This window comes from Panthera leo, chromosome B1 (genome assembly GCF_018350215.1).
Source record: "Panthera leo isolate Ple1 chromosome B1, P.leo_Ple1_pat1.1, whole genome shotgun sequence".
Classification (NCBI taxonomy): domain Eukaryota; kingdom Metazoa; phylum Chordata; class Mammalia; order Carnivora; family Felidae; genus Panthera; species Panthera leo.
The window spans coordinates 53,000,489-53,144,667 of NC_056682.1; the positions used below are offsets into that span (position 1 = coordinate 53,000,489).

A 144,179-nucleotide genomic window follows, 5' to 3' on the forward strand; every position below is an offset into this window, starting at 1 on the left:
ATAAGTTTAAGGTACCTTACGTACAGCATATTGACATACAAATGTATTTCAGAATGATTAGTGTAATAAATTTAGTTAATATCTATCACTTGACATAGGTACACATTTTTTTCCTTGTGATGAGAACTTCTAAGATGTACTCTTTTTTTAAACTTTTAAAAAAATTTATTATTTTTTTAACATTTATTTATTTTTGAGACAGAGAGAGACAGAGCATGAACAGGGAGGGTCAGAGAGAGAGGGAGACACAGAATCTGAAACAGGCTCCAGGCTCTGAGCTGTCAGCACAGAGCCCAACGCGGGGCTTGAACTCATAAACTGTGAGATCATGACCTGAGCTGAAGTCAGACGCTTAACTGACTGAGCCACCCAGGCGCCCCAAGATCTACTCTTTTAGCAAGTTTCAAATACACAGAACTTTTTCTTAAAGCTATAGTTATCATGTTGTACATTACATGTCCAGAACTTACTTACCTTATAACTGGGAGTTTGCACCTTTGACCACCTATACTCACTTTTCCTCCACCTCCCACCCTGTACCTCTGGCAACTACAAATCTGATCTCTTTTTCTGTGAGTTTGTTTTTTTAAGATTCCATATATAAGTGAGATTATACAGAATTTGTCTCTTTTCGCTTGACTTATTTCATTTAGCATAATACCTTTAAAATCCATCCATGTTGTTACAAATGGTGGGATTTTCTTTTTTCTTTTCTTTTTAAAAAAATTTTTTTAATGTTTTATTTATTTTTGAGGCAGAGAGAGACAGAGCATGAACAGGGGAGGGTCAGGGAGAGGGAGACACAGAATCTGAAACAGGCTCCAGGCTCCGAGCTATCAGCACAGAGCCCGACGCGGGGCTTGAACTCACCGACCGTGAGATCATGACCCGAGCCGAAGTCGGCCGCTCAACCGACTGAGCCACCCAGGCGCCCCTCTTTTCTTTTTTTTACTGATATATATTATTCCATTGTAGGTGTGTATATGCCACATTTTCTTATCCATTCGTCTTTTGATGGACACTTAGTTTGTTCCTCTGTTTAGGCTATTGTGAATATCTATATCTATATCTATATCTATATCTATATCTATATATATCTTAATGAACATGGGAGTGCAGCTGTCTCTTGAGGGTAACGATTTCATTTCCATTGGATATATACCCAGAAATGGACTTGCTGGATCATATGGTAATTCTAGTCTTAATTCTTACCGGAAAGGTTTTATGCAGGGCAAATGCATGACCCAATTTCATGACCCTTATGAAGGTTATTTTGGTTACTGCAGGAAGGATGAATAGTAAATATGTAAAAAAAAATATGGGAGACCAGTTAGGAAGTGATTTAATTGGTTTAATGAATCATGGTGCCGCCTTGGAGTGTGTGGTGATAGAGTGGAGATGGAGTGAAATGGTTGGGTGTGAGCTATATGTTGGAGCACAATTGGTAAGATTGGTTGTAAGTGGGGTGAGGGGAAGGAGGTAGCAGGGGCATGCCTGCTATTGTTCTGGAAATAGCATGGGGCTGTTAGGAGATTATGAAATGCTGCTTACCTGTCCTATGATATGTGGGGCCTCAGCAGATGAACAGCCTCTAATCACCGAAGGCTACTAGGGAGTAGTGTCCTCCGAGGAGAACCCAGCAGTTCACAGGGACCCAGAGGCGGAAGGGTGTGCTGGGGAAGAAGATGCAAAGTAGAAGGAACTGAGATTCTGGCGGGCACAGTGGAAAGAGTAAAGTTAGAGGACAAGCAGATTGGTTGGATAAAAGGAGATAACAGGCAGATGGAGTGAGAGAATGTTCATGTGGCTGTAGCCAATGCTCCAGGTTAGAAAGTGATCGTCAGGAGAGTGTCCCTTAGTACCCTCATGCTCCCTTGATCGCTTCTTTTTGGGGTGCTCCCAACTCATGTCTTCTACTCTTCCTGTATACATTGATTTTTGCTTTGCAATTCTTTTAGGAGTCTTTCACAGATCTAAAATCTCAATCACATCACAAATTTCTTGAAGTTGAAAACAGCAGTCCAGTTTATATACTATCTCTCTCTCTCTCTCTCTCTCTCTCTCTCTCTCTCTCTATATATATATATATATATATATATATATAACTTTATATACACTATATATATATATATATATATATATATCTCACTTTATATTCTATCATATATAGAGAATATAGAATAGGGCTGTTGATGCAGTGTGAATTCAGTTGCCAGCATACAAATGACACTAAGGAAGTAGATTTTCATGGTGAGATGTCATGTTCAAAGTCAGCCCTTTAGTTTATTGGACTGCTCAGTGGAGCAAGGAGATGTTCTTGTTCCTGAAAGGTTCACTAGCCATGCAGCTCCCCATGTCTAGAGAACTACATATAGAGTGACTGTCCTTTGTCTTCCAGTTGTCCCTTTGTTGATTGGTTCAGCAATGAAGAGCTTACTCTTGGTCCTTGTGGTCCTTGTCTTGCTCTCCTGTGTTCCACCAGGTAAAATGAAATCCCCTTCCTGTGCGACTATGAACAGTGAAGGGAGAGAGGGCATGAGGTTCTACAAGAGTGAAAAGAAAGCAGGACTTGGAGGAAGGAAGATGAAACAGGAAGGGATGAGAACAGAGATGGACATTCTGGGCTTTTCCGGAAAATGGAGAGAAGATACTGAGGACACATAACAGGAGGTGTTTCTTTCCAGTGAAGAAAATGGTCCTGGATTTTGGTCTGGGGAGTCTGTGATGTTTGAGGGGAAAGTCGGACTGATGATATTGGCATCACATTGGTATTTAGAAGACAGATAGGATTTGGGGACGGGAGGGTGGGGGGCGTTCCTTTAGGACTTTTAGAATTTGTATTCCTAAGTCAGTTACCCAGACTGTTTTTCACACATTTAGAAGCCAAGGCAAACTCGATGCTGAGCAGAATCAGAACATAGAGCTGGTTGTTCCAGTGTTTTAACTTACAGCATGATGGGATACCCTGGAACATCATTGAGAGAATTCACGTCCTCTGGACAGAAACTAGCAACTTGATAATACCAAGAAGGGTCCACTTAAGTCTCTGAAGTGGAGGTTCTCAAAAACTGCTTGTAGTTTGCTGGGGTCTGCAGAAAGCTGCCCCAGACCTTCATATTCGAAAGGTGCCAGTTAAAGGTCAGGTGTGAAGTACTCAGAAGACAGGCCCAGATGTGATTGTGTTGAGACTACTGCTGCTGTTCTGGATGGAAGGACCTCTGGACAGTGCGAGCCGTGTTTCTGCTGGGCTCCCTTGTCCCAAGAGGGGTGCCTCAGGGCTAACGGGCACCTGACAGGCAGGTTTGCTTGCCAGTGGCCTTTGGTCATACTACATTGATTATTCTTCTATCGCAAAGGCCCAAGGGATGGTTCCATGAACCAGCTGGGTGAGACTGATAAGGCTTAGCACACAAAGGTGTATAGTTCAGAGGGTGACTCAGAGCCACCTGCACTCTTTTAAGTGGCCTTCCTACCACCCCCTCCATGTTTTCAGCTTCCAGAGGTACCCAGTGTTAAGGTTAGAAAGTATGCTAACCTTATGGATATAAGATGTGTGTTTCAGGTATTTCAAAGCCTTTCACACTCATTATCCCATGTGATGCTTTCATGTACTCTGTGACTAAGCCAAGACTGGTAGTAGGGTACTTGGCTAAAAATCATACAGAATGTTATTGGGATGTAGAGCTAGAACCATGGGCTTCTGTAATTCTAGGTCAGTGGTCTTTTGCTTCTTCAAACTGAGGCTCTGATAATCTCCAACTACCTTGTTACTATCCCAGACCCTGCATGCCTTCTGGTATAGGGCCTCTGTGGATTCCTGGGACTACTCTGAGGTCTTAATGTTCTTTCCATGGCAAATAGTCCCAAGCAGAATTTGCTGGGCCCTGGTACCTGCGTATTATTGATTAGTGATTCATGTAAGGGGGGCCCATGGGAACTAATGACTTATAATAGGGTCTCTGGAAAATGAGAGCCACTGAAAAACAGGCATTCAGCCATAACATGACTGGGATGTTTTGATCTTATCCAATTTACCATTAAAATGTTATAAAGTACAGCCTTCAATCTGATTTATCCATGGTATCATGACCCTGCAGAACACTGTGCATTAACCCTTGTTTCTGTTGACAGTTAGAAGTGGACCGAATACATATATAAGAACAGCATTTTCTACATGCTGGGGAGGAAAAGGTGTTTGCAGGAAATTATGTGGAGGAAATGAAGACTATCACATTTTTTGTGATGTCAGACGTCTGTGCTGCGTTAACAAAAAGCTTTTAAATGTACGGGTTAGAAGATAATTGTGAGTATCTGAGGCTCCTGCTGACTTCCTCTGGGACCCAGATCCTTTTCAATTGTGCTATCCTAATAAAATGATGGTTTTAGTCCTTCTGTGTTTCTATGTCTGCTTTGTTTCTCTACCTTTAGAGGCATTCAGTGTCTCTCCTATGAAGATAATCTCTTGGTTAAATTCCTTGTCTTCAGGATTGTTCTTTTCGTTAATTTATTCCTTATTAAACATTTCCTAAAAACTTTTTTTGAAGTATATGATGCAATCAGAAAAGTTGCAAATCATAAATGAATATCTTAATGAAGTTCGTAAATTTAACACATCCACGTAACCTGCACTCAGATGGAAAAAGAATATTACAACATCTCAGTCACTACTAGTCCCTGTTCCACAAAGGATAATAATCTCTAGCCCAGCTTCTAATAGCATAAGCTTTGGCACCTATTTTTGAACTTTAGTTTTTGCTTTTTTTTTTTTTTTTTTTTTTTTCTTCAACGTTTATTTTATTTTTGGGACAGAGAGAGACAGAGCATGAATGGGGGAGGGACAGAGAGAGAGGGAGACACAGAATCGGAAACAGGCTCCAGGCTCTGAGCCATCAGCCCAGAGCCCGACGCGGGGCTCGAACTCACGGACCATGAGATCGTGACCTGGCTGAAGTCGGACGCTTAACCGACTGCGCCACCCAGGCGCCCCTAGTTTTTGCTTTTTTAAAAGAAGTTTATTTATTTATTTTGAGAGAGACAGAGAGTGGGGGAGGGGCAGAGGGAGAGAGGGAGAGAGAGAGAATCCCAAGCCAGCTCCACGCTGTCAGCACAGAGCCCGGTGCGGGGCTTGATCTCATGAACCATGAGATCATGACCTGAGCTGAAATCAAAAGTCGGATGCTTAACAGACTGAGCCAGCCAGGTGGCCCAATTTTTAAACTTTATATAAATGGAATCCTTTATATAAATGGTACTCTTTTGTGTTTGGCTTCTAATCTACATTATTTTATGACATTAATTGATATTGTTTGGTGTAATTATAGTTTATGCATTCTCAGTGTTGTATAGTATTGCATTGGGGAAGATTTGAATATTCTAGCAGAGATGGCCATTTATGTGGTTTCTGGGATTTACCTCTTATAAATAGCGCTGTGATGCACATTCTTGTATGTGTTTTTTGAGTCTTATATGCAAGCATTTCTGTGGGTATATACTTGGGAGTGAAACTGCTGCTAGTCATGAGCCATGCATATATTCAATTTTAGTAGATACTGTTAAACTGTTGTCCAAATTGTTTATAGCAATTAATATTCCAGGCAGTGTCCAGGAGTTCTTGCTTTTTTCCAACCCTTTCCACAACTAGTACTTTTGGCCTTTTCCCCCCTTCATTTTGAAGAGTATGTAGTGATGTCATGTGGTGGTTTAATTTGCATTTCACTGATGACTAATGAAACTATCCAACTTATTACGTGATTATTGGTCATTTTTAAAATTAGATTCCATGCCCAGTGTCGGTCTTGAACTCACGACCTTGAGATCAAGAGTCATATGCTCTACTGACTGAGCCAGCCAGATACCCCTTACTGGCCATTTAGATATTCTTATTTGTGATATACCTGTTCAAGAGTTTCATCCATTTTTCTATGGAATTGTCTGACTTTTTCTATTTGGGAATCTCCTAAGAAACACTCATTATTTGACATTGGAAATAATAACGTTGAAAATATTTGCGTTTAAATATGGAGAATGTTGTAGTTTACAATGCACAGTTAGAGAAATTTTGTACTGTTTAGTATGACAAGGCTGTGAAAATGTTTCTATTCTTAAATATTAAATTTTATCATCACAAGCAAGATAAATTATTCAAGTTAGTAGTGATTCAGCCCTCTTGTTTCTTGAATAGGTTATAGGGGGAATTAAGCCAAAAGAGAAGCAGTTCTTCCAATATGGCAGGGAAAGAGGGAATAGATTTTCTCCTGATGGGCAAACTTCTGGGAGGGGACACTGTCAAAGTATGGGGTTTTAAGTCAACACTGGCTGCTATGATAGGTCAAATACCCATCCTGTGCAGATTATATCCTAAGACTGAACTAGACTTTTTAAGCTCTTCTGTGAAAAGGAAAAAAGATGATTATACACACAGCCAAGTTATGTTTCAATGTCATTAACATCACTACTGTCATCAGCTACATCCGTCCTGAGGGTGTCTTGTTCAGGTGGGAAGAGTAGGTAATATAGGGGTTCCTTCTTTATCTACTATAACCAATAAAGAGGATCCTTGCCCCTCCCCCTCCCTCTCCCTATCCCCTTCCCTCTCCCTCTCCCCTTCCCTCTCCCCTTCCCTCTCCCCCTCCCCCTCCCTCTCCCCCTCCCTCTCCCCCTCCCTCTCCCCCTCCCTCTCCCCCTCCCTCTCCCCCTCCCTCTCCCCCCTCCCTCTCCCCCTCCCTCTCCCCTCCCTCCCTCTCCCTCTCCCCTTCCCTCTCCCCCTCCCTCTCCCCCTCCCTCTCTCCCCCTCCCTCTCCCCTCCCTCTCCCCTCCCTCTCCCTCTCCCTCCCTCTCCCCCTCCCTCTCCCCTCCCTCTCCCCCTCCCTCTCCCCCTCCCTCTCCCCCTCCCTCCCCCCCTCCCTCCCCCTCTCCCCTTCCCTCTCCCCCTCCCTCTCCCCCTGCCCCTCCCTCTCCCCTCCCTCTCCCCCTCCCTCTCCCCTTCCCCCTCCCTCTCCCTTTCCCCCTCCCTCTCCCCTTCCCCTTCCCTCTCCCCCTCTCCCCCTCCCTCTCCCCCTCCCTGTCTCTCTCCCTCTCCCCCTCCCTCTCCCTCTCCCCCTCCCTCTTCCCTTCCCTCTCCTCCTCCCTCTCCCCCTCCCTGTCCCCCTCTCTCTCTCCCCCTCCCTCTCCCTCTCCCCTTCCCTCTCCCCCTCCCTCTCCCCTCCCCCTCCCTCTCTCCCTCTCTCTCCCTCCCTCTCCTCCTCCCTCCCTCTCCTCCTCCCTCTCCCCCTCCCTCTCCCCTCCCTCTCCCTCTCCCCTTCCCTCTCCCCCTCCCTCTCCCCTCCCCCTCCCTCTCCCCTTCCCTCTCCCCCTCCCTCTCCTCTCCCCTCCCCCTCCCTCTCCCCCTCCCCCTCCCTCTCCCCCTGCCCCTCCCTCTCCCCTCCCTCTCCCCCTCCCTCTCCCCTTCCCCCTCCCTCTCCCCTTCCCCTTCCCTCTCCCCCCCTCTCCCCCTCCCTCTCCCCCTCCCTGTCTCTCTCCCTCTCCCCCTCCCTCTCCCTCTCCCCCTCCCTCTTCCCTTCCCTCTCCCCCTCCCTGTCCCCCTCCCTGTCCCCCTCCCTCTCCCTCTCCTCCCTCTCCCCCTCCCTCTCCCTCTCCCTGTCTCCCTCCCTCCCCCCTCCCTCTCCCTCTCCCTCTCCCTCTTCCCTTCCCTCTCCCCCTCCCTCTCCCCCTCCCCTCCCTCTCCCTCTCCCCCTCCCTCTCCCTCTCCCCCTCCCTCTCCCCCTCCCTCTCCCTCTCCCTCTCCCTCTCCCCCTCCCTCTCCTCCTCCCTCTCCCTCTCCCCCTCCCTCTCCTCTCCTCCTCCCTCTCCCTCTCCCCCTCCCTCTCCTCCTCCCTCTCCCTTTCCCCCTCCCTCTCCCCCTCACTCTCCCCTTCCTCCTCACTCTCCCCTTCCCCCTCTCCCTCTCACTGTCCTTCTCCTTCTTCTTTCTTCTTCATTCTTCATTATTTATTGTTCCTCTTCTCCTACCACCTCTACTACTACTCCTTCTTTTTGGTCCCTTTCTTCTTCCTCTTCCCCTTTTTCCTTCTTCTTTTTTAGTGTTTGCTGTTGTGGACTCTATACATGTTTGTGAAATAGAGTCGACTAAAATAGGCTAGACTTAATTTTTTTAACTTAATAGTCATCTGTGATACATGAGTTCCATCAAGCCTCTGAATGGTGATGAAGTTATAATCTGAATGGTGATGAAGTTATATATACTGAGTTATGCTTTCTTGTCTTGTCTGCCTCAAATCACTCATTTACTCAGAGACCTTGGATGTGCCTTATGAGACCGACCTCCCTAAAAATTCTTCCATGCTTTTCTTGTTTGAGTTCTGGTGTTGGTGTCTGCTATTGGAAATTTGATTGGAGGTGGGATCTTCCCCTTGCAGGTGCCACTGGTTGGTACTGTGCTGTTCACTCTGATGTCTCTCCATATTCTCTAGGGTAAAAGAAAGGGCTGCCACATTCCCTGCAGGCTCCACTGAGCCAGCCTCATACTATAGCCCATACTGAGATTGGTAAATACACCTGCGTTGTATTTTTTTTTTTTTTCCCCATCACTTCGGCATGAGATCAATGCTGCTCATGGCCTCAGGTCTCACAGAGTCCCTTTAGAAAACAGCATTTACTGCTACTTCCTGAAGACTCTGCACAGGATTCAGGCAAATATTTATGTGGCTGAGAGTCATCTAACGGACTCCACATTCCTCTCTCCTTCCAGGAACATCTGCAAAAATTTTCTCCTTTACGTCCCTTTCTCCACATAAAACTGAACTTGTGCCAGTAGAGGAAAGCCAATATCAGGCCTTCAGCTACACACAAAACACTTATTTCTGTGGATATAAGAAATCTGACCACTGATCCATCTAATTATGGATGCATTTCAAAGTAAGTTACAAACATCAGAACATTCCTCTCTCAACACTTCAGAATGATATCATTAATTAGTGTTCAATAGTTTTTTTTACATTAAAAACTTACATACAATGAAATACACAGGTATTAAGTGTATCATTTAAAGAGCTTTGACAAATGCATACACCTGTGTAATTGAAACCTTATCAAACATTTACATCCCTCCAGAAAGTTCCCTCATTCCCTTTTCCAGTTATTTGCCACCAGCTTTCTATTTGCTGAGCAGCAACTTCTGTTAAGTTTTATATTAACCATAGGTGGTGGGTTGTGTTTGCCTATTTTAGAACTTCATATATATATATATATATATATATATATATATATATATATGTATGTATCATTAGGGTGTGTAAGGGTTACTTACTGTTACCCTTACTGTGTAAGGGTTTTCCTTCCACATAGGTAATATTTTAGGTTCTTCTATGATACTGCCTCATCTGTAGTCCATTCCTTTTCATTGCTGAGTAGTATTCTATTGTGTGACTTTACCGCAGATTATTTATCCATTCTCCTCTGGATGCACGTGTGAACTGTTTCTACTTTTTACCTATTGCAGCAAAGCTGCAACGAACACTCTTGTACAAATCTCTTTGTGAAGAGAAGCTTTTATTTCTCTTGGGTAAATACCTATGGGTGGAATTTCTCAGACACAGGGTAGTTGTATGTTTAGTTTTCTTTTAGGCAACTTTACAGATATACAGTTCACATTCCATAATTTCGTAAAACCCATCCCTTTAAAGTATGAGCTCCGGTGGTTTTTAGAATAGTCACAGAGTTGTACCACCGACCACCCAAACAACGTTACAATGTTTTTATCCCTTCCCAAAGAAACTCTGTAGCAGTCATTCCTGTGTTTGTATATTAGGGTTTTAACAAAGTACCACAAACCAGGTGCTTAAAGAATGGAAATTTATTGTATTATTGTTCTGAAGGTTATAAGTCTAAGATGAAGATATCAGCAGGATTGGTTCCTTCTGAAGGCTGGGAGAGAGAATGTGTTTCATGCCTCTCACCTAACTTCACATGGTTTGCTGGCATTCCTCAGCTTAAGGAAGCATCACCCTAATCGCTACCTTTCATGTGGTGTTTTCCTTGTGTGCATAGGTCTATGTCCAAATTTACCCTTTTATTATTATTATTATTATTATATTTATAATTCCCAACTTTATTTATTTATTTATTCATTTATTTTTCTATATTCTAAATTTTTATTTAAATGCTAGTTAGTTAACATATAGTGTAATATTGGTTTCAGGACTAGAATTCACTGATTCATCACTTAAATATAACACCCAGTGCTCATCACAACAAGTGCCCTCCTTAGTGCCCATCACCCACTTAGCCCATTCCCTACTCCCTTCCCTCCATCAACCCTCAGTTGGTTCTTTATCAGTAAGAGTCTCTTATGGTTTGCTTCCCTCTCTCTTTTTTCCCTTGCCACGTGTTCATCTGTTTTGTTTCCTAAATTCCACATATGAGTGAAATCACATGGTATTTGTCTTTCTCTGACTTATTTTGCTTAGCATCATTGTAAATGGCAAAATTTCATTCTTTTTGATGGCTGAGTAACATTCCATTCTCTTCTTTATCTGTTCATCAGTTGATGGACATGTGGGCTCTCTCCATAGTTTGGCTATTGTTAATAATGCTGCTATAAACACTGGGGTGAATGTACCCCTTCAAATCTGTATTTTTGTATCCTTTGCAAATTTACCCTTTTTGTAAGGACATCAGTCCTATCGGATTAGGACCCACCCTTATGTACAACATAAGGCCATTTTGACATGTACAGCAATGCCATTTTATTTATTTATTTATTTTTTTTATTTTTTAATATATGAAATTTACTGTCAAATTGGTTTCCATACAACACCCAGTGCTCATCCCAAAAGGTGCCCTCCTCAATACCCATCACCCACCCTGCCCTCCCTCCCACCCCCCATCAACCCTCAGTTTGTTCTCAGTTTTTAACAGTCTCTAATGCTTTGGCTCTCTCCCACTCTAACCTCTTTTTTTTTTTTTTTTTTTTCCTTCCCCTCCCCCATGGGTTTCTGTTATGTTTCTCAGGATCCACATAAGAGTGAAACCATATGGTATCTGTCTTTCTCTGTATGGCTTATTTCACTTAGCATCACACTCTCCAGTTCCATCCATGTTGCTACAAAAGGCCATATTTCATTTTTTCTCATTGCCACGTAGTATTCCATTGTGTATATAAACCACAATTTCTTTATCCATTCATCAGTTGATGGACATTTAGGCTCTTTCCATAATTTGGCTATTGTTGAGAGTGCCGCTATAAACATTGGGGTACAGGTGCCCCTATGCATCAGTACTCCTGTATCCCTTGGATAAATTCCTAGCAGTGCTATTGCTGGGTCATAGGGTAGGTCTATTTTTAATTTTCTGAGGAACCTCCACACTGCTTTCCAGAGCGGCTGCACCAATTTGCATTCCCACCAACAGTGCAAGAGGGTTCCTGTTTCTCCACATCCTCTCCAGCATCTATAGTCTCCTGATTTCTTCATTTTGGCCACTCTGACTGGCGTGAGGTGGTATCTGAGTGTGGTTTTGATTTGTATTTCCCTGATAAGGAGCGACGTTGAACATCTTTTCATGTGCCTGTTGGCCATCCGGATGTCTTCTTTAGAGAAGTGTCTATTCATGTTTTCTGCCCATTTCTTCACTGGGTTATTTGTTTTTCGGGTGTGGAGTTTGATGAGCTCTTTATAGATTTTGGATACTAGCCCTTTGTCTGATGTGTCATTTGCAAATATCTTTTCCCATTCCGTTGGTTGCCTTTTAGTTTTGTTGGTTGTTTCCTTTGCTGTGCAGAAGCTTTTTATCTTCATAAGGTCCCAGTAATTCACTTTTGCTTTTAATTCCCTTGCCTTTGGGGATGTGCCGAGTAAGAGATTGCTACGGCTGAGGTCAGAGAGGTCTTTTCCTGCTTTCTCCTCTAAGGTTTTGATGGTTTCCTGTCTCACATTCAGGTCCTTTATCCATTTTGAGTTTATTTTTGTGAATGGTGTGAGAAAGTGGTCTAGTTTCAACCTTCTGCATGTTGCTGTCCAGTTCTCCCAGCACCATTTGTTAAAGAGACTGTCTTTTTTCCATTGGATGTTCTTTCCTGCTTTGTCAAAGATGAGTTGGCCATACGTTTGTGGGTCTAGTTCTGGGGTTTCTATTCTATTCCATTGGTCTATGTGTCTGTTTTTATGCCAATACCATGCTGTCTTGATGATGACAGCTTTGTAGTAGAGGCTAAACTCTGGGATTGTGATGCCTCCTGCTTTGGTCTTCTTCTTCAAAATTACTTTGGCTATTCGGGGCCTTTTGTGGTTCCATATGAATTTTAGGATTGCTTGTTCTAGTTTCGAGAAGAATGCTGGTGCAATTTTGATTGGGATTGCATTGAATGTGTAGATAGCTTTGGGTAGTATTGACATTTTGACAATATTTATTCTTCCAATCCATGAGCAGGGAATGTCTTTCCATTTCTTTATATCTTCTTCAATTACCTGCATAAGCTTTCTATAGTTTTCAGCATACAGATCTTTTACATCTTTGGTTAGATTTATTCCTAGGTATTTTATGCTTCTTGGTGCAATTGTGAATGGGATCAGTTTCTTCATTTGTCTTTCTGTTGCTTCATTGTTAGTGTATAAGAATGCAACTGATTTCTGCACATTGATTTTGTATCCTGCAACTTTGCTGAATTCATGTATCAGTTCTAGCAGACTTTTGGTGGAGTCTATCGGATTTTCCATGTATAATATCATGTCATCTGCAAAAAGCGAAAGCTTGACTTCATCTTTGCCAATTTTGATGCCTTTGATTTCCTTTTGTTGTCTGATTGCTGATGCTAGAACTTCCAGCACTATATTAAACAGCAGCGGTGACAGTGGGCATCCCTGTCGTGTTCCTGATCTCAGGGAAAAAGCTCTCAGTTTTTCCCCATTGAGGATGATGTTAGCTGTGGGCTTTTCATAAATGGCCTTTATGATCTTTAAGTATGTTCCTTCTATCCCGACTTTCTCAAGGGTTTTTATTAAGAAAGGGTGATGGATTTTGTCAAAGGCCTTTTCTGCATCGATTGACAGGATCATATGGTTCTTCTCTTTTTTTTTGTTAATGTGATGTATCACGCCGATCGATTTGCGAATGTTGAACCAGCCCTGCATCCCAGGAATGAATCCCACTTGATCATGGTGAATAATTCTTTTTATATGCTGTTGAATTCGATTTGCTAGTATCTTATTAAGAATTTTTGCATCCATATTCATCAGGGATATTGGCCTGTAGTTCTCTTTTTTTACTGGGTCTCTGTCTGGTTTAGGAATCAAAGTAATACTGGCTTCATAGAATGAGTCTGGAAGTTTTCCTTCCCTTTCTATTTCTTGGAATAGCTTGAGAAGGATAGGTATTATCTCTGCTTTAAATGTCTGGTAGAACTCCCCTGGGAAGCCATCTGGTCCTGGACTCTTATTTGTTGGGAGATTTTTGATAACTGATTCAATTTCTTCGCTGGTTATGGGTCTGTTCAAGCTTTCTATTTCCTCCTGATTGAGTTTTGGAAGAGTGTGGGTGTTTAGAAATTTGTCCATTTCTTCCAGGTTGTCCAATTTGCTGGCATATAATTTTTCATAGTATTCCCTGATAATTGTTTGTATCTCTGAGGGATTGGTTGTAATCATTCCATTTTCATTCATGATTTTATCTATTTGGGTCATCTCCCTTTTCTTTTTGAGAAGCCTGGCTAGAGGTTTGTCAATTTTGTTTATTTTTTCAAAAAACCAACTCTTGGTTTCGTTGATCTGCTCTACAGTTTTTTTAGATTCTATATTGTTTATTTCTGCTCTGATCTTTATTATTTCTCTTCTGCTGCTGGGTTTAGGCTGCCTTTGCTGTTCTGCTTCTATTTCCTTTAGGTGTGCTGTTAGATTTTGTATTTGGGATTTTTCTTGTTTCTTGAGATAGGCCTGGATTGCAATGTATTTTCCTCTCAGGACTGCCTTCGCTGCATCCCAAAGCGTTTGGATTGTTGTATTTTCATTTTCGTTTGTTTCCATATATGTTTTAATTTCTTCTCTAATTGCCTGGTTGACCCACTCATTCGTTAGTAGGGTGTTCTTTAACCTCCATGCTTTTGGAGGTTTTCCAGACTTTTTCCTGTGGTTGATTTCAAGCTTCATAGCATTGTGGTCTGAAAGTATGCATGGTATGATCTCAATTCTTGTAAACTTATGAAGGGCTGTTTTGTGACCCAGTATATGATCTATCTTGGAGAATGTTCCATGTGCACTCGAGAAGAAAGTATATTCTGTTGCTTTGGGATGCAGAGTTCTAAATATATCTGTCAAGTCCATCTGATCCAATGTATCATTCAGGGCCCTTGTTTCTTTATTGACGGTGTGTCTAGATGATCTATCCATTTCTGTAAGTGGGGTGTTAAAGTCCCCTGCAATGACCACATTCTTATCAATAAGGTTGCTTATGTTTATGAGTAATTGTTTTATATATCTGGGGGCTCGGGTATTTGGCGCATAGACATTTATAATAGTTAGCTCTTCCTGGTGGATAGACCCTGTGATTATTATATAATGCCCTTCTTCATCTCTTGTTACAGCCTTTAATTTAAAGTCTAGTTTGTCTGATATAAGTATGGCTACTCCAGCTTTCTTTTGGCTTCCAGGAGCATGATAAATAGTTCTCCATCCCCTCACTCTCAATCTAAAGGTGTCCTCAGATCTAAAATGAGTCTCTTGTAGACAGCAAATAGATGGGTCTTGTTTTTTTATCCATTCTGATACCCTATGTCTTTTAGTTGGCGCATTTAATCCATTTACATTCAGTGTTATTATAGAAAGATATGGGTTTAGAGTCATTGTGATGTCTGTATGTTTTATGCTTGTAGTGATGTCTCTGGTACTTTGTCTCACAGGATCCCCCTTAGGATCTCTTGTAGGGCTGGTTTCGTGGTGACAAATTCCTTCAGTTTTTGTTTGTTTGGGAAGACCTTTATCTCTCCTTCTATTCTAAATGACAGACTTGCTGGATAAAGGATTCTCGGCTGCATATTTTTTCTGTTTAGCACACTGTAGATATCGTGCCAAGCCTTTCTGGCCTGCCAAGTTTCAAAGGAGAGATCAGTCACGAGTCTTATAGGTCTCCCTTTATATGTGAGGGCACGTTTCTCCCTAGCTGCTTTCAGAATTTTCTCTTTATCCTTGTATTTTGCCAGTTTCACTATGATATGTCGTGCAGAAGATCGATTCAAGTTACGTCTGAAGGGAGTTCTCTGTGCCTCTTGGATTTCAATGCCTTTTTCCTTCCCCAGTTCAGGGAAGTTCTCAGCTATAATTTGTTCAAGTACCCCTTCAGCACCCTTCCCTCTCTCTTCCTCCTCTGGGATACCAATTATGCGTATATTATTTTTTTTTAGTGTATCACTTAGTTCTCTAATTTTCCCCTCATACTCCTGGATTTTTTTATCTCTCTTTCTTTCAGCTTCCTCTTTCTCCATAACTTTATCTTCTAGTTCACCTATTCTCTCCTCTGCCTCTTCAAGCCGAGCCATCGTGGATTCCATTTTGTTTTGCAATTCGTTTAAAGCGTTTTTCAACTCCTCGTGACTGTTCCTTAGTCCCTCGATCTTTGTGGCAAGAGATTCTCTGCTGTCCTGTATACTGTTTTCAAGCCCAGCGATTAATTTTATGACTATTATTCTAAATTCACTTTCTGTTATATTATTTAAATCCTTTTTGATCAGTTCATTAGCTGTTGTTATTTCCTGGAGATTCTTCTGAGGGGAATTCTTCCGTTTGGTCATTTTGGAGAGTCCCTGGCGTGGTGAGGACCTGCAGTGCACTTCCCCTGTGCTGTGGTGTATAACTGGAGTTAGTGGGCGGGGCCGCAGTCCGACCCGATGTCTGCCCCCAGCCCACTGCTGGGGCCACAGTCAGACTGGTGTGTGCCTTCTCTTCCCCTCTCCTAGGGGCGGGATTCACTGTGGGGTGGCGTGTCCCGTCTGGGCTACTTGCACACTGCCAGGCTTGTGTTGCTGGGGATCTGGCGTATTAGCTGGGGTGGGTGGGCAAGGTGCACGGGGGCTGGAGGGGCAGGCTTAGCTCGCTTCTCCTTAGGTGATCCACTTCAGGAGGAGCCCTGTGGCAGCGGGAGGGAGTCAGATCCGCTGCCGGAGGTTTGGCTCCGCAGAAGCACAGAGTTGGGTGTTTGCGCGGAGCGAGCAAGTTCCCTGGCAGGAACTGGTTCCCTTTGGGATTTTGGCTGGGGGATGGGCGGGGGAGATGGCGCTGGCGCCTTTCTTCCCCGCCAAGCTGAGCTCTGCCGTCCGGGGGCTCAGCAGCTCTCCCTCCCTTTGTCCTCCAGCCTTCCCGCTTTCCGAGCAGAGCTGTTAACTTATGACCTCCCAGACGCTAAGTCGCGCTTGCTGTCGGAACACAGTCCGTCCGGCCCCTCCGCTTTTGCCAGCCAGACTCGGGGGCTCTGCTTGGCTGGCGAGCCGCCCCTCCGCCCCGGCTCCCTCCCGCCAGTCCGTGGAGCGCGCACCGCCTCGCCGCCCTTCCTACCCTCTTCCGTGGGCCTCTAGTCTGCGCTTGACTCCGGAGACTCCCTTCTGCTAATCCTCTGGCGGTTTTCTGGGTTCTTTAGGCAGGTGTAGGTGGAATCTAAGTGATCGGCAGGACGCGCTGTGAGCCCCGCATCCTCCTACGCCGCCATCTTCCGGAACCCCCTCTCAACAATGCCATTTTAAAATAAGGTCAAATTCTGAGGTACTTGGAATTAGGACTTCAAAATATGAATTTTGGGGGACACAATTTAACCCATAAGATTCTCTATTTCTTTACATCCTCACTCAGCACTGGCCAACCACTCATCTCCTTTTGATTTGCCTGAATTAAACATTTCATATAAAAAGATTTTTGACTGATTTTTTTCACTTCATATAAGATTTGTAAGGTTCATTCCTGTTGTAGCACGAACCAATATTTCATTTTTAATTTACCAAATAGTCTGTTGTATAGATGTACATCTAATTTTATAATAAAACTTAGGAACTTTTTTCAAAGCAGTTGTACATTTTATACTTCTACCAATAATGTAATGTATACCCCGTGTCTCCACATTCTTGTTAATATTTGTGGCATTAGCCTATTTAATTTTTAGCCATTGCAGTGTATATGTGCAGTGGTATCTCACTGTCATTGTAGTTTGCATTTTCCTGATAACAAAAAAACACTTTTTAATGTGGTTCTTGGCGATTTCTATATTTCTTTTGTTAGGTGTATATTCAAAACTTTTGTCCATTTTTTACTTTTTTTGGTTTGTTATTATTGACTTCTTAATCTTTAGTTTTCTTCTTCTTATTTTTTTAATGGTGTGTTTTGATGTTTGGTAGTTTTGAATTTTGTTGAAGTCAAATTTATCAATGTTTTTCCTTTTCAGGTTATTGCTCTTTTGGGTCCTAAGAAACCTTTGGCTACCTCAAGTTGTAAAAATATTCTCTGTTCTCTTGTGAGCTTAGCTTTTATGCTTACTTTTATGATCCATCTGGAATTAATTTTTGAGTGTGGTCTGAGAAAAGGTTTCTTTTTTTTTTTATATGAATATTAAGCTGTTTCAGCAGCACGTGTTGAAGAGATTTTCCTTTTCCCATTGGATTTCCTTGGCAGCTGTGTACAAAATCAAATTTCTGGGTTCTCTATTCTGTTCCATTAGTCAATCCTTAAACAATAGCATGCTGCTTTTTAAAATGTTTATTTATTTTTGAGAGAGAGAGAGAGACAGAATGTGAGCGGGAGTTGGAGAGGAGGGGAGAGGGGAAGGCAGAGAGAGAGGGAGACGCAGAATCCGAAGCAGGCTCCAGGTTCTGAGCTGTCAGCACAGAGCCCAATGTGGGGCTCAAACTCATGGACTGCGAGATCATGACCTGAGCTGAAGTCAGACACTTAACCGACTGAGCCACCCAGTCACCCTCATGCTGCCTTTCTTAATAATGGCTTTATAATAAGTCCTAAATTCATAGAATGATAGTTCTGCTATTTGGTTTTTCTATTTCAATATCATTTTAAAATTTTATGTCCTGTGCATTTCTATATCAAATTTAGAGTTAGTTTTTTGGTTTCTACAAAAATGTCTTCTGGGATTGTATCAAATCTATAGGTCGTTTTAGAAAGAATCGGTGACAATTCATGAATATAGTATTTCCTCCATTTAGGTCTTCTTTTTTTTATTGCTGCAATGCTTTATAGTTTTGATGCTACTATAAATGGAATTGCCTTTTAAATTTCATTTTCATTTTTCTTTTGCTGCTAGCATATAAAAATACAATTGATTTTATGATGATTTTGCATCATAACTTTGCTAACCTCACTAATTCTAAAATTTCTGATTTACATTTAAGACTCTCTACATAAACAATTGTGTCATCTGCAAATAAAGATATACTTACTCCTTTTTTTTAAACAAACTCTATTTTCCTCATTTGTACTCATTTTCCTTAAGGAGTGCGCATCGAGTAAACATAACCTTTTTTTCAGTATATATCTTTAAGCTTTGACAAACAGATACAGTTGTGTAAACACACCACAACCAAAATACAGAGTAATTGTATCCTGCCCAAATATTCTTTCATATGCTTGTATAGAAAACCTCTCCTGTTTCCCTTAGTTCCTGGCAATCACTGACCTGTTTTCTTTCCCTATAGTTTTGCCATTTTCAGAAGGTCATTAAAATGGAATCAAACAGTATGTAGCCAGTTAAATCTGGATTTTTAATTTAATATAATGCATTTGTGATTTATCCATGTTGTACCATATATCAGCAGCTAATATCAGAAATCAGTATCATTCTTTCTTTTATTTATTTTTTTGTATTTTAATAGATTTTAATTGTTTAGAATAGTTTTAGGTCCCAGAAAAATTGAGTGGAAGGTACAGAGATTCCCATTTACTCACTCCCCTCACCAGGTCCTCAGTCCTATCTTCCTCCATTATCAACATCCTGCACTAATGTGGTACATTTAAAAAAATATATTTATTCATTTTTTAATTTACATCCAAGTTAGTTAGCATATAGTGCAACAATAATTTCAGGAGTATATTCCTTAATGCCCCTTATCCATTTAGCCCATCCCCCCTCCCACAACCCCTCCAGTAACCCTCTGTTCTCTATTTTTAAGAGTCTCTTATGTTTTGTCCCCCTCTCTGTTTTTATATTATTTTTGTTTCCCTTCCCTTATGTTCATCTGTTCTGTATCATAAAGTCCTCATAGGAGTGAAGTCATATGATATTTGTCTTTCTCTTACTGACTAATTTCACTTAGCATAATACCCTCTAGTTCCATCCATGTAGTTGCAAATGGCAAGATTTCATTCTTTTCGATTGCTGGGTAATACTCCATTGTATATATATATCACATATTCTTTATCCATTCATCTGTTGATGGACATTTGGGCTCTTTCCATGCTTTGGTTATTGTTGATAGTGCTGCTATAAATAATGTAGTACATTTGGGGTGCCTGGGTGGCTCACTCGGTTGAGTGTCTGATTTTGGCTCAGGTCATGATCTAATAGCATGTGAGTTTGAGCCCCGCGTTAGGCTCTGTGCTGACAGCTCAGAGCCTGGAGCCTGCTTTAGATTCTGTGTCTCTCTCTCTCTGCCCCTAACCCACTCGCATTCTGTCTCTATCTCTCTCAAAAATAAATAAACATTAAAAAAATAATGTGGTACATTTGTTACAACTGATTAATCTACATGGACACATCATTATTACCCAAAGTTTGTAGCTTATACTAAGCTTCGCTCTTTTTTTTTAAAGTATGTTTTATGCACAATGTGGGGCTTGAACTCATGGCCCTGAGATCAAGATTTGCATGCTTTACTGGTTGAACCAGCCAGGTGCCCCTAAGCTTCACTCTTGATGTTGTACATACGGTAGGTTTGGACGATTGTATACTGACGTGTATCCATCATTATGGTACCATACAGAGTATTTTCAATGCCTTAAAAATCCTCTGTGCTATACTTATTCATCTCTTCCTCCCCTTTAACCCCTGTAAACAACTGATCTTTTCCTGTCTCCATAGTTTTGCCTTTTCCAGAATATCATATAGTTGAAATCATACAGTATGTAGCCCTAAGATTGGCTTCTTTCACTTGGTAATATGAATTTAAATCTTTTTCACATCTTTTCACAGCTTAATGGCTCATTTGTTTTTAGTGCTGAATAATATTCCATTGTGGATGTGCTATAGTTTATTTATTCATTCATTCATCTACTGAAGGATTTTGGTTGCTTTCAAGTGATGGCAATTATCAATAATGCTGCTCTAAACACAAGTGTGCAGATTTTTGTGTGGACATAGGTTTCCATTTCTTTGGATAAATACCAATGAGTGTGATAGCTGGACCATATTCAGAGTATTTTTAGTTTTTTAAAAAGCTCTCGAACAGTCTTCTGAAATGGTTGCACAATTTGTATTCCCACCAGCAATGATTAGAGTTCCTGTTAGTCCACATCCTTGCCAACAGTGCTGTTGTCAATGTTCTGAATTTTGGCCATTTTAAGATGTCTAGTGGTAATCCACCTGGTCTGCAATCTCCCCCAATTCCCTGAGTGCCAAACTCATATTTCCCCTTTCCCTTCCACACTGTGACTGGTTCCTTGTATGTGTTTCTAAGGGTGGTGGCAAAAGTGAGCTCCAGTAGGTGGGAGTGAACATGGTGGGGAACCAAAGCCTGTGTGTGTCAAGGGAGAAATCACAATTGTGGGCTGTAGTGGTCCATTTGGGAAAATAAGTTTTCTAGCAATCATCCTGATGTGTTGAAAATTGAATGAAGACAAAAACTTAAGAATTCTGCTACAAGAGGGTACCTGCAGTTTGGAGCAGGTGTATCTATACAAGGTCAGAAAAAGCCCCAGATATAAGCAAGACCAACAAAAAGTACCTGTCATCTGAATGCAGCTAGTAATGATGGGAAGAGGACACTGATACTTGAGATGGGAGATCAGGAGCACAAAGCTCCAAGGAACATGAAGAATGAAGGAAACATGGCACCACAAAAGATCACAATAATCTCCAATAACTGAGTCCAATGATAAGGAGATCTGCAATTCACCTTACAAAGAATTCAAAATACCTGTTTGGGAAAATAAAAAAGAGAATGAACTCAATGGAGTAAAGCAAATAATTCACAGTTATTGAGTCAGAAGGGTATGGATTGCACATTGGATCAAATATACAAATGAACGGAGGTTTCCAATATTTAAACAAGCTAACAGGATTTGAAATGCAAATCCTGAATGATGAAAATGTTCTGAAATACAAAGCATCAGAAAACCAACATCCTGCTCTTTATGGGATCTTAGTTTAATGAGGCAAGATTATTTTTATATTCTAGCTGATTTTAGGACACGTTCAAGCTATGGAAGCCGTCCCACTTTTGTGTGACATATGAGAAAAGGAGAGAGATCGAGGATGTCTCTATCTCCCTGGCTTATGGTCACAGGAAGCAATTGGTGAAGAGAGTCACTCAGAGCACTAGGGAAGGTAATGGATTCTCTTTCTCTACCCTATCTTGTCTCACTCCACTAAAAGGAGCAAAAGGAGAAGGCTGGGTTAAAAATCTATCTCTGTGGTTGTTGCCATGATCTCTGAATCTTTAAAGGCAGTTCTAGTTCATCAGCTCCTTGGCTGATTGAGAGACATCAAATCTACTTATCTAAGTCAGCTCTAAGTAAAAATGAATTTCCTTAAAGACAGAGCTTTTTCTTGCTCTTGGGTCTTCTCAGAATCTCTAGCGCAACTTCTAGACATCCCAGATGTCACTTTTTATACATCACTCAGTGCTCCCCATGATAAGTGTAGTCCTCAGATGTCAACCATGCAACATTATTACAATATTACTGATTATATTCCCTATGTTGTATTTTCCATCTCTGTGATTTATTTATTTTATAACTGGAAGTTTGTACCTCTTAGTCCCCTTCTTCTATTTCACCCATCTCCCCACCTGCCTCCCCTCTGGCAACCAGTGTGTTCTGTGCATTTAAGAATCTGTTTTGTTCATTTGTCTTATTTTTTAGACTCCACATATAAGTGAAATAAATCATATAGTATTTATCTTCCTCTGTCTGACTTATTTCACTTAGCACTATACCCTCTAGGTCCATCCATGTTGTCTCAAATGGCATTCTTTTTTTATGACTAATATTCCAGTGTGTGTGTGTGTGTGTGTGTGTGCGTGTGTGTGCGTGTGTGTGCATGTGTGCATGCGCGCAACATCTTCTTTATCCATTCATCTATTGATGGACACCATGTATCATTTTTAGACTGCAATTTTGCCACCAGATGAGTGGGATGTCAGGGACTGATATCCAAAAAGAATTCTAACGGAAGTTTGCTCTCTATTGTGAGAATACCCTTCCACATTTTGTGGCTTTACTGAGAGATTTGGTAAATATGTTATTTAAAAAAATGTTTTGGATCTCAGAATTAAGTTTCTTTTGGATGTGTCCATGTACAGAGACTAACCATAGTTACCCAATTTCTTTTCAGGTTCCATATTTACAGAATCCCAGAAAAGCCAGAAGTTGCTTGTGTAATATTCACACCTTATGTCAAAAGAATAAAACACTTTACAGCTACCATTGTTAATAACAGAGTTCATTTCCTGACAGGGTATATGAATGTAGAGGTTTGGGTTTATGGAACAGTAAGGTAAAGGCAGCGTACTGTTGGCCTATCCAACTTTCTTTTTTTTTTTCCTTAGTGGTGGGAATTTCTGTTTGTTCAAGACTTAACCAGATTCCAGAGAGTTTCTGATTGTTCCAGCGGAGATAACTCATGTTTTCTCTGTTGCTTTGACGATCACCTCCCTAATGAGAGAATGGTGTCCTTTGATCCATTTGGAAAGAGAGGCTTCTCAGCAGACTGAATTGCTTTCAAATTTCAGTTATCTGTGTGTATAGAGGATGTACATCTGAGGTGAAACAGTAAAATGAGAAGCAAGCCTAAGGCTACCTGGGATGTTAGGAGGTCTGGAGTCACACTTTGATAAGATCCAGTGCTCTTTGGATGAAGATTCCCTTGCCTCCTTCAGAGTCCAATAGTTTTCCTGGGCCCTGTCTGGATGCATTCCTTACTCTGGATACTTAATAACCATGACTGCCATTCCAGGCCATCTCTAATGCTATTCCATTTGGCCCATCTCCCCTACTGACTCTGCAGGTGAGTTTGGGCCTCTGAGAAGAGGACACACTCTACCATATTTTTAGTATCTTCCTCCCTAAAGTCACAAACACTGGATTTTCTCAAAGACTGAACAGCGTCTGGGAGGGTAGAGCTCCTCACAACCCCTCATCTTTCTCATCTACTATTCTCCTTTCTTCTCTGTCCAGTTGCAGAGAGTGGCTGCAAGGGCAGTACTGTGATTTCAAGCCAGGACTTAGCCGTTGTTTCCTCGGCCACGTACTAGATCGCCAATTGACTATTTGCAGCTACAGCTCCATCTTCTCAGAATTACTAGAGGGACCATGCTGTGTTCAGCACTGAAGTTAAAGAAGACAACCAGAATCTACCCCCTCGGCCTCTGCGCCCCTTATCCTGAACAGCAAGTGCAGAACTCCGCACTCATGCATTTGTGTATAGGTTAACGGTATTAAGCAGTTAGGCAGACGTGCAGCAGCATCACTGTAGTCAGTGGGATAATCAGCACCATAATAGAATTTGTAGGTTTGCCTGGACACCTTCATAGGGTTGACTGGTAAAGACAACAGTGAGTCCAAATGGATTCAGACAATTTATTACTTATACGCACGGCAAAGTAAGATCAGCGTGGTGTTAGTTCCTAGTGCCATAGGCTGACCCCCAACCAGAGGGGCCAGATGAGAGGTAGCAGAGGTGTTGGGCCACTCTGCTGCTGAGGAGTTGACTGCAAACCATAGCCAAGTGATCTGGTAGCCTGTAACTAAACCCTAAGGAGGTTGAAGGGGGAAGTCCTGTGCTTTCACTCTCTGAAATCATGGTTGTGGCTGAGAACCTACTTCGTGGCTTCCCATTACCACAAAGCCTTTTCCCATGTGTTTCACGAAGAACTACAGGGTCAGACTCAGTGAAGACTTGGGCCAGCCTGCAGTTAAGCCTCACCTATGTGGTCTTTGTGAGAAACCTACAAAGTCATCAGGGGGCCAGGGCAGATCTGTTTCTCTAAGATGGGCGGTACAAAGAGAAAGAAAATGGGGGAACTGAAGGGACTGGGTGTTTCTGTAATTTGAAGCTTCTATAAATAATTAAGGTGTCCTTTCTAAGAGAGAAATAGGCACTGAGAAGAGCATGGATATCACTTTGAAGCGAGAAAACATATCCTAAGTTGTTTTCATGAGAAGCTTAGCTGTCTTGGGTAAGGCTGCAGCTCAGCTTTTCAAATGCAAAATCATAAGATTCTGATGGCTTATGTAAAAAATGCTAAAAACCAACAACTGTGGGCACATCACAGTGTCACAGTTTAATCTAAATTCCCTGGCTGTGTGAAGGTTGGTGGAGAGGATGTCAATTACTTTCAAGTTAATTGGCATTCACTGGCGTCTTGTGTCAGGGCTCAGGGTTTCCTTTGACACAGCACTCCAGCTGAAACATACAGTAGGCAACTAACATTTCACTTGTAGAGCACTCAAGTCTACAGATACCATTCCCATAGCATTTCTGGTGCATTTCTGATGACAGTGGATTCAAGCCTGGAAAGAAGATGAATGTAAAAATAATTATTTAGTCCAAAAAGTCACAGAATTAGTGCCTCCATTTCTATCAAACTGGATTCCAAGGGGACTTAATCAAGTCTTAATCATAATGATTGATTCTGTAGTTGAAAAAGGATGAACTAGTGCTATGAATTGAATCGTGTTCACTTTATCCCTCATCCTCCATTCGTATGTTGAAACCCTCACCCCCAATGTGACTATTTGGAGAGAGGGATTCTGGGAGGTAAAGTGAATTGCATCTCTAAGGGTGGGGCTCTTAGACACAGAGAGAGGCTGGTTGTCTAAAATCCAGGAAGATAACTCCCATCAGAAACAGAATCAGCCTGCGGTTGATCTGGACTGTCCGGCCTACAGAACTGTGAGAAAATTCATTTTGTTGAAACCACATAATCAGTGGTATTTTGTTATGGCACTCTGAGCTGAGACAATTAGTAGCTTGGAAGTTTGCCCAAATTGGTAAGTTAATATACTCTAAACAATCAAGTTACCTATGCATGTAGTCATTCACTCATTATTTAATTATGTATTCGTTCCCAAGCCAGTTTTTATAAGATTTGAATGCAATGTAGACCTTAAACTCAAAGAATTTTCCATCTAGACCAAGAGAGAAGAAACACAAAATATCTATGAGAGCGCGGAAGACAGAATCATTTGCAAAACAGAATGCTATGATGAGTTCAGTGGAGGATAAAATATATTCTGAAGATTTAGAATGTCTTATTGGGACCCAAGGCATTTTGAGCTGAGCTTATGATTTTATGGACATGTTACTCTGTAGAATTATCAAAATATGGATATGTCTTTATTTCCATATGTAAGAAGGTGTTAAAAGGAAAAGAATGTCAAGTATTTTGGTCATCTGTAGAAATTTTGAGTCAGCCCCTATCCTGTGCAAGTTATCATGTCCTGGAAGGTAATTGTCCTATAGGGCAAAAAAGGGATCAGGGTTACTTACCTGGCAAGATGAAAGCCCAGGGAGATGAAGTGAAGTGGGCTATGTAACAAGACAAGAAATTCCTACGGAAATGATAGCTTTGGGAATGTATAAGGCACTAAAGTGAATATTGTAGACTATCTCAGTTGTCTAGAAGCCATGAATCCATTTCCATAAACTATAGTGGAATTGGTCCTATCAATAGCTTCAAGAGGCCTGGGTTGTATGGATTCTTAAATCCAGCCTAATGAATCAGGTGACCAGAAAATCTGGTTCACCTGCCTAGAGATTACTTGAGGGCAGATGAGAAATTAAATGGGACCCTATAACATATGGACTTGAACTGATTCAATAGCACTGAGTGAAGAGAATATTCAGGAGAGATTTTAAAAATCAGTCATGAATGTGGTCAAGCTACAGTTTGAGGCCAGTCAGCATTCTCTCATGTGTCCCTGATCAGATATTTCTTTTAGCACGTAAAGCCCCTTAATTCTCTTGGAACAAGTAGTTCCAAATCTGTTTCTCCATGTATCTAAGGAATCTACAAATTATAAATTTCAGTAAATTAGAAAGCTAACAAATTGTGTTATCACTATTTTCTGTTTTGGACTATTATGCCTAGACGTGTTCCTAAATTAGGGACAAAACAATAGTGGCAAAACAGGATGGGGTATTACTAATGAAAATATTACAAAAACTCTCAGGAGTCAGGTACCTGTTATGTATAGGCCTGTTCTATACATCAGCACACTTAATCCTGGCAAGACTCAGAGGTTAGTTTTGTTTCCGTTTTATGAATGAAGAAACTAAGGTTCAGAGAAGCTTTGACTTTTGCCTAAAGCTGCACAGTTAACAAGTTGGAGAGCCAAGATTCAAGCTCAGGTCTTGCTAACATCAAACCGGTTGATGCTTCCACTTTGAAAATAAAAGGGTCCATGGTAGGAGGACATTTGTAGGTTTGCTTAGTGGAATTGCTCTTCTAGACAAATGGTTCCCCAGGGAGAGTCCCATTTTACCTGCCAGAGCTGGGTCCACACAGGAGAGCAAGACAAGGACAATGACGAGAGGCTTCATGGCAGGGAGCTTCTGTTGAGGATAAAGGTGGCAGGGTCTGACACTGGCTGTCAGAGTGCAGAAAGGGAAGGTTGAACACACCGTCCCGTACAAACCTGAGAGGTCTGGGGTATACACTGCTCCGGGTAGACATGCTACACTGATCTTCCCCGAGGCAGTGGAGTTGGCCAGCTTGTGTGAGGAAAAAAACAGCCAGCTCTTTCTGGTGTGGCCGCTTCTCCTGTTGACGAAGGCACTGCTCCCCCACCTGGATTTCCCAAAAGTATTAATGGAGACCTGAGAACTATAGCTTTTCTTTTTCAAGGAAATAACCTTGAATTTTTGGGTTTTTCATGTTAAGAAAAATTAAACGCCAATTTTAGAAAATTTATAAAATACTAAAAATGACAAGGAAGGAAAAGTTAACACGTGAGCCTCATCTCTCAGAAACAAGCTGTGTGTTTCTTAAAGAAATTTTATTTATGCCTGGTTTATTATTTGATATTTTGTTTTGCATAGTTCTAAACAATATACTCAGATATGCTGTTTTTGTAGCATGAAAAATACCATAAGTATTTTTTGTCTCATTATAAACTCTTCATAAATGATATTTTAAAAGCTGCATAATATTCTGTCAAGGTCATTTTTTATAACTATCACTATTAAAAAAAATCTTTACTGGGGTGCCTGGGTGGCTCAGTCGATTAAGTCTCCAAGTCTTGATTTTGGCTCAGGTCATGATCTCATGGTTCATGGGTTCTGAGCCCTGGTCTCTGCTGATGGTGTAGAGCCTGCTTGGGATTCTCTCTCTCTCTCTCTCTCTCTCTCTCTCTCTCTCTCTCTCCCCTCTCTCTGCCCCTCCCTCGCTTGTGCTTGCTCTCTCTCAAAGTAAATAAATAAACTTAAAAAAATCTTTATTGAGATATAAATGACATAAAAATTTAAATATTAAAGTGTACAATTTGATAAGCTTTGACACACATACTTTTGTGAAACCATCATCACATTCAAGATGATGAACATATCTGTTATCCCAACCATTCTTCAAGATTTTTCCTCAACAGCTTTAGTGAGGTATAATTAACAAATGAAAGTTGCTAATGTTTAAGCAGTAAAATGTGATGATTTGAAGTACATATACATTGTGAAATGCTTACCGCAATCAAACTAATTAACATATCTATCCCCTCAAATAGTTACAATTTGGGCGCCTGGTTGGCTCAGTGGGTTAAGCGGTTAAGCAGTTAATCGGCTGACTTCAGGCTCAGGTCATGACCTCGAGGTTGGTGAGTTCTAGCCCTTGCTGGGCTCTGTGCTGACAGCTCAGGGCCTGGAGCCTGCTTCGGATTCTGTGTCTCCCTCCTTCTCGGCCTCTCCCCTGCTCACACGCTGTGTCTCTTTCTCTCTCAAAAATAAACATCAAACATTTAATTAAAACAATTAAAAAAATAGTTACAATTTTTTTTTCTGGTGAGAATATATAAGATTTACTTGCTTAGCAAATTTCAAGTATACAATATTTTATTAACTAGAGTCACCATATTGCACATTAGGTCCTTAGAACGTATTCTTATAACTGAAAGTTTGTTACCTTTGACTAACATCTCCCCATTTCCCCCACTTTCCAAATTCTGGCAATATCCACTTTACCTTCTGGTTCTGAGTTTCACTTTTTTGAGATTTCCTATATAAGTGAGATCAGCCAGTATTTGTCTATATATGGCTTTTTCACTTAGCATAATATTCTCTAGGTTTATCCATGTTGTCCCAAATGGCAAGGTTTCCTTCTTTCTTATGGCTGAATAATAGTCCATTGCATAAACATACCACATCTTCTTTATCTACTTAGTATTGACAGTCACTGAGGTTGTTTCCATGGTTTTTAAAAATTTGTATTATTATTATTTTTTAGTTTTCACAATTATTGAAGACCTTTATTAACAGGTGCTTGCCATTTGTTGACTTTTTTTGAAAAAATGAAGTTAGAGACTTAATACAAATTAAAAATGAGGTTCTTAAAAATCTTGGCTTGACAGGATATGAAACAATTAAAAAACCTTTAAAGGTGTATTGAGAAAAACCAGTTTTTTTTTTTTCCTTTAAACACATTTGTCATTACCAAAAAGAGACATCTTTAGGTAAAAGTGATAAAACCCCCATGCTGCATAGATAGTTCTATTTATCTGGTCAATGGACAAAAAACAAGTACTTAAGGTCTTCAACTCCAATCTTTTGTTCATTTCTTATTGCTGGAATTCCTTATCCATTTCTTATTGTTGGAAGACTAACCTGGATGATGGTAAAGACGGTGAGGTGGCATTTACTCAGCCCTGCCCTGCCCATTCTTGGGAGCAGATGATTTTTCAGCTGGCTGCTTTTATCTGTCATCTTGTGGTTTAGGGTTTTCTGGGCTTCGGCTTCTATAATTGAAGTTGCAGCGGTACCAACATTGAAGTGACCGCTGGCTTTGGGTCTCATCGCGATTTCCCTTATCTTCTGCATTGTTGCCTTCTTCAGTCAGCAGGACCCCTACAGAATCATAGTCTATAACCCCCTCCCCCCGCCCCGCCCCCCCCCCCCCCCCCCCCCATATATATTCTGTCTCATTGGTCTATCTTGCTCTCCTGAACCCTGCTCGACAGCTCCCTCTACCACCTCTCCCTGCCCAGGAGGGTTGAAAGACTGGTTAACGCCCATAGGGTCTCCGCATGTAAGTAAAGTGGGAATCGTCACCTGCCTTAGGGCTGGCACGGTTGCGCCTGGCCTTAGGGAGCGCTGTCTGATCCTTGGTTCTTTTCCCCACTCTCACCATTCGGGTAATTCTGAGGGCAGTAGCGTGGAGGACCTCTGTGACATGCATAACATCCATAATGCTTATGGTTTGCTGCATATTTACTGCCTTGCACTGGGACGCAACGAGGGCCTGTCACAGTTGCTGCCTCTGTACCCTTTTCTCCTTCAACAACATTAAACTCTGCAGTCTCTCCATCCCCTGCCTCCGTTGCAAAGGTGCTTCCTGGGGTTATTCTTTATGGCAGTCTGGCGTGCAAATACATCTACCTTGGTGTCATTCCTCTTGATAAACCCATATCTGTCTTCCTACACAGAGCCATTTCACTCTTCCCAAAACCTTGGTTGGATGACCTTGTCCCTGCTGGAAGGCACTGTGGATGTGAGGCCATCGGGGTCACCTCTCCCTGTGCCGCTGCCTGGTGATGCCCAGCTTGGTGTGGGCAGTGCTGGGGGTGTTGGGCAGCTGCTGAGACTCTGCCTTGCTGCTCATGCTTGCAGTGATGGTGACTGGGCTGGCTGTGGCAGCTCCTCCCAGGTGTGATGGTACCTAGGCGGGTGGTGGTGGTGGGGCTGTTCAGGGCTCTTTGGGACCTGCTCTCTGCTCCCGCTACTGGTGGAATTCTGTTGTTTGCATATCCTGGCTATTGTAAATCATGCTGCAATAAACATGAGTGTGCAGATAACTCTTTGAGATATTGATAAAGTTTCCTTTGGATATGTGCCCAGAAATGGGATTGCTGGATCACATGTAATTTTAATTCTTTGATTAAATTTTGATTATTTTTTTGATTAAATCTATACCGTTTTCTGTAATGGCAGTACCAATTTACATTCCCAGCAATAGTGCTCAAGGGTTCCGTTTTCTCCACATCATTGCCAACACTTCCTGTCTCTTGTCATTTTCATAATAGTCGTTCCAGCAGGTGTGAGGCAATATCTCATTGGGTTTTGCTTTGCATTTCCCTGATGATTAGTGATGTTGAAGACCTTTTTATCCACCTATTGACCATTTGAATGTCTCCTTTGGAAAACTGTATTCAAGTCCTTTGCCTCTTTTTAATTAGTTTGTTATTTTTCTATTGAGCTGTATGGGCTCCTTATATAATTTGGATATTTCTCTCTTATCAGATATATGATTCACAAACATTTTCTCTCATTCTTCTCATTTTGTTGATAGTTTCCTTTGTCGTACAGAAGCTCTTTAGTTTGATGTAGTCCACTTGTTTATTTTTCCTTTTGTTGCCTGTTCTTTTGGTGTCATATCCAAAAAAATTATTGCCAAGAACTCAACGTCAAGGAGCTTTCCCCCATGTTTTCTTCTAGGAGTCTTATGCTTACAGGTCTTACATTTAAATCTTTAATATATTTTGAATTTATTGTATATGGTGTAAGAGAAGAATACAGTTTCACTGTTTTCCATGTAGATATCCAGTTTTCCCAACACCCCATTTATTAAATAGACTATAGTCTCCCCATTATGTGTTCTTGGCACCCTTGTCAAATATTAGTTGACTATATATGTGTGGGATTAGCTCTGAGCTCTTTATTCTGTTCACTGATATGTGCCAGTTTTTGTGCCAGTTCCATAGTGTTTTTTTTAAAAAGTTTTTTTAGCGTTTTTATTTATTTTTGAGACAGAGAGAGACAGAGCATGAACGGGGGAGGGACAGAGAGAGAGGGAGACACAGAATCCGAAACAGGCTCCAGGCTCCGAGCAGTCAGCACAGAGCCCGACGCGGGCTCGAACTCACAGACCGCGAGATCGTGACCTGAGCTGAAGTCGGACGCTTAACCTACTGAGCCACCCAGGCGCCCCAATTCCATAGTGTTTTGATTACTAAAGCCTTACACTGTTTGAAGTCAAGAGAGTGATGCTTTCATCTTTGTTCTTTCTTAAGATTGCTTTGGTCATTCATGGTCTTTTGCGCTCCCATAGCAGTTTTAAGATCATTTTTCCTATTTCTGTGAAAAATGCCATTGGAATTTTACTAGCGATTGCATTGAATCTGTAGAATGCTTTGGGTATTATGGACTTTTTGACAATATTAATTCTTCCAGTCCATGAACACAGGATTTCTTTCCATTTATTTGTTTTCTTCACTTTTTCATCAATATTCTATAATTTTCAGTGTAGAGATCTTTTTACTTCCTTATTTAAATATGTTCCAAAGTATTTAATTCCTTTGATGCTATTAAAAAGGGGATTGTTTTCTTTCTTTCTTTTTTAAAGTTTATTTATTTGTTTTGAGAGAGAGACAGCATGAGCAGGGGAGAGGCAGGAGAGAGAGAGAATCCCAAGCAGGCTCTGCACTGACAGTGCAGAGCCAGATGCGGGGCTCAAACTCATGAACTGGGAGATCATGACCTAAGTTGAAATCAGTTTAACTGACTCAGTCACCTAGGAACCCCAAGGGGATTATTTTCTTAATTCATTTTTTCAAGTAGTTTTTTTGTGAGTGTATAGAAATGTAAATATTTTTTCTATTTTAATTTTGTATCCTTTACCAAATTCACTTATTAGTTCTAGAAGTTATTTTGGTGGAGTCTTCAGTGTTTTCTATACATAAACTCATATAATCTGTAAACAGAGACAATTTTACTTCTTTTCTGATTTGAATACATTTAATTTCTTTTTCTTGCCTAATTGTGATGGCTAGGACTTCCAGTATTATGTTAAATAGAAGTGGTGAGAATGGGCACCCTTGTCCTTTTCCTGATCTTAGAGGAAAAGCTTTTCACCATTGACTATGATGTTAACTGTGTGGTTGTCTTATATGGCCTTTATTATATTGAGGAACATTCCTCCTATACCTTGTTTGTTGAGAGTTTCTATCATAACAGAACATTGAATTTGTTAAACACTTCCATTGAAATGATCACATAATTTTTATCCTTCATTGTGTTAATATGATTTATCACATTTATTGATTTGCCTATGTTCAACCATCCTTGCATCCTGGGGATGAATTCCACTTGATCATGGGGTATGATCCTTGTAATGTGCTCTTGAATTTGGTTAACTAATATTTTCTTGATGATTTTTGCACCTTGTTCATCAGGGATATTTGCCTATAATTTTCTTGTGGTTTCTTTGACTGGTATTGGTGGCAGGGTAATGCTGGCCTTTACAATAAGTTTGAAAGTGTTACTTCCTTTTCAATTTTTGGGGGAATATTTGAGAAGATTTATTTTTATTTAAGGTACTAAGTCTTCTTTCAATTTTTTTTAATGTTTATTTATTTTTGAGAGAGAGAAAGACAGAGCATAGTGGGAGAGGGGCAGAGAGAGAGGGAGACACAGAATCTGAAGCAGGCTCCAGGCTCTGAGCTGTCAGCACAGAACCTGATGTGGGGCTCAAACTCATGAACCGCCAGATCATGACCTGAGCCGAAGTTGAACGCTTAACTGACTGAGCCACCCAGGCGCCCTATTAAGTCTTCTTTATTTTTTATTATTATTATTTTTAACGTTTATTCATTTTTTTGAGACAGAGAGAGACAGAGCATGAATGGGGGAAGGTCAGAGAGAGAGAGGGAGACACAGAATCCGAAACAGGCTCCAGGCTCTGAGCTGTCAACACAGAGCCCGACGTGGGGCTCGAACTCACGGACCACGAGATCATGACCTGAGCCGAAGTCAGACGCCCAACCGACTGAGCCACCCAGGCGCCCCAAGTCTTCTTTAAATGTTTGGTAGAATCTATCAGTGGAATCATCTTGTCCTGGGTTTTTGTTTATGGGGAGATTTTAGATTTCTGATTTAATCTCCTTGCTTGTTATTGGTTATCAGCCATTCTATTACTTCATGATTCAGTCTTGATACATTGTGTGTTTCTAGGAATTTATTTCTCCTAAGTTATCTAATTTTTTGGTATACAATTCTTCATAGTAGTCTTTATGGTAATTTGCATTTCTATGGTTATCAGTTTTAATGTCTACTCTTTCCTTTATAATTTTATTACCTTGAGTCATCTCTTATTTTTCTTGGTTTAGCCAAATGTTTGTCAATTTTATTTTATTTTTTAAAAATTCTTAGCTTCATTGATCTTTTCTGTTGTCTTACTAGTGTCTAATTAATTTATTTCCAATCTAATCTTCATTATTGTCTTCTATCTGCTAACTTTGGGCTTAGTTTGTTTTTCTTTTCTAGTCAAGGTGTTAGGTTAGGTTGTTTATTTGAGGTATCTTTTTTCTTAATGTGCTTGTTCATCATTATAAACTTCCCCCTTAGAACTTCTTTTGTTGTATTGCATTAGTTTTGGTGTGTGGTTTGTTCATTCATTGGTTTCAGGATATTTATTTATTTTTTTATTTCTTTGGTTCATAGTGTTTTCAGAAGAGTGTTGTTTAATTTCCCCCACACTAGCCAATTTTTGACTTTTTTCCTGTCACTAATTTCTAGTGTCATAACATCGCATTTGGGAAACATGCTTTCTATGATTTTAATGTTCTTACATTTTAAGGCTAGTTTTGTTTTTCTGACTTATTTATTCTGGAGAATTTTCTTTGAGAATCATATGTATTCTGCTTCTGTTGGATAGAATGTTCTGTAGATGTCTGTTAGGTCCATTTGGGCTAAAGTGCAGTTCAAGTCCATTATTTCCTTATTGATTTTCTGTCTGGATGATCTATCCATTTTTGAAAATAGGGTATTAAATTCCCCTACTATTATTATACTGCTCTTTATTTTTGTCCTCAGGTCTGTTTATTTATGTGCTCCAATATTGTGCACATATATATTTATAATTGTTATATCCTCTGGATGATTTACCCTTTTTTCATTATATGATGACTTTGTCTCTGATTACAGTTTTTGACTTAAAGTCTATTTTGTCTGGTAAAAATATAACTAGTTCTGCTCTCTTTTGTTTTCTGTTTTCATAGAATGTCTTTTTCCCTTCAATTTCAGATGATGAGTGTCCTTAATGCTTGAGTATCTTGTGGGCCCATATAGCTGAGCTGGGTCTTACTTCTTTATCCATTGAAGCATTCTATGTCTTTTAATTGGAAAATTTAAACCATTTACATTTGAAGAAATTTTTGAGAGGTAAGAACTTACTATCACTATTTTGTCAATTGTTTTATGATGTTTTTGGTAGTTTTTAAATTCTTTTCCTCTTTTGCTGTCTTTTTTTGTTAGCTGATTTTTTTTATAGTAGTATTCTATTATTTTTTCTCTTTATTATCTATGTATTTATTATGGATTTTGCCTTGTGATTATAAAGAAGGTGTCATAGTACATGTTATAGTTATAAGTCTATTTTCAGCTGTAATAACAACTTCGATTGCATAAAAAAGTTCACATTTATTTTCTTACCCTTAAAGTTTATGTTATTGGTGCTCCTATTTACATCTTTTTATACTGTGTACCCATTAACAAAATATCATAGGTATATTTTTGACCATTTTTTTAAGCCTGTATGCTAGAATACATACATTTTCTTAATGGCATCTGGGAACTTGTTTGCTACCCTTTGGTTAGCTGAAGTTGCTTCTCCTGTTATCTTGACATTTTAAAAGCCATACCTCTTATCAAATTATCCTCTTTTAGCATTAAACTTTTCAGCCCTAGATTCTTAACCTTCCTTTTGCTTTAAGTTAATTTTGCTTTTTTCTCTGATCACATGAGAGTCTACAGGTAAGCCTTTCTTATAGCAATTCTGCACCCACATAAAAGCTACATTTTTCAGTAGGACATAAAAAGATATTTTGCAAGGGCACCTGGGTGGCTCAGTCAGTTAAGCGTCTGACTTTGGCTCAAGTCATGATCTCATAGTTCGTGAGTTTGAGCCCCACGTGGGTCAGCAGAACCTGGAACCTGCTTCAGACTCTGTGTCTCCTTCTCTCTCTGCCCCTCCCCAGCTTGCACTCTCTCTCTCTCAAAAATAAATACAACATTTAAAAAAAAGGTATTTTGCAAAAAGTGCAAATTTTACACTTACCGGTATAGCTGTGAGGATGGGTTGATGAATTCCTTTTTTTTTTTTTTTTAATTTTTTATGTTTTTGAGAGAGAGAGAGAGCAAAGGAGGGCAGAAAGAGAGGGGGAGAGAGCATGGAGCCTGATGTGGAGATCAATTCCACAACATTGGGTCCAACCTGAGCTGAAATCAAGAGTTGGACACTCAACCGACTGAGCACCTCATCCTTTTCTTTTTTTTTACAATGATCTTTATGCTGGATTTATTTCTTTATGTTTGTCTGTCTGTCTGTTTCATCTTTATTTTTATTTTAAAATTGATACAACTAGAAGGAAGAAATATAAAAAGTAAGGAAAAATAGTTAAATGAAAGCAAATATAATATATTTGTGCATATTTTATAGTTTAGTAAGTGATAAAATAGACTATATTGGCATGTAGTTTATGCAATCATGACATGACTTTTTCTTTTTCTTTTCTTTTTTATAGTTCTCTGCTACATGTCTCATTTGTGAGTTTTTCAAATTGTCCCAAATCTCCAAAATTTTTCTAATATATTTATTGAAAAAAATCTGTGTTTTGGGCACCTGGCTGGCTCAGTCAGTTGAGCTTCCAACTTCAGCTCAGGTCATGATCTCTTGGTTTGTGAGTTTGAGCCCCACATTGGGCTCACTGCTGAGCCAGCTTTGGATCCTCTGTCTCCCTCTCTCTGCCCCTCCCCTGCTTTCTCTCTCTCTCTCAAAAATAAATAAACTTAAAAAAAAAAGGTGTCTGTAAGTGGAGCCATGCAGTTCAAACTCATGTTGTTCAAGAGTCAACTCAATACCATCCATTAGAGGTGAGTAACTCAATAGGAGAGGATTACATAAGAGCATGTATACCAAGATGCTGGAATCATTGGAAGCCATTTTAGAAGCTGCTACCCTATACATGGATTTTGTTTGGGAAATTTCTTACTAATTTTTTAGATTTTGATTTTAAGAATATTAAGAAAATTTTATCTGCTTACTTCCCCCCTGTTTTAAAAAGTCCAAAACAATTCACCATTACTATGTTCTGAACAATGTGTACTTTTTCCCTTTGAAAAGAGAGAAATGAAGAGCAGGTTTCTGCATGTCAAAAAACTTTGTTCTCTTGGGCACTAGAAGGAACTCTTGGATTCAGATTTTATGATAGATTTTGGAGAATGCAGATGAATTAGGAGCTTATTTCTTCCCTAAACCAAGTTTTGAGTAAGGTAGAGGAAGGATAGAATAAAAATGAAAGAAAATGAATATTTTAGATATTGGGGGGAAGGGCGTCACTGTTTCTGTCTCCAATTCTGGAATTCATATAGTGGGAGGGGAGAGAAATGGGAGCAGGTAATGGAGGACAGACACTAGTGTTTGCTTAGGTGAGTGGAGCTCAGAGAGGTGGCAAGGCCATAGCGTAGCATAGCACTGATTGACTGGTTTTCTTTGGTAGATAGGTCTGAGATTCTCACAGCATTGTGAGGTAGTCTTCCCTCACACGGGTTCCCCCAGCATGGGAAGGGAGTAAGAGTAGAATCCTTGTATGACTGAGATCACCATAGGATGTGGTAGAGTGATAGATATTCCCACTGGAATTTCTGGTAAACTAGAATGATGCTTGAGTGGCAGAATTATCCTATGCACTAAAGAATAAGCCTTTCCCAAAGAGGTTTTTTAAAAAAAAATGTTTATTTATTTATTTTGAGAGAGAAAGAGAGAGAGAGAGAGAGTGAGGGTGGACAGAGAGACAGGGAGAGACAGAGAGCCCGATGAGGGGCTCGATCCCACAAACCTTGAGATCATGACCTGAGCTGAAATCAAAAGTCGGATGCTTAGCTGACTGAGCCAGCCAGCTGTCCCCCAAGCCCCCCAAAAGAATTTTAAGAATGTTATTAAGAACAAGAAGCACCTTAGCAGTTGTACATTGGCTAGTGACTCAAGACCAAGTAGGGATAATGATATCTTAGTAATGTTAGCATAATCAATGCTCTCCCAGATGCCTCACCACTATAAGTCCTCTCAAACTTCCAAATAATTCTAGGGAAACAACTCTGAATACACTGAGTTTAAGTTTCTGTGACGAAGGGGAATGAGGTTCATAATAGGAATTAGGCTCATTTATTAAAAGAATAAAGTTGGGGTGCATGGGTGGCTCAGTCCATTAAGCATCCGATTTTGGGTAGGGTCATGAACTCATGGTTCATGGGTTCGAGCCCCGCATCAGGCTCTGTGCTGACAGCTTGGAGCCTGCTTCGGATTCTGTGTCTCCCTCTCTCTCTGCCCCTCCCCCACTCGTGCTCTGTCTCTCTCAAAAATAAATTAAAAAAAATAAAATTAGACTCTTAAAAATATGTCCAGTGAACTGATATCCATATCCCTTGCATGACTCCATTATGCTAAAACATCTCTTTATTGACACTCCCCGCACTCCCAACCTACCTTCTCTTCTGGCCTCTCTAGTTTAGTGAATTGTATTGCTACCCATTTCTTTGTCAGCTTTGAAATCACAGTATCATCTTTCATACTTTCTTCTTATTATATCATATAGCCATTAAATTCTGTCAATCTTATTTTTGAAATCCATCCTGAATATCTTCTTTCTTCTTAGCCCTCAGTACCAGTGTCCCAGTCCTAGATTACTGCAGTAGAATAGTGCTGAATAAATATATTGTGTTTTATAAGGTTGTATATCTCATAAATGGAAAATATACCTTACTTAAAAAACACATGGAATTTTCACAAATATTAATTTTAACTTAGATCACAAAGAATTTTTTAATAAATTCCAAAAGCTATAGAACAGGTCACATTCTCTGGCTCCATGAAATTATAGTTAACACATATAGAACATACACGGGGTCAGGTGCTGCTTAAGACCATTACACATACTAAGTAATATAATCCCCATAACACCATGATGTAGGTATCATTGTTATCTCATTTTGTAGATAAGGAAACTGATATATAGAGAGAGTAAAGAACTTGCTCAAGGTCAGACAGTAAATTGTGGGGCTGGGATATAGTACTATAGGTGAAACAACAACATGGGTGTGGATATAAATTAAAGAAATTAATGTAAAAGCACACACATGAAAATAGAGTGTAAGCCTTTATAAAATTCATATTTACTTTAACCTTGTCATTTAAACATATAATTATCATGAATTTCCTTTATCCATCATATTAATTATTCTTATATAGAAAAGAGTTTTAAACATTTTTAGTTTCTTTTCCCAGAATCTGAAGAAGGTGGAGATAGACTTTTCACCACTTTTTTTCCCTAAATTGAATTCTCTTTGGTTTGCAGCAGATGGTCCAGTCAGCACAGTATTTAATTGCATGTTCATCAGGATTGCACTTCATTCTGCAGTGATAGCGTTTTGAGGAACATATGTCTTTAAAAAATGAGGTCCTGGCTTTGAAAAGAGAAAAAAAAGTTATACTTTTATTTGTATATTTTAATGTCTGAAGTGTTTTATAATAAATTAAAACAACATCAGTAAAGAACTTGCTCAGAAAAAAATAACAACAACAACAAAAAGAAGGCAGAAGAGAAAAGTAGAGATAGTGAATAACAATAAATGAGGATTTCTTCTATAGGGTAGATAAATGGGGCAGTGAGCTAAAGAGGAGAGTTTTTCCTGAGAATATGACAGCATATTTCTGTGTAAAATGGGTAGTTTGTTTAGTAGTGGGGATTCATGATGCAAGAAACAATGTTCCATTTCAGCAGTGAAGTCTTTAACAAGTGAGTGGGGATGAAATCTAGTTACATTATTTTTCATTTTAAAGAGTTTTATTACAGGATGTTATAATCGGAATACTTCAGAGCACCTTCTAGTTAAAATCAGAATTTTGGTAACTGGCTTTAAAGTGTTCCTTGAGTATTTTTCTCACACTGACTTTCAGTCAAAAGTACTACTTAGTGATTGTTTAAGAGATGTTAATTCGGTGAAACAGTTTATCCTCAATAACCTGAGACATCAATCCATGGGTAGCTTCTATGGTAGTTTTACTACATCTGTCACTTTAGCCTTGGCATGTTTGTCTTCTTTCTGTCATGTGTTTCCAAACCCAGCATGAAACTCCCTCATCCCAGCTGGGCTTGCTTCTGACTGTTCTAATTTTTCAGACAAATTAAAGACCTGACCAGTGGTATAGTTTGCATTCGGAAGAAAGCTAGAGGAACTCATCATATTCACACAGTATTTATTCTGCAAAAGCTCAAACAATTTGCGATCCAAGGAGGATTTGAAATATGACACTTGTAAGGCATAATATTGTTTGCATGTTTGTAGCCCTTTGGGTGTGTTCCAAAGGCTCCAAGATTCACTTTCTCTGCAGATATTATTCTTGATGGGTCAATTACTACTGCTAGGAATGGTTCCTGGAACTGCTGATTCAGTGTTTGATTACTAACATCAATCCCAGAAAGCCAGCAGCCACAGCCAGGTTGGCTATGATGCCAGCCAATTGCATTTCCAAGGAGGCCAACCTGTTTGGCATTTTCTATATATGCAGCCATGTACTCATATGCAGCCTGAGCACTTATTTACTCGGGTTTCAGTGCAAAGCAAAACTGTCTATAATGATCATGGTTTCACCATCCACCTTTCCTAGCATTAGGCCATCACTTCAGATCAGTTGCTTCCTGATCTGGCAGGGGGCCAATGCTGAGATTTTGCAGTACTTAAAGCAATGGCGATCATTAGTCCAGGGCTTCGCCATCAGAATTTCTTGCTGCTGTTTCTTGCATTTCTAGATTTCATCGATATCATGAACAACATGCTTCCTGCACGTTATTGGCCCATTCCCAGGTTTTCTGAGCCATACCACTCCCAGATGCAGCCATCACCGAGGAATCGGAGAAGTCATCTCCTCCCAAGACGCAGCCTCCTGGATGTGGGCTTGGGACTCTCTCCACCACAGGTGCAAACTCCTACTAGTCTCTCGAGGCAACCATGACACCTCGTGGAGGGCTAACTTTAAACCAGAAAATGAAGAGAAGGCAGAGGAAGGTAAAATTAGGGGAAGACATATGGTGGTGGGAAAATGCAGAAGTTATCTCTTGGTGCTTTTACTTTCTTGGTGAAATAAAAAGAAATCATCAACTGACAATAAGGAAGTTGAATCTTGGTTCTAACTGTCCAGTATATTTAGGCTCAAAGCCATATCTCCTTTACTGAGGAAGTTTCTAAGATTACACAAATTCCTGTAAGTCATAATTTCTCACTTTGGTTTCCAGTTCTTACCCCCACTTCTCTCTCTCTTTCTATGTCACATAGGCATTTCCTTCTATCTTTTGCCCTCCAAGAAATCTAAGTTTTATAGAGATCATTTCTTTACTTTTATTTTTTAATTTAATTTTTAAAAATTTTATTATTATTATTTTTTTAGTTTTTTTTTTTTAATTTTCAAACTCACATCCAAGTTAGCATATAGTGCAACAATGATTTCAAGAGTAGATTCCTTAATGCCCCTCACCCATTTAGTCCATCTTCCCTCTCACAACCCCTCCAACAACCTTCTGTTTGTTCTCTGTATTTAAGAGTCTCCTATGTTTTGTCTCCTTCCCTGTTTTTTTTTTTTAATGTTTCTATTTATTTTTGAGAGAGAGAGACAAAATGAGTGGGAGAGGGGCAGAGAGAGAGGGAGACACAGAATCCAAAAAAGGCTCCAGGCTCTGAGCTGTCAGCACAGAGCCCGATGTGGGGCTCTAACTCATGAACTGTGAGACCATGACCTGAGCCGAAGTTGGACACTGAACCAACTGAGCCACCCACGCGCCCTTCCCTCCCTGTTTTTGTGTTATTTTTGCTTCCCTTCCCTTATGTTCATGTTTTGTATCTTAAAACACTCCTCATAGGAGTGAAGTCATATGATATTTGTCTTTCTCTGTCTAATTTTGCTTAGGATAATACCCTCTAGTATTAAATAGTAGCAAATGGCAAGATTTCATTCTTTCCAATTGCCAAGTAATACTCCATAGTATGTATATACTACATATTCTTTACCCATTCGTCTGTCAATGAACAATTGGGCTCTTTCCATACTTTGGCTATTGTCGATAGTGCTGCTATAAACATTGTGGTGCATGTGCCCCTTCAAAACATCACACCTGTATCCCTTGGATAAATACCTAGTAGTGCAATTGCTGGGTCGTAGGGTAGTTTTATTTTTAATTTTTTGAGGAACCTCCATACTGTTTTCCAGAGTGACTCCCACCAGCAGTGCAAAAGAGATCCTCTTTCTCTGAATCCTCACCAACATCTGTTGTTGCTTGAGTTTTTCATTTTAGCCATTCTGACTGGAGTAAGGTGGTATCTCATTGTGGTTTTAATTTGTATTTTCCTGATTATGGGTGATGTTGAGCATTTTTCCATGTATTTGTTTGCCATCTGGATGTCTTCTTTGGAAAAGTGTCTATTCATGTCTTTTGCCCATTTCTTCACCAGATTATTTTTTTGGTGTTGAGTTTGAGAAGTTCTTTATAGATTTTGGATACTAACCCATCTGCTGTGTCATTTGCAAATATCTTCTCCCATTCTGTCGGTTGCCTTTTAGTTTTGCTGATTGTTTCCTTTGCTGTGCAGAAGCTTTTTATTTTGATAATGTCCCAATAATTCATTTTTGCTTTTGTTTCCCTTGCCTCTGGAGACATGTTGAGTAAAAAGTTGCTGTGGCTGAGGTTAAAGAGGTTTTTTGCCTGCTTTTGCCTCTAGGATTAAAAAAAATTTTTTTTAATGTTTATTTTATTTCTGAGAGAGAGAGAGAGAGAGAGAGAGAGAGAGAGAGAGAGAGAGAGAGAGAATGAGTGGGGGAGGAGCAGAGACAGAGGGTGACACAGGATCCAAAGCAGGTTCCAGGCTTTGAGCTGTCACAGGGGCTTGAACTCACAAAATGTGTGATCATGACCTGAGCCGAAGTTGGTGCTTAACCAACTGAGCCACCCAGCTGCCCCTCTTCTCTAGGATTTTGATGACTTCCTGTCTTATGTTTAAGTATTTCATCCATTTTGAGTTTATTTTTGTGTATGGTGTAAGAAAGTGGTCCAGGTTTATTATTCTGCATGTCGCTGTCCAATTTTCCCAGCACCATTGCTGAAGAGACTGTCTTTATTCCATTGGATAGTCTTTCCTGCTTTGTCAAAGATTAGTTGGCCACGTGTTTGTGGGTCCATTTCTGGGTTCTCTATTCTGTTCCACTGATCTGAGTGTCTATTTTTGTGCCAATACCATACTTTCTTGATGATTAGAGCTTTGTAATATGTATTGACGTCTGGGATTGTGATGTCTCCAGCTTTGGTTTTCTTTTTCAGGATTGCTTTGACTATTTGGGGTCTTTTATGGTTCCATCCCAATTTTAGGATTTTTCTAGCTCTGTGGATAATGTTGGTGTTGTTTTGACAGGGATTGCATTGAATATGTAGATTGCTTTGGGTAGTATCGACATTTTAACGATATTTGTTCTTCCAATCCAGGAGCATGGAATGTTTTTCCATTTCTTTGTGTCTTCTTCAATTTCTTTCATACGCTTTCTATAGTTTCAGTATATAGATTTTTCATCTCTTTGGTTAGGTTTATTCCTAGATATTTTATGGTTTTTGGTGCAATTGTAAATGGGGTCGATTCCTTGTTTTCTCCTTCTGCTGCTTCATTATTGGTGTATGGGAATGTAACCATTTTTGTGCATTGGTTTTATATCTTGTGACTTTCTGAATTCGTGGATCAGTTCTAGCAGTATTTTGGTGGAATTTTTTTCATGTAGAGTATCATGTTATCTGCAAAGAGTGAAAGTTTGACTTCCTCCTGGCCGATTTGGATGCCTTTTATTCCTTTGTGTTGTCTGATTGCTGAAGCTAAGATTTCCAATACTATGTTGAATAACAGTGGTGAGAGTGGACATCCCTGTCTTGTTCCTGACCTTAGGAGGAAAGTTCTCAGTTTTTCCCCTTTGAAGATGATATTAGCGATGGATCTTTCATATATGGCTTTTATGATTTGAGGTATGATCCTTCTATCCCTACTTTCTTGAGGGTTTTTATCAAGAAAGGATGCTGTATTTTGTCAAATACTTCCTCTTCAGCTTTTGAGAGGATCATATGGTTCCTATCCTTTCTTTTATTGATGTGATGTATCACATTGATTGTTTCACGGATATGGAACCAGCCCTGCATCCCAGGTATAAATCCCACTTGGTCGTGGTGAATAATTCTTTTAATGTATTGTTGGATCTGGTTGGCTAGTGTCTTGAGGATTTTTGCATCCATGTTCATCAGGAAAATTGGTCTGTAGTCCTCCTTTTTAGTGGGGTCTGTGTCTCATTTTGGAATCAAGGTAGTACTGGCTTCATAATGAGTTTGGAAGTTTTCTTTCCATTTCTATTTTTTGGAACAGAGTCAAAAGGTTAGGTGTTAACTCTTCTTTAAATGTTCGGTAGAATTCCTCTGGAAAGCCATCTGGCCCTAGACTCTTGTTTTTGGGGGAGATTTCTTATTACTATTTCCATTTTTTTACTGGATATGGGTCTGTTCAAATTTTCTTTCTTCCTATTTCAGTTTTGGTAGTTTATATGTTTCCAGGAATTTGTCCATTTCTTCCAGATTGCCCATTTTATTGGCATATAATTGCTTACAATATTCTCTTATTATTTGCATTTGTGCTGGGTTGGTTGTGATCTCTCCTCTTTCATTCTTGATTTTATGTATTTGGGTAGTTTCCTTTTACTTTTTGATCAACTGGATAGGAGTTTATCAATTTTGTTAATTCTTTCAAAGAATCAGCTTCTGGTTTCATTGATCTGTTCTACTGTTTTTTTTGTTTTTTGTTTTTGGTTTTGATAGCATTGATTTCTGCTCTAATCTTTATAGTTTCCTGTCTTCTGCTGGGCTTGGGTTTTATTTGCAGTTCTTTTTCCAGCTCTTTAAGGTGTAAGGTTAGATTGTGTATCTGAGACCTTTCTTCCTTTTTTAGGAAGTCCTGGATTGGTATATACTTCCCTCTTATGACCACCTTAGCTCGGTCCCAGAGGTTTGGGGCTGTGGTGTTATAATTTTCATTGGCTTCCATGTACTTTTTAGTTTCCTCTTTAACTTCTTGTTAGCCCATTCATTCATTAGTAGAATGTTCTTTAGTCTCCAAGTATTTGTTATCTTTCCAAATTTTTTCTTATGGCTGATTTCGAGTTTTATAGCGTTGTGGTCTGAAAATATGCACAGTATGATTTCCATCTTTTTGTATTTTTTGAAGGTTGACTTGTGTCCTACTATGGAACCTATTCCGGAGAGTGTTCCATGAGCACTGGGGAAGAATGTATATTCTGCTGCTTTAGGATGAAATGTTCTGAATATATCTTTAAGTCCATCCGGTCCAGTGTGTCATTCAAAACCATTGTTTCCTTGTTGATTTTCTGGTTAGATGATCTGTCCATTGTTGTAAGTGAGGTGTTGAAGTCCCCTACTATTACGGTATTATTATCAATGAGTTTCTTTATGTTTGTGATTAATTGATTTATATATTTTGGTGCTACACATTCGGAGCATAAATGTTTACAATTATTACATCTTCTTGGTGGATAGGCCCCTTAATTATGATATAATTAATTATGATATAATTAATTATAATATAATTAATATAATGCCCTTCTTCATCTCTTGTTAGAGTCTTTATTTTAAAATCTGGATTGTCTGATAGAAGTATGGCTACTCTGGCTTTCTTTTGATTACCATTAGCATGATAGATGGTTCTCCATCCCCTTACTTTCAATCTGAAGGTGTCTTTAGATCTAAAATGGGTCTCTTGTAAACAGCATACAGATGGATCTTGTTTTCTTATCCATTCTGTTACCCTATGTCTTTTGATTGGAGTGTTTAGTCCATTGACTTTTAGAGTGAGTACTGAAAGATATGAATTTATTGCCATTGTGTTGCCTGTAGAGTTGGAGTTTCTGGTGGTGTTCTCTGGTCCTTTCTAGTCTTTGTTGCTTTTGGTCTTTTTTTTTTTCATCTTTTCTCCCCTCAGAGAGTCCCCCTTAAAATTTCTTTCAAAGCTGGTTTAGTGGTCATGACCTCCTTTAATTTTTGTTTGTCTGGGATACTTTTTATCTCTCCTTCTATTTTGTTTTGTTTTGTTTTTTTAAATTTGTTTTTTAACCTTTATTGATTTTTGAGACAGAGAGAGAGAGCATGAATGGGGGAGGTTCAGAGAGAGAGGGAGACACAGAATCTGAAACAGGCTCCAGGCTCTGAGCTGTTAGCACAGAGCCTGACGTGGGGCTCGAACTCATGGACCGTGAGATCATGACCTGAGCCAAAGTCGGACACTCAACCGACTGAGCCACCCAGGCGCCCCTCTCCTTCTATTTTGAATGACAGCCTTGCTGGATAAAGAATTCCTGGCTGCATATTTTTCCAATTCAGCACATTGAATATATTCTGCCACTCCTTTCTGGACTGCCAAGTTTCTGTATATAGGTCTACTATTTACCTGATCTGTCTTCCCTTGTAGGTTAAGGACTTTTTTTTTTCCCTTGCTGCTTTCATGATTCGTTCCTTGCCTGAGTGTTTTGTGAATTTGACTATGATATGCCTTGTTAATTGTTGGTTTTTGTTGAATCTAATGGGAGTTCTCTGTGCTTCTCGGATTTTGACGTCTGGGTCTTTCTCCAGGTTAGGAAAGTTTTCCACTATGATTTGCTCATACAACCCTTCTACCTCTTTTTCTCTCTCTTCATCTTCTGGGACACCTATGATTCTGATGTTATTCCTTTTAAATGAGCAACTGAGCTCTCTAATTCTTATATAATGCTCTTTTGCCTAAGTTTCAATAGTTTTTTCTGCTTCATTATTCTGCGTAAGTTTGTCCTCTACATCTATGATTCACTGCTCTGCTTCATCCATCCTGGCCACCGTGGCATAAATTTGAGATTGCAGCTCAGCTATAGCATTTTTTACTTCATCCTGACTAGCTTTTACATCTTTTATCTCTGTAGAAAGGGATTCTAATCTATTTTCAACCCCAGCTAGTATTCTAATTATAGTGATTCTAAATTCTGGTTCAGACATCTTTCTTGTATCTGTGTTGATTAAGTCCCTGGCTGTCATTTCTTCCTGTTCTTTCTCTTGGGGTAAATTCTTTTGTTTCATCACTTTGAAGGAAGAAAAGGAATTAAAGAGTAAAACCAATAAAAATTAAAAAATTTAAAACAATACCAAAAAATCAAATAAAAGCTGCTGGATCCCAGGAGTGGTTTGGTCTGGTTGTTGAAAGAAGCTTGGTAGATTAAAGAAGAACAGGAAAGATAAGAAAAGAAAAGAGAGATGAGGGTGAAGCTGTCTCCACCATCTTGGAGATGGGCGATGGCTATGGTTCTTCTGCTAATGCAAACAACAAAATGGGCACATTAGTCACCGGAGAGAGGTTATCATCACTGTATCTGGTGACCAAAGCTACACAAGAAGCGAGGGTGTCAAAGCCCAGTGTGACAACACTGATAGCTTCTGCCTGCTGGAGCAGCAGAAGTGAAGTGACTGAAAACTGGAAGGATGGTGCAGTCCTATTCCACCTACGGCTGCAAGATCCGATATAAGGATAAGCCTGTTTCTTTCCACAAGTTTCCTGATTCAAGACCCAGTCTTTGTAAAAAATGGGAGGCAGCTATCAGAAGAAAAAACTTTAAACCCACCAAATATAGCAGTATTTGTTCAGAACACTTTACTCCAGACTGCTTTAAGAGGGAGTGCAACAACAAGTTGCTGAAAGAGAATGCAGTGCCCATGATATTTCTCCGTACTGAGCCACATGACAAGAAGGAAGATCTTCTGGAGCCACAAGAACAGCTTCCCCTGCCTCCTTTAACACCTCCCATTTCCCAGGTTGATGCTGCTATTGGATTACTAATGCCTCCCTTTCAGACCCCTGATAATCTCTCGGTTTTATGTGACCACAACTATACTGTGGAGGATACAATGCACCAGAGAAAAAGGATTCATCAGCTAGAACAACAGGTTGAAAAACTCCGAAAGAAGCTTAAGACCACACAGCACTGATGCAGAAGACAAGAATGACAACTTGAAAAATTAAAGGAGGTTGTTCACTTCCAGAAGGAGAAGGACGACATATCAGAGAGAGGCTATGTGATTCTACCAAATGACTACTTTGAAATAGTTGAAGTGCCAGCATAAAAAAAATGATATTTATATTGGTTTTTAATGGGCAAAACCACACACCTTCTTCTAGCCTATAAAGGAGTTTAATTTGAAAAAAATAACACTTGATTACTTGTATGAAAACAATTCAGAATTTAAAAAAATTAGATATATATTGTAAAATTACAAATTTTTTGTTTGTAATTTCAGGGTTTTTACATTTTAACAAAATATCTTAAAAATTATACTCTAACCTCAGAACTCCAATGTAAGTTGGTTTTAAATTGAGGAGTTTTGTTTTTTGAGTATTTATAGAAATGTAAAAATTGAAAGTAAAGTGAATGAGAACAGTATATAGCAAGGATGATTTAAGTTTAAAATGTAAAATTAATGCAGTTTATTAAAATTTTAGTTACATTATAAATCAGAAGTATAAGTCAGATCATGGGACATAACTTCTCAGAATATATATATTCTTATTCACATATTCTTATTTGTAAAGTCAGAAGATTTGTTTATCTTTCTTAATCACTTGTGAAAGATGAATTGACAAGTCAATACATAAAAAAAATTGGTTGTCTTCAGAGCATAAAATGAAGAGTCATTCTATACCTAATCAATATGGTTACATAACTTTATAAAGTATGAATTTTTTAAAAAGTGGGCCCATCTTTTTTTCCCCACTGTCTAGCATTATTAAATTAGAAGAGTATTTCCAGTGGAAGAGACATTCTTAATTAAATAAAGTAAGCATTGTTATTAATAAAGTAACAAAAACGGGGGCCTGATCCATAGTATGCCTTTTTCTTTCACTGCCCCCAAGCTAAGGAGCATCTAGTTTCCAACGGTAGTTATATCTGTATCCAAATCTCTAATAAATGTGTTGTGTAAGTAGAGTTTGATTTGTACTGTAATAGGACTAACTGGTTTTGGTCAAGCCTTCACATAAAAAAGGAATTCTTCACTTTTAACACAAGTTAGGAATGATATCCCATTTACTTAAATGAGTGATTTATATTCCAGAGCAACCTAATGTGTAGTGTTTATTTTACTGAATGTTAAGATTTAAACACTGAAGTTTCTGTTCAAACTATGAGTTGTGTTCTGACTTTGTGAGAAGTTTTAGTTATATATTTGAAATGAAAATATGTTCTGACTAAACAAATACTGCCTTAGGAATTATCTACTTAGATTTACAATAACTGTTCCAATTATAATTATTTTATATTTCAAAGTATACTGAGATAGTTGAAGAGTAACAGGCCTTTTTAAGGCAGTATTAAAAATCTGAAACAATGACATTCAGAGGTGTCTTTTGTAGATGTAGATTCCAATCTAATTTACTACTATCCTGCCAGTGGATAATACTGTGATTTTTTATGAACCAGTATTTCAAAAATAGAAATTATGATCAAAAGATTGCTTGACGTTATGTTGTCTGATAACATTTAGAACTAACTCTAATGAATCAGAAGACTTTCTCTAGTTATTCGTGAATCTCATCCCTGTTTTGGAAAATAGTTTTGTTACCTGGATTTCATGCCTAGACACTAAAGTTTAGGTTTTTTCTTATAATTTTTGGTATTCCCTTTAAATCTCCATGTCTTTCCAAATCCTTTCTTTACAATTTTATGTTAAAGAACTTGAGATATTTAAGCTGCCATGTTTCCCACAGTTTATACTTTTTTGATTGCATACTTTTGGAGAATTCAACATGTTCTTGTGTCCTTCATATTTCGGCAGATTGCCAGCTAGGTTCAGAGACTGGTTGATTCCCGGAGCTAGCTGTACTGTAGTTGGTGTTGTGTGTAGGTGTTTGGTCAGGAGGGCGCATAATGTCTAGTTGTCTCTCTTTTGGAGATAATAGCAGCTATTGATGCACAATGGCTACAGTCATTAATACAATGGGGGTTTCATACTGGAGATACTGTAATTATATAATGTCTTTCATTGTTGTAATATTTTGATAAAGAGACACTTTTTTAAAATAAAGAGACACTTTCTTTAATCTATTTTTGTTTTTTAACCACTTTATTATGCTATGACTGATATATGAAAAGCTATACATATTTGATATATGCAACTTGATATGTTTGGGGGCAGGTCTATACCTGTAAAACCATCATCATCATTAAGGCCATAGACCTAGCTATCAACTACCAAAATTTCTTCCCATCTCCATTATTATTACTGTTGTTGTAGTTGTTGTTGTTGTCATTATTGTAAGAATACTTAGTGTAAGATCTATCCTCTTAGCCTCTTGTAAGTATATGATATAGTATTGTTAGTTATAGTACTCTGTGTATAGTGGAACTTCAGAAGTTATTTATCTTGTATAATGAAACTTTGTACCCTTTAGCCAACAACTTCCTGTTTTCTGCACAAGCCCCAGGTAACAATGATTCTATTCTCTGTTACTATTAGGGTGACTTTTTTAGATTCCATATATAAGTGAGATCATGCAGTATTTGTCTTTCTGTGTCTGGCTTATTTCACTTAGCATAATGTTCATCCATGTTGTCACAAATGGCAAAATTTCCTTCTCAGAATAATGATTCATTTTCTGTATGTATCACATTTTCTTCTTGTGTGTGTGTTTTACCTTTATTGAGGAATGATCAAGAAAAATGGTATAATTTAAAATGTATAGTGCAATGTTTGGATACAATATACGTTGTGAATTGATTACCACCACAAGATAATCAACCTACTCACCATCTCACATAGTTACCTTCTTTTTTCGGGGGGGAGATGGGGGAAGATCACTTGGGATCTACTCTCAGCAAATTTCAAGTATATGGTACATTACTGTTAACTATGGTCACGATGCTCTACATTAAGTCTCTAGAACTTGTTAGTTTTATAACTGAAACTTTGTACCCTTTGGCCAAAATATGTCCATTCCCCTCGCTCTCCTCACCCTGGCAACCACCATTATCCTATCTACTTCCTTGAGTTCAACTTTTTTATAGTCCACAGGTAAATGAGATCACACAGTATTGGTGTTTGTATGTCTCGCTCACTTGACTTAGCATTCTGTTCTTCAGGTTTGTCCATATTGTTGCAAATGGAATAGGTTCCTTTTTTTCTTCAAATTTTTATTTAATTAGAGTTAGTTAACATATAGTGCAATATTGATTTCCGGAGTAGAATTTAGTCATTTGTCACTTGCATATAACACCCAGTGCTCATTAAAACAAGTGCCCCACTTAATACTCATAAGGCTGAATAATATTCCTTTATATATAGGGGCACTGGGTGGCTCAGTTGGTTAAGCATCTGACCTTGGCTCAAGTCATGGTCACACAGTTGTTGAGTTCAAGCCCCGTGTTGGGCTCCATGCTGACAGCTCCGAGCCTGGAGCCTGCTTTGGATTCTGTGTCTCTGTCTCTCTCTATCCCTCCCTGCTCTCACTCTGTGTCTGTCTCTCTGTTTCTCAAAAATAAATATTCCTTTATAAATGTACACACCACAATTTCTTCCTTTGTTCATCAACTGACTGACAGACACTTATGTTGTTTTCATATCTTGGCTAGTGTGAAAAATGCTGCAGTAAACCTGGGGGTACAGATATCTCTTCAACATCCTGATATTATTTCCTTTGGATATATGCTCAGAAGTGGACATACTAGATCATATGGTAGTTCTAATTTTAATTTTTTGAGAAGACTTCATATTGGGTTTCATAATGGCTGCACCAATTTACATGCATACCTAAAACATACAAAGGTTCCCTTTACTAGATGTATTTTCAGTCTTTTTTTGTTTTTGTTTTTGATAACAGACATTGTAGCAAGTGTGGGGTGATATCTCACTGTTGTTTTGTTTTTTAATTAACATTTTATTTATTTATTTATTTATTTATTTATTTATTTATTTATTTATTTATTTTTGAGAGACAGAGAGAGAGTGCCCGTGCACATGTGCACACGTGCATGCATGCAGGGAGGAGCAGGGAGAGAGGGAAAGGGACAATCTTAAGCAGGTTTCATACCCAGTGTGGAGCCCAACTTGGGGCTCGATGTCAAAACTGTGAGATCATGATCTGAGTTGAAATGAAGAGTAAGATGCTTAACATCTGAGCACCCCAGGCGCCCCTCATTGTGGTTTTGATATGCATTTCTCTTATAATTAGTGATAGAGAACACCTTTTTTGTATTCCTCCTGGTTATTTGTATATCTTCTTTGGAAAAATATCTATTCAGATCTTTTGCCTGATTTTAAATTGGTTTATTATTATTTTTGGCTATTGAGTTGCGTGAGTTTCTTATATATTTTGAATATTAACCCTTTATTGAGTATATGATTTACAAATATTTTCTCCTATTCTGCAGGCTGTCCTCTCAGTCTCTTGATTGTTCCTTTTGCTGTGAGCTTTTTAGTTTGATGCAGTCTTAAGTGTCTAAGTTTGCTTTTGTTGCTTGTGCTTTGGTGCATATCCAAGATATCATTGCCAAGAAGACCAATGTCATAAAGCTCTTCCTCTGTCTTCTATGAATTTTATAGTTTCAGGTCTCATGTTTGAATCTTTAATCTATTTTGAATAGATTTTTCTCTCTATATACATACTGTTTTGCATGTGGCTTTCTGGTTTTCCTAACACCATTTGTTGAGGAGACTATCCTTTCTCCACTATGTAGTCTTAGAACTTTTGTGAAATACCAGTTCACTCTATCTGCATGGACTTATTTATGGGTCCTGTATTCTCTTCCATTGGTCTACAGGTCTTTTTATGCCAGTATCATTTTTAAAAATTATTGTAGTTTTGTAATATATTTTGAAATCAGGAAGAGCACCTCCAGCTTTGTTCTTCTTGCTCAAAATTGCTTCGGCTATTCACAGACTTTTGTGGTTTCATCTGACTTTTAAAGTTTTTTTCTTCCTTCCTTTCTTCCTTCCTTCTTTTCATTCTTTCATTTTCTTCTATTTAAAAATTTTTAATCTTTGTTGTAAGTATTTCTTTAAACAGTATTTTAGTGTTGTTTTTCTCTTTCTGTAAAAAATGACATTGGGATTTTTATAAGGACTTTATTGAATCTGTAGATTGCTTTGGGTGGTATGAATATTTTAACAATATTCTTTCAACCCACAAACATGGGATATTCTTCCATTTATTTGTGTCTTCTTTAATTTTTCATCGATGTTTTGTAGTCTTCAGTGTACAAATCTTTCATCTCCTTGGTTAATTTGTATTCTTAAGCATTTTATTCTTTTGAAGTTACTATAAATGGGATTGGTTTCATAGTTCCTTTTTTGAATAGTGTTGTTTGTGTATAGAAATGCAACAGTTTTTGTGTGTTGATTTTGTGTTTTATAACTTATTCAGTTCTTTTGTTACTTCTAAGAGTTGTAGGTGGTGTCTTGGGGTTTTCTACATACAATATCATTTCATTTGTGCATGAGGATAATTTTTTAAAATTTGGATACCATTTATTTCTTTTATTTGCCTAATTGCTCTGGTAAAGATTCCTAGTACTATATTGAATAGAAATGGCAGGAGTGAGCATCCTTGCCTTGTTCCTTATCTTAGAGGAAAAGCTTTCGGTTTTTTACTGTTCAGTATAAGTGAAAAATTTCTTTTAACATTTTTTTGTAAGGCTTTTATACTAGTAACACATTCCCTCAAGTTTGTTTGTCATAGATATTTTTTGTTTCATAAATCAGACAGAGAAAGGCAAATAATATATGTTATCATTTCTATGTGGAATCTAAAAAAAGCTGATTTCATAGAAGCAGAGAATACAGTGGTGATTACTAGGGGCTAAGGGGTAGGGAAAATGGGGAAATGTTGGTCAAAGGGTACAAACTATCTTATAAATTTGTACTGAAAGCTGAGCATGATGTAATGGGCTAAAGGAATTGAGATAAATAAATCTTTAGTGTGAGATTTTCTGTTTCTCTTGCTAGGGGTTAAGCTGTTTTTATTTTTCACTTTAACAGTAGCTATTAGAAGTGAAAATTTCTTCTGATTTCTTTGCTTTTATATTCCCAAATGCCTTTGGATTTACCTCAAGATGACTTCTTGAATAAGGTCTGAGACACGCAGTTCTTCCAGTTGTATTCCCCTTTTGTAATATTTTGGTGTGGGGGGCAGAGAAATCATTTTATAGTCCTATGATTAGATATCAGTTGTTAGTGATACTGTGCCCCTTGAAGGGCTATGACCTTCACAAATTGTTTCTCAGTACTCCCCTCTCCCACCCTTAGGTGAGACAAGAGTCTAGAGGAGACTGGAGTTGGGCATTTTCCTTCCCCCATGTGGAAACCTAGATCAGGCTAGAGTTGGGTATTTCACTTTCACCTGGTCACTCTGGCCCTGGTAAAACCTCAGTTGGTTAGGTTCTGGTGATATAGTTTCTTTTGAGGGCAGGCTTTGTTAAGAACAGATTGATCTGGGTGTATTTCAAAATGACTACTCTCATCTCTTTCTGCTGGACCTATGAAAGGATTTTCTTCCTAATAATCATTGTAAAAACCTGTTAGCACTCCAGGAAGTAAAATTCATAGTAGTGTGAAAGCACCCCTAAGACTTTTTTTCTTAATTTCTAGGTTTTAACTCTCGAATTTATATTGAGTTTCCTGAAATTTGTCAATTACCCTGGTACTTGTTCTCATGGAAAATGCACATAAGCTTCTGTTCTGGTAAGTTTTAATTCTCTGTATCCACTTTTCTATCTCTCTAATTATGGGGGCTGTGGTTTGCTCTGTGACTTCAGTTCTCTGAGAGACGAAAGAAAGAGTTGTTGGCTTTCAATTCATTCCGCTCTTCTCTTTCTGTGAAAATGGCAGTTATGGTTCTAAGCTCCTTACATGCTAAACCAGAAACCAGAAGAAAGTTTCCCAAACAGTTTTATTTTAGTAAAAATTTTATTTATTTATTTATTTTGAGAGAGAAAGAGTTAGAGAGAGAGCGAGCATGAGCAGGGAAGGAGCAGAGAGAGAGGGATAGGGAAATGCACAAGTAGGCTCTTGAGCTGTTAGTGCAGGAACCTGATGTGGGGCTCCATCCCACAAACCGTGCAATCATGACCTGAGCTGAAGTTGGACACTTAACCAACTGAGTCACCCAGGAGTCCCAAGTCTAATATTGTTTTTAAAGAACTCTTCAGAAACCCAAGAAATATAATTTACATATGCACTTTTACAGTGGACTGATTGCTGAAATTTATATGAGCTGTTGCAATGAATTTATAGAATATATTTTAATGTATTTCTATCTACTATATGTAAAAGAATTAAAAGTTTAGGATTTTAGCAAGTATATGGTAATGATTCACCTGTTTCACAAATAATGAGAGCACAGAGCTTATATGCTTGTCATGTTTATAGAAACTGGAGTATACAGTGAATAAAAAAATTCTTACTGTCCTGGAAAGGGGGTAGAAATGAAAGAACTAAGAGGAATAAATTCCAAGCATACATCTTAAAGATGATGGTTTGCTGAAGGTTAATAAACTGTTTAAATTCTTTCTGTAATGGCAGATTCTGGCAAATATTTATAGTAAGGAAAATCAATTTTCCAATAATTAGCTTTAAATATGCTCAAATGTTGGAATGAAAATTCTGTCCACTGGCTGGACCAGGGAAGTCTGCTATAGAAAGTTTTTTCATCGTTTCCTGTTAGTCTGTATGTGTCTTTCAGCCTGGAGGGAGTCTCTTTTAGGCAGCATGGAGATGAATCTTTTTTTTTTTTTATTTAAAAAAATTTTTTTTTTTTCAACGTTTATTTATTTATTTTTGGGACAGAGAGAGACAGAGCATGAACGGGGGAGGGGCAGAGAGAGAGGGAGACACAGAATCGGAAACAGGCTCCAGGCTCTGAGCCATCAGCCCAGAGCCTGACGCGGGGCTCGAACTCACGGACCGCGAGATCGTGACCTGGCTGAAGTCGGACGCCCAACCAACTGCGCCACCCAGGCGCCCCTCTTTTTTTTTTTTTTTTAAATCAATGTAGACCTCTTATGTCTTTTGATTGGAGCATTTAATCCATTTACATTTTAAGTAATTATTATACTTAAATGTATTTACTGTCATTTTATTAATTGCTTTCTGGTTGTTTTGTAGTTCTCTTTTCCCTTCTTTTTCTCCTGCTCTTTTTCCTTGTGAATTGATGACTTTTTTAGTGTTATACTTGATTTCCTTTATTTTTTTGGATCTATTATAGGTTTTTGGTTTGTGATTACCACGAGGTTCATACAAAGCATCTTATGTATATAGAGGTTTATTTAAAGTGGATGATTACTTAAGTTCAAATATATTCTAAAAGAACTACATTTTTACTCCCCATTCTATATTTTGTGTATATGATGTTACATTTGACATCTTTTATTTTGGGTGTCCCTTAAGTAATTATTGTCGATATTATTGATTACTAGTTTTGTCTTTTAATATTCATACTGGCTTTATAAATGGTTGGTTTACTGACTTTAGTATATATTTGCTTTTACCAGGGAATTTTTTTTCCATTCATAATTTTCTTCTCATTACGGCCTTTTTCTTTCCACTTAAGACCTTTCAACATTTCTTATAAGTCTGATTTAGTGGTGATGGACTCCTTTAGTTTTTGCTTGTATTTGAAATTCTTTATCTCTCTTCCAGTTCTGAATTAAAATCTTTCCATGTAGAGAACTCTTGGCTGGAACTTTTTTCCTCCAGCACTTTTAATATGTTGTGCCACTCTCTTCTGGCTTACAAAGTTTCTGCTGAAAAGTCTGCTTATAGCCTTATGAGGTTTCCTCTGTATGTAATAAGTTGTTGCTACTTTTAAGATTCTTTCTTTCTATCTTTAACTTTATCATTTTAATTATAATGTGTCTTGGTTTGGGTCTCTTTGGTTTCATCATATGTGTAACTTCCTGGGAATCTGTATGTTTGTTTTGTTCCTCAGATTACGGAAGTTTGCGGCCATTCTTTCTTCAAATAAGTTTTCTGGCCCTTTCTTTTTCCTATCTGGTTCTTTGTAATGCAAAAGTTATTACAATTGATGTCCCAAAGGTCCCTTAAGTTATCTTTATTATTATTGTTATTATTATTATTATTATTATTTTTCTTTTTGCTGCTCTGTCTGGATGAGTTCTATTGCTTGTCTTCTAGCTCTCTGATATGATTTTCAGCTTCAGCCAGTCTGTTGTTGAACCCCTACTATATTTTTTAATTCAGTTATTGTATTCTTCATCTCTATGACTTCTGTTTGGAACTTTGTTATATTTTTTATCTCTTTGTTGAGGATCTTACTGTGTTTATCCATTCTTCTCCTGAGTCCACTGCACATCATTATTATCATTACTTTGAACTCTTTACCAGGTAGATTTCTTATTTCTGTTTTATCAATGCTTTTTTTTTGATGTTTTATCTTGTTCTATCTTTTGGAATGTATTTCTCTGTCTCGTCATTTTCCCTGGCTCTGTTTGTTTCTATTTATTGGTCAGATTAAGTACCTTTCCTAGTCCTGAAGGAGCAGCCTTTTTTAGGAGATGTCACTTGGAGCCCAGGAATGCAATGTCCTCTGACTATTAGAGTTGGCGTGCTCAAAGGTTTTCTCCTATGTGGGCTGCACACACCTGTCTGCTGTTGTGGAGTGTGTATGTGGTAGAAGGGTGGGTGGGGCTGCGACCCATAATTGCACTGTGGGATTGGGTAGGGTTGGTGTCAGCCTGACTGTGACACATGGCTGTGTTGGGACATGGAGGTGGGCTGAACCATTGCCTGACCCAGCTATGTATTTGTATTACAAGGATTGGTAGGGTTCTCAGCTGGTTATGCACACTGTCTCCCAAAAGTTAGAAGGATAGTTTCAAAATGTCACATGCCAGTGCCAACCTTAGCAAGTTAGAATGAGGTCACAAATATGGCATCCACTAGTGTCTCCATCCCTGGGAAAGTTCTGGCAGGCAATTTAAAATTAATAAGTAGATTTTCTTCACATATGGTCTAGGCTCTTTTCATGTTGTTATTTTGCCTTGGCTCCCAGGGTGAGCAAGTCTGCCATAAACCCTATAAGAATGGGTTCATATTCCCCAGAGTTCAATGGTTTTCCTGGACATATTTCACATTGGTTTTTCAAAGACTAGTATTTAGGGGGCTTGTGAAAAATCTAAGGGTTGTAGTCCCTGATGTGGAGCACACATCCCTTACTTCTCAGGAAAAAATTCCATATTTTTGAGATCTCCCAATTGTGGATCACCACACCCAGGGTGGGGCTTACTTGGCCAGATGATGTCCTGCCTTTCCTACCCATCTCAATGTTGTCCTTTTTGTCCTTTGTTGTGGATGCTCTGTTCAACCAGTTTCCTATTTTTTTTCAGAGGAAATTATTCCATATATGGTTGTATATTTGTTGTATCTTTGAGATGGAGTAAATTCAGGGTCTTCCTTTGCCACCATTTTGAACTAAACCTACATTTTTTTAGAGATATTGTGAATGAGATAATTTTCTTTATTTCTTCTGCTGATATTTAGTTGTTGTGTATAGAAAAGCAACTGTTTTGTGTATTTTGATTTTTTTTTTAATTTTAGAGAGAGAGAGAGTGGGGGAGAGAGGCAGAGGGAGAGAGAAAGAATCTCAAGCAGGCTCCATGCTGAGCATGGAGCTCAATGTGAGGCTCAATCCCACAACCCTGGGATCATGATCTGTGCCAAAATCAAGAGTTGGACGCTCAGACAACTGAGCCACCCAGGCACCCCTGTATGTTGATTTTATATCTTGAATCTTTACTGAATTTGTTGATTAATTCCAAAAGGTTTTGGCTGAGTAAGGATTTGCTCTATGGTTATATCACCTGCAAATAATGACAATTTTACTTAACCATTTCAATTTGGATGCATTTCATTTCTTAGTCTTGCCTAATTATTTTAGTTAGGATTTTCAGAACTATGTCGAATAAGAATAGTGAGAGTGGAAACTCTTGTCTTATTCTTGATCTTAGAGGAAAAGCTTTCAACCTTTTATAGTTGAGTATGATATTAGCTGTGGGTTTGTCATATGTGGTCCATATTATCGTCCTTCTATACAAAATTTGTTGAGGGTTTTTATCATTAATAGATGTACTTTGTCGGATGATTTTTCTGCATCTATTGAGAATATCATATGATTTTTGTCTTTCATTGTATTAATTTAGTGTATTTTATGTATTGATTTGGATATGTTGAACCATATTTGCATTTTAGGAATAAATCCCAGTTGATCACGGTGTAGCATACTTTTAATGTGTTGTTGAATTTAGTTTGCTAATATTTTGTAGAGAGTTTTTGCATCTATATTCATCAGGAATGTTAGACTGGTTTTATTACTTTTTTGTAGTGTTTTTACCTGGCTTTGGTGTCAGAGTAAATCTGGCCAGATGAAATGAGCTTGGGAGTGTTCCCTCCTCTTCAATTTTTTGGACAGTTGAGAAGAATTGATGTTAAGTTTTCTTTAAATATTTGGTATAACTCACCAATGAAACCATTTGTTCCTAGGGTTCTTTGTGTGGAAGGTTTTTGATAACTGATTCAATTTTTTATTTATTATTGGTCTGTTCAGGTTTTCTATTTCTTCCTGATTCAGTTTTTGTCGGTTGTATGTTTCTAGAAATTTATCCATTTTTTCTAGGTTATCCAACTTTTTGGCATATAATCATTCATAGTGAATGATCAATGATACAATTATGATCCAATGATTTCTGTGGTATCAGTTCCAATGTTTGCTCTTTCATTTTTTATTTTATTTATTTGAAACCCCTTTTTTCCTCCTTAGGTAGTCTAGATAAAGGTTTGTACATTTTATATTTTCAGAAAAACAACTCATTTCACTGATATTTCCTATTTTTTTTCTGGTGTCTATTTTATTTCTTTCCACTTTAGTCTTTTTTATTTCCTTCCTTCAGCTGACTTTGGCCTTAGTTTGCTTTTCTTTTTAGTTCTTGGATATAGAGTGAGCTTGTTTACTTGAAGTATTTCTGTTTTCTTTTTTAAAAAATCATTTTAAGGATAGTTTACATTTGTTCCAGGTGTATGAACAGTGATGCAACATCTCTATACATTGTGCTATGCTTGTCACAGGCGTAGCTACCATTCGTCACCATACAATGCAGTTACAATATCTTTGGCTATGTTATCTATGCTGTGACTTTTATTAACGTGACTTACCCTTTCCATAATTGGAAACCTGTATCTCCCACTTCCCTTCACCCATTTTGTCCATCACCCCTCCCCCTACCATTCCCCTTCTCTCTGGAAACCATCAGTTTGTTCTCTGTATTTACAGAACTGATTCTACTTTTTGTTTACTCATTTGTTTTATTTTTTTAGATTCTACATATGAAAGAAATCATATGGTATTTGTCTTTCTCAGTCTGACTTATTTCACTTGGCATAATAATCTATAGGTCCATCCATGTTGTTACAAATAGCAAGATCTCGTCTTTTTTTTTTTTAATAGCTGTGAAAATTTCGTGTGTGTGTGTGTGTGTGTTTGTGTGTATTTATATATATCTCATATCTTCTTTGTCCATTCATCTGTTGATGGGCCCTTAGGTTGCTTCCATATTTTGGCTATTATAACTAATGTTGCAATAAACATAAGGTTCATATATCTTTTCAAATTAGGGTTTTCATTTTCCTTGGGTAAATACCCAGTAGTGAAATTACTAGATCATATAAGCATTCTATTTTTAAATAGAATTAAAACATATTGTTTTTCAAAGTGGCTGTACCAATTTACATTTCCAACAACAGTGTTATGAGGGTTTCTTTTTCTCCCTATCCTTGCCAACACTTGTTATTTCTTATCTTTTTAGTTTAGGCTTTCTGACAGGTATAAGGTGATATCTCATTGTGGTTTTGATTTTCATTTCCCTGATGATTCATGCTCTTGAGCATCTTTTTCATGTGTCTGTTGGCCATTTGTGTGTCTTCTTTGGAAAAATGTCTATTCTGGTCTAATTTTTAACTAGATTATTTGTGGGTTTTGTGGCATTGAGTTGTGTAAGTTCTTTATATATTTTGCATATTACCCCCTTATCAGATATATCATTTGCAAATATCTTCTCCTTTTCAGTAGGTTACCTTTTTTTAAATGTTTATTTATTTTTGAGAGAGCACATGTGGGGGGGGGTTAGCAATTAGGGGAGAGAGGATCCAAAGTAGGCTCTGTGCTGACTGCAGCAAGCCTAATGTGGGGCTTGAACTCATGAACCATAAGATCATGACTTGAGCTAAAGTCAGACGCTCAACTGACTGAGCCACTCAGGTGCCCCCAGTAGGTTGCCTTTTTATTTTGTTGATGATTTCCCTCAGTGTGCAAACCCTTTTTATTTTGATATAATCCCAATAGTTTATTTTTACTTTTGCTTCCCTTGCTTTAGGAGACACACCTAGAAAAATATTGCTATGGCTGGTGTCAAAGAAATTGCTGCCTGTGTTCTCTTCTAGGATTTTTATGGTTTCAGGTCTCACATTTAGTCCTTAATCTATTTTGCGTTTATTTTTGTGTATGGTGTTAGACAGTGGTAGTTTCATTCTTTTGTGTGTAGTTGTCCAGTTTCCCCAGCAGCATTTATTTAAGAGACTGTCTTTTCTCTGTTGTGTATCCATGCCTCTTTTGTCATAAATTAATTGACAATGTAACTGTGGGTTTCTTTCTGAGCTCTCTATCATGTTCTCTTGATCTATGTGTCTATTTTTGTACCAGTGCCATACTGTTTTGATTACTGCAGCTTTATAATATATCTTGAAATCTGGCATTGTGATATTTCAAACTTTATAGTTTTGTTTCTCAAGATTGTTTTGGCTATTTGGGATTTTTGGTGGTTCTGTAGAAGTTTTAGAACTAGTTTTTCTAGTTCTGTGAAAAATGCTGTTGATATTTTGATAAGGATTGCACCGAATCTGTGGATTGCTTTAGGTAATATGGAAATTTTAACAATATTAATTCTCCCAATCCATGAGCATGGTCTATCTTTCCATTTGTTTATATCAGCTTCAATTTGTTTCATCAATGTTTTATAGTTTTCAGAGTACAGATCTTTCACCTCCTTGGTTTAAGTTTATTCTTAGGTATTTTATACTTTTTTGTGGAATTGTAAATGAGGTTGATTGTTTTATTTGTCTTTCTGCTACTTTATTAAAGATTGTATGTTAGGAATTTATCAATTTCTTCTAGGTTGTCTAATTTGTTGGCATATAATTTTTTATAGTATTCCTTTATAAGCTCATATGGAACCACAAAAGACTTTGCATAGCCAAAGCAACTTTGGGAGACAAAAACAAAGCTGGAGGCATTCCACTTCCTGATTTCAAAATATTACAAAGCTGCAGAAAGATTTAATTTTGCAAAGATGTCCGCCTTCCTGAAATTGACCTCTAGATTCACTGCAATCTTCATGAAAATTCTCACTGAATATGTATGTGTACTTGAATACCTTATTCTTAAATTTATGTGGACATTCAAAGGGGCAAGAATATTCAAGACACTCCTTGAAAAAAATGTAGATATCTTTCTCTACCATATATGAAGACATTATATATTGTCATTAATTAGAATAGTATATTATTTGTTCCAAGAAAGACAAATGGAACAGAGTAGGTAGCCTAGAATATATACTAGATTTATGACAAAAGGGCACTGTAAGTAATTGAGAAAAAAGTTTTCTCCAGAAAAGTTTTTGGGTCAATTAGCTACATATATGGTAAAAACGAATTTAAGAACAAATTTGACCCCAATTTCATGAAAATCAATACGAGGTGGAGATTTACAATCTAAATTTGACAGGTGAATAATAAACTTTTGGAAGATAAAGAAAAGCATTTTGAAGAGGATATTCAGAGAATATCTTTATGGCCTTTAGGTGAAAAAGGAACACAAAAAGCCCAAGGTAAAATGAAGTCTGATGAATTGGACTTACATTAATATTGAAAATTCCTTTTTATACAATAACATCTTAAAGGGGGTAAAAAGGCAAGCCATAGAGCAGAAGATATTTACAAAGCACATAATAAAGCATTTGCATCCAGAATTTATAGTGCAACCCTACAGATCACTGAGAAAATATCAAATAGCTCAATGAATAATGAACAAAATACTTGAAAGGTACTTTGGGAATTGATATTAAAATGGCCAAAAACCAAATGAAACTGTCTTCAATCTTATTACTAATATAGAAATTTAAATGTAAAGTAGACTCTGTTACTACCATGCATATACTTGAATGGTTATAACTTAACACCTTGATCATATAAACTTACTGGGGATGTGGAGCAATCAGCGTTGTTCTTTGCTGCTGAACATAGTGTGAATTTGCTCAACTACTTGGGAAACTCTTTGGCATTATTTGCTAAAGTTGAAGATATACATGTTCTATGACAAAACTTTGATTCCTAGTTATATACCTGATAAATAGGTGTTCACATATACAACAAGAATCATTTAGGGATCAGCGTAATGCTGGCTTCATAGGATGAGTCTGGAGGTTTTCCTTCCCTTCCTATTTTTTGGAACAGCTTGAGAAGGATAGGTGTTATCTCTGCTTTCAATGCCTGGCAGAATTCCCCAGGGAAGCCATCTGGCCCTGGACTCTTATTTGTTGGGAGATTTTTGATGACTGATTCAATTTCTTCACTAGTTATGGGTCTGTTCAAATTTTCTATTTCTTCCTGTTTGAGTTTTGGAAGTGTCTGGGTGCTTAGGAATCTGTCCATTTCTTCCAGGTTGTCCAGTTTGTTGGCATATAATTTTTCATACTATTCCCTGCTAATTGCTTGTATTTCTGAGGGATTGGTTGTACACTCTTATGTGGATCCTGAGAAACTTAACAGAAGATCATGGGGGAGGGGAAGGGGAAAAGAAAAGTTACAGAGAGGGAAGGAGACAAACCATAAGAGACTCTTAAAACCTGAGAATAAACTGAGGGTTGATGGGGGGTGGGAGGGAGGGGAAAGTGGGTGATGGGCATTGAGGAGGGCACCTGTAGGGATGAGCACTGGGTGTTGTCTGGAAACCAATTTGACAATAAATTTCATATTAAAAAAATAAAGTTCTTAGACAACTAGTGTTAATTGTATGCATAGTCCCGTGCTCATTGTGGGGCTTCTGTTTAAAAACTAAAATAAAATGGGGCCTATGGGATAAAAAAAAAACAATCGTTTATCAAGAATTCATAGCAGTGATAGTATTTATAGCAGTCAAATCCTGGAAACAATCTAAATGTTCATCAATGGTAAAATGAATAAATTGTGGCATATTACTCTGAACACTATATAGGAATGTGTCATATACAGCAACATAGTTGAATTTCATACATGTCATATGGAGTAAAGTAAGCCAGATACAAAATGTACATACATACTTTCATTTATATCAATTTTAAAGCAAGGTGACAAAACTAAACAATAGTGTATCCATATATGTGCTTAGGTGCCATAATCCTAATATATGTTCTTGTGGCCAGAGTCCTAATGTTTGGTTGTCTACCATTTTTCTAGATATCCTAGGCATAAATCTGTATTAAGTGTAAGCCAATGATAGTGTTTTCTATTTCTCTGCCAGCAATTAGTTTGGGGGTGGGTATGTAACCCATTTCTGGGGAACTGGAGAGAAAGTGTTCCTTGTTGGTATGGGAAGAAATGCTTTCCTTTTACTCTAGTGTAACGTGGTGGGTCCGGATATGATCTCTAGAACAGTGGCAGCTATCTTGAGGCCATGGGAAAAGCTAGTTAAGGATAAATCTGACACTCTTCAAACACATGATGGTATAGATGATCTGCTGCATTAGCCAATTTCAGAATTGTCTGACCTTCAGGTTTCTTGTGAGTAATAATATATTTTCTTTATTGTTTAAGCCAATTGAATTTGAGTTGTTTGTAGATGGAACCTGGAAACCCACTGGCACAGCAAGCATTTCCAGTAAAATATTAAAAAAAAAACCCCACAGAATGGGAGAGAAGAGTTGCAAACCTATATGTGATAAACGTTTAGTGTCCAGAATATATAAAGAACTGGTAACACAACAATAAAAGACAACCTAATTAAAAAATGAGTAAAGGATTTGAATAGAAGCTTTTACAGAGAAGATATATAAATGGCCAATAAAACATGAAAAGATAAAACAGAATAAACTGAGGGTTGATGGTGGGTGGGAGGGAGGGGAAAGTGGGTGATGGGCATTGAGGAGGGTACCTTTTGGGATGAGCACTGGGTGTTGTGTGGAAACCAATTTGACAATAAATTTCATAAAAAAAGGATGATAAACATCATTAAATTGCAAATTAAATGCAAATTAAAACTACAATGAGATATTGCTACAGCAACTAAGATAATGATAATAAAAAAGATGGACAATAGCAAATGTTGGTGAAGATGTGGAGAAATTGGCTTTTTATGCATAGCTGGTGGGATTGTAAAATGAAGCATGCAACTGTGGAAAATTGTTTGATAACTTCTCTGAAAGTTAAACATAGTTATTGTATAGCACAGTAATTCTATCCCAAGTTGTGTACCCTAGAGATGTGAAAATATATCCACACAGAAATTTGGATGTAAGTGTGCACAGCAGCATCATTCATCATAGCTCCAAAGCAGATGCAACCCAAATGTCCAGTAACTGATGAATAGATGAATAAAAGGTAGTGGATCCATGCAATAGACTTCCATTCATCACTTGAAAGAAATAAGGCATTGATGCATGCTACAACTTGGATGAACTCTGAAAAACGTGCTAAGGGAAAGAAAAAGACTCTAAGGGTCACATATTGTATGACTACATCAAACCAGGTAAACTAATAGAGACAGAAAATAGATTAGCAGCTTCTAGGGTCTGAGGAGAGGGGAGGATGGGTAATGGCTGCTAGTGAACATGGAGTTCCTTTTTGGGGTGGTGAAATGTTCTAGAACTAGTGGTGATGGTTGTACAACTTTATGAATACGTAGAAAACCACTGAAATTGTAGGCTTCAAAAGAGTGTGTTGTATATCATGAAAAATACAAATACAAATAAACAAGAACAATGAGGGAAATCTTGAATTGTTAGCTATTAAAATGCGCTCTAAGGCAATGTGTGCCTCAGAAAAGATAGATAAGTCAATAGATAATAATGTAAATCCCAGTTGTAAATCCAATAATTAATATATTTTTATTATGTAGTATTAGTGGATTTAAAAATTAACTTGGGAAGGTTAGATTGATTATTCAATAAATATCCCCTGTATAAGTGGTAATTTGGATAATTGTTAAGATGGGATCTTAATTCCCATCATACACAAAGCAATTTCCACTGAGGCCTTTCCCTTCATCTGTGATCAGAGTTCTGCAACCCACAGAGTATGACGGGGCAGCCTCCCCTTCACCCTTGGCCATTCTAATCACTACTCACTTTCCACTGTTTTGATTCCCCCAATTTCCTCTGTTCTGTGAACATCCTCTCACCATCTTTGGATCAAATGACAGTCCTCAAGTTAGAGTTCACAAATAAGTGAAATCACTGAAAGGAACCACCTTATCAATCTGCCCTTCGCATCCATCCAACCCTCCATTCCTGTGAGGGCCAATGCACTTCTCTCTCACATAGTGTGACACAATCTGCACCTGTCTAACTCTTAGGAGATTTTGTATTCTCCTTCATTTATATTTTCATGTCTTTGTAATGAAAGGCTTGCGTCTTACCTTGAGGAACTATGGACAGCAAGGCAAGGACTCCAAGGATGGAATGCAAGAGCCTCATGTTGAATAAGCCAGTTAGAGAGAATCAGTAGCTGGGATGAAGAGGACTTCTTTGTGTATTTAGTACTCAAGAGATGAGTTGCTGTATGCTTATTGAACCTTTTAGTAGCAGGAACATTTCTGTGTTCCAATGAGCCTTCATATCAGGAGACAGCATGCAACGGACAGGACTATCAGTCATTCAAAGTACATTTGTCAAATGTTGACAGGGTGTAGATGAAGATCATAGGATGCAAAGCACTTACAGAGAAGGAGCAGCTATGGTGAAGGCAGAAGAGATAGTCTGTGAAAAATCATTGTCTTATGGTTCCTGACAGAACTGTAAAGGTTAAGGCATTTACAGAGTTAAAGTATTCAGTTTATTTCCCAACAACGGGAAGAGACACTAGTATAACAGCATGTCTATTTATTAATATTTTTTGAGTCTGTATTAGCAGACTTAGACAATGCAATTATATTTGAAACCATACACAGACTACTGAGACATAGAAAAGCTTCTGCTTGATTGCCTCTCTGTCCACCCGACCGAATTAAATCAACTAATGTTTATATCTAAAGTCCTAGTGAATACAAATTGTTTACACATCACAGTTATATGCAATGTGAGAGGAATCAAAGAGGAAGAGCACACCTTTGATGCACTTAGGACAGCAAGTAATATAGAAAAATCAATGGCAATGCAATATGAACATATGTCTGGCAAAGTGGCACAAATTACCTCATAGACACGAAGGAAATGAACATAAGGGAACACCAGAGTAGTTTGGGAGCTGCTAGGGAATGCTTAAAGAAGACATAGTAAAAATATCAATTTTAGCAACTGCAAAGTGCATTCACATTCATGATCTTATTTGATCTTTATATTTCTTAGATGGTCTTACTCCAGCTCCTTTCTGCTGTGCTTCCTTTAGGTGCTGCTTCTACTTCAGGGTTTCATTGAATGGAACATATAATTACATTATTTGAGAGGGTCCTCCCTGACTATTGAGACTTTGAAAATGACATCTTGAGCTAACTCAGGATACAGGATTGGTGGAGGCATGTAGTGCTGTTACTGGAGGTCCTGAAAGAGGTAAACCTCAAAAGCCTTAGCCTTAGTAGGGCCACGTGGGCTGAGAGCTCTGGGGATGACTTTCCCTAAGTCTGGGTTCATGTTTTTTCCCCTGACATTACTGGGAAAATAGTACCTGGGAATAAATGCCTCCCAGTATCCTAAAAACTCCACAGAGGGATCGGAGGGTCATTGGGATATGTCCTGGTTATTGATGACTGCACCATTTACTTAAACCTGTCTGACCTGGAATATTTAGCATCTCTGATCATCAATTCAGAAGTTACTGATTTTTCTCATGTGTCTCAGAATTCTTGTCTTCTTGATTATGAGGAAAGGCTTTGGAAGTACAGTTTGTGTTGCAAAACAATCAAATTCATGAGCACAAGTCTTCCAAGTTTCCTTGTGGAACACTGAGGGCGGAATTTTCAGTGATGCTTTGACATTTTCTATAAATATTTGTTTCCCATCCAGGTAGATCTGGAGCCAGGAGGTGGGCTTGGAAGGCTGCCCAGGAAGCCCAAGAACATTATGTGATCCATGGGCTGGCAATCAGGGACATCAAAGGAAGGGTAGGAGTAAGGTTCACTGCATTCAGGGGGTGGGTTGGTGGGCACCAGGTGAATGTTGAAAGGTAGCTTATCACCAAATTGCTTAGGGCCTCAGAAAGAAAAAATAAGGCACTTTGTTAAATTCCTTTCCTTAAAAGAACACAGAGAAGAAAACCAGATAGCTATCAAGCTATGCAAGTACACATTGTCACAGAAGAAGGATAAAGGAGTTAATTTACCATGAAATAGTAAAGTTAGACCTAGGAATTACTGGGTTTTATTGGATACAGCTCTCAAGAAAGGCGCTAGATACTCAATAAATAATTTATAATCAAGTGTTAATTGTCTATCTTCCTTCCCTGTACTCAGCAGTGTTGAAAGCTTTAGAGTCCTTGTTGCATCAATGATTTCTTTTCCTTCTTGTTGCTGCAATCTTTCTTAATCAAATATTTCCTTATTTGCAGTCTATAAACATCCTCAAGTTCCTGTACTTTAAAAACAAAACATAAAATTACCTTTCTTTTTTAAAAATTATTTTATTTATTTATTTTTTTACATTTATTTATTTTTGAGAGACAGAGAGAGAGCACAAGTGGGGGAGGGGCAGAGAGAGAAGGAGACACAGAACCCGAAGCAGGCTCCAGGTTCTGAGCTGTCAGCACAGAGCCCGATGCGGGGCTTGAACTCACAAACCATGAAATCATGACCTGAGCTGAAGTCAGATGCTTAACCAACAGAGACACCCAGGAGCCCCAACCTTTCTTTTCTTTAGTTTACTTTTTATGTAAGACCCTAATGTCCCCGCCTTCATCTCAGGAAAATAGTAGTATATGCTCTGTTTCCAATTCTTTCCATTCACTTCTTACCTTACAGGTTTCTGACATCTTCTCCTGTTTTTCTACTGAATATACTTGTGTTATTAGTAACTTTTTCTCTGTATATAAACAAATATGTATTCACATATACACACATAGATACTTGTATACTCTCTGTTACATTTTATTTTTTATTCTGATTTCTAAATAGTATTTTTTATTTTAAAATTAGAAAACCCATTAAATTAAGATGATGATAAATGTAATGCATTATTCCACCACTTGAAAGATCATTACTATTTTGCTTTATTTCTTTTCCATTAAATAACAGGTAGAGAAGAGTTTAAATATTATAACACAAAACTACAAACTCCCTGAATATCTGAATGAAATGGAAACCTTTAGGGAAGTATAAATCAATAAAGTTGGCCAATAAGATAAAGTTGCAAGTAGTCAAAGTTCTATCTTTTCACATCCAAGCTAGAATTTATTCACAGCTTTCAAGGAATAGATAATTTCCATTTTATGAGAATAATTCAGATGATAGAATAAGATAGCTACTCAACACATTTTATGAAATAGAATAACCACATTATAGAAATGTCACAAGGACGATGTATTAGTTACATATTACTGCATAACAGAATACCCCAAAACGTAGTGGCTTAAAACAACCAACATTTATTACCTTATGGCTTCTGTGGATCAAGAATCTGGGCATGGCTTAGCTGGGTGACTTTGGCTCAAGGTCTCTTGTGAGGTTGCAGACAAAACTGCCAGCTGAGGCTGTATTTTTATCTGAAGGTTGGGGGAGTTTTCTTTCTAAACCCACTCATGTGGTCATTGGCAGGCCTCAGTCCTTTGCCACATGGGCCTCTTCGCAGAACTGTATCATGACAGGATAACTGCCTTGCTCAAGAGCAAGTCATCTGTGAAAGAGTGAGAGAGCATACTCAAAATAAGAGCCATAGTCTTTTTTATCTAACTTTGAAAATGGCATCCCATCTCAGATAATAGACTCTATTCATTATATCTGAGTAATTAAATCCAGCTCACCCTCAAGGGGACAGGTTTGCATGTGAGTGTGAACCTATTGGAAGAGATAGTTGAGGATTACCTTAGATACTACTTACTACAGACAGCAAAAGATAAAAATACCAACCTATCAATGTAGATACAAATGCTACATAAGCTATTTTCAAATTGAATTTGACTTCAAAGTAAAAGAATAATACATCATGACCATGCAGTACTTATCTGGGAATGACAGGATGGGCCAACATTAGAAAATCAATTAATTTAATATACAAAATTATCCCATTTTTATTACATCTTCTTTATTCGCTCATCCACTGATGGACACTTGGGTTGTTCCCATATCTTGGGTATTGTGAATAATGTTTCAATAATCACGGGACTGCATACATTTCGTTGATATCCTGTTCTCATTTCTTTAGAGGTGGAATTGCCGGATCACGTGAGAGATCTATTTTTAATTTTTTAAAGAACCTCTGTACTGTTTTCCATAGTGGTTGAACCAATTAACGTTCCCACCAATAGAGTGCAAGTGTTCCCTTTGCTCCACATTCTCAGCAACATGTTGTACCTTTGGTCCTCTTGATGATAGCTGTTCTAACAGGTGTGAGGTGTTATGTGGTTGCCGTTTTTATTTGCATTTCCCTGATGATTAGTGATGTTGAGCATCTTTTCAAGTACCTGATGGTCATTTGGATTTCTCTAGAAAAAATATCTACTTAGTTCATCTGCCCTGCTTTTCGTTGGATTGTTTGTTTTTGGGTTTTTCAGTTACACGTGTTCTTTATATATTTTGGGTATTAACCCCTTACTTGATATTTGGCTTGCAAATATTTTCTCCCATTCTATCTATAGGTTGCATTTTCATTTTGTTGACTGTTTCTTTTGCTGTGCAGAGCTTTTAAGTTTGAGGCAGTCTGACTTGTTGGTTTTGCTATTGTTGTTTGTGCTTTTGGTGTCATATCCAGAAAGTCATTGTCAAGACCAACGTTGAGGGGCTTCTCTGTGTTTTCTTCTAGGAGTTTTATAGTATCAGGTCTTATATTTAAGTCTTTAATCCTTTTTGAAGTAATGTTTGTGAGTGGCATAAGAGAGGGGTTTAATTTCATCTTTTTGCATGTGTGCATTCAGTTTTCCCAACACCATTTGTCAAAGACACTATCCTTTCCTCTTTGGGTGCTCTTGCCTCCTTTTTGTATTAATTGACCATATCCACAGGGATTTATTCCTGGGCTCTCTATTCTGTTCCACTGCTGTGTGTGTCTATTTTTATGTCAGTACTCTACTGTTTTAATTATTACGGCTTTGTATTATAGTTTGAAACCAGGAAGTGTGATGCCTCCAGCTTTATTTTGCTTTTTCATGATTGTTTTGGCTATTCAGGGTCTTTTGTGGTTCCATAACATTTTAGGATTGTTTTTTCTATTTTTGTGAAAGTGCCATTGAAATTTTCATAGGGATTGTACTGAATCTATAGATGGCTTTGGGTAGTATTGACATTTTGACAATTTTAATTATTCCAATCCATGATACGGATATCTTTTTATTTATATCTTCTTTGATTTCTTCAGCATAGTCGTGTAGCTTTTGTTTTATTGATCTTTCACTTCCTTGGTTAAACTTATTCCTAGATATTTTATTGTTTTTGACCATGTTGTAAATTGGATAGTTTTCTCTATTTCCTTTTCATATGTTTCATGTTTTTCGATGTATAGGAATGCAACTGATTTCTGCATATAGATTTTATATCCTGTAACTTTATTAAATTCTTGATTAGTTCCAATAGTTTTTTGGTTAAGTCTTTAGGTTTTTCTACATACAAAATTGTATCATTTGCAATGACAATTTTACTCAGGTTTTTTTTTTTTTTTTTCTGTTTTGGAGGCTTTTTATTTCTTTGTCTTGCCTAATTGCTTTACTTAGGACTTCCAGTACTATGTTGAATAAGAGTGGTGAGAGCGAGCATCCTTGTCTTGTTTTTGATCTTAGAGGAAAAGCTTTCATTTTTCATTTGGTATGTTGTGTGCTGTGGATTTGTCATATATAACCTTTATTATGTCGAGGTACGTTTTTTCTATATCCAGTCTGCTAGTGTATTCTTTTTCTAGTTCCTTCAGGTGTAAAGTTGTTTATTTGAAATCTTTCTAATTTCTTAATATATTTATTTATTACTATAAACTTCTCTCTAGGAACTGCAGCATCTCATAAATTTTGGTATATTGTGTTTCCATTTCATTTGTTTCAAAATATTTTTTGATTTATCTTTTGGTCTCTTCTTTGACCCATTGGTTGTTTAGAAGTATGTTGTTTAGTTTCCACACAGTTGTAGATTTTACAGCTTTCCTTGCGTTTTGATTTCTAGTTTCATACCATTATCATCAGAAAAATACTTGGCATGATATCATTCTTCTTAACTTTGTTAAGACCATTATTTTGCATTCTATCATATGATCTGTTCTAGAGAATGTTCCATGTATATTTGAGAAGAATGTGTTTTGTGTTGCTGCTGGATAGAATGTTTTATTAATGTCTGTTAGGTTCATTTGGTCTAAAGTATGGTTCAAGTCCAATATTTCCTTGTTGATTTTCTCTCTGGGTTTTCTATATACTGCTGAAAGTGGGGTACCGAGGTCTACAATTGTTGTATTATTGTGTCTTTCTCCCTTCAGGTCTGTTAACATTTGCTTAATATATTTACATACTCTGATGCTGGGGTTTATATATATTTTTGATTATTATATCTTCTTGATGAGTTGACCTCTTTATCATTATGTAATGATCTTTGTCTCTTACCATTTGATTTAAGTGTATTTTGTCAAACTTTGGTTACACATATTTTATTTTATTTTATTTATTTTTTTGGTTTCTACTTGCATGGAATGCCTTTTTCCATCCCTACGCTTTCAGCCTGTGTCCTTAAAATCAAAGTGAATGTCTTGTAGGCAGCATATACTTGGATCTGGTTTTTTTTTTTTTTTAATTTTTTTAAATGTTTATTTATTTTTGAGACAATGCGAGAGACAAGAGTGCAAGCAGCGGTGGGGCAGACAGAGGGAGACACAGAATCTGAAGCAGGCTCCAGGCTCTGAGCTGTCAGTCCAGAGACTGACGCGGGGCTTGAACTCATGAACCGTGAGATCATGACCTGAGCTGAAGTCGGACGCTTAACTGACTCAGCCACCCAGGCACTCCCCCCACCCCCTTTTTTTAAGTCATTCAGCCACTCTGTGCCTTTTGATTGTGAATTCAATCCACTTACATGGGATAATTATTGATACATAAAGATTTACTAATGTATTCTTGTTGATTGCTTTCTTGCTATTTTGTATTTGTATTGTTTCTTTTTCCTTCTGTTTCTGCCAACCTTTGTAAATTGGTGATTTTACATGTGGTATGCTCTGTTCCTCCTCTTTTTTTTAAATCTTCTGTGAATCTACTCTAGATTTTTGCCTTATGGTTGCCATAAGACTTACATAAACCATTTCATAGATAAAACTGTCCATTTTATGATGGTAGCAACTTATCTTCAATAGTCTATGAAAGCTTTACTCTTTTACTCCTCCCTTTTATATAGTTTCTCCTTTTATATTTTTGATGTCACAGTTTACCTCTTTTTATGTTGTGTGTTTGTTAACAAATTAAAATAACTATAGTCATTTTTTAATATTCTTTTTTCCTTTAATCTTTATATCAGAGTTAAATGGTTAACACACTACCCTTTTATAGAATTAAACTTTTCTAAATTTGACAATATATTTTTCACTTTTGCCAGTTGTGTTATATACTTTCATATGTTTTCATGTTGCTGATTAACATCTTTTTATTTCAGCTTTAAGAACTCATTTTATTTTTTCTTATAAAGCGAGTCTAGTGGCGATCAGCTCCTTCACCTTTTGTTTGGGGATGTCTTTATTTCTCCTTCATATCTGAGGCAAAATTTGCCATAGACTATCCTTGGATGGCAATTACTGTCTTCTAACATTTTGAGCATATCATTACAGTCTTCTGGCCTGTAGGGTTTCTGACAGGATATTCACTGATAGACTAATAGTGGTTCCTTTGTAACTTACACACTTTTTTTTTTTTTTTCCTCTGAATGCCTTTAGGATTTGTTCTCTATTGTTGATATTTGATAATTTCATTATAAAGTATCTTGGAGAACATTTCACATTGAGATAATGGGGTACAGGTAATAATTTATTAGCTTTGCCAAACTTGGACGTCTTCTAACCAACTGTGAGATCATGACCTGAGCTGAAGTCGGATGCTTAACTGACTGAGCCACCCGGGCGCCCCAATTGGGTCTTTTTTTTTTTAATCCATTCATTCACCTTATTTATTTATTTATTTATTTATTTATTTATTTATTTATTTTATTGAAGCATTTAGTTCATTTACATTTAAGGTGTTAACGTCATGACAGGTACGTACACCATGTCGTTGATAGTTTTTGTAGTTCTCTGTTCTTTTCTTCTTCTCTTGTTCTCTTCCCTTATGATTTGATAAGTTTCTTTGGTGTAATGTTTGGCTTCTATTCTCTATATTTTTTTTGTATCTATCATAGGTGTTTCTGTTTGTGGTTAACAGGAGGCTCATGTATAACAGCCTGTGTATATAGCAGTCTATTTTAGATTGGTGGTCATTTAAGTTTCAATGCATTCTAAAAGCTCTACAATTTTATCCCCCCATGTTTTATGTTTTTGGCAAATTTTAAGTCTTTTGATTTTGCGTATCCCTTAGCTAGTTATTGCAGTGATGTTGATTTTACTATTTTTGTTTTTTAACCTTCACACTAATTTTATAAGTGATTGATCCACTACTTTTATTGTATGTTTGCCTTTGTTGGGAGATTTTTTCCTCTCATCTATTTTCTTAATTCTAGCAGTGGCCCTTTCGTTTCCACTTAAAGAGGTCCCTTTAGTATTTCTTATGAAGCCCTGCTGTTGTGGTGGGGCCGTGACTGCTGGGGGTGCACTGACTTGTGGGACTAGCCGGGCTGGCTGCATGGTCTGTCCATGACTGTTGAGGCCGTGCTGGTGTGTGGGGGGGTGGGACCCCAACCTGGCCGGTTAGGAAACCCGGTTGTGACTGCTGTGGATATGCTGGGTGTGAAATTGTCTTGTCAACAATAGTTCCAGCCAAAGTTTGTGGTTGTGCACAGCATCCAGTGGGGCAGGCCACCTGGTTAGTCTAAAGGAAGGATTTCAAAATGTTGCCTGCCAGCTCCAGGATCAGCATAGCAGAAAAATACAGCAAAAATGGCTGCTACCAGTGTCTCAGTCCCCAAGGGAGTCCCAGTCACCTCCTCCCACTTCAGCAGGTGCTCCAAGATTAGTCAGGGGGTCTCCATCACCTATGGTCTATGGGTGTTTCAATATGGTGTTTTAATGCTGGTTTCTAGGTTGAGGGGGTCTGTGCCTGAGTCCTTTAAGAGTGGGGTTTCCTTTCCATTCAGTTTTATCGTTTTCCTGGATATATTCCCTGTTATTTTTCAAATCCATGTGTTTTGGGTTTTTTTTTCTCTCCTATGCAGAGGCTTAAGGACCCCCTTTCACCTCTCTAGGTGCTTGCTGTCCTTTGTTTGAGAGGCTCTACTGATTCAGTTTCTTAGTTCCCTTCAGAGGGAATTATTCCATATGTAGTTGTGGATTTGTTGGGTCTGTGAGAGGAGATGAGCTCAGGATTTTCCTACACGACCATCTTGAAACCTGTCCTCATTCACTGAATTCTTCAGCTCCAGAATTTGTTGGGTTCTTTTTACAGTTTCTATATCTTTGGTAATGAGCCCATTTTGGTCATGTATTTTTTTCCTTATATCATTGAGCTGAGTTTTCCTGTAGCTCATTAAGTTTTTTTTTCAAAACAGCTATTTTTTTGGTTTGATTTTTCCAGTTTTATTGAACTATAATGTACACACATCATTGTATAAGTTTAAGGCATACCATGTAATAGTTTTGCTTACATATATTGTGAAATTATTACAATAAGTTTAGTTGGTATCCATCATCTCATATAGACACAATAAAAAGAGAAATAAAGAAAAATTCTTTTTCCCTTTTGATGAGATCTCTTAGGGTTTTCTCTCTTAACTTTCCTGTATATTATACAGCAGTGTTAACTGTTGTACATTACATCCCTAGTAATTATTTATCTTGTAACTGGAAGTTTGTATCTTTGGACAAGCTTCCTCCTTTCCCTGTCTTCCTAGTTTCCTGCTTCTAGTAGCCACAGATCATATCTTTTTCTGAGTTTGGTGTGTTTTTTCCTTGCTTATTTGTTTTAGATTCCACATATAAGTGAGATCATACAGTATTTGCCTTTCTCTATTTTACCTAGCATAATGCCCTCAAAGTTCATCCATGTTGTAGCAAATGGCAGGATTTCCTTGTGTGTGTGTGTGTGTGTGTGTGTGTGTGTGTGTGTGTTTTATAATGGCTAAATAATATTCGCTTGTGTCTATTTGTACCACAATTTCTTTATCCATTCATCAGTTGATGGACACCTGGGTTGTTTCCATGTCTATGCCTATTGTAAATAAAGCTGCTGTGAACATGAGGGTGCAGATATCTTTCTGAGTTAGTGTTTTCTCAAAACAGCTATTTTGAATTCTTTATCACCTAGATCACAATGTTCCATGGATTTGAACTCAGTTGTTGTGAATTATTATTTTCCTTCTGGTGATGGCATACTTCCTTGATTAGTCTTATTCAGATGTGGCACCGTTCCTTGTTGTTGCTTTTCTGGGGCTGTTTAGGATTTGCGTGGGTAGACCTGCTCCACTCCTGTCTGCCTCTTGTAGCAGAATTCTAAATACTTTATGTATCCTCGCGTTCTTACAATTTACCAGGCTGGCTGCTAGGAAACTTCTTTTTGTTTTCCAGAGGGTGGCACTAAAGCACCAGTTTACTGCAGAGTTTTCCCTTGCTGGGAAACAGACCCTGGTCGGTTTTTCTGAGAGCATTCTAGTTACCAGACCTGCTCACTGCAGCACCTGGGAGCAAGCCTGAGTTGGGGGAAGGTTTGGGTTTAGCACTCAGGTGTTGGGGATGCCTCTTGTGGGGGGTGATCCTCGAGTGACTTACTCCCAGGGTCTCGTGTACAGACTTCCTGTTGAAGTCCTGAAGCAGTCAGCAGGGGCTGTGTCCCTTTAATGCCCTTTGAAATTTTTATTTGCTTTCTTTTTTTTTTTTTTGCCCTCTTCTCCTCAGACATGGAGGTCATGCCTCAGTCAGTACTCTGAATGCTGCTGGAGAGAAACAAGAATTCGACTCTAACTATGACCAGCACAGCTGGGAAGACAACCTCAGTATTGGAAAATTATTATTTTCTTTTTGTGATGACACGTTTCCTTTATTTTTCATGTTTCTTGTAGTTTGGTATGACTGTCTTTACATTTGAAGTAGCGGACACCTATTTAAGTCTTTGTTAGTTACCTTTGGACAGGGTATTCTGTTTGATGGTGTTGTTATTGACTGAGGCTTCCTTTTTTCATATCAGCACACCTACACCGCTCTTCTTGTGTTCTTTTGGCAGAATTCTTAAGCTTTTATGTCTTCTCTGGTTCTTGCAACTCACCATGTTGGCAACTGGAAGCCTTTCTTTTGTTTCACAGAAGGTGGTGGTCTAGCTCAAGTGTTTGGTTTCTCCCTTGCCCGCAGACCATGGCTCGTTTTCTGAGCACACACCCTGTCCATGCTTCTGTGTTTCGTAAATATATGGGGGAAAAGTGTACACTGAACAGGAAAAATGCACCTCCTTTTCTAACTAAGGGAGTCAGTTAAAGAATTATTGGGAAAGAAGGAAAAAATATAGCCTTTCCACTTAGTGCAAAATTAGTTGCAATAAATACCTAAGCAATGTCACAGACAAAGCAGTGACTTTGAAATTATATGTGATTCCTATCAGAGCTTTAAAATGGCGTTGTGTTTGATTCTAGAAACTACCTGACCGAAGCCTTCTACATCTTCTGCAGCCATTGTTTCATCTGTTTGAGAAACAGAACCAATGACGAAGCTGAGCCTACAGAAAAGATTGATGTTAGCTCACAGGGATCAAGCCCTGAGTAAGAAACACCTTGACAGTGATAATGTCAGAGGCTCCAGTGGTTTATGCCAAATATGCTTTCAGCAACTTAGAGAGGTTTCCTCGTATCTCTATCTGATTAGGATTTTGTTAAAGGAGCATAGGTTGCATTCTATCAATTGCAATTTCAGTATCTATTAAGATGATCAGAGGCTTCTCTCCTTTAATCTGTTGATATTTGTTCGTTAGTTCTTTTTCTTTTTTTTTAAAGTTTATTTATTTATTTATTTATTTATTTGGAGAGTAAGGAGAGGCAGAGAGGGAGAGAGAGAATCCCAAGTAGGCTCTGCTCTATCAGTGTGGAGCCAGGCAAGGGGCTCAATCTCATGAATCATGAGATCACGACCAAGAGTTGGACGCTTAACTGACTGAGCCACCCAGGGGCCCTCCTTAGTAGTTTTCTTAATAAATTGCGGTCTTTTTGCATTTCTAGCATGAAAACTTTCTTGGTCTCAATACCTTAGGCTTTCAATATAGTTCATGGCTCACTTTGCTGATATTTATATAGGGGTTTTGCCCATATTTTAAATACCAAATTAACCACTACTTCATGTGTTATTCTTTAGGTTTCTTCTCCTTCTTCTCCTCCTCCTCCTTCTCCTTTTTAAAACTTTTTTTAATGTGCATTTGTTATTGAGACACAGGGAGAGACAGAGCATGAGCATGGGAGAGGCAGAGAGAGGAGACACAGAATCCGAAGCAGGCTCCAGGCTCCGAGCTGTCAGCACAGAGCCCGATGCAGGGCTGGAACTCACAGACCATGAGATCATGACCTGAGCCCAAGTTGGAAGCTTAACCGACTGAGCCACCCAGGCGCCCCTTCCTCTTCTTATTCTAAATGGAGTTAAAATACACGTAACATAAAATTTACAATCTTAACCATTTTTAAATGTACAGTTCAGTGATGTGAAATATATTCACATTGTTGTGCAACCATCACTACCATCCATTCCCTAATTCTTTTCATCTTGTGAAGTTGAAACGAAGCTGAAACCATACCCAGTCTCCTCTTTCTCCGTCCTGGAAACCACCATTATACTTTTTGTCTTCATGATTTTGATTACTCTAAGTACATCATATAATTTAGGTGTATAAGATATCCCTATCTTATGTAAAAAGTGGTTTGTTCTTCATTTGACTCGTTCTCTAAAATGAGTATGACAGTATAACACAATGGCATTACTAGGAAAATATGTTCATCCTCCAGTAAAATTCTGTATGCACAAATCAATAGTCAGTCTTATTCTGAGAAAAATATGCTCTATAAAAAATGTTCACACCGTACACTAAATTAAATTCAGTTTTGGTAATGTTTTCGTTTCCAAAATGAAGAAACATTTTCTTAATCTAAAAAAAAGAACATTTGGGGTGCCTGGGTGACTCATTTGGTTGAGTGTCCCAACTCTTGATTTTGACTTAGGTCATGATCCCAGGGTTGTGGGATCGAGCTCCATGCTGAGCATGGAGCCTACTTGAGACTCTCTCTCTCTCTCTCTCTCTCTCTCTCTTTCTCTCACTCCCTTTCTCTCTCTCTCTCCCTTTTCCCTTTTCTTCCACTTTTCCACTCTCTTTAAAATAAAATTTAAAAAATATAAATAAATAACATTCAATATTTATTTTCTTAAGTGTTTAATTTTCTTTAAGTGTAACAAATTTTGAAATTTAGGGAGATTAATGACTTTTCTATCCTACATCATTTAACTTGAGTTTTTAACCTAATATTCTGCTTCTATTATGAATGTTTTAAAAACATTCTTCCATATGGGTGCTTTTATTTAATCTTATTCTGCTTGTCTAGTAAGGGTTTGAGACTTGCCAATATGTTTGTAGAAGATACTGCTAGCTGTTTAACAAATTGACATTGGGTTCTTCTTTGGGCTCATAATTAGACTGTATATCCAAGCCCCCAAAGCAGGTAGGTGAGGCCATTTTCCTGAGTTCTAGCCAGAGACTGTGAACGGAAGTGGTGGGGATCCCTTTCAGGCCTGGCCATAAGAAAGTTCTATGTCTATACCTCTGCGTTCTTTTTCTCTTCCTATTGAATGGGGGTAACAATGGCATCTGTTTACATCGAAAGCCACATAATGGAGATGGCAAAGGCTCAGTTAGCTGGGTTCTGGAATGACCACCTGGAGGTAGGCTCAGTCTGCTGGAGTCACCTTTCCTAGACTGTGCATGTCAATATGAGATAAGGTTCTATGCATATGAGAGATTCCACAGCATATTTGTTACTCTCTATTATAACTAGTGTTACTGATTAATACCAGGATTCATAATTTGAGGTAAGACAAAAGGAGAAAGTAGAATAGGGTGGGGACAATAGATTAAGAATTAGGCAAGAAAACCAAAACCAAAAAACACTACACTATTGTAATCTCTATACTTACTATGAGAGTGGTACAGATTTGGTTCTAAGATAACTAGCAATGCATGAGACTAAGGCATTCTGATTAATAAGCAAATTACCATATAAGAAAATTAATGTGAGCAATTTCACAAGATGAAGTATGAAGTATGATAATGTAGGGATTTCTCTTGCCATTCAACCTAAAGTAGTAATTGTGTAAAAGTGTTTCCCACAACTTTAGGGTCAATATTCTTAAGTGTTTCAAAGACTGTTTTAATAATCCCCAGTACATGTTGATGTCATGACACTGGAGCTCCTTTTAAGTAAAAATAATTTGGATGGGGTAAAAATGAAATAGTTTGAATTCACATTTCTCGATTGATCTAGACTGATAGAGGAGTATATACAATATTATCTGGTCCAGTGGGCTAGTCTCTGAAAACTAACTTCATGCAGCTAATGCCAGCTGAATTCACAAGCATATGTCATATATGATGTGTGAGTAGAGTTAACATTCTTTTATGAACTCTGAGAATCCCAGCAATCATGGGTGTCATATCAGAAGGTCTTCCTCTGGTCAAAAGGATGTCAAAAGAGGAACAGATTTTATGTTTTAAGATTTTTTTTAAAGTACAAATCTCTGAACATTTATTGAGCATACATTACGTGCTCCACACTGGACCAAGCTTGATATCATAGCAGTTTTTCTTGTTTAGAATTTATAATCTAGATCAGATGTCATGGGCCCTCTTAAGAGAGGACTCTGTATCACATTGTAACGTCAGGAAGCTACACTCAAGTTAAACTCTAAAAAGTTCAGAGAAGGACACCAGAAAAGGTCATTTCAGGCAGAGAGAAAAGCATAAGAAAAGGCACAGGCAGGAAAGAAATAAGACCTGTTACCTCCTTAAGGAGCTATAAATATCTCCTTAAAACCAAAAGACAAAGTGAGAGGTGGGTTGAAGAGGTGACAGAGGTAAGAAAGGAGTCAGGTTACCAAAGACCAAATATACTATTCCCAAGAGTTAATTTTATCTGAATGAGGAACCACTGAAGATTCTCAGCAGGACAGAGCCACGAAATTTATATTTGAGAAAGAGCAATCTGAAGAGGATGGAGGACAAGAAGGTCAGTAGCCGAGAGATCAATCCTAAGGCTTAATACAATCATTGGTGGAAAATGGTAATAATTAGAATAATGGTGATAATAATAGCTAGCCTTTATTAGGCTGAAAGCCTTTATGGATTATTTCATTTTGTCTTGTGACAAACCTTTGAGATAGGTGCTATTATTTCATGTTTATCCTACAAATAAGGAAAATGAACCCTGGTCAAATCACGCTGCCAGCTAACAAGGGGCACTGTGGGTATTTGGTCCCAAAGCCTTTCACTGATGCCCATAGTGTCTACTGGGCATCTGAGTATGAACCAATCCATCAGTAAGTCATATTAGCTCAACTTCAAAATGTATACAACCAGCTGCTTCCTCCTTCCTCCAAGCTACCACCCTGGCCCAGCCACCATTATTGTTGGCCTGAATTATCACAGGTGGCTCCTAATTGGGCTTCCTCGCTGTCACCTGTCTCTGTATTGTTCATTGTCACAGAACAGCTTGAGTAATCTTTTGAGTTTTAAACTGTGTCACTCTCCTGCTTACTGCCCCAGTGGCTTCCTATTACAAGACCCTAAGTGTGCTGGCCTCCACCTACCTTGAGGCAAGCTTACTTCCTACCCACAGCTTTTACACTAGCCGTTTCCTCTATTTCAGGAATGCTCCTTCCCCTTGTCTTTCTATGGCAGGTTTCCTCTCATCCTTGAGCCCTCTGCTCGAATGACCATTCTCTCTTGACTAACTTCCTACATGGAACCTAGAAGGGATGAAGATGTGCGTGTATTTATATGTGTGAAAAGGCAACTTATTTTTGCATTTCTCAGTTTACACTTTCTTACCTTACATATTTTATTCTTCCTTAAGACTGGTCATTTCTGACTTCATCTGTTATTTTTGAATTTTTCATAAGTTCAGTCTCTGAATATAGTTTCCGAGTCTCGCAGCACTATTTCCATCATAATTCCTACGCTTTGATAATAAAGCCGAAATTAAAAGAAATGAAGTGAACTGGCCTATCACTGAGGAGCAGGGCTAGATTTTAACCAATTTCTAGTGCTTTTCCCATAGGCATGGATATCCTTTTCATGAAAAGCAAGTACATAGTTGTTGGTCAGTGGTTTAGTAGGGGGCAAGTTATGTGTTAACTTCAAATTCAGACTAACTGGTATTTATATTTATGAGCACCATTCAAAATAATATTTTAAAAGCAATTTTATATTTATTTTCCCATTTTTCCCTTAAAACTGTCAAGGTAGGCAAGAGGTCACATCAGCCCCATTTTATAGATGAAGGAGACGTAGAACTAGGTAATTGCTTGAAATGGCAGTGTTGCATTCTAGGGGTAATACTTTTTCCATTAAACTGCTGTCTAGTTAACAAAATAACAATATTTAATTTAAGTATTGGTATCCAAAGGACCTGTGGCCAAATTAAGAACAGTTAAGAGTAGAATAACTATATTTTTCAATGAGGTGGGGTTTGTTTAAAGGCTCTCATAGAGCTATCACATTTATGGGAATTCCTCTGTCTAAAAAGGTCAAGAACATGGCACAATTATAGAATTACAAAAGGTGTGGCTAAAGGAAAACCTGAACCAATGAAACACTGAAAATTTGAGCATGGCAGTTCTTTGTATAGGATGTAATACATTTGTAGACTTAGTATTCAAGGATGGTTATAGAAACACAGGTGTTTTTGAAAACTGGCATAGATAAATTTTTGAATGTCCCAGACACATAGATATTAATAGAGCTATTAATAATTGGGATATATTTAATCTTCAAAATGTTAAGGAGGCCACCAGGTTCTTCCATAATGATGGAATCCTGGAAAAGATGGAGTATATGTGTGATCATCAATTCCATATCCCTAAGATCAAGGCAAAAGTCTTAAACATTTATCCAATAATTCAGGGTAAACTAATCCCTTTTATTTTTATATCCTGAAGGATTTTTTTTTACCTTAATAAAGGATTACACTTCGGAAACTGCACCTGTCCTATGAGAATGCTTCATCCATTTCCTTGGGATTGATTTTGACTTACAGAAAACAATCATTAAAGTTTCTTTCTTATGGAAGTATTGAATCACTATAAGTGAAACTAATATAAAGTAATATAACACTATGTTAACTAACTGGAATTAACATAAAAAACTTAAGAAAAAAACTCTTTTTCTGTTCCCAAGATTTAAAAAGATAGTCAAGCATTAAATGAAGATACAGAAAGGCCTATATCAAGTAACAAATGAAAAATATAACTCCAGACCATGTATGCACACCGATAGTAAGTGCGTCGGTATGTTCTCTACAGTGTGATGCTAGAGAGTTTACAGTTGGTGATGTCAAACAGTGGTTTCCAAGGAACTTATTTAATCAGTCCTTTAGAGAGCTCTAGAAACCTTCATTTTTAACAATTGCCCCTGAGGATTCTAGGCTTTGATTAAAAGTGTGGTTTGGGGAAGCACTTTTTAACCTTCATTGTGTGTCAGATTATGTACACAGTAAAATTAAAGTGTAAATCATGTAGTTGAACAAAAAATAATTTTCTTATAAACTATTAATAGACACCTAAATGCACTGTGATTTAAAAATGAAATCATGTATATTTTGCTGTATTCATAAAGAGAGTATGCTAATGAAAAACTTGTAACAATGAAAAGCAAAACAGCAAATCCAAATCCAAATGAAGGTATTTCTCTGAATTCCATGTTTTGTTGAGAATCAAAAGCCACCAATCTTTTAATTCTTTTTTTGTACGTTATTCTGTATGCATGTTCTCTGCATCCAACTGCATCCCAGGATTTTATGTCATTTTCTGTGTGACATTTCCCAGAGATATGTGTTGTTGGCTGCTGCTTTGGGGTTGAATATCCTTCTGACTGTCCATTGCCCATCCCCATGTAGCATGGAGACACTTCTCACTTGGCACTTACAAACAGATTCTGGCTCATCACGGTGTGGCCAAGATCCTCTCTTTTTACCACTATTGCAAAATTGTCTTCCCATCACATTTGTCATAGAAATGCAAATCCAGATATTTTCACCGTGACTTTTGTCATGTTCATGCAATTCCAAACAATAAAGGTAAATCAGGTATTTCAGTATAATAGTAAAAATCCAGTGAAATTCTCTGGTTTTGTTTATGTTTCTTATAGTCTCAGTCGAAATAGTGGATAGAAAACATTGTTTTTAAATATAAGTTGATAAAATCCCAGGACTTTTGGACATTGAGGTAATGGAAAAAAGCCTATATATCAGATACTCCTCTATGAAGTCTATAATAGGCAAATTATGTAGCAGCTTATAGTTCAAAGCAGACAGAACAAATCCTTTTCTTTTTTATGTCAATCGGTTAGTTGCTAAGGAAACTGGTTGAAAATTATTTATTTCCTTTATCTCACCTATTTTGATGTTCTGCAGTAAGTTATCACTGTCAATTCATTGTGTTTCTCGAAAAATGCCTACCCTTCTATATACACAAAACATTAGTCAACTCAGATCAGTTATTTGTATATTTGGTTATAGTAGAGTATACTTAAATTGAGTAAACATTTGCATTGTGACAACTTCTGTTTTGTTTTTTTTTTCTTCTTCTTGATGTTGAACAGTTTTGACTGCTTTTAAAGGGCACACAGCTCCAGCTGTCTTCATTTGGGCTACGTCAAAGTCATCACTGTCAGGGTCATTACTGCATTTTATGTGTTGGAAGAGTTTGTTTGCAGATTTGGCACTGTGTCGAGCACAGACTTGGAGTTCTAATTCTGTTGAAAACAACATGCTGTGAATGCCCAAACCCCAAAAAGACAAGATGCGACTTGGAGTTTGGCCACATGCTGAAACCACAGCGTTCATGTATTTACAGCTGATATCAAACATTCACAACACGGACTTTGGTATAAAATGTAGAATGACTGGCGATCAAAATATGATGTTTAATATTATTAACTAATTAAAAAATTTCTTCTTTAAATTCAGAGGTGGTGGCCTCCAAGTAAGATAATACTTTTAATGTTTGAAATTGCCATTTGACACATGTCACATTTATATAATCCAATCTCTCTTCACAGGAAATAGAATATTAAGCCTGGGTTTTAGCTGTCAAAGAATATTTCCCTATGATAACTTCTGTCTCTAGAAGTGAAAAGAGATGTGGGAATATGAAGTCAAGAATAGCTCCATGACTTTGAATTCTAAAAATGTAACAAAGAAAATGAATTTAAAAATAACCTTTATATTTTTTAAACGTGTTGCTATAATCCTGTCTGAGAAAAAGGCATGTAGTAAGGTCAGCTAAACCCATCAGAGGCAAAATTTGAATTTCCTGTATCTACATGTAGAGTTGGTTGGCCTAACAGCCTCATGTTAGTTAAAGTAAGAGATAGCCATTTATTTCTCTAGTAGGCATAAAAGCTCCTATATGATAAGGCACTTGTATAATATTATCACTTTAAAAAATAATTCTAAATATACTTGTTCTATAAAAATCAAACTGAATTTATGAAGGATAAAGAGTCATTTAATAATAGAGGGAAGTCCTCTTTTATCATACTTGAAGAAAATGCTCTTGGATGTTAAGTTCTTGATCAAAGTTTATATGATGATGCATTTTTTAGGGGCTGAGGGTGTTTGGAAGGCTTTGCTTATTGTTCATACCAGTATAATGTTTCAGAAATTTTTGGAATCATAGCAGGCACTATTTTACAGTATGTTTCTTATTTTTTTGTTGTATGTAAGGAAAACGATCTCAATGTGAATTTTATTTCGTATTTACCTGTAAAGAATATACTCATGTTTCCTTTATAAATACTTCTGTTTTATTAATTAAATATACCACCAAATTGAACAAAAGTTATGGAGGCTGATAATGTTCATATGTATGTAGCAAATTCTAATTAGGATATAATGGCCCAGAAATGCGATTAGAAAAGAGCTAAGGATAAGCTACTCTTTTTTTTTTAACTTTTTAATTTTACTATTTTTAAAAATTTGTTTATTTAAATTCAAGTAAGCTAACATACAGTGTAGTATTGGTTTCAGAAGCGGAACCCAATGATTTATCATTCACATATAACACCCTGTGCTCATCCCAACAAGTACCTTCCTTAATGCCCATCACCCATTTAGCCCATCCACCCACCCACTGCCCCTCCAGCAACCCTCAATTTGTTCTCTGTATTTAAGAGTCCCTTATGGTTTACCTCCCTCTCTGTGTCTTATTTTTCCTTCCTTTCCCCTATTTTCATCTGTTTTGTTTCTTAAATTCCACATATGAATGAAATCATATGATATTTGTCTTTCTCCGACTGACTTATTTCACTTAGCATAATACACTCGAGTTCCATCTGCATTGTTGTAAATGGCAGAATTTAATTCTACTAGTCATTAAAGAAGAGTTAATACCTATTCTTCTCAAAATGTTACAAAAAAATAAAATAAAATTGGAAGGAAAGCTTCCAAACTCATTCTTTGAAGCCAGTGTTACCTTGATTCCAAAATCAGACAAAGACCCCACTAAAAAGGAGAATTACAAGCTAATATTCCTGATGAACCTGGATGCAAAAATTCTCAACAAGATACTAGCAAATCGAATTCAACAGTACATTAAAAGAATTACTCACCATGATCAAGTGGGATTTACTCCTGGGCTGCAGGGTTGGTTCAATATTCACAAATCAATCAGCGTGATACACCACATTAATAAAAGAAAGGATAAGAACCATCTGATTTTCACAATTGATGCAGAAAAAGCATTTGACAAAGTTAGTTTTTAAAAAAAATAATAATGTAGTAGAGCAATTTACTTATCACTGAGCTTCTTGGAATCTAAGGCAAAACAATGAGTAAATGTAAATCTATAATACTTTTTTTTTTCAAGCAATCTGCACATTATTTTTCCACATTTCATAAGCTAATAGTAAACCCTCATTAATAGTAAATACATTTTACCAACTCAGAGTTTAAACAGTAAGGGAAAAAGCTTAAAGCAAGTTGTAAAGCATATGTCAGATGTGTCTAAACCAGAAGCCTTGCTAGATAGAAAAGCACTTGGAAATTTCATCCTGACTCCATAATTTCAGCAAAAATATTTTAGACAATACTCTTGTCAGAAATCTCCCATTTTTCTCTAACTAGTGAAAAACTGAGCAGGAAATTCAGAATTAGGTCATTAAAAAGAAGGTTATTGTTAATTGTAGGGGATCCCAAACTCCAGCCATTATTTTTCAGATTAAAAAAAAAAAAGGCAAGCCAGAATTGATCCTAGATGTGCATGAGAAAGAAAGAAAGAAAACCTAACAGATTTATCAAAGGAGTCCACAGAATAAAGGAGATAGGAATAGGATAAGAAGATAATTTGGAAAAGATCTCTATAGAAAGGAAACAAGCAAGACATACTTACTTGACATCTATTTTTAATTCTCATGAAAATGAAAGTAATATAAATTCTGAAAACTGCTTATGACTTAAAAGACAGTAAGTCTGGAATATTTTAAGGAAAAATTTTACAGAAATAACTATAGTTAACACTATAAAAATGTAGATAATTTGTGGATAATTTTGTAATATTTAGGGCAGTAACAAAGATGTAGCTGTAGGTCCCTTGTGCTATAGGAAACAAATTCTTTAAGGTTACACAAATAATTGTAAGGTTAATCTATTTTTTTTGAATTTTTTTTTTAACGTTTATTCATCTTTGAGAGACAGAGACAGAGCATGAGTGGGGAAGGGGCACAGAGAGGTAGACACGGAATCCGAAGCAGGCTCCAGGCTCTGAGCTGTCAGCACAGAGAGCGACGCGCTCGCACTCATGAACTGTGAGATCATGACCTGAGCCGAAGTTGGACGCTCAACTGACTGAGCTACCCAGGCACCCCAGGCTAATCTTATTATCAAAGTATATGTGAAAAGGAAGTCAGGCTTCTTGGGAAAAGAATAGACACAAATCAGTCCTAATGAATAAAAGAGGAACCTCAGTGCAAGTGGACTTTGCAAAAACTAGGAAGTAATTTTGTCATCTGATCAACAAGATTTAATTTGTACTTAGCTATATGAATAGGGTTCTCCAGAAAAACAGAGTCAATAGAGTGTGTGTGTGTGTGTGTGTGTGTGTGTATAAAGAGATTTATTATAAGGAATTGGCTTACATAATTATGGAAGAGAGCAAGTACCATTATATGTAGTGTGAATTGTTGGCAAGCTGGAGACCTAGCAGAACTAAAGGTTTAATTCTAGTTGGAGTTGGAAGTCCTGAGAACCAAGAAGAGCCAATGGTTCAATTTAAGTTTGAAGGCAAAAAGAAAACTAATGTTCCAGTTCAAAAGAAGTCAGGCACTTGGGGAAGAGAGTCATCCTTTTTGTTTATTTAGGCCTTCAACTGATTGGATGACACCCACCCACAGTAGGGAGGACTATCTGCTTTACTTGGTCTATTGATTCACATGTTAATTTTGTCTAAAAACACTCTCACAGAAACACCCAGAAAAATATCAGGAGCTATTATTGTGCAAATGGCTTTTATAGAGGTGAAATATTGAAAGTCCATTTGAAAAATATTTTTGTATTATATACATTTTTCCTTTTTATTATATAAGTAATAAAAATTCATAATACAGTAATTTTATGTATCAGCTTGACTGGGCCACAGGGTGCACAGCTTTTTGATCAAACATTATTCTATGCTCCTTTCATGAGTTTAAAACTTATGTCCACACAAAACCTGTAAAACCCAGCTTTATCCATAATTGCCAAAATCTGGAATTAAATAAAATATCCTTTGATATGTGAATTGGTTAATGTGATATATCTATACAAGGTAATATTATTTGGTGATGAAAGGAAATGAGCTATCAATCCACACAAACACATGTAAGAATCTGTAGCCTTAGAGTAAATCTTGAAATCAGATAGTATGAATTCTCAGACTTTGTTATTCTTAAATATTGCATTGGCTATTCTGGGTCCTTTGCCATTCCATATAAACTTAAAATCAGTTTGTTGATATTCACAAAACAACTTACTGGGATTTTGTTGCACCTATAGATCAAGTTGAGGAGAACTGACATCTTAACAATAATGAGTCTTCCTCTCCATGAATGTGGAATATCTCTTCTTTTTTTAAAAGTCTTCTTTGTTGTGTTTTTAATTTCAGATTCCAATGGCTCATTGCTGGCATATAGGAAAGCAATTAACTTTAGTATATTAATCTTGTATTATGCAACATTACTATAATTGTTTACTAGTTCTAGAGTTGGTCTACTTTTTATCCATTTTTGAACCATATTAAATTACTATACAAATGTTAACTGGGGCTCCTGGGTGGCTCAGTCGGTTGAGCGTTCGACTTTGGCTCAGGTCATGATCTTGTGGTCTGTGAGTTCGAGCCCCGCGTCGGGCTCTGTGCTGACAGCTCAGAGCCTGGAGCCTGCTTCGGATTCTGTGTCTCCCTCTCTCTGCCCCTCCCCCGCTCATGCTCTGACTCTCTCTGTCAAAAATAAATAAAACATTAAAAAAAAGTTAACTGATATTCCTATTATTTTAAAATAGGGATTAAAAATCTCTCATGCTAACCTAGATTTATAATGAGTTTAACATTATTACATATTAAATTAGATATTTATTTAATATACATAGTTTATAAAGAACTGTGCTCAGTATTGTTCAACAAAGTAAAACCACGTCGAATCCATTTAAAGCATTTTCAATCCAGTGGAAAAGAAAAACATACTGTTTCAGGTATCTCTCGAATGCATAACAATCCACCTGAAATCTTAGTGACCTAAAACAATGGCTTATTTTGCATGATTTTGTGAGTTGAGCAGATCATTGTTTTGCCCTGGGTGGTAGGAAACTGGTGAATGGGCTGGGCTAAAAGGTTGAAGAGGCTGTATCTCATGTGTTTGGGTCTTGGTGATGACCATAAGTTAGAGCACTTCATTTTTCTTTAAGTGGTCCCATTTTATGACCAGTGATGTTGCCAGGGGCATTGTAGGAGAACATGAATATAACATAAGACATGAAGAGTGTGAATATGCCTTTAGTAAGGCAACATTCATTGGACTGCAATGTAGCAGTTAACCATATACCTGTAACTACAATAAAAAGGGAGAGTGGATTATTGTTTTCTAGTGGGATTAAAAAGTCAGGAGGGATTATCTCTAATAGGGAATAATGTAGGCCCATGATGAACATGAGACTTGAGATTGATAAGATTTTAAATTACAGACTCAATAAGTAGTTTTGCAAGTGTTGATTTCAAGTGTTCATTTCAAGTAGAAAAGCTTAAAAAAAAAAGCATGAAAACCCAGGCCCGCTAACGGATTTGCAAGCAGTCTGGTTTGAATGCAATATAAAAGCAATGAGAAAGAACAGTAAAAGTTAAGATCTGGAGGTAGGTGGAGCCCAGATGTCTGAGAACCATGAGTGTGATCTTGAAGAGTTTGAATTTTATTGTGTAATACTTCTTGTGCAGAAGAGAAATAGGATCAGATTTATTAATTGGAAGATTATTCTAAAAGCAGAGTAAATAACTGAATGGTGTTACTTGGTTGTGGTGGAGTTGGAGGAAGAAGGATTAAGAAGTTCCTGAGAGGAAGTAAGAGCTATTGCATACTACCTATGTTGTCTCCATACTTGATCAAATTTTGGCAAATCTGACCAGGGAAAAGTAAGCAAGATTTTTTGGGAGGCATGCATTTGGAAAGAAGGGAAGTCGTGGTAGATGGATCTCCAATTCCAATTGGGGCTCCTCAGTACTTATTCAACACAGTTTAGGACTGTTTCTCTTAATTTGTCTAGTATGATCATATGGATGAGTTTATACTTGGGGCTTAATGAGAAAGAAATGACTAACGTGTTTTTTTTCAAATATAGCAAGAAGGGACAAGGGACATCTTATGGTGGACTCTATCCATGTGGGGGAAAAAAGACCTTACATAAAAAAGACCTTACATAAATGTGGAGTACTTTTCCATGTTGTTTGATACAGAGACCCTAGAGGGAGAGATTAAATTTGTAGGACAAATATCCAATATTATTTTTCCCTAAGAAATAGGAGAATGGGCAGTGGTAGTGTGGCAAGATGCTAACAGAAGAAGAAAAATGACAACAGGGGTTACTGGGTCACCAGCATGATTTCCTTTGAGATGTAAGAGGGATGTTTATATTTCCAAGATAGTTACAAATCTAGTTCCTAGGTTTTCATGATGACAATTAAGCTAAGGTGGACAAAAACATCCTAAAGCCTTCAGAGTTGAGTTAAACCTAACTCTATAGGGAAAGAGAATAGAGGAGAGGATTTGACCATGAACTTTAAGATGGTAGAGAAGCCACAAAATAGATAGTGCTTCTTTCTTCGTATGTGATTGTCACTTATTTTCCTAGTAGAAGAAGGTTATAGGTGGATAATGATAAGCAGGAACAGTTGACCCTTGAACAATGAAGGCAGTAAGGACACCAACCCTGACTCAGTAAAAAACCCTCACATAAAATTTGATTCCTCCACAACTTAATTACTGATAGACTATTGTTGACTAGAAACCTTATCAAAGACATAAACAGTCAAACAGTTTGTATGTTATAAACTGTATTCTTATAATAAAGCAACTTGGAGAAAATAAAATGTTATCAGGAAAATCATAAGAAAGAGAAAACAAATTTATAGCACTGGACTGTAAAAAAATCTACGGGTAAGTAGACCTGAGCAATTCAACCCTGTGTTATTCAAAGGTCAACTGTGTATGCACCTGCTAATTCTTCAGGGGAGAGTAATCCCTTAAAATGATTTGATTTGTTAACTGTGATAATGAGTGAAAATTCCAGAAAATGAGAGAAGGAATGCTTCTTGTAAATAATTGAGAAAGACCAACTAACAGCAACTCTATGGTCATTGGGGAGGGCGTAGAAGCATGTTTGAATAGAGGAAGATATAAGGAAAAGAAGAAGTGAGAGGGAAGAGAGGGAAGGAAGGTTGAAGGAGGAAGACTTGAGAGAAGACAAAAAAAAAAACAAGGTGAGATATTTTACTTGAGAGAGAGAAAAAGGAGAAAAGTCACAATTGGCAGAGTGAATATAATTATGGGATAAAAAGGTTCTTGTAGAGCAATTATAGAAATATTCTGGTGTGATGTAACACGTATCATTCTCCTCAACCTCTCCTGGACATTTAAAACTACATTTGAATGAATAGGTATTCCTACTTTTATTTTCCTTTTCCTTTTAATGAAGTCACACAAAAATCTGGTGGTTTAACAGTGGCAAGACTTGGACTTCATCTCACATCCAGGAAAGTCAATATATACTATTCCAGTCTTGATATAGTGAAACAAAGATGGGTTCTACTAGGATTTTAAAAGACTTGTATATAAAAAAATATTTTAAGTCAAAACAAGGGTCCCTACTTTGAAAACAGAGAAAAAAGAGAAACACCAAAGGAAAGTAGGCCATATGGCAAAATTAAAAAAAAAACAAGATACATTCCTGTGCATAAACTATACAAAAGAATTAAGTCATATAACACTTACTAAGCTAGATATAAAAGCTAAATTCACTGGTAGAAAAATGGAAATGCCAAGATTTGCCAAACATAATATAAAAATAAAAATTATGTCAATATGAAGTGGATATGTTCTCCATCTTCCTAAAAACGTGAGAAATAAAAGACATGATAGAAGTGTAATAGGAAAATTCAAACAAAAGACAAAAACAAAATGCAAGGTCACAACATTAATATGAGAAGCAGGATAAATTTAGTTAAAAAACAGTAAGAGAAAAATCATATCTTATAATAGTGATAAATCACACATTTTACAATAAAGATTTAAAAAGACACAGCTTGTCACGTGAGTTTTGGGTCTCCAATAATAGAGCAGAAAAAATTACAAATTGAGATTTGGTTAAAGTATAAGAATATATTGGTGAAAAGCTAATAATAAAATCAGAATGTATCTCATGTAAATTAGGTAGAAAAAATACCAGCATAACTATTCTGACTCCTGTATTTTAAAATTTTTCCTTGAAATATTAGATAATACAATAGGAGATATTGAAAACTGGGAAAAATGTATATAGCAGGTATATATCAAATAAAAAAATAATATAATTCAATAAATGAAAATGTCATGAGAATCAATTAACTATTAGGAAACCATTTAAAAATTAAAAAAAATGTTTATTTACTTTTGAGACAGACAGAGACAGAGCACGAATGGGGGAGGGGCAGAGAAAGAGGGAGACACAGAATCCGAAGCAGGCTCCAGGCTCCGAGCTGTCAGCACAGAGCCCGGCTCGGGGCTCGAACTCACAAACTGAGAGATCATGACCTGAGCTGAAGTTGTACGCTTAACTGACTGAGCCGCCCAGGAGCCCCTAGGAAATCATTTTAAATAATTACATAATTAATTTAATATCAAAAGCAAACTACTTTGGAAAAGCATGCTTGACTTTTATAAAACAAGTATTATAAGAAATACAAAAGAAGCCTGAAGAACTATTTTCCTTGTTACAGTGACTTTCATAAAGATGTGTATTTTCCCACCAAATTCCCCAAGATTTAAAAAATATGCTATTATTTATATTAATTAAGGGGTTTTAAAGCAATTATCTATCATAATTACGATGACCATCAGAAAGAGTTTCAAGTTGGAAGGGGGCAGAAACTAGGAAAAACCACCTTTGAAGCAGAAAGGCAATTGGGATGAGTTTGAAAAAGATAATCCAAAATCCACCCCGGAGAGATACTCAGGGCAGTGGCTCTGAGGATGTTTCAAGCTTGGATGTGGGGGGGGGGGGGGGGGGGGAACTGGAGTGATACAGGAATCTGGACTATTAACTAGGTGTTGTTGGGGATAGCATGAAATAAACTCTCTTGCTCTGCAATACTGATACTGACCAAGTATTTGTCTGTAAACAAAATTATTTTTGTACAATACTCTCTATTGCCCCAGAGAGAAGCAGTAAGCATCTGCACTATAGCTGGAGACACAGATTGAGATTTCCCTGAAATCTGGTGATATGCAGGAGGAACGGGGCGCTCAGTGCTCCGCTCAGGCTGGTTCGCCTTTCCCCAGTAGCCTATCGTGCTCCTCACCATCACTAGAAAGACACAGACTTTACAAAAACATAAATGGGAATTAAAATTTATAGGTAAGAATACCATCAAGAATTATATCCCCCCAAATGAAATAGAAAGATATAGCACTAAACTTATAAGTGGAAAGATTTTACAACTACGTATTGATAGAACAAATATAAAAAGATATGAGAATGTTCTTTGAGTTGAGAAAAATGGAATCCATATTGGCATACTTACCAGATTTATGAGTTATTAACTTAAACTGGAGATACTTGGAGATCATAGCTAGTATGTTGGGAAAATGCTGCATGGCACAATCAAGGGGCACCAGGGCTTTGGGAGTGCCTGGGTGGCTCAGTTGGTTAAGCATTTGACTTTGGCTTAGGTCATGATCTCATGGTTCATGAGTTCCAGCCCTGCATTGGGCTCTGTGCTGACAGTTCAGAGCCTGAAGCCTGCTTCAGATTCTTCGTCTCCCTCTCTCTCTGCTCCTCCCCTGCTCACACTCTGTGTCTCTCTCAAAAATAAATAAATATTACAAAAAAAAGGAACACAGGGCTTTTTGGTATTTCTGTCTATGAGATATTTTTGGCCTGAGTAAAGCCAGCAAGGCAAATTCTAAATTATGACAGGATGCCACTCAGGCATCAGAGTTTTTGTGGGAAATTTAGTTTCATTTGGAAAAACAAGCAGAACCCTCCAAAGTCACACTTTTAAGATCCAGAAATCTGAATAATTATCCTTCAGTATTTTCATAAATTGCCCTTAAAAGGGATCCTTTTGCATTTTATTAAAGACAGATTCACAATCTCAAAAATGGATTAATTAAGATACAGATTTGGTTGTTATAACAAAAACTCAACTCATAACAAAGAAGTTAGAATGGATAACACAGAAAAGTGAAAGAAGTTACATAAAAATCACACTTGAATTTCTTCTCCCAAGGATGATCACTGTTTTCATTCTAATGCATTTTCTTCTGTTCATTTTTCTGTGTGTGCATGTGAGTATGAAGTGTAAATTAGAAACTTTATACTTTTTATAGAAAAGGATTATACTGCATGTACAATTTTGTATCATAGATTTTTCAATCTTGAGCACATCCATGGAATTAATGTTTTTAGTAAAATTTTGAAATCTTTATAATTGTTTTCTTTACATACATATCTCAATTTACTAGGCTATTTTCACACTTTAATTTTCTTCCAGTGTCTCACTATTTTAATTAGTGGCAGAATTAATATTTTGATTCATAAGTCAATTTACATTTGAAATTTTAGCAGCAGTATTTAGCAGCATTCTTCTTGGAAATAGAGTTATTGATGAGGAAGATTTTTTTTTTTATTTTTTTATTTTTTTTTTTATTTTTTTTTTTTATTTTTTAATATATGAAATTTACTGTCAAATTGGTTTCCATACAACACCCAGTGTGATGAGGAAGATTTTTATGGCTCCTGATTTCTATTGCCAATTTGCTGTTCTGAATGTTTGTCGCAGTTTACACAGCCACAAGTGCCTAGGTTCTTATATTCTTTGCAGGCCATGAGTTTTATAGTATTTTTAAAATTTGTTTTTTGAAAATTTTATTTTTATTATTATTTTTAAATGTTTATTTATTTTTGAGGGAGAAAGAGAGAGAGAGAGAGAGAGAGAGCGAGTGCATGAACAGGGGAGGGGCAGAGAGAGACATGCACACACAGAATCCAAAGCAGGCTCCAGGCTCTGAGCTGTCAGCACAGAGCCCGACATGGGGCTTGAACCCATGAACTCTGAGATCATGACCTGAGTTAAAGGCGGATGCTTAACCAACTGAGCCACCTAGGTGCCCCTGAAAATTTTAAGTAGCTCCCTTAATCTTTGCCTATTTTATGCTTTACAGTCCTTTATAAGCTAACTAGAAAATTTATATTGTTTCAGAAAATAGTAGAGTTGTAAATGAGTTTTCTATTTTTAACTGCTCTTGAATTTGTTCTCATCATCTTTTTTTTTTATCAAGATGGATTCATGACTTAAGTATAAAAATAAAACCTCTGACACTGTAACACAATAAGTCAATATTTTTCTGACAACTAGATGAGAAGGGAAATTAGAACTATGAATAAAATAAATCCCAAAGGAAAATCCACATTTATGATTAGAAAACTTGTATATTACAAAATAAATAATAATTTGGGAAACATGCCTCTAATATGTTTGTATATTAATGTATCTGTATGAGTATGTAATCAATAAGATGTGTATACACCCATACGCACCAATACTAGGATGTGTTTGAAATTCTATATGTTAGTATTTTCTCATTTTCTCACTTCTAGTTTTATTTATATTATTTTAGTTATTTCTTTATTTCTACTTATTTAATATTTTAAACAATATTACATGGCATATTTCCATTTGAGTTGGGTAGACTTTTTTATGCTTGTCACCAATTAATACTTATTACCAATATTTTTCCTCAAAACTTTAGTGCAGCTTAAAAGATGCAGGTAAATCTTGGTCTTGGTTTTCAGAGATAATGTGTTATAACTGTAATAATATGATGAATGATGAGTCTTGACAGCTATCACTGAATCTCTAGTTACTCAACAAAAGGCAAGTGAAGAAAAAAAAAACAAGCACTTATAAAGTTAAAAAATTGCTTATTGAATTATTATATTTTTTTCTGCTAACAGTATTGAGTAATTCTATTGCAAAAAAATCTCATGATGTTAAAAATATTTAATATTTTAAATTCCATACTGAAGGATTAAATTCCAGCAATAAGATTTTGCCATACTTAATATTTCTTTAACCTACTAAATTATTTTGAGTGTTAATGAGAAATTTAATATGTTAAGTGAGAGGGGCTTGTTTATAACACAACTGACTTTGAAATAGCACAATAATAGACTTGAAAGATATTTTGGACATAATCTAGTTCAGCATGAGGAAAAAAGGTTTAGCAGATGATTTGTACTCGGTTCCAGTAACCTAGGGCTCTTGGGGGAAAATGACCTGATCAAATCACCTTGTAAACATGCTTCCTGATGCTATTTATTGATGGAAAGATAAAGGACAGCTCTTATTTGTAGAATGTTTTCAGCAGGGTGTAGATGTTTGCTTGGATTGTTCACAGCAAACAAACCAGGAGTCTGTGGATTGATGAGTCCTGATTCACTGGAAAATGTCAGTGTGAACTGCGTAGTTATAGGATTACAAAATAGAGATATTTCATGATTAAAAGAGCTTTCGTTGTACATATGAGGCCCTCTTTGGTTTACTTAGAGACCTCATATATTAAATCTGGAGTATATTCTAGAGTATATTCTAATATATCAAGAGTATATTCTAGATAGATGTATATTCTAATACATCAAGAAAAGACCCAGACAGCTAGTTTGATAATGCCAGAAGTTTCCACATTTGCCTAAGTTTCACAGCCACCACTATCCATTGATTTATCAATACAAAATGACACTGGATAAGAGATGTGACTCATGTAAGTGGTGATTTAAAATCCAACCTTCTGTATTATCTTCAACCTCTTTATTCACAGTTGACAACAGAGGCAGAAATGGGGTAAATAACTTTCCCAGGGGTGCTCTATCTGTGGAACTCTGACACTCATTGGATGTGTGACCCTGAAGAAGTTACTTAATATTTTTATGCTCAGTTTTTTCACTTGTTAACTGGAAATAATAATAATATCCATCTCATAGGTTATTGTTCAGATTAAATGAGCTAATTTAAGACAATGCAATTAGAATATTTCTTGGAACTATCATAAAAATGGTGTGTTTCTTGTATTATTATTTAGTACATTAGAATTGTATGAATTGGAGTTTAATTTTTGGTTTCTGGTCAAGCACTCTGTTTTTATCTTCTAGGCTTCATGAATTTCTCTATTACTGAAGAAGAAAATCTTTTCATTTTTTTAATGTTTATTTATTCTTGAGAGAGAGAGAGACAGAGACAGAGCTTGAGTGGGGGAGAGTCAGAGAGAGAGGGAGACACAGAATCCGAAGCAGGCTCCAGGCTCCGAGCTGTCAACACAGAGCTTGACATGGGGCTCGAACCCACGAACAGTGAGATCATGACCTGAACCGAAGTTGGACGCTCAACCGATTGAGCCACCCAGGCACCCCACTGAAGGGGAAAATCTTAATGAAACAAATATTTCAAAAAGTTCTCTTAGTTCTATAAAACAATAAATAATTAGAATTCTCTCTTTCAGGACTGTATAGGCAATGCTTTTGAAGATCAAATTATTAGTGCCTAGAAAAAGGATTAGTAGATTCTATAATTTAGAATAGAAATCATCACTCTAACCATAGTCAAATTTACTTTTCCTTCTGAACAAGTACAATGCAAGTTAATAATAGGTGAGAGAGGGATATCTCTATTATAGATGGTTTGTAACTTTAGAAATTTATATGAGTGATACATTTTGGGGGAGGTCCTGTGTCTAACTATTAAGGTTTGCTTATTATGTGACAAATACTCTGCTAAATGTGTTCACATAAACTCATCTCACTTAATAAGCATGGTAATTTAATGAGATAGGTATCTTTATTGCCCTTATTGTAAAGAGAGTGATATTGAGCAAGAAATGTTTAATAAGTTATTCAACTTCCTATACCTGACTAGTGGTTGCCCGGCTATTAAAGACCAACAATCTTATCTAGTGTCAGACTTCTTACTCATTCTACCATACTGGGCAAATGAGTTCTCTGAGTCTCCATTTTCTTTTCAGTAAAATAGTATAAAAATGAGATAAAATATTCAAGGCAGTTAGTGGAGTGCCTGACATATCATCATAGCCTACTAAATTAATAAAAAATAATTGGTGGTCGCATAGGTAATGAACAACAGAATTAGAATCAATCCTGATCTATCAAAGATCATTGTTGCTTACAGAATTGAAGGGAATACTTATAAAGATGGCAATTATTTGGCTAATTTGTTAATTTTGATGGATTTATTTTGCTTTAACTCTTGTTGAACATAGTTCTTAAAAACAAAACCTCTTGCCATCACAATATTAATGATTTTCCTTAAGAACTGAGTGGTAGAGTTGGGGAAAGTTAGGGTAAATAAAAGGAAATGGAGAAAGGAGGCAAAGAAATTTAAAAGGCACTCTAGTTCATTTGTTCCCATTTAATTTTACAGTAAAAGATAACTCCATTGAAAATAATAAGATAATATACTCCCTTATAAAAGAAGATGTCACTTTACTCTTTTTTAAAAAAGTAATCTCTACACCTAACATGGGGGTCAAACTCACAACCCTGCGATCAAGAGTCAGATGCCCTACTGACTGAGCCAGTCAGGTGCCCCAGAAGATATTATTTTAATGTATTATACATATGTATCTTTTTATATGAATGGGATAACAAAATACAAGATTACAGATATTAGTGTTTTTATTAAGAATATGTACTTCTGCATGAGATAGGAAGAAAGTGGAGTTAGGCAAAATCAGTAATCTGAGACAGAAATATAATTTGTAAAACAATTTTTTTTTCACCAGACTAAGTACCTTTCAGTTTTTGCGTGTTGGTGTTGTATGATTCATTACCCATTGCTTTGAACATTTCATTTTCTTGTCATATATGTTAAATAAGAAATTACATCTTTAATTATAGTTCAAGAAAGCACAACTTTGAGAACAGCGTTTGTATTTCAAACACACACTACTTTCCAGTGCTTTCAATTTACAACAGAAGTATCAGTTCTTGTCAAGTATATATCAGTGAGTGTCATAGATTAGGTGTTGTACAGAGTTGATAACATCTATCTTCACAGAATTTATGGTTTAGAAAAGTAGAAGAGCCATAACACAACCTGCATAAAAGTAGTCTATAAATGCTTCATATCTCACAGTACATTATACTGTGACTTGTTTCCTTGAGTATCAAGAAAATATTTTTATGAAGACTTACAGAGTTTGATTCAAGTGAGCAAATATATATTGCTGGTAAAAGTCAGCGAGAACTTAAAATCCGATCTTCAAATAGCAAATTCTGCCTCCTTTCCTTAGATGATATTGTTTTTTTTCCTAATAAATACTGTTAGAGGTAATATAAGCAAAATAAAAAAAAATATTATTTTCTTGGATCACTTTAAACATTGTTTACAAGATTTTAATTTAGTTTAATTAATTAGTTAATAATTTTTTTCAATATATGAAGTTTATTGTCAAATTGGTTTCCATACAACACCCATTGCTCATCCCAAAAGGTGCCCTCCTCAATACCCATCCCCCACCCTCCCCTCCCTCCCACCCCCCATCAACCCTCAGTTTGTTCTCAGTTTTTAAGAGTCTCTTAATAATTTTTTTTTGAGAGAGATTGAGATTGGAGCCTGGTGTGGGCTTGATCCCACCACCAGGAGATCATGAAGTGAGCCAAAATCAAGAGTATGGTGCTCAACTGATTGAGCCACCCAGGCACCCCAAATTTAAAAAAAAATGTTTTAACGTTTATTCATTTTTGAGACAGAGAGAGACAGAGAATTAATGGGGGAAGATCAGAGAGAGAGGGAGACACAGAATCTGAAACAGGCTTCAGGCTCTGAGCTGTCAGCACAGAGCCCGACGCAAGGCTTGAACTCACGGACCGCCAGATCATGACCTGAGCCAAAGTAGGACGCTCAACCGACTGAGCCACCCAGGCGCCCCTACCCCAAATTTAGTATAACTTAAATTCTAGTGTTATGTTGGTTTCAGGTGTACCGTACAGTGATTCAACAGTTGTACAAGGTTTTTTTTCTTGTTTACATTATTTTGCATATTTAAAATTTTTGATAGATTTGCATTGTATTGCAAGTGGAATGGTAGCTACATATTACTTATGAAGGAGTTTATCAGTTCATGAATAAAGCCAAGTTAAATGTTTAAAAAAATTTTTAAAAATGTTTATTAATCAGAGAGAGAGAGAGAGAGAGAGAGAGAAGCGTGAGCAGGAGAGGGGCAGAGAGAGCTCTAGGTTCTGAGCTGTCAACACAGAACCTGACATGGGGCTCTAACTCACGAACTTTGAGATCATGACCTGGGCCGAAGTTGGACACTTAATGGACTAAGCCCTTCAGGCACCCCAAAATTAAATGATTTTTAAAGATTTCTACATAGAAGTTATTAACCAGGATCAATTAAAAAAACATTAATACTGAATTTCACTCAGTCCACCTGTCTGTTCTTGGATACTGGTGGTTGTTATTCTTTTTGCTCTTAGATTTGGCTTTGAATGCCAGAATTTTGGGGGCACTTTGAAAAATTAAAACTAAAGGATGCAAAACATAGGCCACAGTTGTGTCAATCACTGTTACGATGTATAAGTATCTCTAAGCCATAAAAATTCAGTCAAAGCATTATTTACTCAGTTGCTTTTTTTCCTTATCACTTTCAAGATTTTCTCCTTGATTTTGGTTTTTGGCATTTTTATTATGATGTGTTTGATGTGCTGTCTTCCCATTTATTTTTTAAGATTCTGCTCCTTGGGTATGTAGATTCATGTTTTCATAAAATTCTGGAACTTTTTAGTCTTTATTTATCTGAGTCTTTTATCTTCTCTCTTTCTCTCTTCCTGCACTACTATTGTGCATATATTGATACACTTGTTGGTTTTTATACTGAAGTCTTTTTTTTTTAATATTTTTTCTTTCTGCTTTTCAGATTACATAATCCCTATCAATCTATCTTCAAGTTTACTGATTTTTTTTTTTCAGTTATTATACTTTCCAACTCCAGAACTTCTATTGGATTCTTTTTATAATTTCCATCTCTTTATTGATATTCTCTAGTGGATTAGATATTGTCATCATACCTTCTTTTATTTCTTCTATTTATTTATTTATTATTTTTTTGATTAATTTTTTTAACCTTTATTTCTTTAAGCACTCCTTCAGTTCTCTGAACACATTTATAATGGCTGCTTTGAAGTTTTTGTTAAGTTTGACTTCTGGGCCCTGTCACAGGCGGTTTTTGTTGTGTTTTTCCCCCCTGTATAAGGGACACATTTCCTGTTTCTTCTCATGACTTATAGTTCTTTGTTCAAAATTAGACATTTTAAATAATGTATTGTATCAAACCTGGGTACTGATTCTCCCATGAGTTTTTTTTTTAAGTTTATTTATTTATTTTGAGAGAGAAAGAGAGACAGACAGAATGCAAATGAGCAGGGGAGGGACAGAGAGAGAGGGAGAGAGAGAATCCCAAGCAGGCTCTGCACTGTCAGTGTGGAGCCTGACGTGGGGCTTGAACTCCTGAGCCATGAGATCATGACCTGAGCCGAAATCAAGAATTGGATGCTTACCCGACAGAGCCACCCAGGCACCCCTGTGATCACTGATTTTTGACGTTACTGTTGTAATTGTTTTGGGGTGCTATGAACTGCACCTATATAAGACAACAAACTTAGTAAGTGTTGTGTGTGTTCTGACTGCTCCACTTGCCTTTTTTTTTTCTCTCTCTCCCTCTCCTTGGGCTTCCTAGTCCCTGAGACACAACAAGTCAATTAATAGCCCTACGACGGCCTCTAAGTGTTCAAGTGAAAAGAAGAGTCACACACCTCTCACTTTGGATCAAAAATTAGAAATGATTAACCTTAGTGAGGGAGGCATGTCAAAAGTCCAGGTATGCCAAAAGCTGAGCCTTTTGCACCAGTTAGCCAAGCTGTGAATGCAAAGGGAAAGTTCTTTTTTTTTTTTAATGTTTATTTATATTTGAGAAAGAGAGAGACAGAGTGCAAGCGGGGGAGGGACAGAGAGAGAGGGAGACACAGAATCTGAAGCAGGCTCCAGGCTCTGAGCTGTCAGCACAGAGCCCGATGCAGGCTCGAACCCACAAACTGTGAGATCATGACCCAAGCCGAAGTCGGATGCTTAACCAACTGAGCCACCCAGGCGCACCAACAAAGGAAAAGTTCTTGAAGGAAATGTTAATTGTTACTCCAGTGAATACACAAATGATAAGAAAATGAAACACCTTATTCTGATATGGAGAAAGTATGAGTGATCTGGAGAGAGGATCAAACAAGCCATAATATTCTCCTAAGCCAAAGAATCATCCAGAGCAAGGCCCTAACTTTCTTCAATTCTATGAAGATTGGGAGAGGTAAGGTAGCTGCAAAAGCTTGGTCCTTGAGGTTTAAGGAAAGAAGCCATCTCCATAATAAAAAAGTACAAGATGAAGCAGCAAATGCTGATGTAGAAGCTACAGCAAGTTATCCAGAAGATCTAATTAAGATAATTAATGAAGTTGGCTATGCTAAACAACAAATTTTCAATGTAGACTAAACAGCCTTCTACTGGAAGAAGATGCTATCTAGGACTTTCATAGCTGCAGAGGAGAAGTCAGTATCTGGCTTCAAAGCTTCAAAAGATAGGGGCACCTTGGGTGGCTCAGTTTTTGGAAAAACTCAGACAACTACATATTTCCAGGAAACCCAAGACAAATATGGATACTAAATTTACTTAACATATCCGATATTAAATCATATTAATTTACAAGGTTCAGAACTATAAGGGTGGTACACTGAGAAACTTAACTCTGGTGCTATTAATCTCTATTAAAGTCCTTACAGAAAGACTATGTGAAGGCAGAGTGTAGAGAATTTGGCCAAAGTACTCCATGGTATTGTTGTCTTGGCACCCATTTTGAATGGCTAAATGGCCTACAGGAATGTCAAACTGACTCCAGCTTCTCCCGCAAGCTCAGAGAAGAGTCACAAGCAAATTTAAGTTACTGGTAAGACTTCCCCAGCAGCCCATGTAAACAATAGTCTCCCCTGCTTCTCAGGGCCTTCCCCTTCTGTATCCCTTTCATAAGACCCCCTAGAAGCTTACCAATGTGCCACCCTTTGAATTGAATACCTTTGAATACCAACGTGTCAGATTTGAATTGGCCAATCTGGTCTTAGCTGGGGAACCCAAAGCACTTTACCCATAGGCCCTAATAAAGGCATGTGCCCCAGGTCCTGACTGTCTATCTGCACTCTGCCTTGACTTCCCAAAGTGACCCCCCAAGGCATGTTGTATACTTCTTCCAGGACCTGTGATTGATAAACTTCGTTATTTCATTTTGTCTCTCCATCTTTTGGTCTTTTGTTGAACCATGGCTAGTCATTCAATGCCCCAGTCTCTGCTTAACAAATGTTAATTTACAAAGTCACAACACTGAGAGAAGATAACCAAGTGAAGGTGGGCCACGACAAGTTGGAAGAGGCAAGGAAGGATCCTTCTCCCAAGGCTTCAGACGGAGCATGATCTGTGAAAGGAATCTATTCAAAATACTGCCATACCCCAGCCAAGCTTTCAGTAAAAACTCACAGGTGTCTGAACTTGGCCCTAACTCTTTATTTTTCTAGGTCACAGTGCCTTCCATTCTTGGAAGGTAGACCACAACTACAAAACATATCCTTCTCTGGCTTGGATGACAACCCACATCCTGGACGAGCCCTGGACAGAGCTCCTTGAAAAACCTTCCATGTACTGCTGTACCTGGCCAAGAGTCGACCCCCTCCCCAGGTCCTTATCCCTCCACCATGCACACATCTGCAACCCTCTCACATCCTTCAAAACCCCTTAAAAGGCCCAGCCTGACAGAAACTCGGTGCTGACATCTCTCTTGATATCTGGCCCTTCTCCTCCCTTGGAGAGTGAATAAACTCTGTCCTGCTTGTTGCTCTCATTTGTGCAGTTCTTTGCTGCCTTCATCACTGGCCACCCTAGCAATATGTGACTTCTTTGATTTCAATCGCAGAGCCTCCAGAATGGGAGAGAATAATTTTCTGTTTATTTATTGGTTTAAGACCCAATTTGTGATACCTTGTTATCAGCCCTGGGAAATGAATATAGGTAGGCTATTTCTTTTGGTTTTGACGAGCCTGGAAACCACTGCTTCATCTTATGCTTTTATTTGGGCCACTCTGCACGAAGTTGAGAAAGTGACATTGCTAGGAAAATAGATTTATAGAATTTAAGGAATGTAAGTACTTAAAAGTAACTTCAAACCTGAATATCAAACCATTCACAGACCAAGAGGGGAAAAACATTTTCATAAAACCATTTCTATTTCACTTCAGGAGAATTGACTGAGACAAATGTTGCTTTGTTGTCTAAAGCTAGAAGAGATGTTTTCAGTTTCTAGACACTGGACAGACAGTGAAATCTATCAATCATGTTAAACATGCTGTGTATCTCTGAGCAATTTCTGTAAATGGAAAAAGTATAAGATACAACCTTGCTTCTCCGAGGAATGACGAATGATTCTACTTGTTCTCATTCTAATCTAAAATATTAATTTTTGGGTGCCTGGGTGGCTCAGTTGGTTAAATGTCCAATTCTTGATTTCAACTCAGGTCATGAGCTCACGGTTGTTTGGCTCTTCCCTGACAGTGTGGAGTCTGCTTGGGATTCTCTCTCTCCCCCTCTCAAAAATAAATAAACATTAAAAAATAATAAAATATTAATTTTTACATATTTGTCTCCCTATTACATTTAAAAATATATTTAGCATTCCAAAACTATTACCCAAAATATATCATTTGAAGAGCAATAAGTATCTATTCAGATTAATGATTTCTTGAATCATAGATTTAATAATAAATCCTTTATAAGTCTAATTAAATGGATTAACCCAAACAGACTGAAATAACAAAAGCCACTCCATCCTTCACTAACCAGCCAAAATGGATCAAGACAGAAAAGAGAAGGCCCAGTCATGAAAAATAGGAGCAAATAACATCCCTTAGACACATCCTTCCTTCTTCCCAAAGACCTTAAAATCACAAATCTCTGCTACAAATTAGCTTAGGAGCTCACAACATCTAGAGAAAATACTCTGGATGTTGTTTTCTTTTGCATTGAAATGTGGGGTCATCTAGCAATGCAAACATTTCTACACTGGCCTTTCTTTGCTTTCCTTCTTTTATTTTCTATCCACTGGTACAATTTATCAATCAGATGTGAGCTTGATGTAAATATCATGTAAAAAAAAAGTTCTGATTTAGGGGAAGACTTGCCATTTTGACATTTCTTATGCTACCCTTTCCTAGTTTGGCTCTATGATTTTCTTCTCAACTTCTTTAAGCATTCAGGTTTTAGTAAGATTTTCTGGTGAGCATCTGAAAGCATAGCCAGTGATATACAGTAGTTGTTAAAGTCAATTGAGTAAGCAAAGTATTCAGGCTTCATTTTCCTTTATATATAGAAGTCATTGGGATCACCCATCTGCAAGAGATAGTTTTCATTTCCTTTGGTTCCAAAACCCTAAAAAGAATTGTTTTTAAATGTTATATAAAAAATAATGGACTTTGCAGCACTGTAATTCTCTTCCATAAAAAAGCAATCAAATTGGTGTAGATAACACTGGTGCCTGAACAATGCAAGCTATTATGTAAAATTGGAAGGAAATGTACAATAAATTATGCACTATGCACTCATGCTTGCTAGAGGCAGAATCTCTCTTACTCTCTCCTTTTGAAGCAAGCCCTTGCATGGCTATAGTTTTCCTTTATGCATTTTACTTTCTATATGTGTATTATCTTGAATATTGTGTGTGTCTGTGTGTAGATAATAGATCAATAATAGATGATAGATAGATAATAGATAGATAGGTAGATAGATAGATAGATAGATAAATAGGTAGAAAAACACCTAATATAGGATGGAAGCTTAGAAATCATGACACCACTTCTACACCCTACACCAAATAAAAAAAAAATTCTTAGCACAAGATCTTTCAAAAGTGCTCATGAATGCTTTAATACATTCATTTATTTCCATAAAATTAACATTCATTGAAGGTTGTACCAATTTATATGACCATCAACAGTGCACAGGAGTAACTGATTCAAGTAACTATTTTCAAGTTTTTAAAATTTGACAATTTGATAACATGTGAATAGTGCTTTATTGTTGCTTTATTTTGTGTCGTTGATAACAAGTTTCATTATTTTACTGCATACTTAATAATCATTTATGTTCCCTTTTTTAGGGAGTAACTGTTAGAATTGCCTTTTATGTTTTACAATCAGATTTTTATTATTTTCTTTAATTTATTTGGTAGAATACTCTTACCAAATGTTTTCTTTTTTGTATATATTTTAAATATATTTCAGTTTTCAGGTTATTTTTAAATTATTTTTGTGATTTCTGCCATATTGACATAACTTTTTATATTTAAATCTATCAATTTATCCATTTCTCATTTCTTATATATAGATAATACCCAACTCAAGATCAGATAAGTTTCCATGTATATATTTTACAGTTGTCTCATTTAAACAGATTAACTATTAAATCTTTCTGTAATTCATTATATACATAGGAATATTTTCTAATATATGTTTGTCCATTTGCTAACTAATCCTCTTACCACTGATTTAAATCTTATCATTGAACGTATTTCCTTCTAATAAGGTTTATTTTGTGATTTTATGTTATGTTACAATGATTTACGTAGTCTAATTATAGAATAGTATTACTAATTATGTGTTCCATAATAACTGGTGGTAAAATCAATCTCTATTATTCTTCTGAATCAAAACATTGTTGCAGATTCTTAAAATATAATTTACACTTAGTTTTTCAAGTCCAAAAATATGACTTGGGTGCTTGTTTGAAATTACTTTATATTTATTAATGCAGAAACATGGGTTATGTGGCATAATGTTGAGCCCAGAGCAGGAGCCGGGAGACAGACTGCTCAAGTTCAAATCCTGGTTTTATCGCTTCCTGTCTTGGTGATCTGTGCCCCAGTTAGGAACAGAATCTAAGCTACTTAGCTTCTCTGTGCCTTAGTTTTGTTCATCTATAAAAGGTAGAATGAAAGTAACTCCTTGGGCAGTAGTCAGGATTAAATAATATAATGTTTACATAGATTATGGTCTGGTACACAGTGTTATTTAAGAATTTCTCTCTTTTTTGAAGTTTATTTCTTTTGAGAGAGAAAGAGAGAGAGCAAAAAAGGGGAAGGGCAAAGAGAGAGAGAAGAGAGAGAGAGAGAATCCCAAACAGGGTCCATGCTGTCGGCGTGGAGCCTGACTTGGGGCTCAATCTCACGATCCATGAGATCATGACCTGAGCCAAAATAAAAAGTTGGAGCCTTAAGTGACTTACCCATCCAGGCACCTCAAGAATTTCTTATTCAAAACTACTTTTGTATCTTTCAGTAGAACATTTTTACTAGATTTATAGAAGTATTGAATTTTTCTTGTTACACTGAGTTCTAATTCTACCCCCTACCTCTAGCTCTCAGTAGCTTTATTTCCTTCCTTTTTTTCCTTGGTTTAGCTTTAAGATATTTTTTCTTTTCTTTTTTTTTTAAAAATTAGGTCACGTTCTTATCATTGTTTCCTTTTACATTGTAAATTATTGACTAACATTACAATATCCAGTATCAACAAAATTTGTTATTTTACAAATATATTTATAGATTTTGTATCCAAAGAGTAAAGGCAGGAAAATTAATTGCCCATAGATTATGAATGTTAACTCCAAGTCAGGTTGTAAGCAAATTACTTATGTGATTACAATTTCCATTTTGCAAGGGTGTCACATTTTAGGGTTTTTAATATGGAATACAGACATAGAATTTTATATCCCCACGTTCCAGTTTCACTTCGGTTATGGGTTGAAACTCTACAAACAAGATATGAGTATAAAACTGTACTGTCAACCTACGTATTCCCACTCTACAGTTAACCATCAGATGTGATATTATAATACTTTTCCTTTTATGGAGAGGGATAGCTTCAGAGAACTGCTGCAGAAACAGAGAAAAGATGTCTCTGGATTAGACCACAAAACTTTCGATCTTTGTGATTATGAATTTTGGAGACTGTCTTCTGTAGAATAGCTTAGATTTCTTTTCTATAATAATAGCTACCATAATCCATCTGGTTTACTGTCCCCCCCCCCCACCCCCCTGCTTTATAGTAGCAATTCATCAAAGACAGAGGCTGTTGTATCTGTCATATAGTAGGTACTCTATAAAAGGCTTCCTTGCTGAATAAATGAATTAACGAGACAGTTTTCAGATTAAAAAGATTTTTTTTTAATGTTTATTTATTTTTGACAGAGTGCAAGCAGGGGAGGGGCAGAGAGAGAGGGAGACACAGAATCCAAAGCAGGCTCCAAGCTCTGGGCTGTCAGCACAGAGCCCTATGTCGGGCTTGAACTCACAGACCACGAGATCATGACCTGAGCCGAAGTTGGACGCTCAACTGACTGAGCCACCCAGGCGCCCCTCAGATTTTTTTAAAGTGGACTTTATGGAGCACTTGGGTGGCTCAGTCGGTTAAGTGACTGACTCTTGATTTCAGCTCAGGTCATGGTCTCACAGTTCATGAGTTTGAGCCCCGTGTTGGAGTCTGCACAGAGAATGCCAACTCTGCTTAGGATTCTCTCTCTCCCTCTCTGCCCCTTCTCCACTTGGCCTCTTTCACAATAAATAAATAAACTTAAAAAAATTAAGGTGGGCTTTATATTTTAGGGTAGTCTTTGGTTCACAACAAAACTGAATGGAAGGTACAGAGATTTCCTTTGCACTCCCTGCCCCCCACACATCACAAGCTCCCCCCACCATCAACATTCCCCATCAGAGTGGTACATTTATTATAATTGATGAATCTACATTGACGTATCATCATCACCCAAGGTCCACAGTTTATACTACAGTTCCCTCTTGGTGTTGTATCTACCATTATAGTCATTAGAATAGTTTCACTGCCCTAAAAATTCTCTGTACTTTGCTGATTGATCCCTTCCTCCCTCCCCCATCCGCTAACAACAGCTTATCCCTTTACTGTCTTCATAACTTTTCATTGGATTCATTGGAATCATACATCATATAGATTTTCAGTTTGGCTTCTTTTACTTAGTAATATGCATTTAAGTTTCCCGTGTCTTTTCATGGCTAGCTGGCTCATTTCTTTTCAGCACTGCATAATATTCTGTTGTCTGGACGCACCACAGTTTATGCATCCACTTAGCTACTGCAGGACATTTTGGTTGCTCCCAAGTGTTGCCAATTATGAACAAAGCTACTATGAACAACTATGTGCAGCTTTTTTTGCATAGACAAATGTTTTTTAACCTTTTTGGGAAATATCAAGGAGTGCAGTTGCTGAATTGAATGGCAACTGGTACGTTTAATTTTGTAAGAAACTGTGTCTTCCAAAGTGTCTATACCATTTCACATTTCCATCAAGCAATGAATGAGCATTTGTTGCTTCATATCCTTACTAGTGTTTATGTGGCTGTCAGTGTTTGGGATTCTGGCCATTCTAAAGCTGTAAGGTAATATTTTAATTTGTGGACTCCTACTAATGATTATCACCAAAGATTTTTTTTTCTTTACTTTCCTATAGAACTGGAAAATGGAAGATGAAATTCTTAAATTTCGTTTTGTGGTTTTTAACCTTGAGGCATGTTTCAACAGCACAAAGAGGATGTTGATCTTTGTACATGAATCTTCCTATTCTGAATATTTTTATCATATTTGCTCTTCTTAAAAATCAACTGAAACTTAGGGTGTTTGGCTCAATCTGAGTCATAAATTAAAAGATAATTTTTCACAGATCTTATGAGTTTTTAACATCTACATTTATTTATATTACCCTGAAGGTGAGCATAAGGTTTTCTGGATGTGAGACATTATTACTTAAAGCAGTAGGTACAGGGACCTATAACTGCAGAAAAGGAACTTGAAATCACGAATCTGCTAATTCCTATAGGCTACATGCTGTCTGCTTTCCCTCCTAAGTGAGACCTTTGCTCCCTAGTCCTTTCCAATCCTCCAATAATGTAAATGATGGATTCTGCAGATCAGAGTTTCATTCCCCACTTGAAAAGTGAACAGACTCTAAATCTCTCATTGTCTGTGGCTGTTCAATCACCCCTAAATTTCAGGTTTATTTAAGACAATTTTTTTAAATATTTATTTTTATTTTTGAGGGAGAGAGACACAACACGAATGGGGGAAGGGCAGAGAGAGAGAGAGAGAGAGAGAGACAGAATTTGAAACAAGGTCCAGGCTCTGAGCTGTCAGCACAGACCCCCACGTGGGGCTCAAACTCAGGAATGGGGAGATCATGACCTAGGCCGAAGTCAGATGCTCAACTGACTGAGCCACCCAGGCACCCCTCAGGTTTGTTTTTAACCAAGATTCCAGTGTCCTTTCCTCAGAAAACACTTACTTGACAGAAACAAGAAAATGGTCTCTCCAGAGTAATACAAAGTTAATGGCCAAAATAATGTTATGTTTCATGAAAGTTGTTTTTTCTTCCCTAAGAAAGAAAAGGTAACTGATCTAAGAATAGATTTCAAATGCCCTGCCTGAGTTTTCAGAAGAAATAAACTGGTGACTGTCCCAAATCTGAAGCTGCATCCAAGTGAGTGTGGCTTCAGCTAGAAGCCAGATTTATTTAGACTGACAAAACTGGAGAGAAGCAGAGGAGAAACAAATTGCAAACAAATCATAACAGACCTCATCTTTAACTTAAATTTCTCACGTGTAATGTCATGTATTTGGCCATGACACAGGAGTCACGAAAGCATCAAAACTGTAAGTTTATGTAACCTCTAAAAACAACGACCAGACTCAGCAAGTTGTGCTATTATGAAGCCAGGAGGACAGGATGGAAGTGTTGGGTCAGATATACCATTTTGTCCTTTTACATTTAGTGCTGACACGCAGCGAATGGCCTTTATGTATTTAAAAATATTTTCTCTTCAAGAGTGCTAATTTAGTTCAAACTTATTTGTAGGTTACGAAGATATAAAATAATATAGTCTGCTACAAAATTACTGACACGAACTCAGAAGCCATCTGTACTAAAACACTCACTCTTTCACATGACATTTTATGGCTCCCTTTTAGCAGCCTTGTAGTGGCCCTCAGCTGCCACTCCAAAAATACTAGTCAAGTAAAACGAGCTCTGAAAATGCTGCCTTAGGGAATGAGTGAGATTGTGAGTATTTTTTTTAAGGCAGATTTGTAATAAAAAAAATGAGCTAAGTTTCCTCTCAAAAGAATATGAGACTTCGAGGGAAAGGAAACATGATTAAACACAAGTGGTTAATGTAGTGATGGGCGGAAGGAAAAATGTGAGTGTCAAATAGAAAGGAAGCAAAAAGGAGCAAACAATAAAAGGCAATGCTCAGAATATGAAGTACAATATCTTTTCCTATTTTGACCTTCCCACATACAGGAAAAATAAAATAAATACTGGAGTAAAACAGGCAATATATAAAAAAATTCAGGAGCACATTTCTTAGGAGGAAATGTCAAAGAAAGAAAAGATCGGCATGGGCTAATAACGTTGAATGTGAGGTCTCTGCTGGCAGTTTATTTGAAGAAAGTCTAGATGGCAAAGCAAGAAAGTCAAACTTCTCTCCAAGAGTAGTAGATTCTTTTTAGCAACTTGTAGCAACTTGATGGTGGGCAAGGCCTGTTACTACACCCAGGGGGCCTCAAAGCACCAATGGCCTGGGGCTGCTAATGAGCTCTGACTTCAAGTCGGCCAGGAATGCCATGGTCTGAGTCGTGTTGCTTTGGGCTGTGGTTTTATACACAGTTTGCAGATTGACATCAGAAGTCAAATCTGAGAGTGTTCTAACAATGCCAGAATGAAAATGATAAGAAATTAGAGTGTTAGGCATTTTTTTTCTACAACTTCGTTAAGACGTTTAAAAATCTATACTTTTGTATACCCATTTATTTTCTTCACACTCATTTGTTAAGGTCGGAGATGCTCAGAAATGCTTTCGGAATCCTGGAAGAGAAGCAAAAGTAAGGAAAATATACGAATAAGAATAGAAGAGTTTGCTTTTGAATCTAGGAGTCTGTTTAGTAGCTACTGTGGAAGGAATTTAGGAGAACTGAGATGGATTTCTTAGCCATACATGTCCCAGCATAGGAAGAACTCTAAAAATATATCCCTTAGAGTTTGAGAGTAATCGGGAATAAGATTCATAGAAGGATTACAGGAAGTGGAGGACCATTAAATGATTCTACAGCAATATGAACACAGTAGATACAGAAAGGCAAATGCTATATGATTTCACTTTAATCTAAAAAACAAAGCAAATGAACAAAAAGCAGAAATAGACTCACAAATACAGATATCAAACTGGCAGTTTCTAGATGGGGTGGAGGAGGCAGAAATACAGGTGAAATAGGTGATGGGGATTAAGAGGTACCATTTTTCAGTTATTAAAAAAAATTCATGGGATGTAGTATACAGCATAGGGAATATTGTCAATAATATTGTAATAAATTTGTACAGTGACAGATGGTAACTAGGCTTATTGTGGTGATCATTTCATTTATAAATGTCGAATCACTATGTTGTACACCTGAAACTGATATAATATTATAGGTCAATAGAACGCACACACACACACAGGCAAACACACACACACACTCTCAAACTCAAAAACTGTGGGGGTTCAGGGTTTATGACTGCCAGGTGTTGGGAATAACACATTCTAGGATTCAAGATGTGCATTTTCATTGAATAAACTTCTTTCATATTTTCCTGAGTTTCTAATCAAGCAAAATTTCTTTTCTAAGTAGAGAGGAGTTTAGGAGTTGCTGCAACTTTCTGTCTCTGTTTTATGTCCTTCCTGATTATTTTAACTCATTTATCATTTTGTTCACTGAGAATACATAAAAAATTCATGATGGTAATCCAAAATGCTACTTGATAGCAATTATATTTAAAAATATGATTTTTGGACATAAGAGGGGGTAGATATTTCCTAGTCTAATCCCTTTATTTTATTTTTATTTATTTTTTTAAGAATTTTTTTAATGTTTGTTTATTTTTGAGGCAGAGAGAGACAGAGCATGAACAGGGGAGGGGCAGAGAGAGAGGGAGACACAGAATCTGAAACAGGTTCCAGGCTCTGAGCTGTCAGCACAGAGCCCGACGCGGGGCTCGAACTCGTGGATCGTGAGATCATGACCTGAGCCGAAGTCGGACACTCAACCGACTGAGCCACCCAGGCGCCCCACTAATCCCTTTATTTTAAAGTATCTGAAGTCTCAGTGGTTAATTTAGTTACCCAAATCACACAGAACACTGGTATTTTAAGGATTCATCTCAAGATTTACTTACTAATCATAAAAATATTGTCTGGCTAGTGTAAGAACTAGCTGCAAAATTTTATCACTGTACTGTTTATCTGGAAAGTTTTGAAACACTTGGGTAACATAAATAGCTGCTATTTTTATTACGGTCTGATGTTATGAGTTATATTTTCTTGTTACTTCACCTTGATCCTTTTTATTTTCTTACTCTTTGGCTTTTCTCTTTTGCTATAAAACTTTGGAAGAATGGGGATCAAAATAGTCCAATATATGAGTGACATTTTTATCTCCTGGAAAATAATTCAGCAGCCAAGGAATAATACCATATTAATTGATAATAACATTAATATATACTGAGCACATGCTGTTTTCCTGTTCCTGTGTTAATTATATAACCTGTATTATCTTATTCCGTACTTGTAATGGTGTTATATAAGAGAAAATTTTGAATTATTAGGTCTAACCCTCCTAAGTAGATTTTGTTTGACTTAAGCAAAAAATAAATGACTTGAAGTGATGATGGGAAGCTAACAGAATTCCCCAGATGGCTAGAAATCCAGCCTTGGAGGATATATATGTAGGAATAAAATTTAAGCATCCGTAATTCCTATGATAATAGCAGATAACTGGTCCAGTGGGAAAACGGCTGTCACAATAGCTATCGAAACCTGTGTGGCGGGTGCTCTAGGCACTGCTGCCTGAGGAATGGGACTTGGTTGTAACTGCCTCTACTCTCAGAGACAATTATCTGAGATCTTTAGACCAGAGCACGTGCCTCATCAAATTAGAGTAGTAGCTGACATTTTAAGCTTCTACAGTGACGGGAGGACTCTGTTCCATTCAGATTCATATGGTGGGGGATTTTATGAAGCTTAGAAGATTTCGATGCTTAGCAGGCTAAACGAACAACCAGTAATCATTTTACAGGTAAGAAAATTGAAGCCCAGAATGGTTGTATAAGCTGCCACAAGACACACAGTTCATAACTGGCAGAGCCTTGATTGGAAACCAGGTCTGTATGATTCTCAGATCTGGGCTCCTGGCCCCAGTGTGTTCAGGTAGTATCCTATCATCCATTTCTAGTTTGGCTCAGCTATTCCCCTAGTCGTCAGCTCTGTTTCTTAGAAATCTCAAGTGTACACTTTTCATTATTCTCTCTCTGTCCGGTGGCTGAAGGGTCCCTGCTACTGTGTGTCTATTTCATGTTATGAATCAAAGGGAACATCAGTTGGAGTTGTCCTGTGTTACTCATTCTAATAGCAGTTTCAAGATTTTTTACACACGTAGTTCAACCTCAGGCACACAATATTTTCTTTTCATATGTGAATTTTTAGTTCATTTTATATATTATCTCCTATGAGGCTATATACAGATTTGATGACCTTAAATCCAAGATTTTAGACATTGATTAATGGTTGAGTTTCTAAAATAAAATTTTTTTGAAAAGATAAGTGTAGAGGATTCAAAAATATCAGAGAAAATATTCATAGGCTGTGTAAACATGTTTGAAACAAAGGGAAGAAGTTTTAGGCATTGTCAGTTGCTAGGAAACCATCTCTCGATGACATAGTTTCAAAATTATTGAGTATCTCTTGCCTTCCTCTAAGTCCATGGAGTACTAATAGGAACAAAAGAAAATGTGATACAGTGAAATGTTCATTTTCAGCCCTTAAAAATGATGACTGCCAAAACAATTAATTGGAGAAAATGTACCAGTCTTAAGGTTCAAATCATATATTTCCCATTATTTGGAGACCTGGGCTTAAGCTGCTATAAAATCTAGGAAGTTATATGAGGACATGAATTAATTATTTAAATTTTTGGAGGATTAGGGGCACTAATTTAGAATTATAGATGCTATTAACTATTTCACAGGGTTTTTGCATAAAATCAAAAATAGTTTTTGGTGGCATGTTGTGTAATATATAACAATGTATTTAATATATAGTATCTGAACCAGAAATGCATTTATTTTGTATGTACTCAATCTGGATGAGCCCTCATGCAGCTCCTCCCTGTCTGCTCCATAATCTCTCATTAGGTTTATGGCAATAACCCTATGACTAGTCTCCTGGTCAACAGTCTTCCTCTTGGAGCTGGCTATCTTTCCTCAATGAAAACCTCATTCTCTGGGGAAATACAGTTACATAAAACAGATCAATAAACTTCCTTCCCTAAAATTCGATAAGGTAAACCAAAATAAATAGAAGCAGTAGAACACAAATGAAAGAAAGAGTACAAGTTCATTCTATAAATTTTGAAAATTGTCATCCAAAGACAGAGTTTTCCATGAATTATTGAGTGATTCCTCCCCAGTTTCTTCTGAAACAATATAGTGGCACAAAGCAAGTGGACACATCTCTGAAAACTCCTACAATAACAAATTTAGAAGGAAGAGTTCAGGATAGGCATACAGAGTGGCAGTAAGTGGGCAGAACAGGGACAAATGAAAAACGTAAGCCCTAGTCCACCGTTTTGGGTGAAGAACACTTAACTCGGTCAGGGAATTTCAGGGTTTATCATGCTTATTTTTCTCTAGAAAGGAAGAAAGTGGGAGTGGCCTGGTAAAAAGTCTCTATATTTCAGAACATCCAGAGATGTCAGAGAATGGAGAAAGCAAAGACAAAGATATAAGAAAATTAAGAACTGGTAGAGATACTGATGACCCAGAGAAAACATGAACAGAAATCTCAGTTTAGCATTCCTCTCTCATGCTACAGATAAACAACTGGAAATGAAGCTACTTCTGGCTTTTTCTTTTATTTCTTTTATTTCTTTTACTCAAAAAGTACCTAATACTGTCCCTGAAATATCAGTTAATAAACACACTTAGAAAAGAGAATGAGTGACATAAATAATGGAAACTCAGAGGAAAAATATAATCACCAGTAATTTATATGACAGAACATTTCGAATTGCAAGAGAATTCACTGAAAATGGAAAAGCATGGAAAGATACCTAATTAATATAGCAGGTTAGGGGCACCTGGGTGGCTCAGTCAGTTAAGCGGTCGACTTCAGCTCAAGTCATGATTTTGTGGTTCATGAGTTCGAGCCCTATGTCAGTTCGCGCTGACAGTCCAGAGCTTGGAGCCTGCTTCAGATTCTGTGTCTCCCTCTCTCTCTGCCCCTCGCCTGCTCACGCTCTGTCTCTCGAAAATAAATAAACGTTAAAAAAATATATAGCAGGTTATATCAATAATATCTCAAATCAAAGCATTACCAGTACAAAGCTAATAAGAAAATATTAAGAAGAAAATATCACATTTGCATTAAGAGTATGAACAATAACATGCCTAATGATAAATTGACAAGAAATATGTGGAAACCAAATGTAAATACAATTTTTGAAATAAACTAAGGCACTTAAAAGGAGATTTGAATAAATTAAAGAAATTGCCTCATTCTTGAAGACTCCATATTTTAACTATATGGATTTTCCTTAAAAGGATCTGTAGGCGAGATGTAAATCCAGTAAAAATACCAAGACTTTTCAGAGTGGTGAGTGAAACTTCACAAAATTATTCTAAAGTTTGCCTGAAGAGTAAAAATAAATGAGTAGCCACGGAGGGTGAGGAGGGAGGGACTAACACAGAGTAGAGAACAGCAAACACAGTAAAATGTATCATGACAGCAAAATAATAGGAAAGAGAGGGAAGCTGGGTCTATACTTATTCCTTATATCACAATACATTTAACATGTAATGTAAAAATTAAAATCATGTAAGTCTGAGAAAAGTACATGCATTAATATTTTTAATGGGAGAACATTTTTTGATTATGCTATAAAACCAAGAACTCCAAAATGAAATGATTCCTGAATTCGACCTGTGAAAATTTAATCTTTATTATGACAAAAATAAAAATAATAAGCCTGCATAATGTCAATGTCAAAGTAAGGAAAAAGAAAAATGAAGCCACTTTGGGAAAAAGTACTTGTCACATATAAGAAACCAAAAAATTTTGATATATAACATCCTTATGTATCATTGGGAAAAAATAAGCTGATAGAAACAATGGCCAAATTATATAATAAGGCATTTTACAAAGTTGGGTAAAATAGAAAATGGGTAAAAAATATCTTTAAAAGCTTCAATTTCATTTTTAATTTAAAAATACAGTCAAAATAACAATTAACTTACCATTATCCACTTATCAGATTAACAGGAATTAAAATGAATCAGTTAAATCTCTTTGTGGAAATATGGAAAGTGAAGATTATACGAGAACAAAATTAGCACAAGTAATCAGCCACTGTGTGTTCTACAGTATGGGGCATGAAGCATTCCAGAGGGCCTTCTCAGTGCTAACCTTAGAGGAGCACGTGGCATTAACAAAAGCATCTATATAATTCAGGTCTTGCAATTTTCCCACCCCCAAATCTGGCCCTTAGTAGGTATAAATTTCTGTCCACAAGGTTGCGTTCACAGGAAACGCAACTTTAGTTTCTACACTCTATTTCATATTTCAATTCCCTACTTCGTATCAGTTCAGAGCTTTTTCCCCTTTATCCCGGGCTTGCCTTTGATTCTAAACTATTGATATATGATCTTAGTCAATTTTAGTCCTTGCTGACATTTGCTGACATTGTCTCCTTTGGACATCCATTAGTGGTTTGTGCATATTGCAAAGGCACCTCTTCAGTGTTTTCCTGTTTTTGTTTGGGAGTCTTAACATCTCCTACAATTCTACTTGGTTGTCGGGTAGCTGGTTGGTGGGGAGGGTAGAGCACAGATCCCATTTGCAATCAGATTACACAAAGTTACTTGTATATTCTTTTGTACCTTTCTCATTGGGTTTGACAGCTTTAGGTGTGGTTGCATTGGGTTCTCTTATTCTTTTTCCTTACTATTATCACTCTATTGACAATAATGCTTGCTCTGATTCAAGAGGCTGTTTTTCTATCTATGGAGTCCCTTTAAGGGTCCAGATCAGAGTTTTGGAACTCATGAGCCTTTTCTCTGCTCTAGTATTTCTTTCCTGAGGCAATACATGACACGTGACCCAGTACGCATTTGGGAATGCTTACTGAGAAAAGTTGGTAATATTTAACAATATCTGATGACAGCTCTTCTCAGCTTGTAACTGATGCCACCTGCAAAAGATAGACAGTGACAGAAATGTGTGATGACACAAGAAGGGGGTGTGGAGACAGTTTAGAGAGATGGGCTGGGCAGAAAAATAATACCTTTTCCTAGCAGAGAAGTATCTGAGCCTCTTTTGGAGAATGTGAGGGATGGTGATTGGGAGAAGAAGGGAGGACAATTTATGGAAAACTGATGTGTATATTTTGAGCCAGAGAGTGGCTTAAAACAGGCTGAACGTATAAGCAGGGACCAGGTGACGAATGTGATGATTAAGAACTCACACTTTTTGCTGTGGATTATGAGAAGCCAACAGACATTTTAATCATGAGAATAACACTATTTTTTTTTTTTTGCATTTGAAAAGATCAGTTGGGTGGCAATGTTTTTCATGAATTTTATGGGAACAAAGCCAGATTTAGGCAGGCAAATTAATACACTGTTTCCATAGTTCAGGCAAATGGTTTGTCAATGTCGGAACTTAAAAAGGCAACCTTGAGCGATATTTAGATGGTGTCTTGTGAGAAATTGGATGTGGGGGCTCCTGGGTGGCTCTGATTAAGCGTCTGACTCTTGATTGGCTCAGGTTATGTTCTCACTGTTCGTGAGTTCCAGCCCCATATAGGGCTCCTTGTTGACAGTGTGGAGCCTGCTTAGGATTCTCTCTCTCCCTCTCTCTCTGTCTCAAACAATAAATAAACTAAAAAAAAAAAAAAAGAAAAAAGAAACTGGATGTGAAGGGTGAGGAAAGGGAAAAAAATGAATTATAGCTTTTATTTTTTTGACTTTGTACTCTTGAAGTACAACAAACCAAAAGAGAGTGAAAGAGTAGGAGAAAAGACAGACTCTGGAGATACTGAACACTGAAATTGGAATAGACATTAGGTTATTCTGAACTTGAAACTGTTGAATGTTAAGGTGGTCAGTTTTCTCTCTTTTCCCATTATTCACTTCTTTTAAAAACTGGATTTCGATATCTGAAATAAGAAAAGATAAGAAGAATCAATACTTTTGAGATGAAGTGTTGAGATTGAAGAGTTGCTCACTTCTACAGTTTTAAAGTACCTACTAAAAAATACAAATTATTTAGTTATTTGGTTTTTCCCCCAGCCTAAATTGATACACTTAAAAACATAAAAAGCTGTGTATGAGCTGATCAAATCTAAAGAAGCTAAAAATTATGCCATGCAAAAAAGAATCCACCTGGTTCAATGAATTCACAGCTGTAACACATTTTACTGACATTGGTCCACATCAGTAAAAGCGTTTTCTGCTTACTTCTGGTTTTAGAATGTGCATCATCTGGCCTCCTTATAAATTCTATGCTCTTTTTATGTTTTTACTATTAATTAGTGCTGATTTTCCTTTATTTAAACTCCCAAATTGTGAACTCAGAAATAAGTCTGAGGCTTTTAAGTGTCCCAAAGTGTAATCAGTAAAGTTAAAAAAAAATCAAGATGGTAACAACAATCATACCTTGCCTCTACTCAACTCAACTAAAAACGGACAATGAGGTTCTGTGGTCTGAACTGCTGTCTGACTGAAATTAATGAAAGTGTTATCACCAAAGTCAGCTAAGAAATACCTCTGTGCAAGCATGGCTGGAACCAGGTGCATGGGACTTAGAGAGCTAGAGGGTAAATATATGTTCAGTATTAGGTAATGCCACATTGTTCTCCAAAGAGCTTCAAATGTACACTTGTACCAGTTGGGAATGAGATTTCCTATTGTTCTGAATCTCAAGAGATGATTTTTTTCCAACTTGTAATGTTTTGTTATGAAAACTTGTGGTTCTTTATTTGTAAAAATAAAAAATGCCATGTTTTGCCCACTTTACTATTTTGCAAATATCTTGTCTCAATATGTGGCTTATTTCCTCATTGTCTTTATGATATCTCCTCAGGAACAGAATTTCAGTGCATTAGAATGTATTAATACTTCCATTTGTAGTTGGTGCTATGTTTTATATTTGTTTCTCTGCCTTGATGTCATAATCTCCTAATTTCCTTCTAAAATTATATTCATCTTTCCTTTAAAAAATTTTGTTTTAACATTTACTCATTTTTGAGAGACAGAGACAGAGCACAAGTGGGGGAGGAACAGAGAGAGGGAGACACAGAATCTGAAGCACACTCCAGGCTCTGAGCTGTCAGCACAGAGCCTGATGCAGGGCTTGAACGCACGGACTGCGAGATCATGACCTGAGCCGAAGTCGGACGCTTAACCAACTGAGCCACCCAGGCGTCTCCATCCTTCCTTTTCAAATTATGATCCTGGAATTTATTTTTGTGTATAATCTTCTTGAATTTGTTGAGATTTGTTTTGTCACCTAACATATGATCTATCCTAGAAAATGTTCTGTTTGTCCTTCAGAACAATGCGCATTCTTCTGCTGTTGGATTGAATGTTTGGTGTATGTCTGTTAGGACAATTTGGTCTACAGTTTTTTTCAAATCTTCTGTTTCCTTATTGATTCTCTGTCTGGATGATCTATCCATTGTTGAGAGTGGGGACTTATGACCATCTTTAGGAATAAGAAATAATATGAACACAAATTTATGTTCAAAAGTGAACTTTTCATTCAAATGAGAATGAAATCAAAACAAATTATGAATTTTGAAAAGCATATAGATGTCTCAAACATCATATAATTCTGAAAAATAATACTCATTAAATTATAAACATTTATATTTAATATAAATGTGTAATTAAATAAAGTAATCTTTTTTTTTTTTTTTTAACATTTTTTATTTATTTTTGGGACAGAGAGAGACAGAGCATGAACGGGGGAGGGGCAGAGAGAGAGGGAGACACAGAATCGGAAACAGGCTCCAGGCTCCGAGCCATCAGCCCAGAGCCTGACGCGGGGCTCGAACTCACCGACCGCGAGATCGTGACCTGGCTGAAGTCGGACGCTTAACCGACTGCGTCACCCAGGCGCCCCTAAATAAAGTAATCTTGAACATTTTGTTAATAGCTGTAAAATTTGGGAAAACAGATTTCAATTTTTTTTATGTATGTGAGCTATAAGATTTCAGTGCCTTTGTCATTTTCTTGTGATGTGGAATCTTAGATACTCTGAATTGAACACATTCACTAACCAGTTGGTCACAATGTTATTGTTTTCCAAACAAGTGTCATTCCTCTTCATTAACTGGATTATCCAAGAAATTACTCAGCTATAAACAGGACGAGATTTTTGCCATTTGTGACAACATGGATGGACCTAGAGGGTATGAGTGAAATAAGTCAGACAAATACCAAATACCGCATGATTTCATTTATACGTGGAATGTGAAAAACAAATAAGTTAAACAAATCAACAGAAAGGAGACCCAGAGCTATAAATACAGGGAACAAACTTGAGGAGGGGGTGGGGGAATGAACAAAATGGCTGAAGGGGAGTGGGAGGTACAGGTTCCCAGTTATGGAATGAATTGGTCACAGGGATGAAAGGTACAGGACAGAGAATACAGTCAATGATATTGTCATAGTCTTGTATGGTGACAGATGGTGGCTACACTTGTGGTGAGCATAGCACAAAGTATAGAGTTGTTGGAGCACCATGTTGTACACCTGAGTCTCATGTAACATTGTGAGTCATATACTAAATTAAAAAAAAAGTCACTATGGCCCTCCTATATTCACAAGGAAGGGAAGAAGTGTCCTCAACTTGATAGGAGTGAAAAGGTCACACTGGAGAAGAGCACATGACAGGAGATTACAGTTGTAGCCATCTTTAGAAAATGCAGGATGCAATATGTCTTTCTCACAACATATTATGACAAGTGTTTGTACTTTTTAAGCCATGATTTACTCTTCACAATTTCTTTTCTTTTTTTTTTTCAGGAATAGAATTTAGTGGTTTATCACTTACGTATAACACCCAGTGCTCATCCCAACAAGTGCCCTCCTGAATGCCCCTCACCTATTTAGCCCATGCTCCCACCCAACACCCCTCTGGCAACCCTCAGTTTGTTCTCTGTATTGAAGAGTCTCTTATGGTTTGTCTCCCTCTCTGTTTTTACCTTATTTTGCTTCTGTTTTCTTATGTTCATTTGTTTTGTTTCTTACATTCCATGTATGAATGAAATCATATGATATTTATCTTCCTCTGACTTATTTTATTTAGCATAATACACTCTAATTCCATCCATGCTGTTGCAAATGGCAGAATTTCATTCTTTTTGATTGCTGGGTAGTATTCCACTGTGCGTATGGTGATTGATGGACATATGGGCTCTTTCCATACTTTGGCTATTGTCGATAGTGCTGCTATAAACATTGGGTTGCATGTGCCCCTTTGAATCAGCACTACTGTATCCTTTGGATAAATACCTGGTAGTGCAATTGCTGGCTTGTAGGGTAGTTCTATTTTTAATTTTTTGTGGAACCTCCATACTGTTTTCCAGGGTGGTTGCACCAGTTTGCATTCCCACCAGCAGTGCAAAAGAGATCCTATTTCTCCGCATGCTTGCCGACATCTGTTGTTGCCTGAGTTGTTCATGTTAGCCATTCTGACAGGTGTGAGGTGGTATCAGTGTGGTTTTGATTTGTATTTCCCTGATGATGAGTGATGTTGAGCATCTTTTCATGTGCCTATTAGCCATCTGGATATCTTGTTTGGAAAAGTGTCTATTCATGTCTTTTGCCCATTTCTTCACTGGATTATTTCTTTTTCGGGTGTTGGTTTGATAAATTCTTTATCTGATATGTCATTTGCAAATATATTCTCCCAATCTGTCAGTTGCCTTTTAGTTTTGTTGATTGTTTCCTTTGCTGTGCAGAAGCTTTTTATCTTGATGTGGTCCCAATAGTTCATTTTTGCTTTTGTTTCCCTCGCGTCTGGAGATGTGTTAAGTAAGAAGTTGCTGTGGCAGAGGTCAAAGAAATTGTTTCCTGTTTTCTCCTCTAGGATTCTGATGGTTTCCTGTCTCACATTTAGGTTTTTCATCCATTTTGAGTTTATTTTTATGTATGGTGCAAGAAAGTGGTCCGGGTTCATTGTCTTGCATATCCCTGTCCTGTTTTCCCAACACTATTTCCTGAAGAAACTGTCTTTTTTTCCATTGTATATTCTTTTCTTCTTTAAATTTAGTTGGCCATACATTTCTGGGTCCCTTTCTGGGTTCTCTATTCTGTTCCATTGATTTATGTGTCTGTTTTTGTACCACTATGTACTGTCTTGATGATTACAGCTTTGTAATACAGCTTGGCGTCTGGAATTGTGATGCCTCCAGTTTTGGTTTTCTTTTTCAATGTTACTTTGGCATATGGGGCCATTTGTGTTTCCACACAAATTTTAAAATTGTTTGTTCTAGCTCAGTGAAGAATGCTGTTATTATTTTGATGGGGATTGCATTGAATATGTAGATTGCTTTTGGTAGTGTAGACTCTTAAACAATATTTGTTCTTCCAATTCATGAGCATGGAATGTTTTTCCATTTCTTTGTGTCTTCAGTTTTATTTCACAAGCTTTCTATAATTATCAGTGTATAGATCTTTCACCTCTTTGGTTAGCTTTATTCCTAGGTATTTTATGGTTTTTGGTGCAATGGTTTAGATTCCTTGATTTCTCTTTCTGTGGCTTCATTATTGGTGTATAGAAATGCAACCAATTTTTGTACATTGATTTTATATCCTGCAACTTTCCTGAATTCATGCATCTGTTCTGGCAGTTTTTTTCGTGGAGTCTTTTGGGTTTTCCATGTTTGGTATCATGTCATCTGCAAAGAGTGAAAGTTTGACTTCCTCCTTGCCAATTTGGATGCCTTTTATTTCTTTGTGTGGTCTGATTGCCAAGGCTAGGACTTCCAACACTATGTTGAATAACAGTGGTGATAGAGCGGACATCCCTGTTGTGTTCCTGATCTTAGAAGGAAAGCTCTCAGTTTTTCCTCATTGAAGATGCTGACAGCTGTGGGTCTTTCACATATGGCCTTTATGATCTTGAGGTATGTTCTTTCTATCCCTACTTTCTTCAGTGTTTTTATTCAAGAAAGGATGCTGTTTTTTTGTCAAATGCTTTTTCTGCATTTATTGAGAGGATCATGTGATTCTTACTCTTTCTTTTACTGATGTGATGTATCACATTGATTGATTTTTGGATATTGAACCCACCATGCATCCCAGGAATAAATCCCACTTGATAGAGATGATTAATTCTTTTAATGTCTTATTGGATCCAGTTTGCCAGTATCTTGTTGAGAATTTTTGCATCCATGTTCATCAGAGAAATTGGTCTGTAGTTCTCTTTTTTAGTGGGGTTTTTGTCTGTTTTTGGAATCAAGGTAATGCTGGCAATGTAGAATAAGTTTGGAAGTTTTCCTTCCATTTCTATTTTTTGGAACAGCTTCAAAGTAGTAGGTATTAACTCTTCCTTAAATATTTGGTAGAATTGCCTTGGAAAGCCATCCATCTGGCCCTGGAGTCCTCTTTGTTGGGAAATTTTTGATTACTGATTCAATTTTACTGGTTATGGGTCTGTTCAAATTTTATATTTACTGCCATTTCAGTTTTGGTAGTCTATATGTTACTAAGAATTTGTCCATTTCTTCCAGATTGCCCAGCTGTTGGCTTATACTATTCTCTTACTGTTATTTGTACTTCTGCAGTGTTGTTTGTGATCTCTTCTCTTTCACTTGTGATTTTATTCATTTGGGTCCTTTCCTTTTTCTTTTTGATCACTCTGGCTAGGGATGTATCAATTTTTCTAATTACTTCAAAGAACCAGCTCCTGGTTTCATTGATCTGTTCTACTGATTTTTTTTTTATTTTGATATCAATGATTTTTGCTCTAGTCTTTATTATTTTCCTTCTTCTGTTGGTTTTGGGCTATATTTTATTGTTCTTTTTCCAAGTCTTTTTAGGTATAAGTTAAGTTGTATATTTGAGACTTTTCTTCCTTCTTCAGGAAGGTTTGGATTGCTATATACTTCCCTCTTATGACCGCCTTTGTTGCATCCCAGAGATTTGGGACAGTCATATTTTTATTTTCATTGGCATTTACATACTCTTTAATTTCCTCTATAATTTTCTGGTTAACCTATTCATTCTTCAGTAGGATGTTCTGTAATCTCCAAGTACTCATGATCTTTCCAAATTTTTTCTTGTCGTTGATTTTGAGTCTCATAGCATTATGGTCTGAAAATATGCAAGGTATGATCTTGATCTTTTTGTACTTGTTGAGGTCCGATTTGTGACCCAGTATGAAGTCTGGAGAATGTTCCATGTGCACTCGGGAAGAATATGTATTCTGCTGCTTTAGGATGAAATGTTTTGAATATATCTGTTAAGTCTATCCAGTCCAGTGTATCATTCAAAGCCTTTGTTTCCTTGTTGATTTTCTTTAAGTCCCCAACTATTTTGGTATTATTATTAATGAGTTTATGTTTGTGATTAATTTATTTGTATATTTGTGTACTTCCACGTTGGGGGCATAGATATTTACAATTGCTAGATCTTCTTGGTGGATAGACCCCTTAATTATGATACAACACCCTTCTTCATCTCTTGTTACAGTCTTTATTTTAAAATCTAGTTTGTCTGATCTAAGTATGGCTACTCCAGCTTTCTTTTGACAACCATTAGCATGATAGATGGTTCTCCATCCCCTTACATTCAATCTCCAGGTGTCTTTAGGTTTTAAAAGGGCCTCTTGTAAGTAGCATATTGATGAGTTTTGTTTTCTTATCCATTCTGATACCCAATGTTTTTTTACTGGAGTGTTTAGTCCATTGACATTTAGAGTGAGTACTGAAAGATATGAATTTACTGCCATTGTGTTTCCTGTAGTGTGGTGATGTTTCCAGTGATGTTTTCTGGTCCTTTCTAAGTCTTTGTTGCTTTTGGTCTGTTTTGTTTTATTTTGTCTTTTCTCCATTCATAGAGTCCCCTTAAAATTTCTTCCAGGGCTGGTTTAATGGTCACAAACTCCTTTAGTTTTGTTTGTCTGGGACACTCTTTATCTCTCCTATTGTGAATGACAGCCTTGCTGGATAAATAATTCATGGCTGCATCTTTTTCCTATTCAGAGTGTTGAATATATTCTGCCACTCCTTTCTGGCCTGGTGAGTTTCTGTGGATAGGTCTGCTGTGAACCTGATCTGTCTTCCTTTGTAGGTTAAGGACTTTTTTCCCTTGCTGCTTTCATAATTCTTTCCTTGTCTGTGTATTTTATAAATTTGATTCTGGTATGCCTTGGTGATGGTCAGTTTTTGTTGATTCTAATGGGAGTTTTCTGTATTTCTGGTATTTTGATGTCTGTTTCATTCCCTAGATTAGGAAAATTTTCCACTATAATTTCTTCACATAAACCTTCTGCCCCCTTTTCTCTCTCTTTATCTTCTGGGACTCCTATGCTTCGCATGTTATTCCTTCTGAATAAGTCACTGAGTTCTCTAAGTCTTGTTTTGTGATCTTTTTATATTTGTTTCCCTCTTTTATCCTGCTTCATTATTCTCCACAATTTTATCTTCTATATTAGTGATTTGCTGCTCTGCTCGTCGATCCTTGCTGTCCTGACATATATTTGAGATTGCATCTCAGTTATAGCATTTTTTATTTTGGCATGACTAGATTTTATTTCTTTTATCTCTGTATAAAGGGATTCTCTAGTGTCTTCTATGCTTTTTTCAACCCCAGCTAGTATTCTTATAATCAGTTTTAAATTCTAGTTCAGATATCTTACTTATATCTGTGTTGATTAAGTCCCTGGCCACTATTTCTTCCTGTTCTTTCTTTTGGTAAATTCCTTTATTTTGTCATTTTGGAGGAAGTAAAAAATAATAAAATAAAAAATAAAAATTAATAAGTTGAAAACAAAGCAAGAAATCAAATAAAGGAAGCTAGATCCTAGCTGTATTTCTGTCTGCTTGTGTAGAGAAGCTTGATAGAATAGAGAAAAAAGGGAAAAGAAAGAAAAAAATAAGGAAAAAAATAAAAATTGAAAAAATTCTATAACAAAACAATAAAATAAAGAAAATGAAATGGAATAGGAAATTTAAAAATTAAAGTAAAAAAATAAAAATAAAAATAATTTTTGTCTTTCTGTATCCAAGAAAGAGAAAGAAAAGAAAGAAAAAAGAAAAAAAGAAAAAAGAAAAAAGAAAAAAAAAGCAACAACAGCAAAGAAATCGAACAAATAAATGAACCAGCAAACAGAATGAAACCTGAATGAAGTTACATCCACTTCCCCTAGAACTGAAACTATGAAGCACTGTATAGTCTGTACCCTAAGCAGGTGGTGGCCGGGGGGAACTTGTGCTGGTCTTCTGGGAGATGTTCTTGGAGGGTGCAGCTGGGCAGGGCCTGGTGTAATGGCTCCTTTCTCCACTAGGTGGCACTGGTTAGCTTACTGGGGTGGATCCGCTAGTGTGACGGTGTGTGTGTGTGTGTATGTGTGAGAGGTGAAAATGGCTTCACCCAGCTCCCTAGTCTTCATCCAGCTCCCTAGTCTCCCTTGTCTCTAGACTAGTCTCCTAGTCTCTCCCTGGTCTCTCCCTAGTTGGTAGTCTCTCTCTAGAACTTCATGCTCTCACTGACCCCCCCACCAAGCACCCTTCCTTTGTTTCAGGCCTCCATCCACTCCCTGCCTCTACCCTGTTTTGTCTAAGCTATCCGCCTGCCAGGTGGCACCTCCTTCCACTCCCCCTCCAGATGGGGTTGTGTTTCAAAACTCCACACTTCAGAGACCCCTGTGGCTTCGACCTGTGATGAATCTCTGGAGGAGGGTCTCACTGAGCAATAGCCAGTGCTGGCTTGTCCCAGAAAATGTTCATGCAATCACGTGTTGGCAGAGGTTCAGAGATTATGGCAAATCACAGCATACAGCCAGTACCAGGTTTCACCCTGCTCTGGCTTCTTTGTCCCAATACCAGCAAACATGACTGTTCTCTGCTGGGATCTTCGCCTGTGGGGAGGCCATATGGCCTCTACCAAATGCACTTCAAGCAGGGTAACCATTTCTCCCCGTGTGGCACACAGACCCCCAGACCATTCTGTCTTCTCCTGGGGATTCTCCGTACTTCCTCACCAGGGCAACCCAGGCACTGAGCTCCAAAACTATAAACTCAAAACTCTCCACTCCACTGTTTATAGAATCCTGGTGGTACTAAAACCTTCTCCTTTCTCCCCATCAGTAGTTTTGGGGAACAGATTTTTTTGTTCAGTCCTCTGTGAGTGTTTTCACCCTTTCTCTCTCTTTCTCTCCAGGGGCTTTTGGTGTGAGTGCTTTCCTTGCACGATCCCGATGTGCCTCACTATCCCTTTTCTCTTTCTCTGTCCTCTTTCCATGAAAATGGCTCCCCACCATCTGTGGCTTTTCTCTCCCCCTGTTCACCTCTCAACACCATGTACCTGCCGAGTTCTGTGCTCAAGTTATGCAGATTACTGTGCTAATCCTCAGATCAGTTTCCTAGGTGTGCAAAATCACTTGGTGCAGATCTAGCTGTCTTTCCGGGACAAGATAAGCTCAGGGTCTCCACACTGCTCTACCATCTTTGTGAGTGCTCTTCACAACTTCTAAAAATAAAAATATGTGCATATAAATATAATAATAATATTCTAAAAATCCAGGAGACTGTTGATTTCTTTTCCTTTAAATATATTTCTTGATGAATGAAATAAAAAAATGTTTTATGTACCTCCCTAAATCAGAATAATCAGGAATTGTTCCATTGCTCACATTTATTATTTTTGTTTCATATTCCATTAAATTATATCTGAGGTTTTTTTTTGCCCTTTGATAAGTTAGTTTAAAGATAGCAAAATAAGAAGATATTCATACATGTCATCAGCTTATAATTACCACTTGTTTTATTAAGACTTTCCAACATGTTTTAAAAAAATTTTTTTAATGTTTTATTTATTTTTGAGAGAGAGAGAGAGAGAGAGAATAAGTGGGGAAGGGATCAGAGAGAGAGGGAGACACAGAATCTGAAGCAGGCTCCAGGCTCTGAGCTGTCAGCACAGAGCCTGATGCAGGGCTTAAACTCATGAGCCCTGAGATCATGACCTGAGCTGAAGATGGACGCTCAACTGATTGAGCCACCCAGGTGCCCCGCCAACATGTTTTTTAAGGAAATGAAAATAGTATATTTGAGTAACTTGTTTAATACAACTCTGCATCCTTTGTATATTTGGATTTCTCCTCTGAGTTTTCACATATACATGTTAAAGTTCTTAAAATGTTGGATGGCTTAATCAGCTTTATAATGGATAGATCTTAGTTTCTTAAAACAGTGAAAGTGCATGTGTGTTTAAAATATTTCAAACATGGGGCGCCTGGATGGCTCAGTCGGTTAAGCGTCCGACTTCAGCTCAGGTCACGATCTCGCGGTCCGCGAGTTCGAGCCCTGCCGTCAGGCTCTGGGCTGATGGCTCAGGGCCTGGAGCCTGCTTCCGATTCTGTGTCTCCCTCTCTCTCTGCCCCTCCTCTGTTCATGCTCTGTCTCTCTCTGTCTCAAAAATAAATAAACGTTAAAAAAATAAAATAAAAATAAAATATTTCAAACAGATGAAATTGGAAAGAAAACATGTGTATTGCATATATATATGTATATATAGGAAATATTAAATTATCCAACAACTTAAAATCTTGTAGATATAGCTTGTTTATTTCTCTGAAGGCACATATTTTTTGTACATATTAATGCATTCAAAGGATGTTGTAGTTTTTAGTTCTCACTTTTCAGTTTGACAAAAGACAAAATTATTCTTAAGTAGGTTATAGGCATCCCATGCTTGTGCTTGTGCTGAATAAAGTCATATATTGGTATGGCAAAAAACATGTTAAAATAGCTGCAAATACTTTCTATTAAAACAGTTATGTATAATAATCATCAGATCAGTGTTGGCCACGTAGTATTTCATGCGGTGATGTGTGAGTAAATGTATGTCAACTGAATACTCTTTCTTGACTCTGACAAGATGTTGACCTAGTTTGTTATTATTTGATTTATATACATTCCAAGTAAACATAAATTTCTCATGCTCTCTGGAATCTTCATGACCTTTAAGGAGTGTCAAGATATTTTGGTCTGAGAATTCATCACATTTGAATAAGAAGTTTCTTATTGAAAATAGTTTAGAAAAAATGATGTTATGTAGCCTTTAGTCTTGCAATAGGCTAGCTAGACTTTCAAAACATTTTGATTATTGGATTAAAAAGATATCAGTTTGAGAAGCATTAATTATGTCAATTATCTGTTCTACATGATTTTCTGTAAAAATTATTGGGAGTGTAGTGTTGATTTTGAGGAAAATAAGCTGTCTTTCAATAACAGAACTGAATAGAATTATGGTTCATTGTAACAAACCATAATGAAAGACCACAGTGCATATCAAGTTAATGCAGTCACCAAATGAAGCTGCTACTGACCTTCGGGTGTGTCCTTTTTTTGCACAAATTGCATATCTTGAAATTTCTATGTTTTACTGAGCTATATGATTGTGGATTCAGATTACTTTTATTCTGAATACACTGTATTATTGATGAACATGTGTGTGTTTTGTCATCTGGAAATTTGTTTCCTAAGGCTGTTTTGCTGTGTTAGCACGACATTGAATGTCATTTAACACCATCAGAGTTGTCAGGGCCAATGTGTCAGATTTGCTAAGATGCCATCCGATACATTGGTGTGAATAAAACATGAATAGTCACACACAGGAATACCTGTGGCTTAATCACTGTTATAAGTTTGTACCCTACAAACGCAAAAATTCTGATAAATTCTCTTTCATGTGATTCTCATTAAAAACTGTGGAGCATTTATAACTTATAACTGTATTTATTGAATTAGTAAGTATATTTTCACTTGCCTTCAATTTCTGCTCTAAGTATTCATTAATTCCTGGCTCTAAGTATTCCTTAGTTTCCTGCTGGTGTATTGATTCATTCAAGTAGAATCTTTAAATATCTCTGCTGTTATTTTAAATCAGCCTTATGGGGGTGTAATCGATATACAAAAATTTAATTGTATACACTTTGATGAATTTGGAAGTAAGCATTTGCTCATGAAGCCACGATCAAGGTAGCAAACATATCCATCACCTCCAAAAGTGTCCTCTTGCCTTCGTTTTTAAAAAACACCTAACGTGGGATTTAACCTCTTAACTAGCCTTTAATGGGTGGAAAGTAGTTTCAATATGCAAGATGAAAAAGTTCTAGAGATCTGCTGTACTACATAGTGCTTACAGTTAACAATTAAGTACTGTACTCTTAAAGTTTTGTAAAGAGGGTAAATTTCATGTTAAGTGTTCTTTATTTTGGGGGGGAGGGGAGTTAGTTAATTCATTGACTTTCAAATTTTTATTTAAATTCTAGTGTAACATTGGTTTCAGGAATCGAATTCAGTGATTCATCACTTACATACAACGCAAAGTGCTCATCATAACAAGTGCCCTCCTCAGTACCCATCAGCCATCTAGCCCATCTCCCTTCCACCTCCCTTCATCAACCCTCAGTTTGTTCTAGATCTTTAAGAGTCTCTCATGGTTTATTTCCCTCTCTCTTTCCCACCCCCACCCCCATATGTTCATTTGTTTTGTATATATATATATACACACACATATATATACATATATATACACATATATATACATATATATATACACATATATATACATATATACACATATATACACATATACATACACATATATATACATATATATACACATATATATACACATATATATATATATATATATATATATATATATACACAATGGAATCTTACTCATCCATAAAAAAGAATGAGATCTTGCCATTTGTGACAATAGAAATGTCAACCAAAGTGTCCATGGACAGATGAATGGATAAAGAAGATGTGGTATATATATATATATATATATATATATATATATATATACACACACACACACACACACACATATATATACATACACATATATATACACACATATATACATATATATACACATATATATACATATATATATATATATACACAATGGAATCTTACTCATCCAAAAAAATAATGAAATCTTGCCATTTGTGACAATATAAATGGGCCTAGAAAGTATTATGCTGAGAGAAATAAGTCAGAGAAAAACAAATATCATATGATTTCACTTATATGTGTATTTGAAAAAAATAACACAGATGAATAAACAAACAAGCACACACACAAAAAAAGCAGAAACAGAACCATAAATACAGAGAACAAACTGATGGTTGCCAGATGGAAGGAGGTGAAGGGATAGATAAAATGGGTGAAGGGGAATGGGAAATACAGGCTTCCATTTATGGAGTGAATCAGTCATGGGGGTGGAAGGTACAGCCTAGGGAATGTAGTCAGTGGTATTGTAATAGTGTTGTATGCTGACAGATGGTAACTACACTTGTGGTGAGCCTAGTATAATGTATAAAGAAGTTGAATCACTATGCTGTACATCAGAAGCTAATGTAACATTGTGTGCCAGCTATACTTCAATAAAAAAAAGAATAAGTGAAAAGAAATCCAGAACATTTTTTATGTCATGTATTGTACTGCTTTAGTACTAGAATTCAAGTTGTATTCTTTTATACTGTTTCCATATGTCTGCTGAGATTCTCCATTGAATAGGATTTATTTTAAGTCCTAGAGCTATTTTAACATTCTTGTCTGCTAACTCCAGTATATGAGCCATCTTGTGACCTATTGTCTGTTTTTCATCTTCTCATTTTTCTGTTTCTTTGGCTGTCTAGTAATTTTTTTTTTGTATAATGGACATTGGGGTTTGTACATTACAGAAATTCTAAGTTCTGTTTTCTTCTTTTGAAGAGCATAGTTTTTATTGTAACAGGAGTTTAGCTTAGTTGAACTCAGACTTCAACATTTGTCTCTTGCTTTGGCAGCAGCTGAAATCTGTTCACTTCTTCCAGGTTTCTGGCTATTTTTTCTTAGAACCTATAGTCTTATAGTCTTCTCTGTGCAGATACAGTTAAGAGGTCAGTCATGGCTTTGGGCCAATTTTATGCATAGATTTTAAGGATTCCATTTCTAATATTTTTTCTTGACCCCTTACCTTCTAGCTATCTGACTCCCTTTATTTATTTATTTTTTTAAAATTTTTTTACTGTTTATTTATTTTTGACAGAGAGAGGCAGAGCATGAGCGGGGGAGGGGCAGAGAGAGAGGAAGACACAGAATCCGAAGCAGGCTCCAGGCTCTGAGCTGTCAGCACAGAGCCCGACGCGGGGCTCGAACTCACAGACCTTGAGATCATGACCTGAGCCGAAGTCAGACGCTCAAGCGACTGAGCCACTCAGGCACCCCAATCTGACTCCCTTTAAAATCCATTCTGTTTCCTTGAGCCACTATGACTACAGCATGTCCTATGAATGGACTGAGGAATGATCTTAGGTAAATGCTAGTCTTATCTAGTGTAGATACCTGATTAAGGTGTCAAATTCCCTCCATCTTCAGCCTGATTTTGTTATCTAATGTCTCTAGCTATTTTCTTTTAGTATATAAGAATTCTGGAATTTTTAATTGTTATTTCTGTGAGAGTTTATTAATGCAAATCCTGCCTTTGTTGGAAATAAAATTCTCTATTCTCTATTTCTCTATGTGGTATATATTGGAGGAAACACAAAAAAATTACTAAAAATGTTTCAAACACTAATTTAAAAAATTATGAAAATGTTTGAGATACCACCTAGTCTTTTTTTTGTTGCCTTTGCCTGTCCTCTTGCTGCCTCCTCATATTGTTGTCCCTCTGTGGGGACGCACACCCCTGGTGTCTCCTTTTTGTGTTCAAATTTCTTCTTATAAAGATACCAGTCAGAATACTTTAGGGCCAATGATAATGACTTCATTGTAATTTAATCATATCTTTAAAGAATCTATCCCCAAATACAGCCATACGATGAAGTACTGGGGATTAGGATTTCAACATAAGAATTTTGGGAAGACACAATTCAGCTTTCAACAGCCCACTGGATTTGAATTTACCAGAAGATATAGATTGTGTCTGTTTTTTGCTCATCAGCATATTCCCAGCAACTAGCATGCACAATAGAAATTTAATAAATATTAAATGAAAGAAGGCATGAATTAATGAAATATTGAATATGTACTTAAAAGAATTTTTTAATGTTTATTTGTTTGAGTGGGTGAGGGGCAGAGAGAGAGGGAGGAACAGAATCTCAAGCAGGCTCCAGGCTCTGAGCTGTCAGCATGGAGCCCGACACAGGGCTCGCATTCACAAGTCATAAGATTGTGACCTGAGCCAAAGTCGGAGGCTTAACTGACTGAGCCACCCAGGCACCCCTGAATAGGTATTTTTTAATGTTTATTTATTTATTTTGAGAGCACATGCATAAGTAGGGGAGGAGCAGAGAGACAGGGAGAGAGAAAATCCCAAGCAGGCTCCATGCTGTCAGTGTAGAGCCCCATGCGAGGCTCGATCTCACGAAACAGGAGATCATGACCTGAGCTGATGTCAAGTTGGACGCTTAACTGTTGGAGCCACCCAGGCACCCCTTGAATACATAGTTTTGAAAAAAAATAGTATTTTGGGGCTCTATTTCATGTGAGTGGTATCATGTTATATACTTCATTCTGGTTTTGCTTTTTTTTTTTTTAAATAAAACTCAACTTTGTTTATAAGATAGATCCATTTACATCTATTCAGTCATTCGAATTGCTTCATAGTTTTTCATGATGTATATCTACTATATTTTATTATCCATTTTCCTCATGATGACCTTCACAGTTTTCACCCCACAAGACTGCTGCAGATAACGTATTGCATTGCTCACTCATGACTGTGTGAGAATTTCTTGAGGACTGAGAGTAGAATTACCACATCAAGGGGTTTATAGCTTCTCAATTTTACTGTGTGGTGGGTCACTTTTCCCTGTATCCCTTTAATGCATGCTATTCTTCTGTTTTCTAATTTTTGCCAAACTAATAGGACTAGAATGTTAGGACTAGAATCTCAGTGTTGTTTTGATTTACATTTCACTGGTTACAAGTCAGTGTGACCAACTCCTCATGTACTTAGTATCATGCCCTTCTCCCTTGCGATGGGCATTTTCCCAAAGAGGTGTATATCCTCCCCTTACCTTTTCTTTCTTCAGAGTTGCCCACTGTGTTCCTCCATCTTTGGTTGTCATATGGCAATATATTTCCATTAAAGAAAGTGATTACAGAATGTAGTAATTGTGAGAGTGTCCTTAATGACAACAATGGGCAAGAATATTTTCAGGAGGGGCTGGTCGTGGAAAACTCTGATTATGTCACTGCCATCTTTGATATACCAAATGGTCCCTGTAATCCTTGACTATAATATTTACCTATCTTATCTTTCTGGCTTTTGCCATTTGATCATGTAATCAATCTGCCTTAAATTTGAGCTAAGGTGATGATGTTTAGTATATTTAAGGGAGGTATGATGCATTTCTTAAATAATTCTCAGGCTATAGGAATCATCAAAAACTCCCTCTAAAGAGTGAAAAATGGAATTTTAGGAACTGTGAGAAAGCCTGGTTGGGATGTATTATAAGGAGTAGACTCAGCTTAGGTGCCAACCATTTAGGTGCCAAGGTTGGGAGCCTCCCCTGATGCTTCTTCCCTCACACCTCTCATTATGTGGACCACATATCCAGGTTTCCCCAAGAAAAATTTGTTTATATCTTTTGTCCTAACAGCATACATTTTCTCCTAGATATATAATTTATTAACAAAATGTTATTAGTTATATAATTGCATAATTATATCAAACTTACTAGCCCACACAATTTGGAAGTATTTGTACTATTATTTTGTTAAAAGAAAAGCTCTTTGTTCTCATTACAAACACATACAGAAACATAAATTTAGGATAACAAATAGAAGAAGTATAGTTTTAACTTATATGTTGTACTAACTGTTCCATAAACATTTTCAATGTTTCTTTATCTTTCTAACAAAAGGTAATAGAGCACCTGCTCCTAGACAGTCCTGTTTTTCAGTGTTTCTTACAAACTTTTGAGGTTGATTGCTTCTCATTTAGGTCATACTTTTCTAGCCAGGACTGAATTTAAAAAATGAATCAGCTTGTAATTGTCTTTTATCATCATCATCATCATCATCATCATCATCTTCATCACCATTACCACATATATTAGAATGCAGAGCAAAGTCTGTTTTTGGCTTGACTTCTTTTGATTATGTGTTTCTTAAAGGTAAGAATAATGCCTTATTTTTCTTTGAATTTCTATACCTAGTACCATTCTTAGTGCATGGGAAATATCACATACATTCATTTGATGAATTAAAATATATAAATCAAGCAAGTATGCATTCTGTTATGGTTTATAAAGTATCCAAGTTGGAGGGACAGTGGTTTGCCCTGAGACTTTGCATTGTACCTTTTTTTTTTTGCTCAACAATATTTGTGTATGGTTGAACTTTGCAACCTCACTTACTATAACTAATATAAGATAGTTAAATCTATTTATTTATACTAAATTAGTTTACTAAAGGAAATAATAAATTCAGGAGAGTAATATTTTCACCATTATTTTTACCATAATTTGTTCTTCAAGACTTTTGTCTTTTAGAGATATACAGTAAAAAATCTAATTTCAGTTGAATTTCCTTCAAGAGTTGGTATTTTTCTGATGTTATTAACACAGTCACATACAACTTTCCTCGACTTTTTTCTAAAACAAGACATATGTATGTACATACCTATATGCATTATAATTATAGTTAAGAAAATAATTTATAGATTTTCCATCAAATATATGTAATAGGGAAGAACTTTTACTTCTAAAATGCTGCTATTTGAAACCTCAAAAATCTGTTGCAGATAATTGATGTTAATCTCTGAGACTTTCAAACAATTCTTCAGGGATTGATCTTATATCCCTAGAATGGTTAAATCAGAAGGGTCTCTTTTAGTTCAATTATTCAGCTTTTCCAAGCAGCACCATCCAGTTCATCATTTTATATTTCTTTTGATTGTTGACTTTGTCACCTTAGGCATGTGCTATCAGGAGCTGTATTCTGTCCCTATTTGTCCTAAGTCTTATTCTTCCCTATACCACTGGACTGAGGAATGGTTATTAACAAAGTGTATTCCTTTTTAAAGGCATTTGTTCTTTCCTATCTTCTCTCCTTTTTTTCCTTACAACTCCTCGGGCAACAGCAGATACCTGGGACAGAGGAGGCATCCTGTTTCCTTAGGCAAGTGCACCCAACTTGAATATTGCTGGCAAAGAGTACTTTTGGAGACCTTGTTGGCATGTGTTCAAAGAACTGATTGCTGTCAGGTAGACAGACTGTATTTTCTTTTCCCCGAGATAGCTGTCACTGGTTCACTTTCAGATTTTGTTTTTTTTTCCCATTAGTACCTCCTTTTTTCTTGTTCTCATTTCTCTCTCCCAAGAGGACTGTTCCTTGCCAGATATACTTTAAAAGTATTACTTAATTTATTTTTATATAGTTGAATATTGCATTCATTGGTAAAATTTTTTCTTATTAACATATTATTTCTATATACTTTGCCCGTAAATAGATAAGCTTTTCAAGCAAATAATAGTTATTACAGCTAGAAAACCAATATGTATACTGAAAAATAAACCTGGCAGTCAAGCATAAGACAAATCTCATTAATTTCTTTTGCATTCACCACAACTATATTTTTTAAAGAAGACTACTTTGAAAGTTGCAATTTATTTTCACATTGTAGTTTAATAAAATATCAGAAAGACATTATAGTTGAGGTAGAATTGAAATAGGCACCAGAAGGCATCTGCTTTTCCTAATTGTGATGAAAATGCTAGGTTTGTCTGTTTTGTAGAATATTTCTCTCCACTCATACATTTCCTTAGGTGGGACATTCACCTACCCACTCCTCTGGGGTTTTAGTTTACCCTGGAAAAACAACGAGGATAAAAGTTAGGAGGACAGTCCAGTAGAAGATGGATGAAACAGATAGTCTTCACATAATAACGAACTGAAGTTGGACTATAAGAGTTGGCACGTTAGCAAGAAGTTGTCTTGTAGTTTTCTACACCCAAGGCCTGATCAGGTTTTCCAACAACTTCTGAAGGTCCTTCCTTCCCAACAATGTGTGGAATCTGAAGGCTTTTATCTTCTCTCCATCTTCTTTGTGGAAGATCAACTGTGACTGATACTCTGGGAGAGTGATTCAGAGGTTAAGAATAAGAAGCAGAACTATTTGCAAAGGATAAGAATGAGGTAAACCATGACTGGAAGAAGAAGCAAAGGATTTGTTTTATTTTATTTTATTATTATTATTATTATTATTATTATTATTATTATTTTTTAGAGAGAGAGACAGAGCATGAGTGGGGAAGGGGCAGAGAGAGATGGAGACAGAATCTGAAGCAGGCTCCAGGCTCTGAGCCATCAGCACAGAGCCCGATGTGGAGCTTGAACCCATGAACCTTGAGATCATGACCTGAGCCAAAGTCAGACGCTTAACTGACTGAGCTACCCAGGTGCCCTGCAAAGGTTGTATTTTAAATATGGAGAACTCCCTGCTCTCTACTTCGGGTGAACTGTACATGAACACTGGAAACTTGAGGGGAAAAAATGAAGAATGATTAGATTCTTTCAATATGCCTGGTTATTTAATATCACTTTTTTTTTTCCTGGTTTTACACTACTTATTGAATATTTGGGAGCTAGTTTGGGTCATGTGCATGGCCATGTGCATGGACGTGCCTGACTGGGCTGGGTCACACTTGCTTTGACTTCAAATGATTAGAGGAATAGGATGGTACTATGTGGGTGCAGTCTTTCTCCTGGAAGGATATGGGAGAAATGATTTTGATTTGAGCTATGAATTGCTAGGGGCATAATATCTAAGAATGAATGTTTTAGCCGAACAGTATAGATTATACTGTGTGAGATTATCAGCATGATCATCTCAAGAAACTTTCTGAAGGAACTTCCAGGTGAAGCAGCTTGTTGAAGGGACATTTGTACATTGTATCATGTCATGTGGGATTTCAAAAATATATTGTCAGATGGACTTTCTCTAAATATGTAGAGAAGACAGTGAGAGGTGACTATGTTGTAGGAGTGAGCCATCAGATTGAATCAAGAGGGTCTTACATTTGGGTCTGGATCAGTTTGGGATTTTACCATGAAACTGCATGGTGTTGTGTGAATAACACAAGAGCCGGTTATTCACATGCTTAGTTAAGAAAGACACCAAGGATCATATATTTCAGGTTCAGAGAACCCACCAACAGTTGTCTTTTTAACTTTGTGCAAGGGTTGTTGGAAGATACCAGTTAGTGTCTTAGCCTTGCTGGCACCTGCAAAAGTTAAGTCAGTTAGTTAAACTGACACATCCACTCCTGCTATGTCTCATCAGGATTCCAGAAGATGTGGGAAGGGAAAGAAATCAGATTTTGGACAAGTACAATATTTGTAAAGTGTGGCTTCCCTCACGCCCTTGGAGCGTATAGAGTGTTAAGAGCCCTAAGAAAGATGTTTTTTCAAGTGTGGGGTGACACATTAAAAGGGCAGTAGAGTTTTGTTTCCAGGGTGGATTTTTGTTTCATTACTGGTTTACCTCAACTGCTTTGGTGCTATCAGAAAAGATATGAATACTGGAGGGAGATGGCATGGCTAAGGAATGGTAGAATGGACATTAGGATCACTATTCCCTTTCATGTTCTTGACTCCCTAGAGGAATTAAAGGCGATTAAAAATTTATTTATTTATTTATTTATTTATTTATTTATTTGAGAGAAAGAAAGTGCACACACATGTGCAAGCAGGGGAGGGGCAGAGGGAGAGAGAGAATCTCAAGCAGGCTCCACACCCAGCAAGGAGCCTGACGTGGGGCTCGACGCAGAGCTCAATCCCATCACCTGAGTCAAAATCAATTCGGTTGCATGAATAGACACTTTTCCAAAGAAGACATCCAGATGGCTAACAGACACATGAAGAAATGCTCCACATCACTCATCATCAGGGAAATACAAATCAAAACCACAATGAGATACCACCTCACACCTGTCAGAATGGCTAACATGAACAACTTAGGCAACAACAGATGTTGGTGAAGATGCAGAGAGAGAGGATTTTGTTTGCACTATGTGTGGGAATGCAAACTGGTGCAGCCACTCTGGAAAACAGCATGGAAGTTCCTCAAAAAAATTAAAATTAGAACTACCCTGCGACCCAGCACTCACACTACTAGGTATTTATCTGAAGGATACAGGAGTGCTGATTCGAAGGGGCACTTGCACCCCAATGTTTATAGCAGTGCTATCGACAATAGTCAAACTATGGCAAGAGCCTAAATGTCCATGGGCTGATGAATGGATAAAGAAGATGTGGTACATATATACAATGGAATATTACGCAGTTATCAAGAAGAATGAAATCTTGCCATTTGCAACCATGTGGATGGAACTAGAGCGTATTGTGCCAAGAGAAATAAGTCAGTCAGAGAAAGACAAATATCATATGACTTCACTTTTGTGTAGAACTTGAAATACAAAACAGATGACCATAAAGGAAGGGAAGTAAAAGTAATATAAAAACAGGGAGGGAGATAAACATTAAGAGACTCTTACATATAGAGAACAAACTGAAGTTTGCTAGAGGGGTTTTGGATTGGGAGATGGGCTATACGGGCAAGAGCATTAAGGAGGACACTTGTTGGGATGAGCACTGGATATATGTAAGTGATGAATCACTAAATTCTATTCCTGAAATCATTATTACACTATATGTTAACTAACTTGGGTGTAAATTGAATTGAGATTCCAATCAAGTAAGAAGACTTGGTTTGAAAGAATGAAATTTATGACACTACTATAAAAATATAACTATTTTATGTTTATACCTACATAAATTTAGGTTCCTAACTAAACCAGTTAATGCTAGCTCATAAATTTTTCACCAAAAATTTGAGTTATGGCTAATTCTCCTAATTGGTGAATCAAAACTATATCAGAACAAAAATAATAATGGGATTATTCAGAAGTTTTTTTTTTAAGTTTATTTATTTTTGAGAAGGAGTGAGCAGGGGAGGGGCAAAGAGAGAGGGGGACCGAGGATCTGAAGTGGGCTCCACACTGACAGCAGAAAGCCTGATGCGGGGCTTGATTTACTGACCAGTTCTGGTTCAGGGTCTCTCAAGAGGTTGTTATCAAGCTGTTGGCCAGAGCCATACTCATCTCAAGGTTTAACTGGGGCTTACAGTTGTTGGCAGGCCCCTGTTCCTCACTGGCTTGTTGGTTGAAAATTAGCTTCTCACCACCTGGGCCTCTCCATACGGCTGCTCACAGTATGGTAGTTTGCTTTCTCCAGAGTAGGACCTCCAAAATAGAGGAGAAGCCCCTGGTGGAAGCCAAGGACTTTTATAAACTAAACATAAAAGTGACATAGTGCCACCTTTGGTGTGTGTTCTTGGTGACATAGACCAACTCTGGTACAACATGGACCAGACTACTCAAGAATGAACGTAAATACCAGGAGGTAGGGGTCCCTTCGGAACTGCGTTGGAGGCTGTCTCTAAATTCAGGCATGGGTGGGGAAATACTCCTCAATGCCACACAAACAGTGGTCTCTTTTTTGTAAACCTTACACTAGGTAGTATAAAAGGTTTATCTAGAGTGAGTATTGTAGGAACTGTAGATAGAAAAGGGATGGGTATTTGATTGTAGATACAAGTGATAACTCACCAGGGCTGGTGTTACTGTATCTATCCACCTGTCTACTCTGACCTATAGAAAAGCTAGGTATTTCTGGAGAAATTAGCAACTCTTCTCAGGAAGCTGCTCTGCTCTGTACAAAGCTACATACCAATTTCTCGTCCGTCACAAATGGAGGAGGAAGTGTTACTACCATTACTGCAGTCTTTAGAGACACCTCTAGGAGGTATGTGAACAGTTTTCTTCCTTTTCACCTCTTATGGGTCATATTGTGTCCACCAAAAAAATTTATTGAAGCCCTAATGGCCCTGTGTGGGTGAGTGTGACCTTATTTGGAAATACAGTCTTTACAGGTATAAGAAGTTAAAGGGAGGTCATCAGGGTCTTATCCCCATGTGACTGACATTTCTATAATAGGAAAATGTCGTGTAGAGACAGAGACACCTGAGGTGAGAGCACCATGTAATGAGAGACAGAGATTATAGTGTTGCAACTACAAACCAAAGAACCCCAGTGATTATTGGCAAACTGCCAGAAGGTAGGAGGAAGCAAGAGAGGATTCTTCTCTTTAGAGGGAGCATGGTGCTGCTGGCCCCCTGATTTCTGCTTCTAGCCTCTAGAACCATGAACAATAAATTTCTGTTGTTTTAGACACCTCGACTGTGGCACATAATCATAGCAGCGGGAAAATGATACAAACTTTATTTTGGAGCAAAGTACTAACCCAAAATGCTTTGTGCCCTGTCCCAAAGCAGCGAATATAAGAGGACAAGGTTAGATGAAGATGGAGAAAAGATGGAGTTTGTAAGCCTAACAATCCACTGGAGATAAACTGTAAGAGGTCATCAATATCAAAGAAACAGGCTCAGAGTTTACCTCAGATGGGGCAAAATTTTAATTTCCTTAATTTCTCTAAAGCGTATATTTTGTATTGGTAAAACTATTCCTGCTGATCCGATGACAGGAAAAAATCCCAGAGTATCAAATGGAAATAGGAAACCAGCTCCCCTGTGGTTTCCCATCCTCATTCCTCCTGAGCAGAGCCCTTGACCAC

The 144,179-nt window shown here is 37.2% G+C and overlaps 3 protein-coding genes and 3 pseudogenes across 3 annotated transcripts; 1 reads left to right on the plus strand and 5 right to left on the minus strand.

Annotated features, from left to right (window-relative positions):
* Positions 1-24,558: 24,558 nt before the first annotated feature.
* Positions 24,559-26,733, minus strand: DEFB134 (defensin beta 134). Its single transcript, XM_042933887.1, has 2 exons — positions 26,676-26,733; positions 24,559-24,701 (listed from the first exon to the last, which is right to left on the minus strand). Exons 1-2 carry the CDS (start codon positions 26,731-26,733, stop codon positions 24,559-24,561), a joined length of 201 nt encoding a protein of 66 aa, XP_042789821.1.
* A 2,356-nt stretch (positions 26,734-29,089) lies between these two features.
* LOC122218375 lies at positions 29,090-29,995 on the minus strand (annotated as a pseudogene).
* Positions 29,996-38,698: 8,703 nt separating this feature from the next.
* Positions 38,699-66,271, minus strand: LOC122216924 (beta-defensin 131B-like). The gene is made up of 2 exons (XM_042933890.1): positions 66,214-66,271; positions 38,699-38,850 (listed from the first exon to the last, which is right to left on the minus strand). The coding sequence occupies exons 1-2, from the start codon at positions 66,269-66,271 to the stop codon at positions 38,699-38,701; spliced, it is 210 nt and encodes a 69-aa protein (XP_042789824.1).
* LOC122216922 lies at positions 39,368-40,286 on the minus strand (annotated as a pseudogene).
* LOC122216923 (THAP domain-containing protein 1-like) lies at positions 46,977-47,615 on the plus strand. The gene is given in 1 exon segment (XM_042933889.1): positions 46,977-47,615. A coding segment is annotated over 1 exon segment (639 nt).
* A 16,483-nt stretch (positions 66,272-82,754) lies between the features above and the next one.
* LOC122218376 lies at positions 82,755-84,148 on the minus strand (annotated as a pseudogene).
* Between the last annotated feature and the right edge of the window lie 60,031 nt (positions 84,149-144,179).

Excerpts from the sequence above, each read along its gene's own strand:
- DEFB134 (XM_042933887.1), bottom strand. The coding sequence starts at position 26,733 with ATGAAGCCTCTCGTCATTGTCCTTGTCTTGCTCTCCTGTGTGGACCCA. Across the intron at positions 24,702-26,675 it reads TGTGGACCCAGCTCTGGCAG|GCTTGAATCCACTGTCATCA; the intron begins GTAAAATGGGAC and ends TCTTCTTTCCAG.
- LOC122216924 (XM_042933890.1), bottom strand. The coding sequence starts at position 66,271 with ATGAGGCTCTTGCATTCCATCCTTGGAGTCCTTGCCTTGCTGTCCATA. Across the intron at positions 38,851-66,213 it reads GCTGTCCATAGTTCCTCAAG|CCAGGACCTCATTTTTTAAA; the intron begins GTAAGACGCAAG and ends CTCTTTTCAAAG.